General features: G+C 35.4%; 4 protein-coding genes across 7 annotated transcripts in view; 3 read left to right on the forward strand and 1 right to left on the reverse strand.

The window, feature by feature from the left end:
* Positions 1-6,132: 6,132 nt before the first annotated feature.
* MS3_00006196 (uncharacterized protein) lies at positions 6,133-38,731 on the forward strand. Of its 2 annotated transcripts, XM_051214322.1 has the most exons (21): positions 6,133-7,676; positions 7,715-7,977; positions 10,866-11,103; positions 12,991-13,103; positions 14,172-14,261; positions 15,289-15,454; positions 15,653-15,744; positions 16,824-16,904; positions 19,712-19,815; positions 20,560-20,662; positions 21,239-21,447; positions 23,431-23,575; positions 24,076-24,310; positions 26,976-27,067; positions 28,249-28,360; positions 29,576-29,743; positions 30,328-30,452; positions 30,640-30,787; positions 32,411-32,472; positions 34,810-34,914; positions 36,392-38,731. In XM_051214322.1, the coding sequence occupies exons 1-21, from the start codon at positions 7,505-7,507 to the stop codon at positions 36,503-36,505; spliced, it is 2,937 nt and encodes a 978-aa protein (XP_051067477.1). In that variant the 5' UTR covers positions 6,133-7,504; the 3' UTR covers positions 36,506-38,731. The 2 variants fall into 2 exon arrangements, with proteins under 2 accessions (XP_051067477.1, XP_051067478.1); XM_051214321.1 differs by lacking the exons at positions 6,133-7,676; positions 7,715-7,977; positions 10,866-11,103; ... (14 more) ...; positions 34,810-34,914; positions 36,392-38,731 and adding an exon at positions 22,529-23,393 and having other exon boundaries at positions 23,431-25,967.
* A 5,234-nt stretch (positions 38,732-43,965) lies between these two features.
* Positions 43,966-47,457, forward strand: FIB1 (fibrillarin). The gene is made up of 4 exons (XM_051214323.1): positions 43,966-44,069; positions 44,114-44,809; positions 44,842-45,100; positions 45,138-47,457. The coding sequence occupies exons 1-4, from the start codon at positions 44,060-44,062 to the stop codon at positions 45,166-45,168; spliced, it is 996 nt and encodes a 331-aa protein (XP_051067479.1). The 5' UTR covers positions 43,966-44,059; the 3' UTR covers positions 45,169-47,457.
* A 2,767-nt stretch (positions 47,458-50,224) lies between these two features.
* Positions 50,225-69,250, reverse strand: ADAT3_1 (adenosine deaminase, tRNA-specific 3). Of its 3 annotated transcripts, XM_051214326.1 has the most exons (8): positions 69,147-69,250; positions 66,980-67,426; positions 62,490-62,936; positions 60,197-60,266; positions 57,997-58,199; positions 55,300-55,604; positions 52,391-52,714; positions 50,225-51,936 (listed from the first exon to the last, which is right to left on the reverse strand). In XM_051214326.1, exons 3-8 carry the CDS (start codon positions 62,508-62,510, stop codon positions 51,480-51,482), a joined length of 1,380 nt encoding a protein of 459 aa, XP_051067482.1. In that variant the 5' UTR covers positions 62,511-62,936; positions 66,980-67,426; positions 69,147-69,250; the 3' UTR covers positions 50,225-51,479. The 3 variants fall into 3 exon arrangements, with proteins under 3 accessions (XP_051067482.1, XP_051067481.1, XP_051067480.1); XM_051214325.1 differs by having other exon boundaries at positions 50,225-55,604; positions 66,980-67,145; positions 67,187-69,250; XM_051214324.1 differs by having other exon boundaries at positions 50,225-52,714; positions 55,300-62,936; positions 66,980-69,250.
* A 67,255-nt stretch (positions 69,251-136,505) lies between these two features.
* MS3_00006199 (uncharacterized protein) overlaps positions 136,506-144,179 on the forward strand; it is a 14,537-nt gene continuing 6,863 nt past the window's right edge. The window contains exon 1 of the mRNA XM_012936348.3: positions 136,506-137,029. The gene's annotated coding sequence lies outside the window, so the exon portion shown is untranslated. The remainder of the gene's footprint in view (positions 137,030-144,179) is intronic.

The following is a 144,179-nucleotide window of genomic DNA, read 5'->3' on the forward strand; positions in this document are numbered from 1 at the left end:
GAGCAGAAGCAGTATCACATTTATTGCTGGTCAACAGTCATGCAGTAAGACTGTTCTTGACGATTGTTTGTTAAACCGCGGTGTCACTGAGCCGTTAACACCTAAAAACTCTAAATACAGGCAGAATATTCAAACTGGCGAGTGCATGAGCACATTTTTTCACTGTTGGGTGTTGGGTATATTTTTCTTCATATAACTAAAGAGTAATTTTGCGAAACCGTTAAACGTCTGTGAGCAAAGCCACTCTTGACGGTGAGACACACACCATCTGGTTAGCTGTGTAAGCATCAGTATCACAGATTCAATGATCAATGTACATCGGGCCACCAAAGCATCCATTAGTATCGCAGTAGACAAATCGGACTCAGCAACATGAGTAGTTTTACCACAGTGAGTAAATAACACCGAAAAATCCTGTGCAGTCTCGAGATGAATATGAGAAATTGAATCGAGGTACAGCACTTTCGGTAGAGAACTCCTACTTATCAATTGTGTTGTGCGGCATTCTCAAGGCTTTGTGGAAATTCACTCTGTTCACCGCCCGTAAACCTCCAAATAATTCTGTCGACTCATCTTCAAACAAGTTCTCGACACGACAATCTGGACAACTGAACAACGTCTCGCAATTTACTTCAGATATTCAACGTATTTCAGGAAAAACAATGTAGTGGCAGACGCATTGTCTCGTATCACTTCCTTGAACGAGTTTCGACCTCCTTGAACTCGATCAGCTTCAAAAGCAAGACGATGCTCGTCAGCACGGGGTACTCTCGACAACCCCAAAACTACCGATCGAACAGATGGCAACAGTTTATGAAATTGTGCTACGCAGCACGTCTTCCGATAAAGGTAGTTCGATCGTGGCAAAACACTATGGATGCCATTTCTTCAATTCGTTGCTCCAACTTCCTCTTCAACGTGTTCGAGTGACTATCAATTTCGAAGCAGAACGATTTTGCTGGCCTGCTATAAACAAGGACGTGAGGGAGTAAGCACATTCACGTGTGAGCTGCCAGAAATCTAAAGTGACTGGACACAACAAGTGTCAACTGGGATCTTTCGCGCCTACAAACTCTCGTTTAGACTATTTTCGCCTTGATTTGTCAAGACCCCTAACAAGTTCAAATAGACACTTTTATATCCTAACGTGTGTGGCAGCGCTTCAGGAGGTAACGAACGAGAATCGCAGGTCAAAAAGCCAAAACCGTGGTAGCACCACACTTTCTTCATTACGGTCTGGGACACTATCTGAAAGCCTGCTCAGCGTATTGCTTTAACAAGAAGCGAATTAATATATGGTTTACCATTTTTTGCCTGAAACATTTAAAGTCACTGACTTCTCGCCTTTACAGTTATAATTGATTTAAACATCATCATATGTCCCTCTTTCCTCCTTTACAGGGATAAGATAGTTTTCACGACTTCGAGACGCATATACTACTCAAGTGATAATGTGTGTAATATCTAGCATTTTTATGTGACTTAAGTGAATGAAAGCAAATAAAGTGAGCACATTTTATCTTGAGGACATAAATTAGTAGCAACATTTTAACTTACTTTGGTTTTTTCACCAGGTAAGTTAATGCTTCTTTGATACCTTTCAGGTTGTCCTTCATGGTAGTTTCTTCTATCAATAGATCCTTTGAAGCTTGAAACATTTTGTTGAGAGTCATCTTGAAATCGTTGAGTTTGTTAATATCTCGAAGGAAGACTATGTTGAACTTTTGTAATGCAATTCCCCCAGTTGTTCAATGTTTCTTAAGCTTCGGTTTTATCTTGGCTACAACAAGGCGGTGATCTGAAGCTTTGTCAGCTCCTCTCCTGGTTTTCACGTCTTCCATTGTCCTCATGAATTTTTTATTGATATAAATATCATCTATCTGGTTCTCTGTGGTGTGGTTCGGTGAGATCCATATTGCTTTGTGTACGCGTTTGTGTAAGGATACTGTGCATGGATTTGCAGAACCCTCTCACTATTTTCGTTTATCTCCCCCAGTCCGTATTATCCCCTGATATCTTCATAACCGGTGTCGTCCATTCCGACTTCGGCGTTTAGACCTCCCATCAGAATGGTGAGGTTTTCGTGCCTGTCAATCAACCTAAGCTGTTACAAGGTCCTTTCTTAGGCACTTCGCTATGACTGATTACAGCTTCTCATGGAATTAATCTTTATTGTCATCGCTGCTATCATTGGTGGGTGCACAACATTCGTTGTGGTTCCTTCCTTCTTTGTTTTGAATGATACTTTGATGATTCTGGATCTATGAGATTCCCATCGTATAAGTACATTTCGCGCTTTTTGGACAGCATTATAGCAACTACCTGAGTGTGTGAATCACTTTCCGGATTACAGCAGCATATCTCTCGTATCTAGCCTTTGCTGTCCAGCTTGGATCCAATCGGTTTCGCTGATTCCATGTACTGTCAACTTTTTCCGTTGCTATTTCGCTGGTCTTCTCGGTCTCAATCATTATCCGGACGTTCTATGCACCTATAAAACTTGTTGCTCTGATGGTTAGAAGGGGCATCAACCTCGTGACTTCCGAAGAATCTCGGCTTTCATCCTGAGGCGTAATAATACTTCCTTCAACTCCAATGGTATAGTTTAAATATTTTACTTTGTTTAATCTGGTTAGCGCTCTTTGGCAGGATTTTTTACGCGGTGGAATTGACGACCTCATGCCCAACCCCCTTCCTTTGCTCGGGCTTGGCACCGATAGTAACTCTAGAATAGGTACAGGCAGAGTAAACAAAGTTGGGACGAGTTTCTGGAGTGTTCACAGAAGATAAGTTACTAGAAAAATTCGTCAAGATTTCATCCGCCAAGCGGTCAAAATACTCATACTATGCAATACTGAAGACCCTAAGGTATCTCGTGCAATGTTTTTCCGCTGAAGAATTATCGTTATGCAAATTGTACGGGAAAAGACTAACCCTGACCACACTAACTCTGATATTAATGAATGAAGATGCGTCAAGCAGTCCTTGAAGCTCAAAAACATTGACTCAACAAGTGGTGAGCTAGCCAAGAAGGACGGAGATCCCGGACCCCGGCTGATAAAGATAACCTTCCCATCTTATTATATGGCGGCTGCAACTTTGGAAGCATGTCGTGCAAACAGACGTCGGTTGCCAACTGATATCCATATGCATCCGGATAGGTCATTTAACAACAGGATCAAATACAAAAGCAAGTTGGAGCTCACCAGTCGACGTGTGGACTGCCTAGGTCACAAAAAACGTGGAAATAATATGGGCTACCAACTCTGAAAACCCTGTGCAGGTAGGTTACCTGTCTATTCATATGGATCATACAAACAAACAGGACGGGGAAGCTCACGCGTTTTAAATCGAAAGCATAAAGTGATTATGTATAAAAGACGCGAGTTTCCGGATGAAATGGATGTACTGTGTGAACTCGGTAATGCTGATAACGCTGATCTGATAGGATTATCTGAGACATGGATATCTTCTCAACTTACGAACCAGGAGCTAGCAATACTCGGGATGCTTTTGTTTCACAATGACAGAAAAACAGTAATTGAGGATGGAGTAGCTTTATACTTATGAACTTGCCTGGAGGTACATCTAGTGCACAACTAATGGTTCATCAATCTTCAATAATTCATATGGTGCTCAGTAAGATTGTCTACCAACTCGAGTCATCTACAGGAAGCTCATTACCGACATCGAGTACGAGAATCGTATGCTGGAAAGATTATCCTGCTCTACTCGCCTCGGATTCACCCATATCCTGACTGTTAAGGACTTCAATCTTCTCAAAGTAGATGTGGTGGAACATACGTACATGGGAGATGAGAACTCAACTGAAGCTCTGTTCCTCAACCTCATTGAAGATCTTAGATTATTTGAAAACGTGAAATCGGCAATTGGTTGGAGAAACAGTCGGACATTGTCATGCTTAGAGTGAGTATTTACAAACGAAGAATTCCTAATTGATAACCTCTCAATCCTGGCTTCCCTAGGGAGAACTGATCACGTCATCATAGCCTTCAGTATTATAAGCAAGACTGAGCTAAGGCATCCTACCGATAACAGGCACTGGAATTCCAAACGGTTGGATGTATCAGCGTTACACGACAATCTGCAGCATATGGACTGGGAAGTTTGTCCTCAACTTGATGTGGATGATCATTGGGATTTCTTACTGCACAAGATCTTATGTGATACAAGACAGTCCGTTTCACTAATGGTCTCCAAAATCTACATGCAACCTACAGTCATCAAGAACCGTAGTCTTCGTTTGTTAAGCCGCAAAAGGCACTGCTGTGCGGAATACAAACGAACTGGCAACAACGACGCATACAGACAATACAAACATATAAGGAACATATGCAAAAAGGTGATATGTGAAGACAGGTTTCAGTACTAGATATGCAGTATCTCCTCGACAGGCCAAAACTGGAGTTTCCCAACCGTTAGATCTAAATGGCCCGATCAACAACGAGGGTGACGCTGCTAATCTCCTGGCCCAACAGTACTCTACGACATTTCAACCAACACACATTAGCTATATTGATGAAAGCTTCATCTGCAAGTGCACAGGATTTTCTGAAGTGAAGTTGAGCACTGACTTGGTGTACGGGAATCTGCAGCACCTAAAAAAGACACTTCTTTTGGCCCGGATATGGTTCATTTTACTATACTGAGGGAAGCTTCAGTCTTGGCAACACTTCTTAGCGTGCTATTCTTGCACTCGCTAAGCAGAGACAAATTGCCTGAAATTTGGAATCTGACTCATATCACACCAATTTTTGAGGTAGGTTGACACAGCGAGCCTTCAAGCTTCCGACCGGTAGCTCTATACCCTCAGAAACTATGGAGTCTCTGATATGCGACGGCATACACAACTATTTATTATCCTTAAGCTTTTTTCACCCCAACAGCACGGTTTCAGGATTGGTCATTCTTGTATAACCAACCTGTTGACTATGGTGGACATATGAACAACCATCCTTAATAGCAAGGGGAAGGTTGACGTCATTTACCTTCACTTCTCAAAAGCTTTTGATAGAGTCAACCATATATGTCTTATCAATAAGCTCAAACGATTAGGTTTCAAATCACCTCCGATTGACTGGCTCACTTCATATCTAAAAAATCGACGTTCTAAGGTCAGGGTTAACTTCACTTTCTTTCAGGCTATGGAGTGTTCTGGTGATGTCCCTCATGATCCAGTACTGGAATCTCTTATTTTCTTGATTTATATAGACGATCTTCCATAATAGGTATCGTCTGACTTATTACGTCTTGCTGAAAACATCTTGTTGAAAAGGAATTTTTGGAGAGTTTGACGGAAGAAATTTCCACATAATCTTCAACAGTTTTATCCGTCCCCATTTGGAGTACGGAAACATAGTATTCCCGCTCTCATTCCAAAAGGATAAAGACACCCTGGAACGTATCCAAAGGCGAGCCACAAAATCAGTTCGTGGACTCAAATTCAAGCTTTATGAACAGTGCATCTAATCACCGAAACTTTACCCATCAGTGTACAGGCGTCTTTGGGGTGATCTTTTAATGGCTTACAGAATCCTTAACACTTATTGACATCCTTCGAAATACTTACTTAAGTTTAGCTCAAACACAAACCTGCGGGTAACAAACAGAAACTGGAAACACAACCTGTACAGCTTGAGAATAGTCAAATGCTGGAATTCGCTGTCGGCTGAGCTAGCCCAAGCGACTTCCTAAAAGTCCTTTAAGAAGAAACTGCAGTTATTCTTAAGGATTAGGGATAGTACCTTACTATGATCTCTCAATTTCTTTTTCTTCTTTCATCGGTAATATATCTAGGTTCCTGCCTGTAGGTATTGGTGATTCATTGCTACTAGACACGGAAGCCCGTTAAGCAAAAGCTTCTTCTACTCCTCCCACAATCATTTGAACTATTTGAGCCATTTTAACTTGAATAAGACAGAGGGAGCAAATGACCACAACACTTTTAAATTCAAGAATTTTCCCCTTCAAACGGAGCTGCTCTACGTTTTGTTATTGAAATTTAGCCACTATTAGTTCACACATGAATCCTGAAAAGATTTCGCTCTCTGATTCTATTCAGTAAGTTTTCCGATTTTAAATATTTGTAGGCTGTGTGACCTTCACGGTAACACTCAGTCTACGTACTTTGATTTGTGACGTGTTTTAGTAGTCGGGTTTTCGTGAGAGTTGGCAAATATTGAGTCTCAGTATACCTTGTCTAAAACAAAGCTTTCATATTACTTTTATCTATTTCGGCTACTTCACACTGATTTGAACTAGTAGAAAATACACAAAGGCACTAGTGCCTTTTTTATGATTCAATATTTTTAATTCCGAGATACTCAGTCGAACTGTTTCTCCCACATCTCAACAGTCTACATTTTCTAACAATATATTAATTATTATGCTAGTAGTCCAACTAATTAGTTTACTGGTTGTATGGAACTCGTCAAAGAAGTCATGTACATCTAACAGTATCATATATTTCCTCCTATTACTTATTATTAAGGTGTATACTTATTTGGCAGTATCGGTGCAGTTTGGGGAGGTATTATGCATTACTATACCTTCTTGACCAACCATTATTAATGACTTTTCAGTGTTTCAGTAAAGCTGTTTCATTATTAATCGATATTAGTAAATGGATCATCATACATTGTTGCGTTGTACAATACAGTACCGTTGCGTCATCTTGATGAGAGGAATAAGAATTTGCAAAATTATCACCAAGGCAAGTTAAGTTGCCCAAAGTGCATTCAGACAGACGTCTGCGTTTTGTTAATTTTATCAGCTAATTTGGTTTTGAAAGTATAAGATATGCAAGTTAGTTTGGAATTATCTCGAATGTAAGTAAGAACTTGATGTCGAAGATGAAATAGAATGAAACTGGTATGTCTGAGTTCGACTAAGTCGTCCAGTGTACAACAGAAGTCCATGTAGGTTACTGCATAGCTACTGTTAGTTTAAATATGTTCGGTCGTGCGCTATAACCATGGTATGTAAAAGCTTGTTTCTCCCATTAAGTTGGGTCTGTAGATTAGCTACTGAGTATTGAAAATACACAGGTTTTATTGTGAACCGTCTGTGCAATGTTTGACTTCCTTGAAACGGATCGTATCTCGACATAGACATCTACAAATTACTGTTTAAGATGTCTTGTGTGCTATGATTTTTACTTTAGTGGTTGAAGGATAATCATTCATATTCACTACGTTCCTTCATCACTTGTTATCCACTACGATGTGTAATGATTGTTTCTTATGCGAAGTACCAAACTTTTAAGCGTGAATCAATTGAATCAAAGCGGTTTGCCACTATACTACACTTTGCATTGGTTCAATTTTTACAGCACCTCAGTCTACAATGGATGTATATGTCCGCCTATTTATCTTAATGTAATTTTTTTTATTTACGTATCTTGTTTTTTAGTTGTTCGGATCGGTTCACCTTGTTACCTACCCTATATTTGTATATATATTGTGCAATTTTTTACTCAAATTGAATGTCGATCATGGATTGTATGAATTCGGTAGATTCTTCATCTCCAGTAGTGCAAAAGTCTGCAAATGACTTGAGAGAATATAAAGTGATGCGTTTATGCAATAGGATGAAAGTGCTTCTTATAAGTGATCCGGAAACAGATAAGTCTGCAGTGTGTTTATCTGTGAACATTGGTATGTTGATGGTAATTGTTTCAGTGTTATAATTCTAGGTTCACTGTCGGATCCGAAAGAACTGCCTGGTCTCGCACACTTTTGTGAGCATATGTTGTTTCTTGGTACGAAATCATTTCCAACAGAAAATACCTATTTGAAGTACATAACCGATCATGGTGGTCACTGTAATGCTTTTACGAGTCCAGATAGAACTTCTTATGTGTTTGATGTTGCACCTGAAAGTTTGAAGGGTGCGTTGGATATTTTCTCACAGTTTTTCATCTGCCCTCTTTTCACCGATTCTGCAACAGAACGTGAGGTTAGTTTTAATCTGGTTACTGTACATGGCAAGCGTTTGTTTGTTAGTTTGTTGTGAATGGAACGTGGTTTCAATACTACGACAATGATTTTCGTCTCGATGCACAGGTTTTTCTCAAAGAAATGTTTGGTGCATATGAGAGTTTCTATCAGTTGTTTCATTAATTACGTGCAAAATTAAAAATGTTTAGGTGGTGTGATATGATATTAAGTTGGTGGTATGAGGTCAATAAATTCAAACATTCAAGGTTTTCTAAATATCATAGCCCGATCAATTATATGATATGTTTTGAGTTTTACCTCTGGGCTCAGAATTGATGAACACCACCTATAATTTTACAGTGAACAATGATTTTACATGATTTTGATTGATTTTATGAACATGTGGACCACCGAGTAAGTAATATAGTTGTTAGGAAACGGGTACTAGGTAAGAATGGCAAATCAATTGATGAAGTAGTGAAACTTCATCAGTTGAGATGGCTGGGACACGCGTTACGTATGCTCAACCAACGGCTACCCCGACTTGCGATGTTTTATGGTGTAGGAGTAGGTTGGAAGAAAACTAGGGGTGGCCAGACCAAAACATGGCACAAATCCATGAAGTGGACCGAGCCATGTTGGTAGGTGTAGACTACCTGGTTGGGATCCGCCTGACGATAGTAACTGGTGATGATGATTGCAACCGATGGTTAGAGACCTTGGATGACATGGCTCAAAATCGTTTGCAATGGTGCAGGTGCATCCACTCTTTGTATTCTCCCGAATTCTAATCTCCTGAATCCTCCTTGTCTCTTTTTTTCTCTTCCCAAGTTTATTTCACTGGATTATAATCTTTAGACAACATCTTCGAACCCTGATGTTTCCGATTACTTCTTATACTCTTACTAACTCTACCACTACGGGATTTGAATCGACAACTGCATCTCTGTGCTAATGTGGTGTGGCAACTCTAACTGATGTACGTATGTACGAAGTTGTACGTTGTTACTGACTATGAACATGTGTCAACTGCATTTCGGCTGTCAAATCAGGTTTGTGGTAGTTATAGAGCATTTTCTGAAGTGATGCATTAAATGTCCTGCTTCGGTCTGGACACCCGAGTAGTATCACAGCTCACACTCAAATCAAGTAACTTGTGTGAAGCTTATGTATTCAGTGCCCCTTTGTATCAATATTTATGTGATCAAACAACAAACATTAAATGTATTAAAACTGGTTTCACAAAACTTTGTTTATCGAATATTGCTATCTACTATGTTTGCACAGATTGGTGTTGTAGGTTGTCTTATTTCTTACTCTATTGAATACGTCCTTCTCCGTTCGAGAATGAGATTATGTGTAAAGTATTGTAATATGCAGCACGTGTAGGTGATGTGCCTCTTCCATTATATTCAAAGTTGTATTCAGAATTCAGGAGCCCAATATCTGCTTCCGCTTCACTGTAGTACAGCTGCAATCGTAGTGACCGACAAGCTAGATGGAGAAATATAGATAGTCTCATCAGAATGTTTTGTATTGTATTCATGAAAGATAAACCAGGGTACAGCTGTCTTGTACATATAGATAATAATTGATATTGAGAAAAGTACAACTAATATATTAAAAAGATAAGCAACTAACGAAACAGTAGCTATAGTCATAATGGATTTCCAGGTTATAGTTTCGAAACTCCGTTTATTCACCTGATTTTAGGTAGGTTGGTAGTATCTCTCGTTTGCAGACACTAGCTGGTTATTATAATGTAGATATTATGCAACTTTGTTCTAAATAAGACTTTATTTTATGACGAAGGTAAAGTCTTTCGACTTCATGAAGGATTATTTTTGTGATTATTTCATCTTTTATTGTAAAATGTAATAGTTGATTGCCTTCTACTGCTTAATATTTTGTGCTTGTGTGGGTAATTTTGTTTCAACGAAAACAGTTATGGCAAAGCACCAGTGCGTGCCGAACCACGTGACGGTGTTAGTGCATAAGTGATGTCAATCAGAAAATAAAGCCTACGACTGCAGATAACGGTGTCAAGAGTATATTGAAGCTAGAGTGAGAATAGGGGATAAGAGTGAAATCAAAATGTCATTTAACTTTATTGATATAAATATGTTAAAATTGGAAATTCATTTGAATTGTGGTCAATTTTGAAGCATATATATATGGTTATTATTGATAACCTTTGTCATTTCAATTCTTTACATTCACTTATGTTAATCGTATCACACTATATCTTACCTCAATGTAAAATTTAAACACATATTTAGTTGTAAGCAGCTGATAAAAAAGTATAAAATATGATGAATTCATTTTATTCTGCATCCATGTTCGTTCTCGCCTAATATAAATTTTAAAGCGCATTGCGGAACTGATCACAGATATTATTTTATTCGCACATTTCGGTTGAATAATGATCGTCAAAAATTGGTTTGTAAAGGGACTTGTTATCCATTTTAACGCAAATGCGGTATTATATTTTGAATTTCGTAGCGAACTGAAAAAAATTCTTACGCTTTTTAATTGTGGTCGTATCACTCTTCCGAATTCTCAGGTGAAAACCGTTAAAATACATGCTCCCAGACCTGATATCGTCATCACTATATTTGTAAACAGAAGGGACTTGATTGTATTGTTTTACCCTCTGTTAGCTTGGGTAATAGACGTTTTCTAAATAAAAGTGCTATGCTTCGAATTTTTGGGAGCCCTGCATTCGTTTTCTGTAGTTATCAATATGGAGTTTATTAGCTACTTTATTTAAAACACTTAGTAATACCCGTTGGCTTAGTCAATTATACTTGTTTAGTGGTACTAGTACCAAGTGACAACGTCATAGATAATTTGCCATAATAATTTTACTGTTTTGACTACCACTAACAAACCACGTTTTAATTTTAGGTGAGTGCTGTACAGTCGGAACATGAGAAGGACATTAGTAATGATACTAGACGTCTTTTTCAGCTAGAGCGAAGCTTGTCAAAAAGTGGTCATGATTATACGAAATTCCTCTCTGGTAATCGATACTCTTTATTTGAGTCCAGTTGTGCACAATCGGTGAATACACGCGAAAAGTTGTTGCAATTCTATTCAACATGGTATTCGTCAAATGTGATGGGACTAGTTATTCTCGGAAGAGGTACATAACATGTAGTATTGTTGAACTAAGATTGATTGTTGAGGTTGCTGACTTTTGAGATGTAAATTTCTTTTAAAAAAATAGATGTAACTAAACCGTTTTATACAATTTGAACACATTGTGATGTCAGTTTGTCGAGATTATTAGTCTTTATTAATATTTGGTACATTACCTATAGTTTGTTCACACTGGAGATCCTTGACGTCATATTTTCTAGTATATTTAGATTGACGGATACGTTTACCACGAAGTCAAGAATTATAATGACCCATAATAGGGCTACTTTGTTTTAAATAATTAACTATTGTGTTTAATAACATGTAAAGAGGTTTTGGACTGTGGTTTTAAGATGTAACGTGAAATATCGTTATTATTATTATTTTTTATTTTAACACATAGATATTGATACAGGGAGGCACCAAATACATATGCGCCACACAAATCTCATTCGATATGTGTGAGGGCTGTGGTACTGCCCGGGTGCCCGAACCGAAGCAGGTGGTTTTCTTAGGGGGCAACTCCCCGAGCCTTCGACCTGAAGGTCTGATCCACAATGCTGTGGAGCATCGTAAGGAGATGCAGTCCCATGGTAGCCGGTGACCAACGATTGGTTCATACGTCATTTGTTCCCGCAGGATACTGGAGCCCATGTGCACCATTGGTTTGGTTTGGGATCCGGTTAAAGCGCCGGACATTCGCTTTCCGTCCTCTCATTTTCGTAAACAACACCCCCGTGGTGAGAGAAGGCAGTGAGTGGGACTTCCCTGGAAGAGGCTGTATGCGCGTGGCCATGTGAGAGCATTTCGAGAGGGAGAGCGGACTTTCCCCACTCTCGGCCATACAAGGGCATTTGGGGGCCAATATCGTTAGGTTTTGTTACTCACATCCAAGTTAATTGAACGTGGGGAAAATACGGTCGATCGGTGTCCGTGAACTCCTTCGGACTTTGAATTTGAAGAACGTAATTATACAGAAGAGTAATCAAGTGTTATCGCGATAACTAAAAACTATTTTGTTTACAAAATGCGATCAAATGTAAGTCATTATCATGGCTTATCCACACTGTTCATCTGTCTCATCAGAAATTGAACACAATCATTTTATTTTAATTTTGATCTTTTAATCACAGGTGACAATATGTGTTAGTGATAATGACTTCAGTGTATTGGAATCGATTACCTACAATTATGAGTTGACGATAAGATTGAATATTTTCAAGTTGTTCGTACAAATGAGGATAGTTAGTATGTCAATGTATGTAGGGTTGAGAGCATTTGGAGAGTAGGTTCTTCAGTTGATAAAACCATTCATACGTTTCATCACAGTACTAAGCATGATTGGCTTCCACCAAACGACTCTGGGACTGTTATCATACTAGTTGTTTTTGACATGTTGCCTCCTGATTGATCATTAAGTCAGGATGTCAGACTAATATTTATTCTGTGTTATTCTGTTCATGTATTAGTTAGGGCATCTATTTTACGTGTTAGTGTTTGACGCAGTGGCCATGGAAATCAAGGTATTACCAAGTAAACTCATAAGCTACTCAATAATCAGATTGCTTTTAACAGCTGTTATGTCTGGATTATTTTGTTTTTGGTTACTAACGATGATTCATGGAGAGTACTAGATAGGTGAGGTAGAGAACATGTATAGAACAAAGCTGGTTAACAAATTGGCTGAGAAAGTGGTACAATGCTCCATTTTGTGACTCATATCTAACTTCTGAATCAGATATTTCCGACTTGTGTATGTTACAAGCATAGCGACTACAAAATCGTTTAGTTTATATTTCGTCGTTTAGTTGGAATTGGTTTTAAATATTAAGTGTGATCAGTATTTACGTTTTCTTCGTGTTTGTGATTGTTTTTTATAAAATGTTTTCAGAATCCATAAATGACCTAGAGAAACTTGCAGAAGATAAGTTTTCGGAAGTTATTGATCGTAATGTTGTGCAACAATCATGGAACGATACTCCATGGCCTGATATATGTCTCAAGGTAACACTTTCATTTGACTTTTATTATATTTAATATGTTTTGTGAGTAAAACTATGCATATATGATCTTGATTGTTGCTTATGTGTTTAGTCTAGAAGATAAATAGTTGATTCCAAAAAGTGTTTAAGTTCATATTCTTGATTGTCACTAATTATGCTGTTTGGATGCTGCGTTTTTCAAAGTTAGAGTAGGTTACTGTAAATTAGATGTTGAATCATTATAAAGAATCGTAAAGCAGGTTATGTGGTAATATAAAGAGTGATAAGAAACAGTTTTGTGAAGATAGTTTTTGAGTGAGCGATGTGACTGTTGATTGCCTATAGTATGATGAACACGTAGAATGTGAAGTTGGATACATTGAAATAGGTGTAGAAGAGAATAATGGCTTAGTAATAATGTTGCGTCGAGTGGAAGGATATGATAAATAGTAACCTGATCATTGTGTGTTATTAAAGGTATACTGAAAATGAATTTAATGGTTCCTTTGCAATACTGTTGTTTTACCTGAGATTCAAACGTATGAAAATAACAGTTGATATTTATTGAACATTATAGTTTCCAAGTTGGTATATGGAATAATGATGATGTGAATTTTGTTTTTATCGATATGAGCATATTGAGTGATATTAGTCTTTTGGGTGTTAATTACTTTCTAGTCTGTAGAATGTTTCGTGTGAAGTTAGCTTTTCTCTGATGTCAAATTTGTATCAGAGGCTTCATGGCTGTGAGAAGCATCAGTACAGTGCAATACTACTAGGCATTGCCGGAGATGAGTGAGAATAATATGACTGAGTAATGCCAATCACATTTCAGTTAGTGTTCTATTCAGAAATAAAGTCATACATTTTGAATTTTAAAAAATTAGAATGTGTATGTGCTAGAATGTGGATTGCTTAATTATCGACCTGTAGAATCGGAGTTGTGTTTTCACTGTGATTGTAAACTGCGAATGAAACCAATGATTTATTTTCCTTGAACTATGTAATGTTTATCAAAATGTTAATAAATTGTAATTTGGTAAATTAGAGAATTAAGGTAGAATAAATGTACATTTTGATTTTATCACAGAAAATGGTATATGTCGTCCCACTGAATGACGTCCATCAAATGAATATAATGTGGCCTATTCCTGACTATATTCCAGACTATACAGCTCAAGTAAGTTATTCTTTTGAAGTGGATTGATCCGTTATGCACAAATGCAGATTCATTGTTCATTTTATTTTTTTCGTCTATATTGTTTCAAAATGTTGACGTGTGTCAATCAGTTTTTACATTTACTTATAATCGAGAATGATTTGCACCAATAGTTTTGATATTTGTGTTTTCGACTGATAAATGTTGGTTCTGTGATAGAAAAGATGTGTGTTAAATGATGAAATAAGTGTTAACCGGAATTTTGTATTTGTGACTGAATAGATTTTACATCTAATTTCTAACAATTATATCGTATATTGGGACGTTGTGCTTATGTCTTCCATTTTGCTCAGTTATCTTGTAGATTGCTTCCTATTGGTTAAGGTATTAGACATATTAAGTGGTTTGATTAGTTTTTACCAAGATTTTGCGTTTGTGAAAGTGCTAACAATCGAAATTTCGCGAAGGGTTCTCTTTTCAACGAATTTATGATCAAGCTGTACAATTGTATGTATATACATGAAATTTTTTTATTAAAGTACTATTTTCGTGAGGAAATGTGAATAAGGACTAACCAAGATGATGTAATAGAAGGATTATAATACTAGATTGCTTAATAGGGAAAAAATTTTCATATATATAGGATTGTACAGCTTGATAATAAATTTGTGGAAAAGAAATCCTTTCGCTGAACTTCGTGTTTTTAATGTTTAAATGGTAATTATCTGTCATTCGAAATTTGCATATTGCTAAGCACCTTTATTCATGGAGGTCATTTTATTATTGTCTGACATCAAGCAAAAAATGACTTAAGACAAAATAATTATCGTGCGTCTAATTTTATTATAGTTAAGTTATGTAATATGTCATTTAGTTAAAGCTTAAGTTAGAACGAAACGCTTTATTTTAGGCTTCCCTTTTTTTCAAGTTTTCAGGCGGCATGTATTTTATTTACATGAACTTTTCAACTTGAATAGTCTTGGCAAACTACTATATTTGTCTTAATTAATCATTCACATTTTTACCTTTTTCATCCAACTGTTTACAGGCCCCTAGTTATGTGACTCATTTACTTGGTCATGAAAGCCGCGGAAGTTTACTGAGTTTATTCAAAAATGCAGGCTGGGCTAATCGATTAGCATGCGGAGTTAGTAGACCAGCAGCTGGGATCTGTTCTCTGATTTTGTCTATTGATTTAACTTTAAAAGGACTTGGTGAGTTAATTATCAGTTATATTTCTTATCTTCAGCTGTTATTATGCCTGATTATATATGTGTTTTAGCTAAATGAGTTTAAGGTATAAATAAGTATAACAAAAAAATCCCATGGGGATGTTCCATGGAGAATTTTCTTTTCGATGGTATATAGACTTAAATGTCATTTAATTTATTTTCTTCAATTTTCTTATCTAGATAAAACTGATGAAATTATGACAAATGTATATCAATACATTAACATGCTTCGCTCTGATGAACCACAAAAGTGGATATTTGATGAAGAACAGGTAGGATATTAATTTTTCTTCGACCATTTCGAACTTTAACTAAGGAAGCTTATTTTGTTGAGATGGTTATGCTGCATTACTGTTTGTTTGATGAAGATTAACTATTTTGTTATCAATCGGTTATGTACATTAACACAGTCATTTGTTTGTTTCAGTTCCCACATCACGTAATTAAAAAAATGAAAGGAGATAAATAAAAATAAACATTAGAGCTTTAGAGCTATTATTATTTGTAAAAACAACGGTTAAACATTTAGAATTGTAGTTTTTTGATTATTTGCAAATGTGATTTGATACTATGATGAGATATGTTTTTATATATTTATTTCTTTTTATTATTTTGAGTTATAATAATTGTATAATTAGGTTATGAGGTCGCTTCTGAAGTGGAGGTCATGCATTGGGTTTTCTACATTTGTTACATAATACATTAATTAAATGTAAGGTCGTTGACTGAGTGGGTTGGAGGAGACCTATGCTCCATTGGGAGTAACAGGCATAAGTAAGGTCGTTGATTTGAATTTAACAAAATCAAAGTTGGTAATTATTTTCGAAGCTTTTACTACAGTCTGATCTGTATTAGTCATAATTCCCCAGCTTTTAAATATACAAATTGTTGTAGATGTTAATTCCTCCCTGGGTTACAGTTGTTCAGTACGATTAGTCCTGTGACTAATAATCACTTTATTAAACCGGAATGTAATTAACCTTATTTGACTTAACTAATCTTCTGGAGTCTAGCCAAATAATTCTTCCTCCGAAGGTTTATGTTTTTAAGTGGTCGGGGCTAAGAGCGTCGTACCGTAGTTCAAAGAGGTATTAGAAATTTTGCTGTACTGCAAATTCTATCAAATGTACAACCTTTTATCTTGGATTGTGATCATTATATTTATAGTGCTAATGTTTAATGTTATACATTATCATACTGCTTGTTTCTAATTATGATCATTCACTTATATCCAGACTTGAAAAAAAGCAGTTGCTTAGGGCAACCTTTTTTTTACGTTAACCATGTACGTAAATAAGTTTCTAACTATAAATCAATATGATTTACTCAATGGATTTTTCTTCATTTATAGGCTTTATGTCAATTAAACTTTCGATTTAAAGACAAAGAACCACCTTATGAATATGTGACTGGATTAGCCGGTAATCTATTGGTAAGCAACTTCTAAAAAGTCAACAATTATTGCCTTGTAAGACCTTTCAATTGTTCGTGCATGAAATTGACTATTTTAAATCAAAGAAAAATTTTTGACAATAATCGAGAATCCAGTCGATGTTTATATTTATTGTTTTTTTTTAAAATTCTATTGGTTTTTTTTATATCCCAACTATATTAATAAAGAAGCAATATGTTGTTCAGTGGTTCTCCCTGTTTTATGTTTAACTGTTGTCTGTAATGGAGGGTACGACATAATAACTGGTATTCATATGTTCTTCGGAGCAGTGTTCATAGTTAAAGAAACTGCGAAATTCTCAATACATTTTTCCCTATTTAGTTACTATCTACTAGAACATAACATATTGAATGTGTTTTAAGCATATTAGAGACCAGGTTGTACTCACAGTTGTTTTCATGAGTTCATTCCTCAAAATCTTAAATAACTTACTGCCTCTTGTTTTTATTTATTCTGTTTATCCTATACATGTTATTGTCGTAGTTCTCACTTTTTAAGCTAACCTATTTCTTCTGCAATGCTATGAAGTGGGATACCTTAAACGACTGCACTTTCTTGTAAGTATTCACGTTTTACTCTGCTCATTTCGATTTCTCCCTTTTCAAGCTTAAATCATACTGGCTATGTATCAGTTCATTCATTTATGGTAATCAGAATAGTGGATTTATACGAACAATCGAAGCATTTTATTTTCCCACTATTTTCTCTTTCATTTCTCTTAGCTGCATACAGCACTAACATTTGGTACCGATCTACTTTTCATAATTTTTCGGAAGAAATAGGTTGTTCTGAAAGGAACTATTCAACATACTATAGTGATGATAAGGCATTTTAAATGCTAAAAGTGTTTTATCCATAAAATCATTCCTTAATATCTGTAATAACCTCTTCCCAAAGCCTGGTAGCTATTCTAATATCAAGCTATCTATTTTCTACCTGCCAATGTTTTAACTGAATGAATAGTGTTAGCTGACGAAAGTTCCATAACGTTTAGTCTAAAGGATTAATAAGTTATATAGATTATTGAATTATTCCCATTCATTATATCATTTTTCTTATTTTGTCCAGTTATCATGTCTTCTACGGGCTGAATATGAATACAGTGGTCTCGAGTGCTGTTAGAGGTTCTGTGGCAGTGTCTGTCATTGAAAGGCGTACCTCAGAAGTACATAAACCTTGTGAAGGCTCTTTACTCGAACACTACTAGTCGAGTCAGAGCTTATGGCGAACTGTCATCTGCTTTCGCAACCTCAAGTGGTGTCCGTCAGGGCTGTCCACTTTCTCCATTTTTGTTTAACTTCATCATAGATCTACTGATGGAAATAACTTTCTCGTCGACTGAGTTCTCGGGTATCGATCTCCATCTAGGAGGTCCACTTATCGACTTAGAATACGCAGATGACATAGTCCTGTTTGGTGAAGATGCTGACAAAATGCAGAGTGTTTTGATAGCACTAAGCAACAATGCCAGAATGTTTGGAATGCGCTTCTCTCCCTCTAAATGCAAGTTGTTGCTTCAGGACTGGTCTGCGTCAACACCTGAACTAACGATAGGGAGTGAAGTAGTCGAACGCGTCGACAACTTCACTTATCTTGGAAGTCTGATCAGCCCTAATGGGTTGGTATCGGACGAAATCTGAGCACGGATTTGAAAAGCTCGTTTGGCTTTTGCCAAATTACGTCACCTATGGCGAAGGCGAGATATCCGTCTATCAATAAAAGGACGAGTATACTGCGCGGCAGTCCGTTCTGTTTTACTTTACGGCAGCGAAACATGGCCTTTAAGAGTAGAAGACACCCGTAAGCTACTAGTATTTGACCACAGATGCCTTAGAAATATTGCTGGCGTCTGTTGGGATCACCGGGTAAATAATAGTGAGGTTAGACGCAGGGTATTAGGTAATGATGGTAAATCAGTTGATGAGGTTGTGAATCTTCATCGACTAAGATGGTTGGGCCACGTGTTACGTATGCCCGAACACCGATTGCCACGACGTGCAATGCTAACCGCTGTTGGGGATGGTTGGAAGAAAGTTAGGGGCGGCCAAACCAAAACGTGGCATCAGTGCTTGAAGTCACTAACTTCTAGTCTGAGCCATGTTGGTAGATGCAGACTACTTGGTTGGGGTCCGCGTGACTTTCGTAACCAATGGTTGGAGACTCTTGGTGACATGGCTCAGAATCGATCGCAATAGCGTCGGTGTATACACTCTTTGTCTTCCCTTAAACTAAGAGATTAAAATCGCTTCATATCTTTCTTTCTACGAACTAATTCTTTCTTCCTGTACTATATCCTTATATGTAATCTTTCTCCTATATATTACCACCTTTGACCTAACCACTCCTATGAATCCGGTGTCCATCTTGTTGTGTTAATGAGGTATGGCAACTTGGACCGATGCTTATATGTGCCTGGTCCTACGTTGTAGCTAACTTCTACGGGTTGAACTTTTCATATTACTCGACCTGTTTCAAAATCAAAACACGACTTAAACAGGAGTGTATATGTATTTTGAAGGAAAGTGCAAAGTTAGTCACCCATATATCTATTAAAGTGATAGTAATTTTACGAACGGAATACAAATCACAATCCATTAATTAGTAAAATACCGAAATTTCTATTGAATAAATCGGTACATATATAAATATATTAGAAGTTGGTAAATAAAGTTAGCTTCAAATCAGTTTGTGAATTCCAAAATTAATTTTTTTTATAAATGTAATATTTTTGAATTCGCCGTTTCCAACACCAGTCAGTGTTTACCTCTTCAAAATATTTTTTCTAGCTTTATGACATGCAAGATGTTCTAACCGGTTCTTTCTTGGCAACTGTTTATAATCCAGATTTAATTAAAAAAATCATAAGTTGTTTAACGCCTGATAATAGCCGGTATGTGATATTTGTCTTTTATAATGTTTTTGATTTGCAGTACCGTGTTAATATTTGTAGGTTTGAATATATGGTTTCTCATGTTTTGCCATCTGACAATCAAAGTGTAGCTTATTCATTGTAATGTGGTGCTTCTGTTTCTCCAGTTGATGCAACTTCAGCCAATACGAATAGTCAGAATTATTTGAATTAATAAGAAATACTAGTTGTTAGAGGTTTATAAAAGTATCTAACAGATCCAGATCATGTATAACTTCTCTCAGTGACATGTGTCTTATTCATTCAATTATTTTACAATATTTATAAATAAATTTTTTACTTCATATTCTTTGTAAATATAATATGTTCTAAATTTTGGGAATCTTGATATCATGTTAGACAAAAGACACAAATATTACTATCACATAATCACAATGCTTCCCCAAAGAGACTAATGAGAGAAAAGGGAATACAAGGCCTCCCGGAATGTAGTTTAAGGTTTGTCTCATCTTTTTTCTAATGATGCGAATTGGGATAAATACTTCTGGAGTTGTACAGTTGTGTTTCAGTACCATAGATTAAAACCCATGATTAGCAGAGTAGTGCCTGTATCTCGATGCACTATGTTAGAATAGTTTCTGGAAGGAACAAGATTTATATATATATATATATATATATATATATATATATATATACCATTATTTTGCAACCAACAAATCCGAAATATCTCTTAACTTTCTATGTAATGTTGTCTTTATTATATAGCGTCTTTCTAGTCAGTCAGAAGTTTGCAGATAAATGTGTGGAGGAAGAACCCTGGTATCACACTAAATACCTTGCTGTTAATATTCCTGAAAATACCTTGTCAGTAAGTCATTGTTCTTAGCAAATATTGTAATCGAGAATCTTATTCTAATTAAATATCGTTGTTTAAATTGTATTTGATAATGCGAAGCTGTTAGATCTTATTTAAGACTGATCAGCATGTATACGGGCATCTGAATTTTATGAAGGTTTTTCGGTTAAAACTGGAACTGTGTTTGATTGCTTGAAATCCTGTAGTCATTCGAATTGTGAGTAACAATATCCATCGATTGTTCAGCAAAAAGTAGTTATAGAACCTTGGTCACGCGGTCGCGTGCCTTAACATATAACTAGCTATATATAAGCAATTGAAAATTTTGGAAGCATCAGTATCATTCATCTAGTATTGTTATTTGTGCAGAAAATATTAGACGTCATTGTTCAAATTTGTAAGGGATTGGCTCTTTCATCAAATTACTTGATATCCATATGGAGAAAGCTATCAATTCTCCACTAATTTCACGTTGTGAAAATTAAAAGTTATTGATATGAATTGTTCATATATTTATGTGTTTTCTTCACCACTTCTCGCTTTGTTTTCTGAGTTTTTCATTTCTAATAATTTGCTTCTTTGCCATAGGCATGGCGAAACAGTTCTTCTAATCCAGAATTGAGATTCCCCGAACCAAATTCATTCATTGCTACTGAATTCGATCTGGTGCAAAACAAATGCCCCACGAATGTTGAAATGCCGGAATTATTAATCGAAACAGAGATGTCTCGTATTTGGTACTTTCAAGATACAGAATTCAATCTTCCCAAAGGTTTTATCACATTTCATATTGTCAGGTTAGTTTCTCTCTCTCTCATTTATACTCATAAATACTAATGATTATTATGCTGGATAAGTGGATACTATTTCTTCGCTAGCAATATGGCATTAACTGGCTTATTATTATCAAGCTATTTGTCAGGTGCAGATTCTTGTACCTGTCTTTGAGGGACACTGAGTTTGGAGGGTAGTAATACCACTCGATTGCTGAAATTGAAGTGAATGGAGCAGTATTTGGATCTAGGATTTTATCGAACTTCTTAATCACTGATCCACCGTCCTACTTGTTCAGTTATTAGAAGTACATTTTTATCCCAATGGGATGATAGCTTTGTACGAATTCGAATATTAAAACCACACTGTTATCCAGGCAGTAGGTTAATATCACTAGAGGCCATAGGAACAACTCATCTCAAACCCGCGTACGCTAATGTATGCATGATATATTAGTCAGTCAGTCAGCTACAACGTAGGACCAAGCACATATATGCATCGGTTCAAGTTGCCACACCTCATTATCATAACAAGATGATCACCAAATTCATAGAAGCAATTGCTTCAATGTTGGTAATATATAAAAGAAAGATTGTATTTAAGGATATAATATATGGGGAAAGAATTAGTTCGTAGACGGAAAGTATGAAGTATTTTATATCTGACGGTTTAAGGGAAGACAAAGAGTGTGTACACCAACACCATTGTGATCGATTCTCAGGCATGTCGTCCAGAGTTGGTGGAGAAGATTTGTAGCTCAGGTGGATGATTTTGGTGGTGTTTTGTTCTCTGAGCTGGATGGTTTGGTCGTGGAGCTTTCATCGTTCTTCTGAACGACATCATCAGCACAAACTTCCGATAGAAGTGAAGTGTTCGAATTTCTCCATGTGTTTCACAGCTTGTTCTGTGCACCTCGATGTTGATTGGTTCTTGTTGACCTTAAATTTATCATTGTTTACTTCTTTGTTTTGGTTGTGTCTCCCATTGGTTTGATTTTTGTTCCTATATTTATGCATGATTTTCCTGATTGGTTGATAAATTGGATTGATTTCAATATGTTTGTTGATTGCTGATTGACCTGAGTGCCAAGCTTCTAAAAATTCTCTGGTGTTTTTGGAGTTTCCTCTGTCTAATATTTCTACTTTTTCCCAATCGAATGAATGTCCGTAGTTATCCACGTGTATTGATATAAGTGAAGAGATATCATGGCGTTTGACTGCTAATTGGTGTTCATGTAGGCGTAGGTGGAGGGGGCGTCCGCTTTGTCCGATGTGGTGTTTGTCGCAGTTGGTACAATTTATTTTGTAGATGATGTTTGATTTGTTTTCCTCTGTTATTTCATCTTTTGGTTTGCATAGGATTGATTGTAATGATTTTGTTGGTTTGTGTGCCACACCTATCCCGATGGTTTTCAGCAGTCTCGTTGTGGTTTCTGATATTTTTAGAAGCTTGGCACTCAGGTCAATCAGCAATCAACAAACATATTGAAATCAATCCAATTTATCAACCAATCAGGAAAATCATGCATAAATATAGGAACAAAAATCAAACCAATGGGAGACACAACCAAAACAAAGAAGTAAACAATGATAAATTTAAGGTCAACAAGAACCAATCAACATCGAGGTGCACAGAACAAGCTGTGGAACACATATGGAGAAATTCGAACACTTCACTTCTATCGGAAGTTTGTGCTGATGATGTCGTTCAGAAGAACGATGAAAGCTCCACGACCAAACCATCCAGCTCAGAGAACAAAACACCACCAAAATGTCGTCCAGAGTCTCTAACCATTGGTTACGATAGTCGCGCCGACCTCAACCAAGTAGTCTGCATCTACCAATACGGCTCAAACCAGAAGTTAGGGAAATATCAGTTAAATTTATCTTGTCGTTGAATGCTGACTTTTATAATCCAATGATATGTTGTTTTGCACAGTTTATTTACCATGTTTATAGAATTTAATTAAGTATCTTAACGTTACTCTTTAATTATTTTATTTGTAGTCCATTTGCATTTTTCGATCCTTTTCATACATCACTTGGTTTAATTTACGCAAACTTATTTGAGGATCATATTAACGAACTGACATATTCCTCTATGCTTGCTGGAATGACTGTTTATGTGAAACACACTGTTGAAGGTATCAAGGTATGTAGCATGCAAGTTTATTTTGATGTAATTACTTTAAATAAAGTTTGCTTTTGTATGTTTATTGTCTGTCACTTCAAAAGTTAATTTGATTGGGATATAGACATTTAAGCTAATCAACAAAAAAATCATAGTGTCTACTTTTTATAGCTTGCATCAAAAAATGACCTTAAACAGATAACCATTGTGACTTTTCAGCATCATGCATTCATGATGCCACCAGTGTTCAAACTCAGGGCCTTCGAGTCTTGCGAGGAACACTGTACCTGTAGATCACTGAGTCGGTTTACATTTTAGACTTTAATCAATCCGCAATATTGTTCTTGTATCCACCGCTTGTGGTAGTTAACTGTTTTGCTCTCAATGTAGTCGAATTCCACTAGTCTCATTTTAACACCGGGGAATCACCTTTCAAAATTAATCACCAGTAAGTTCATGATTTTAGTTCTTTCTGTCGTTTGATTTGCATCCTCTTAAACGTTTATTTTAATTTTTTTTAGCTATCATTTTTAGGATATTCGCATAAATTGAAAAGTTTTGTCAAAGAAATCGTAACAAAATTTGTGAATTATTATCAACCAGTTACTGACCGTTTCGAATGTATTCGTGAGAATATGTCTCGAGAGTTTTCCAATTTCTCAATGAAACCAGCTTATCAACAGTCCGGTGCATATTTAACAAGTCTTATTTCAGATCATTCTTGGATCAGTGATGATTTTGTGCGTGCTTTTAAAGGTGAATATTCCTCATGGATGTTTTGTGTATTTCATCTCTTCCGTTAATCATAAATAACACTAGAACTTGATATCAATGTTCAATTATCTAAATTATCATACTTTACCATTAGCCTACAAGGTGTAAATGAACAGCATAAAAAAGCATACACTTTACAATATATATATGCTAGTTAGAGCTAAGGATCGCTAAGATAATTCATATTTATTATATTACGGTATATATTTGTGAAATCATAGTCTAAATTCATTTAATTCGCATGCTCTCAAGCAATTTACAATATTACTTTCATGTTATTGAAAAGTATATCTTTTAACAATATCACATACTCAAAATATTTCATCTGTATAAATGATTATAGTTGTTCATTCAAACTCCAGATCGTTTCAATCCTATTTTTAAATTATGCAATATTTATGAATTGGATAATAAGAAAACAAAAAATGTGTGAAAATTGAGATGTGCTATACACTTTTTCAACCACATCTTTGTCGTACCAAGTGTATACGAAGAAATAGTAGGAAAGCTAATAGTTTTTAGAAAGGCTAAACATTTGCAACTTCCAAGTACTACATTGGGTAAACACGAATAGTCACTGTCCACCCTGTAACCTTTTCCCTTATGTTTATTAATCATTTTCTATACTATCCTGAATATCTTGATTGAACAGTCCTTCTATGAATAGTAGCTTTGTCTGCTTAATATATTTGGTACACTGAATCACTCGACTGATGCTTCTTTTTGGTTCTAACAGAAAAACCCAACCCGTTTGACTACTTGCATTTGTTTAGATGATCTTACGAGTCAATTGTTTACAACAATATCCATATCACCGTCTACTCTGTACTCGATATATGTTTAAATCTTAGCCTCTGATCATATTGATATGTACCAGTCATTTTTTCATTATTAACGCTCACCGCAGTGAATCTCACGTGATTCTATTACGCTCACTTTTAAGTGGATGTTGATACAAAAACGAAAATCTGATAAAGACTAACATAGAAAAATCTTGTGACTGGTAATATTGTCGGCTACGTTAAATAATTTTGTTAATAATAAATATGAGCTTACAATAAAGAATAATAAACGTTTTGTTTACAAATGTGTATGTAGAAATAGTACGATTACACTTAAAACTATTAAAGTTTCAATACAAAGTTGTCGATCAATAAATTTACTGAATTCAAAGACGATTATACATACTGTTTATAAAATCTTGTATTTATATTCCTTTCAAATAGTATGTATAGAGGATATGTACTAAGGCTATTTGTAGTTACCATTATCAGTACAACAATTTTAAACTGTCACTTCTGTATATATTTAACAGAATATCTCGAGTGCTATTAAAGGTATGAGGACGGTTATCACTTCTCGGTTGCCCCCATTGTGGAAGGGTTCTTCTAGAGGTACCTGAAAAGGTAATCGGGTTAGAGTTGGTTTTAATCACCTGAGAGCCTGACCGTAGTGCCCAAGGGACAACTGCTTGAGGCCGGTCATACACAACCTTTTTGTTGGTAATTTTTGTGTTAGGTCCGTTCTTGTTGAGACCTTACCACCGGAGACGGATATCCGTGGGATAGGGCAGGGTGTACATTTTTAGGGTCGACCTTTCATAACTCCACCCTTCCTTTGTGGGAAGGCAACATTGTTGTTACGCTGGTCGTCTGAGGGAAACACACTGCCGTCACACCTCTGTGCAGTCAGCAGTGCGACTTCGCCCTCGGACGTTGGGTTTGCCTCCTTTAATCTTACCGTTCTTCAACCGATCTACTTGTCATGATGGCAGTTTGAGGAACGATTGTTCTAGACAGTATAGCTCGACTGGTTCATTACGATAAGAAAACCCGACCACCACGTCAAGGTAGCAGCAACGGTAGGAAAATATCTGGTCTACCTGTTCCTGCCATCTGGGTATTTCAACAAGTTATCTGTTTTCTTGTTTGTTTTAACACATCATTACGCCTATTAGTCGCATAATCTATTTAGATGCGTTTGTGAAAAGTTTACGAGATTTCGCTGTACAAGTTACAAAAGAGCCCAATCAGAGACATCGTGGTTGTTGGCAATATGCATCGAAAAGAATGTACATTATTCAGATGTCGATTCTTGAACTGCCAACATCCAACTGGCGACCACTCAATATTTATCGCAAGGGTAGATTAAGAAATAAGAAAAGGTAACTTGTTGAAATACTTTGGGCTGAGATTTCTATACTGTACCAAAAATATAATATTGAATAAAGACACCAATAATAATTGAATTTATTTGAATCTAATCTTATGTTATCAGTCAAGTGAAAATGTCTCTCATGATTACATTCTTAACTTAACTTTATTGTTTCGCTATAAATCTGTTTTTTTTTTACTTTTGTTCAAAATCATTTCATCATGTCATTTATGCAATTCTTTAAATTCAGTACATCAGCTCATAGATTGCTGTAAGTATTAACTATGATCGGTCATTGTGTATTCAAATATTCTTTAATTGTCACTTAATTATATAAATCCTTTTATCATTTATAAATTTTAATGAATATATTATCTTTAGAGTAAAGATAATCTTCTTGTGATTTAATTATTTCACTAATTTTCGATTGAAATCTACGAAAGTTTGCCCCTTATTTCTGTATAATAATGAAAATACTTCATTTCCCGCCTAGAGGTTACGTACGAAAGGTTAATTAATTTCATTATGGAATTTCATGAACGCATTTTTATTGAAGGCCTTATCTATGGAAATATCACTGAAGAGGTGAGTATACAATAATATGATATATATATGTTCTAGAACGAAAATTTGATCAAGCTTTCCTTATAGGTGGTTAGAATGTTACGATTATCTTTATTTATTTATGTCTGGACAAATACAACACAACATGGGCTCTCGAATATAAACATTAAAACTGTGTTTTTTTAGAAAGCTATTCCTTTCCAACTTGAAAGTTCACAACAGTATGAGAGAGACGAATAGAAGGTTATTGGTATCTCAGAGATAGTAAAACACTATATATGCCACATTCTAAAAATTTTTCAGTTATCTCTTTTCATTTTTCCCAAAACACGACAAGAAACTTTACAGCGATCACAACTAATTTCAATTAACGTCTGAAATCACTCAGTCGTATCCACAGGATATTATCAGTATTTTGTAATGCAGCTGTCGTTCATATCACAAAGGTCACTGCCTTTTGTGATTGTTTGTTACGTGTTCGTACATCGATTTTTGTGGTTTATAGTATACCTCGTACTTGCGTACACAACGCGCTATTTAAGTGCAAATTACGTTACTTACGCATCATACTGTGTCTGCTACAGATAGTAATCTTTCTTCGATTACGATCTAAAGCATTGATATTCATTAAATTTGTCGTTTCTGTAGAAAAGGCCTAAACCTTAAATGAAGTTATAACTAAATTGCTTTGTTACCTTTCTCTCTGGCGCGTCCGAGGTTGAGATGAGTTTATCGTCACTCAAAATCCTCATTAGGCCATGCTTTAATAGCCACTGCCAGGGAAGTTCTACTCACTGTCTTCTCAGTGCAGGGGCTGTTGTGCACAGAAATGAGAGGATAGAAAGCGTATGTTCGGCGTTTAAAGCGTGTTAATTAATATGGAGCATTCACCTGGGGGAGTTGAAAAACCCTTAATCTAAATCAATGGTGCACATAAACTCCAGGATCCTGAGAGACTATAGCGTATTCCATCTGGGTAACTAACGGACCTCCATATATCGTTTTGAAGTTTTTGTTGGATGAGGGGTGTAATATAATGCTATTTTCAAGGGTTTATTAGTTTAAATGAGTGGTTAATAGTATAGAAGTTAAGATATTTTCTATATTGAAAAGAAAGTAGTTTTAACAATTTGGTTTAATACTTCACTAATGTACTATCTTTTTTAACTGGTCATAACTACGTTTCAACTTTTCGTTTTTAGGATGCAATAAGTTATCACGAAATGGTTCGGGACTTGTTGGTACAAAAGATGAATTCTAAACCACTTTTACTGTCTCACATCTTAACCTCTCGAGAAGTAATAATTCCTGAAGGTAATCATCTTTGTCCACCACTCTTCCGCAAATACAGTTTATGATTATTTCTGACTATTATTCTACCTCTTTTACAGTTTCGTTTTATTGCAATTTATTTCTAAAAGTGGTATTTGGGGATTCTATATTTTATATAATTAGCTATATTTGTATTGTTTGCAAATTGTCAAATGGCTAACTATGCACATAAATTTTCAAAGTGCTCACTTCGTCATAGGTTATTAGTCTTTGACCATAAATGCCTACGTATGTTTGGACCATTGAATAAGCGGTGTCAAGGTTGAACGTAGCCCACTGACTAGGTAAAGACTCCGAATCGGTCGATGATTCGTGAGTATCCATCGTCTGAAATAGCTGTGATTTGTATTACATATGTCCAAACACATCTACCACGAGTAAGAGTAAGTTGAAAGGAAGCTGAATGTTGAACTGAACTGCATTAGTAGGTACAGACTGCCAGGTTTCGGCCCACGCGGTTATCGTAATGGTTGGTTAGTGGCATGGCTCAGAAGATCGTTCGTAATGGTGCAGTTACGTCTTCATCTGCTGGATGCCGAATTTTTAAATGATTGTAAACCTTTCTGTTCCACGAATTCATTCTTTTATTATTGAGATTATGGATCGACTGATGTTAGACCGCCATAGAAAACATGGAAGCACTGGACTCCTCAGCAGTGCGCGTCCACGATCCCGCTGAGCCCCATAATAGGGCGAGACAGTTGTTCAGTGCCTCCATGTTTCCAATGGTGGTCTACATCAGTCGATTCATGATCTCAGCCAAGAACTTAATAATCTCCATAACCCTATACTGATCATTCTTTTTTGTCGAGTCATATTCTTTATACCTAACCTTTCCCACAGATAGCATCTTTACTTCTAGTTCTCTGGTATTTGTCTTGACAATTTCATCTCGTGACGATATGGTGTGTCAGCTTGAACTGATGCACATATGTGCAAGGTTCTACTTTATCTATCACTAATTGTCTCTTTGTCAAGGAAATCAGTCGAAACCTGGTCCATCAGACAGTCAAACTGTAGATTTTAGTGACATCATGTGTTGTCATATTACAAGACTTTTACTGTAATCAAAACCTTTGACTAAATGTTAGCTTACTCATAGTACTGCAAAAGGTGAAGTTATTTGTTATCCGAATTGTGTACATGATTTATTTTGTTGATTATTTTTATTCCAATTGTTTTTCTTATTTTATTTAGATTCCAGTTTTCTTTATCAACGATATATTTCTGGTCAACCGGCTTCTGCGATTTACTATTATCTTCAATGTGGTGAACAATCTACGTTTAATGATACATTGCTTAATTTGTTTTGTCAGATTGTCAGCGAGCCTGTTTTCAATAAATTACGTACCGAACAACAATTGGGTGAGTAATTGTTGAAAATAAAGCACAGGAAAGATGTTTTATGAACTTCTAAGTAGGAGGGGTATAAGTACCTAAGGCTTCCGACTTTCAATCACTAAGTTAGGATTTCGAACCTTACTTAACGTGTTTCTGTTCAGGCAACTTCTTAGTATCACTGTCAAGTACACAAATCTGTGTCTCGCAAGTGGTTTTATTAATATTATCCTATATATTAGTTAGAAGCTAAATTAGTTGCCATTTTTAGAAATTAAACTTTTATGGAACCGATTGCGATTGTCATTAAATTGATTTCGCAGATAACACTACTAAGAATTGAGCAAAATAACATGAATTCATTCTGCTCAATTCTTTGTTCTTATTCTATCCAAGATAACAAAGGGAACTAAATGTATGAGATAATGCTACGCTTGACATAAACTTGGAATGTATTTCACTATAGTTTTATCAGATAAACCTCGTCATTTTTGTGCCTAATTTTAACTTATATTCAGTTTTATTAAAATTTTACTTACATTTTATTAACCTAAAATTAACCATTCCATAGACGTTTTATTCTCTCTTGTTTTTTCATGTTCACATTGAAGGTTATGTTGTACAGGCTGGACTTCGACGATCCAACAAACTACAAGGTTTTCGTATTTTAGTGCAATCATCTTATCATCCTAATAAAATTGATAAATGTATCGAAGAATTTCTACTTACTGTAAATGTGAGTGTTACTGATTGTTTTCCTTCCATCAAACTATATACGTAAAGGATTGTTGTCTGTTCTGTTCTGTTCCGTCCTGTCATTTATGCTCTCATACAATGTATATGCCTCCAATATGATGGCTTGTACTTACGTACAGACTCCTTGATACATGCTATTCACTTTTCCTTACATATTGGTATTTTAGAAACTGTTAGAAGATATGTCTGACGAAGAATTTAATGTTCATGTGCGATCCCTCATGACACATTTACTGGAAAAACCGAAAGGTATGCAAGATCGATTTGGGCGTTTATGGTCTGAAATTGCTTGTCGACATTATAATTTCAAACGACGTAAGTTCATTTTATGGTTATTATTCAACCTTTATCTAATATATTATTTTTACGATTACCGATCTATTTAGTTGTTCTGTTTTATACATAGAATAAGATTTTCTTAATGTTTAATTTGTGAATTAATTATAACACAAAAACCAATTAGTAGGTGTTAATACGTTGTTTTTCGTTAAATTAAAATTATTGTGAAAATTTTAATTGTGGTAATCTTGCAACTAATAGTTTATTTATTAAGCCAATTCTAAATTCTGACCAAATGCATTTCATATTGATTATTTTGTATATATATATATATATATATATATATATATATATATATATATATATATATATATATATATTACATAAGTGAAACTGTTAGCTATACTTTAACTGTTCAAATCAGTTACTATTACTTGTCAAATAAAGAACTGATGAATCACGCATGATTGCTTGGTTCATGTGTAAGTCGTTTCAAGGCATCGTTTCTTATTGTACATGAGTACAATATGTTTATGCTATATCTTTAAATTTGTTGTTCCAAGCGTTTAACGCTTAGAATGCTAATCATCCAAAGTATTTGTTAATGAAAACGCTTTTCAAAGCCTTATGCATTAATACTTAATTGTTAACAGAATAATCTACCAATGTTTATTTAATGTTATGAATTATCTTCATTGAAAATATTACTTATAATTACAGATCTTCTTTATTTATATTTATGCCTTCAGTAATCATTTTGTGTTGGATTATGTAAATTTAGTGTTAACTGATGCCTCCATACGGTCCGGACTTATAAATTTCTTATGTTCATAATATTGACTTTCAGTGGAATTCAGATTGGGAGTTTTCTTTAATCTCAGTTTTTACTAGAATTATCTACATCCTAACTTTTTCGCTGAAAACTTGAACCCTGTTTCAATATTTTTAGTCACAATAGAGTTATCTGCTAATCTCCTTATTCACACTATCTAGTAAATGCTTCGCGAAGCGACATATTTATATACTCAACATAACATATCTTAGATATTATTATTTATTTTAAGACATAGATATTGGTACAAGGAGGCACCAAATACATATGCGCCACACAAATCTCATTCGATATGTGTAAGGGCTGTGGTACTGCCCGGGTGCCCAAACCGAAGCAGGTGGTTTTCTTAGGGGGCCACACCCCGAGCCTTCGACCTGAAGGTCTGATCCACAATGCTGTGGAGCATCGTAAGGAGATGCAGTCCCATGGTAGCCGGTGACCAACGATTGGTTCATACGTCATTTGTTCCCGCAGGATACTGGAGCCCATGTGCACCATTGGTTTGGTTTGGGATCCGGTTAAAGCGCCGGACATTCGCTTTTCGTCCTCTCATTTTCGTAAACAACACCCCCGTGGTGAGAGAAGGCAGTGAGTGGGACTTCCCTGGAAGAGGCTATATACGCGTGGTCATGTGAGAGCATTTCGAGAGGGAGAGCGGACTCTCCCCACTCTCGGCCGTACCAGGGCATTTGGGGGCTATCTTAGATATGAACGTTTAATATGGATAAACGACCAGCTTCAACTTATGTTGTACTGATTAAAAACATAACAACAATTTTAACCGTCCTATTTACAGTGAATAATAATTTCTTTCCTTTATCTTAAAGATTTACATGAAGCCGGTGTCCTGAAATCGCTGAAAAAGAATGATGTTATCGATTTCTTTAGAGTACGTGTAACTCAACAAGACACTTTTCGTTCCTACTTTTAATTTAAAATTTTATAAGCTTCATTTGTTCTTTTTTTAAAAAGATATGTTATGGTAAATTTGTAGCTACGTAAAATTATATGTGTAATCTCCAGCTTTGTGAATATTGTAAATAATCTGTTCAGTAGATTGAATTGTGGAACCCTATCCACCTGCTTATCGAAGTAATTCGGTTTTAGCTCTATCATATTCGAGTTACAAACATTTTAAAAAACGCCAACATTCCAGTTCGCTGCTGTGTCGTAATAATTAGACTTCACAATAGAATAGCTCATTTTAGTTATTTAATATTTCAATATTTAGTTAGCCATAGTTTATGTGTAAAATGAATCGATTCACATAGGTGATTCGATATTGTTTTCTTCTTAAGTGGATATTCTGACACTGGTCGCTAGGTTGTAGTGTCAGCTGCTATGTCAAGCTCATATAGCTTATTCTAGCTTCCGGATAGGTTAATCTGTTCATTCTCCTTGAGTCACATTTTGACCTTGTTAATTACTCGCTTATCAACCCTGAATGTTTTTATAAGAGCGTATAAGTGTACATCTCTTATCTTACCCATCACATGTCTAACTTTTTATCTGACCATAAATATCAATTCACACTTGGTTAAATCGAGTTCTTTTATATATTACCACCTTTCAATTAATTACTTCTATGAATCCGGTGTTCATCTTGCTGTGCTTATGCGGTATGACAACTTGGACTGATGCATATATGTGCCTGGTCCTACGCTGTCGCTGACTGACTGACTGAAATCGAGTTGGCTCAAACGCCTTCTGCACCGAACGTCATTTTGCTTCGTTCTCTTCGCTTCTCCGATATTTTGTCTGGACCAATTATAAGAAATATACATATTCGAAATTCATTCTCGTATTTGACTTGTTTAATTCCTTTATTCACTAACACGATTCAAGTTGATGTTTATATACGAGTGGTGATACGTATATTTCAATAACAATCAGAAAAACAATCCAACATGAGTCAGATATAGGGTCACTAAACTGGTGAGCTTGACGTGATGAATGATCCAGAACAAAATAAAGATCATCGATCCTATTAAAAGGCTTATTAGAATTAAAGGCATCCACAAACATGATAGGAGGATGATATATAAATGAAAAATGTGTGGTATAATATAAAAATGACCTCGACCAAGTGAATGAGTGTAATAATATGCAAAAAATAGCATGATAAAAAGGAACAAACTCACTTGGAGCAGGATAAATTTGCGTTATTGGATGATTAAAATAGTCCAATGAGTTTCGGGTGTCATAACGTGCATGGAATGTTCATAAAATTATAATTTGTGCGGTAAGTGATACGGTTGCGTAAATGTCATAATTTAATGTCATCACGAACAGCAATAATCATTCCGCGTTAAATGATAATGTGATGATGAGACTAGGATAATTATTTGAATCACAATAGAACGATACGCCAGATGGATCAGTAAGATTTGTACATGTCCATGTCGTGCTGTACAGGCTTCGCTGAATCTTTTCTGATTGTTATTGAAATATACGTATCACCACTCGTATATAAACATCAACTTGAATCGTGTTAGTGAATAAAGGAATTAAACAAGTCAAATACGAGAATGAATTTCGAATATGTATATTTCTTATAATTGGTCCAGACAAAATATCGGAGAAGCGAAGAGAACGAAGCAAAATGACGTTCGGTGCAGAAGGCGTTTGAGCCGACTCGATTTAACCAAGTGTGAATTGATATTTATGGTCAGATAAAAAGAAGTTAGACATGTGATGGGTAAGATAAGAGATGTACACTTATACGCTCTTATAAAAACATTCAGGGTTGATAAGCGAGTAATTAACAAGGTCAAAATGTGACTCAAGGAGAATGAACAGATTAACCTATCCGGAAGCTAGAATAAGCTATATGGGCTTGACAAGGTCATCACCATATTTTATTGTTTATATATATTTATTAGAATAAACTTTTGTAACTAATGTTCATTAACTAAATAGTACAATTTTTTCAGTCTGATCAATAATGGTAAATGTTTTCGATTCTGAAGTCTTGCTTCGACCTTTTCAGGAACATTTTTACATAAACAAGTGTACTCACTATGATTTATCACTCCTGAAATTATCTTCGTTGAAACAGTGCAATCATGTTTCTCATTCTTAAACTGTACAAACTTTATAGATTTAATAGTTTAGGGATTAATAAATGATTTACATATGTATTTTGTGTGTTTATTTTATTTTGTACTGAAATATAGTCGACTGGAAACTTGATCTTTACTTATTGATCATTTTATATAAAATTTAGAGGTATATGGATCCATCATCATGTAGAAGGAGAAAATTAACAGTTCATGTATTATCAAACGAAGAGCATTCCTATGATTCGGAATACAATAATCATGATGAGAAGGTCAGTATATATATACATAATTTGTAATCTGTTTTCACTGTTTAATTTCCATAAAATGAGATGGCATTTTATCAGTATTCATCGCAATAAATAGCGATAGGTTTTTGTGTATATGTAATAAACACTTCTGTAATTTGAATCTTTCGACCTACGAATCAATCAATCATCCACGAAATACAACATATCTCAGATGTGTATCAGCTGAAGTTGTGACACAGAATACCAGTACAACGAATAGAGAATTTAAAAAAGTGGAAGTACATAATGTTCATTTCATTTATTCACCTGATGTTGTATTCGATACACTATTGTTTCTTGCCCATGTTTTAATCTCAACATTGTCTCGTAGTTTTCTATCTTGATTCAGTAGTCTAAACAAATGATCTACAAATAACTAAAATAGACGTACAATCTCGTTGAACTTTTCTCACGAAAAGTCTATAGTACCTCTAGCATTCATTCATCGTAAATTTTACCTCACGACTTATTACACTTGACTGCTTATAGATGGTGAGCATTAGTTGGCCGGCAACTTCCATCTTTTTCTGCATTTATACTATCACTATCGGTCTTATAAGGTTGAACATACTTATCATAATTACTGTTCGTCGATATTTGGCAAAACTCATAACAGATTTACCTAAAATCAATAAAACTGAAAAAAATTCCTTTTGTGTGGTTAGTATGATAACGGATATCTGTTGTCCATATCACAATCCTGGATCTATTATTACGCAAGGTTTGACTGGTGGCCGATTAGCATCCTGGATTGTTGCTGTTTTATTTTCAAAAGGCGAGTTATTTGATATGGATGTAACATTTATATACTGAAGCAACACTTCCGCGATTATACTCAGGCTTCCAATATTTGTGTCCTTTTCTAAGTGAGATGGCACTTTTAACCGTATACTTTTTCGATGTTTCTGAAATATAAACATCACACCTACATATGGCTATTAACCTGATATTACTGTTCAAAAAATGAAGTTGTCAACCACTAGTATTTCTTTTATCGTCTATAAGTAATATTTTGGTGGATATGAGTAGCCATAGCACCTAATAATAACATTGCTTAGTTTAATCTGTTATATCTACTGTTCCCAATTGAAATTGCACAAAGCATGGTTCCTGTATTTCAACATGTGAGATTTTCTCGGTGGTAGATGATTTCATCATCTGTGTATTAACATTGTTGCGACTAGGTCGTGGCACTTGCGCAAGTCAGTAACGATAATTAATTTGACTGGTGTACCAAACCCAATCTTACGACAAGGTATCATCTTGTTTCGTTGCTTTTGAGACATACATCACTGTATGTAAAAAAAATTTCGAAAATTTAACTGTGCGGCTTCCGAAATGAATGATATTGTTTACTTTTCTCTAGTGCTGCATACATTTTACCATATTTACTTTTTGTTCATTTATTGATTGGTACGTAAACTAAAGCCTATCTACGTTGACTTTTTCTTTGGTTTAGGTAATTGTTTTAAAGGATTACACCGAATTGAAACGTTGTTGTCCTTTGAGCGCTTTAGCAAGACCATTCATGGTGTTCACATCCAAATGTGAAGGGAACGTACTGCGATTTTAATTCGGTTTTCTGCATTACATATTTAGAGATATTTAATATATGGGTCGTTCGGTGATCGTCAAAATGTGTCATTTTCAAGGTTTCATATTTTCTACATCATCTTTACTTTTCTCTTGGAGAAATTGTGGATTTAAATCAACTTTAGACAGATTTCAATTATAAAATCCCCGGACCAAAATTAATAAGATGTAATCGTCCCATTACTTATGTGCCCAGTTATTTGCTAAAACATTAGTTCTTAACTTTTCTTAGTGTTTTGATCAATCAAGATCTCTTCATGTTTTCGCTGGCTGTACAAATTTCAAAAACTTCCTACGGTTGTTTTCAGGCTTTTATATTTCTCCTTGATTTTACGGTCTTTTCGTCTACATATTCTTTTAATACACATCTAAACTGACTGCTTTTTTCTGTATGATACATAGTTAGTACATGTTCATTGATAAGTCATGACAAACGATTGACTGTAGAAACAATCATAAGAATATATTGCTTTCCATTTACACAGTTTTAATTTGAAGGCGTACGCAAGACGATGAAGCCATTATTCACAAATGACGGTGCTCTTTATCTCTCTTATTACTAGTGAACTAAATTTACTTGTCAAAGACAGTATCGTGTCTCATCATTTTCTTTTGTTCTAAAACCTAAGTTGAGAACTTTCCATCATGCAACTATGAAAGTGAATGTATAGCTTGTTATATAAGTACATAAACAACCGTGAGTTAATAGTAATGAATCTATATGGTGAATATCAGGACAGCATGTTATAGATCTGGTTAACTATAAGTTTAGTGTCATTATCCATAAAAATAACAGATGGAAATATCAAGTCGAAGCAAACCACAATAATCTTTATATTGAAGACGAAAGGCTAGTTTCACTAGCTTCAAATTCGACATGTGTTATAGACATTCGTCCTGTTATTGTGTGATTTCGCGACTCATTTTGCTGTTTGGACCCTCATTGTCCAGCTTCTCAGTCTAAGATATTGGTGCCTACTCGAGACGCGAGTGACTCATAGTAAGATTGGGATGCATATGGTAGATTGATCCCTTAATGGTGACGATTGTCATGCTCGTACAGCTCATAGTGGTTGTTTGATGAATGTCAACTCTCATTGTCTCTGTACATGAGGGTGCATGAACGACAGTCTGTTGTTCATTTCCAATGTGACGTCCACGTAATCGAACAGGTATGTAACAGAATTATTAGCACACTCCTCATCTATGTAGATGATGAGAATGGAGGAAACTGGTGTTTCAGTTCGTAGAAATCCCTTTGATTAAAAGAAAGGGTCTGTCAATAATCATGAAAAATTGAAGTGTGTGTAATTTGAAATTCCATCCTCCAAGAAGTTTGTAAAATGAATGTATTGATATTACAGGCTTCTGGGAGACGTGGAATTTATTGATTAAGATCAGGACTATTGTTAAACCCCAATACAATATAATACAATTGAAGTTGAGCAACGAAGCTATAACCACCAACACAGGACTACCTGTATATTCAAACGCGCGTCGACCGTCTCCCGAAAATCTATAATTGACTGAAAGTGCTTTCAAACGTATGATTGACCTGGGAATAGTCTATTGGTATCGCCTTTTCACATAGTCTCCGAAAGGGATAGCAAAGACTGTCCTCCAGCTGTTGATTATCGATGACTTGACATGAAATCCACTACCTTGTTTTCCAATTATTCCAAAAATATGGCATTACCGAATACATTCATGAATGCCAGATTGGAACTGATACACTCGACTTTCTCGTCCACACTACTGACACTCAAGGTATTCGCCCTGAGAAAAAAAAATCGAAACCGCTCTGGATCACCAAGAAATGACCATGATGATGCAGTTACACAGATCTTTGTCGACAATTCGTACCGATTTGCGAGTCACATGGAACGTTTTACAGGCCAATTTTGTAGAAATGCGAAAGCCTTCAATTCGGATGACAACGCAAAAAATAATTCTCCACAGTTGAGGAAATTATTGCGAAAGCAACCACACTTTCACACTAGGACGTTAAAGCACCCATCAGTATCGCTGTAGAGGTGTCCGACTAGGCAACCTATTGGACCCAAGGTGGACAAAAAAATAGATTCGAGTGAGTTGCTGTTATATTGTGGCCATGAAAAAGAAAATGCTTTGCACACACAAGGAGTTGCCCGAAGGGCACTTATAGCATGGGAATCACATGAATCCAGGATCATTAAGGCATCCTTCAAAACAAAGAAAAAGGGAATCGCATTGAATGCTATCCAATATTATGCAGCCAACAATGATGATAAACATCAGTTTTACGAGAGTTTGCAGTCGATTATAGCGAAGCGCCCATGAAAGTACCTCACCATCTTGATAGGATACCTAAACGATAAAGTCGGGATGGACAACACCGGGTATGAAGATATCATGGGACGACATGGACTGACTTGGATGAAGGAACGAGAATGGTGATAGATTTGCAACTTTATATGACATCAACATAATATTTATAAGCAGTACAATGTTCCCCCACAAACGCATACACAAATCTATATGGGTCTCACCGGATTACGCTACAGTGAACTAGATCAGTCATATTTGCATCACTAATGAGTTCATAAGGTCAATGAAAGACGTGTTAACCAGGAGAGGAGCATACATAGATTCAGATCAACACCTGGTGCTTGCCAAAATGAAGCTGAACCTAAAGAAACACTGGACAACTGGGGATACAGCATCAAAAAGGTTCAATTCAGCCTTCCTTGGAGATACTGACAAACCCAGTCACTTCCAGATGGCTTTGAAAAACAGGTTTCGAGCCATTCAAGACCTACGCATAGAGGAATCTGTAGTGACATCTGATCCTAACCACACAATCCCCAAAGCTGAACTCGGAATAACTGGAATAACAGATATCAAATATTTGACTTGGAAAGAAGGTCAAGATTGAACAAGGCTGGAAGAAAGAATTCAATTCAGTCAGATGGCATGGCTCAGCCTTGCAGGCGTGGTCATTCTTGTGTAACTTATTACTTTTATTCATATTAAATATATCATTTTGTCTCCAACCTAAATATGTTCTCCAGCTTATATTGGTGATTATACGATACGATGAGTCAATGTAAACAATGATGTGACTTCCGCCTAAGATATTATACATTAGGCAGTTACATCATGGCAAATCTACAATTTCAGGATTATGTTTATTACTAGAGCAGTACTAACAACGAAGTAAACCGTAGTTCTACAAATCGACTGTTGCGGATAACATGAAAGGGAACAAAGAAGTGTGAAATTATGGTCCGGTTCGGTATTCGTACTACTATAATAATATACCTAATACTGAAATTGCAGATAAACCATGATACGACTACTGAATCTCTAAGGTCTTGTGTGGAAGTTACATCATTTCATACTCTGACTCATCGTATAGTGACAATGAACAATATGATACTTAGTACTTCTAAAGAACACACTTGGGTTAAGAATAGAATAGTGTACTTAATGTGAATAGTAGTAAGTCACACATAATTACTACGTCAGCAAGGCTGGACCATGTTATCTAATTGATTCCTGCCACCTTCATCATTCTGGACATTCTGCTTACGCCACATGTTGAATGCCAACCTTCTCAGGGATTTTATGTTCAGTTTCGAGGCGTGAGTTTGGAAACAATAGCACTGCAGAAACACTAACTTCAACGTGTCAGGAGGTGATGGACCCCAGGAAGCATCACCACTATCTCTTCCGAAAACCTTGCCACGATTCAAAATAGAAAGAACAATTGTATAGCAATTGACAACAGTCGAACAAGAGCGGAAAAACGACAAGAAACAAGTCCAATTCACAGCGATTGAAGGGGAGCATTAGAACCGACAAGTGAATATACGTGTAACACCTAGCGACGGCAGTGAACAAAGCTGCCATAGAGGGAAATATCGGACAGCTATGTAGTATATCGAAGAAACTGTCTGGGAAATATAGTAAACCAGATTTAGTGAACGACAACACATGTGGAGACAATCGAATGTATTTGAACGCAAAAGTAAAAAATCTTTTAGTAGAGTCTGAGAACCATACGATGAATGTCGAGAATAGAGGAACATATAGGTAAAATTCTTTGAATAACTCTTGAATAGGCCAGTCTCGCTCACCGGACATCGAGGCAGTACATACAGACCATCAATGACCGAAAAAATCATAATGGGCATCAGGCAAATCAAGAGTGAGAAAGCTGAGGGACCTGAAAACATACCATCTGGTGCACTGAGGTCAAGTGTAGAATTAATTGCAAATGTCCACCACATTCTATTCAGCGAGATTTGGGTGTAGGAATAAGTGTCTTTAGGCTGGAATGATGAACACCTCATCAGAATAACAAAGAAATGAGATATGAGCAAGCGTGAGGAATACAAAGACATCACACTCCTATCAGTACCAGGAAACGTTCACAACGGAGTGCTGCTGAACCGAATGGAAGGTTCAATAGACGCTGAACTTCGAAATCAGTAGGATGGATCCCGTAAGGATCGATGGTGCACAAACCAAATCGCCACATTACGATTATCGACGAATAATTAAGTGAATGGAACTCATCACTGTACATCATCCCCCTTGACTATAAGAAGGCGTTTGACATCGTTTGTAAGATAACCTTATAGAACGCTCTCCGACACCATGGTGTACCTAAGAAAATCGTCTGCATCACACGGAATTAATACGACAAACTACACTGCAAAGATGTGCATGTAGCTGACAGCTCACAGGCCCAATCGAATTGAAGGTCGGAGTCGTACATAGCTGCTTAATCCATCCCTCCATCTTTCTTCTGGTGGCTGACTGAATTATGAAGACCTCCACATCTGAGAGGGAACACGGACTGCAATGGATAGCTCAAAATCAGTTAGAAGACCTGGACTTCGCATATGACCTGGCTTTTCTATATCATGCACACCAGTAAGCGAAGATGGAGAGAACTACATGCATAACTCAACATACACAAAATAAGAAGCAACATCCTCATATACAACGTAGGACAGACTAAATATCACTTGATGGAGAAACTCTGGAGGGGTTGGGAAATTTCCAGTATCTGGGTAGCACCATCGACGAACAAGCGAACTCTATACAGCCGCGATGGCGAGGATTGACGAAACAAGGGCAGCATTCCTGCAGTTGACATCCCACTTCAAGACCAACAGGCTGGACTCCGTAATGATCGGTCGTGAACAGACCTACAACTGAAGAACATATGGAACTCAAAACAACTGTCAGCCAACACCAAAGTCAGAATCCTCAATGCAAACTTCAAGACAGTTCTACTGTATGGAGCTGAAACGTAGAGAACTACTACAACCATCATCAAAAAGGTACAAGAATTTATAAACAACTGTCCACTGGGCGGATACCATCAGCAGCAGCCCAATGTGGTGGAGAATAAACCAGCTTCCAATTGAAGAAGAAAGTAGGAAAGACGTTGGAGGCGGGTAGGATATACAATGCGGAAGTCATCAGACTGCATCACGAGACAATCCCTAACGTGGAATCCTGAAGGGTAGAGGAAAAGAAGACCAAGGAATGCATTGTGTCGGGAATTGGAAGCGGACATCAAAAGAGCAAACAGCAATCGGAAAGGATTGCCCAGGACATGGTCGGATGGAAGATGTTGGTGGGCTGCTTATGCTCCTCCACGAGGGGTAACAGGCTTAGGTAAGTAAACTAATACTGCACTATTAGGAATCACGTGACTCCGAACGACTGTCTCCCACCCAAAAGCTAACACTTTGGTAGCGTGATTTCACCGACGGTCGAATGCTTCATTTTCAGCTGCAACTGTATCATAGTAAACTGAGTCTCTTTCACTCCCGTCTCTGTATTTACAATTCAAAGAAAGCTGACATCTATTAGGCTGCAGCACAACTCGTTAAGGGAACGACAGTCCGAATTATAGGAGAATTCGTTGGTCCTCTATCTTCTTCAATAAGTGTGTATATTGTCTCCTACACGAGAAGATTTTCAAAGGGGAAGCGTTCATTTAAACCTATTTCCACTGGATCATAGCCAGCTGATGGTTCTCCTGGATTTTCCTCGCGATTTAAAATTCATGTGTTTGTACGTCACGACTCAATAAGCCGAACTTCCAAAGCTACAAAGGAGTGACTCTACAGGGCCTTTCATTTCAATACTATGTACTGTACCATAGAAAAACGGAACTAACAGTAACATCAGAATCTACCGTCTTAAAGCTGCTTGTTTGAGTAAAGCACCAGTTATGTTGAATTGTTTTCCAGACCAGAGTTCGAAAACCGTCCCAAAAACAAGAAGAAGGGTGAGGGGATTCAGATCACCTGAACGACAACTGCACCTTGGATATCGTAGACAGTTTTCTTTGGATCGCGTCATACAGTCATTCGGTTATTTATGTTTCTTTTCATCATTATATAAAAAGTCTTTTTCCTAAAATGCCTATACGAACGTGCATTTTTTTATAAACAAATTTAGGAAGAACGTCTGAACGCCAAACGTTTTGAGCTGTCACATGGCACATATATACATATTTACCAAGCTCTTTTTCTCTCGCTTTGCTTCCTCACGCAAGTACCAGTGTATTTTGACATGCACATGCATTTTCTCTTTTCTTCTTTTCCACTTATCCTGGAAAATAAGAAGAACCGACGTAGAATAAGCTGAAGCGAAATACTAAGTGTACATTTTTATTGTTATGCTGTAACCCGTGGCTCCATATACTAAGATAAAACGATCAGAGACCGCTGAACGTGGAAAAATATTAGAAGAGTGTCTATCAATCACAAGCTTGTCGGGTTTAAACGTCTGGCTGATCATACCTTAGGGTTATGACTAGCCCACTAAGGTAGGGTGAGCCGAAGTAGTAAATAAATCCTCAAAATAAATAGTTCTATAAATTTTTAACATTGATACTGGCCTCGTTGGTTTTACTGGACATATACTACCTGAAGGCATTGCGCCACGCATCGAACGCTTCTAATGTATCGACACATTGCAAACTTCCCAAATATGTCTTCCACTTCATTCATACCTAACACCCTATTTGACTGGGTTGGTGTTACAGACATGGACGATGTCACACTTTGAATACATGGGGAATTTTCGGCACAACTAACAGTATTATTTCATGTATGTCGTAAAACAATAAAAAGAGGTAACTCTAACAGAAAAGTATGCAATCTCGGAAACACTGATTCATCAGTTTACCACTGAATTCCCATATTATTTTGAACAAGTGGATTTCCTTATTTCACACACGTGATAGAAACTACTTTTATGAATGCGAGGTGACGTTGAAACAGGTAAACAACCTCCGTCTTTAGAAATTACGCAGAACCCTCAATCTCTGTTTAATTCCTAACTGAAAAAGGGTATTTCATCAAACAGTGTCTAACTAACCGGTGGATATTACTGGTTGAGGAGCAACATCTTTTTGAAAATAACGTAACAACGATTTCCACAAGGCAACTAAGGGAGTTTGTAAACATGTGCTCGACCTTGGACATAATTCAACTGAGACGCTACAACAGCGTGCTTTATATCGATGAAACCAGGTAAGCTGTAGTTTCATGTTAAATTCATCACTCCTATATTAAAGAATCAGGCGGAAATTTTAGAGGTGGACGCGGTAGAGGTGGTCAGAGGCATAGTTTCGGTGGTGAGAAAAGTGTTGGTGATGAAAGCCGAGGTGGAGGTAGAGGCGGACGTTTCAGTGAGAGAGGCGGGTTCAGAGGTGGACGTGGGGGTGACTTCGGTGGGCGTGGTAGAGGACGAGGTGACTTTGGTGGTCGAGGTCGTGGAGGTTTCAATAGGGGGACACCTCGAGGGAGGGGTGGACGTGGAGGAATGAGAGGAGGGAAAAAAGTGTTGATAGAGCCCCATAGACATGAAGGTATTTTTGTTGCTAAAGGCAAAGAGGACTGCTTGGTAACGAGAAATGTTGTCGTCGGCGAGTCTGTTTATGGTGAAAAGCGAATCAGTGTAGAGGATGACGCAGGTGGTAAAATTGAATACAGAGTGTGGAATCCATTTCGATCGAAATTAGCAGCAGGCATAGTTAACGGACTTGATCAGATTCATATCAAGCCAGGTAGTCGTGTTTTGTATTTGGGAGCTGCCAGCGGAACTACTGTCTCTCATGTTTCTGATGTAGTCGGCGCAGATGGAGTAGTTTATGCTGTAGAATTCTCGCATCGTTCAGGACGTGATCTTTTGAATGTCGCTAAGCATCGAACAAATGTGGTTCCAATAATAGAAGATGCTAGACATCCTCACAAATACAGGATGCTTGTTGGTATGCATATATTAAAGGTTAATATGTCTTAGGTATGGTGGATTGTATATTTGCTGATGTCGCTCAACCTGATCAGTCTAGAATAGTGGGGGTCAACGCCGAGTACTACTTAAAAAACGGAGGTCATGCTGTTATATCCATCAAAGCCTCATGTATTGACTCGGTTGCTGCTCCTGAGGTTGTGTTTGCAAAGGAAGTAGATACACTACGAAAATTACAATTCACTCCACGTGAACAGGTTACTCTTGAACCATTCGAACGTGGTCACGCTATGGTAACTGCTCAGTATCGGTAAGTTATAATTCTACATATAATTGTTTTTCTTCAGAGCACCAAAAAAGGTTAAGACTGAGCAATAATGGCGTTTACTTGGTTTGTATATGTAAATAAAATATTTCGTTGAGACATTTCAAGATTGTACAACACATGCAATAAACGTTTTAGTGATTCACACCGCTTATTTTCCAGTGACTACTGCGTTGGCCCAATGATACTTCACTAAGGATTACGCAGTTGAATTTTTGAGTTTCGTATCTTACACGAATTCGTGCAGAATTTCAAAGTGGCTTTCTATTCTCTTTACCATTATGCATTAACTTTTCACCTAGTGACAGTATGCAAAATACATACATACATACATATCAGGAACTTCGTGACTTGAGTTTTACTAAAAATAAACTAGCGCAAAGTTTTGGAATTATCAATGCGGAGAACATAATTATAGTACCTATAAGTTTTGTACTGTTTAGTCGTTTCGAAAGTCCGTTGTGTCACTGAGTATATTGGAGACCTCTGTATGAAGAGTACTCAACTTTCTCGGGTCATTGATGTTTTCACCACAATGCTCTTCTACATGGGCTACGTTTATTTTTCAGGTGTAAATCTCGTCGTACAGTCTGTTCAGTTTCTTTATGTGGTGCGATGTGTTAAGTATACTATTGAAAACGATGGTTTTTGATGTCTTAACGTCGTTTGATGCGTAATATTTTGGCCGTTTTCATATCAGTACTTTTGCTTAGACCAAAAAGGCTAGACACTGCTACATGATGAGAGGTATTTGTTCTGAAGCTAAATAGATTATATTTGAAAGCTTAATAGGAAGCGAGACTGAGGATCTGTTAAGATAACTTCAGAGGTCTTAACCGTTAAAATGTGACAGCCATTCGATTCTTAATGAGGACTCCACCAACCAAGTGTTATTCATGGCGCTACTTGTTTCTGAATAATATACCGGATGAGTTGTATAGGCTTGAAATCTCAAATGTACGTTGCTCAGAGATACCAAGCGTATGACTAGTTGGGCCCTCCATATAGTATGAATAATAAGATCCTCAATTCGGAGTGAGAACCGTGCTTAGGATTATCTTTGAGCAGTGCAGCGTAACTTTAGTTTGCAGACTCATTAGTTGCCGTAGGATAGGTTCAGAAATGTTTTCGTATCGGCATGTCACTCGTCTAGTGGTTAAGACACTGATTACTAGTTTAGGCTGATCTCCACGCACTTTGTTTCTGAGAGTTGTGTTCTCTAATCCCCTCACGATTAGTAGCACAAAATCGTTTGGATGAACTTGTTACACGTTTTGTGCATTAATGTTCGTTACCGTGTAACTGTTTGAGAAGCGGTTTACTAGTCAGTCAGTCAGCTACAACGTAGGACCAGGCACATATAAGCATCGGTCCAGGTTGCCATACCGCATCAGCACAAAAAGATGAACACCGGATTCATAGCAGTGGTTAGGTCAAAGGTAGTAATATATAAGAGAAAGATTGCATATATATACACCGACGCCATTGTAATCGATTCTGAGCCATGTCACCAAGAGTCTCCAGCCATTGGTTACGAAAGTCACGCGGACCCCAACCAAGTAGTCTGCATCTACCAACATGGCTCAGACTAGAAGTTAGTGACTTCAAACACTGATGCCACGTTTTGGTTTGGCCGCCCCTAACTTTCTTCCAACCATCCCCAACAGCGGTTAGCATTGCACGTCGTGGCAATCGGTGTTCAGGCATACGTAACACGTGGCCCAACCATCTTAGTCGATGAAGATTCACAACCTCATCAACTGATTTACCATCATTACCTAATACCCTGCGTCTAACCTCACTATTATTTACCCGGTGATCCCAACAGACGCCAGCAATATTTCTAAGGCATCTGTGGTCAAATACTAGTAGCTCACGGGTGTCTTCTACTCTTAAAGGCCATGTTTCGCTGCCGTAAAGTAAAACAGAACGGACTGCCGCGCAGTATACTCGTCCTTTTATTGATAGACGGATATCTCGCCTTCGCCATAGGTGACGTAATTTGGCAAAAGCCAAACGAGCTTTTCAAATCCGTGCTCAGATTTCGTCAGACACCAACCCATTAGGGCTGATCAGACTTCCAAGATAAGTGAAGTTGTCGACGCGTTCGACTACTTCACTCCCTATCGTTAGTTCAGGTGTTGACGCAGACCAGTCCTGAAGCAACAACTTGCATTTAGAGGGAGAGAAGCGCATTCCAAACATTCTGGCATTGTTGCTTAGTGCTATCAAAACACTCTGCATTTTGTCAGCGTCTTCACCAAACAGGACTATGTCATCTGCGTATTCTAAGTCGATAAGTGGACCTCCTAGATGGAGATCGATACCCGAGAACTCAGTCGACGAGAAAGTTATTTCCATCAGTAGATCTATGATGAAGTTAAACAAAAATGGAGAAAGTGGACAGCCTTGACGGACACCACTTGAGGTTGCGAAAGCAGATGACAGTTCGCCATAAGCTCTGACTCGACTAGTAGTGTTCGAGTAAAGAGCCTTCACAAGGTTTATCTACTTCTGTGGTACGCCTTTCAATGACAGACACTGCCACAGAATCTCGCGGTCTACCGAGTCAAATGCTGCTTTCAAGTCGAGAAAGACCACCATTGTCGGACGTCGATAAGTATGCCTGTGTTCTAGAATCTGACGAATGGTGAATATGTGGTCGATGCAGCCACGACCAGGTCTGAAGCCAGCTTGGTTCTCTCGTGTTTGCAGTTCACGAGTCTTAGTTAGGCGTCTGATAATTATCGAGGCTAGTATTTTAGATACTATATTAGTTAAACTAATTCATCTGTGGTTGTCACAAGATGATTTTGACCCTTTCTTATATATTGGGACGATAAGTGATTGCGACCAGTCAGATGGAATAACGTCTAACTCCCAGATTTTAGCTAAAATATTAGTCAACCTAATCGCTAAAATTGGACCACCATCCTTAAAGACCTCTGGAGCCAATCCATCTGGACCAGCTGCCCTTCCTCGTTTCAGATTAACTATAGCCTTTTGAACTTCAGCAAGAGTTGGGGGACCTACTTCAATGTTCCATTCACACTGTCTGGGAATGGAGGGTAGTTGTAGAGTAGCTGAAGGCCAGTTGAACTGTTCTCTGAAATGTTCCGCCCATCGTTCTAAACGCCTGGATTGGGAGCAGATGAGTGTATCGTCTTTTTCCGATATAATCTCACTTACACTTGACTTATTAATTCCAGTTTCTTTTATTAGTCTGTAAAGCTGTCTTGTGTTCCCTATAGTCGCCGCCTTTTCCATCTCTTTTGCTTTCGTTGCCCACCACTGCTCACGGTCGTTTCTTAGACTTTTTCTTAACCTAGATCTGATTTGTTGTCGCTCTTCCTCATGTTCGGAACCTGATGGGACGAGTTTGCGAGAATCCATCAGTGTGATAGACTTTGAAGAAATCCACTGGTTCTTTGAAACTCTGTGGTTTAAGTCGCTAATAGATGTCACTGCTGCTTGTATATCTTTCCAAGCAACATCTGAGTCAGTCTCGTCTTCAGAACTACCTAATCGTGACCTCAGTTGTTCCTGGAACCTACTTTTGGTTTCCACGCTACTCAGTTCGGTTCTAATGGGTCTTTTTACTGTGGCTTTTTTGCGTCCAGTGAGGCGCAAGCAGATGCGTGCCCGTATTAGGGCGTGATCGGAGTCCAAGCAGGTACTCCAGAATGAGCGACAATCTTGTACCGACCCTCTCCAACGATGACTGATGGCAATATAGTCTATTTGAGTCTATCGTTGGTTTGGTGTAGGGGGTCGCCATGTTAGACGATGTCTCTCCTTATGCTTAAAATTTGTGTTTGCTAAAAATAAGCGATTGTCTGAGCACAGTTGCAGCAGACGGTCACCATTATCTGTTCGCTGTGCCGGAATGCTAAAATATCCACCTAAATGCCTTTCTGTTTGGTTTAAGCTACCTATCTGAGCATTAAAGTCACCCCCTACGAGTACTATGTCTGAGCGTTTAGCTTTCTGAAGAAGTTCGGACAGCTTTCTGTAAAATTCATCTTTCACATCATCTGAGCTGCAGTCAGTGGGAGCGTAGGCAGAAACGAAGAAAAGGCAACGACGTGTGTCCCTATCCTTCCGAGTTCTTACGGAGCCGTTTAGCCGAACAGCACATAGACGACTGTTGACGGGGATCCACTCTGGCAGTGCTTGTTCCGCCCTCATGCTTAGTGCTATGCCTACACCTGCCAGTCCACGAGAACTGGTCATCGGGTCACCAGATACACGTAGGGTGTATCTCGTTGGCTCTCCGTTTTGCCGAGGTGAGGTCAAGTGAATGACCACACTGGAATCCTGTATGCGTGTTTCGGAGACACAGCATACATCAATGGAAAGAGACTCTAGGGTTTTAGCCAAGGAAGCCTGCTGACCGATTTGACATAGAGTGTGTACGTTGAAAGCTCCAATGTGTAGTTTGGAGCGAGGTTTCAGTAGACCTGGGACAGAGTTTTGAGCACTAGAATCGTTGGCTATGGTGACACTTGAGGAGGAAGCCGAAAGAGGAAGTTTAGGGTTGAAAGTCGATGTAGGAGGAATAATAGGAATTGAAGAGGAAGGTTGATTATGAATACAGTGGTCTTGGGTGCTGTTAGAGGTATGAGGGCGATTATCACTTCCCGGTTGCCCACACCGTGGAAGGGTTCTTCTGGAGGTACCTGAAAAGGGAATTGGATTAGAGGCGGTCTCAGTGACCTGAGAGCGTGACCGCAGTGCCCAAGGGACAACTGCTTGAGGCCGGTCGCGCACGGCCTTTTCGTGGGAGGTTTTTGACGTGTTAGCTCCGTTCTTCAAAGGGCCTTACCGCCGGAGACGGAAATCCGTGAGGTGTGCATTTTTAGGGTCGACCTTTTCTAACCCCACCCCTCCTTGTGGGAAGGCAGCATCGCTGTCATGCTGGTTGTCTGAAGGAAACACCTTACTGCTGTCACACCTCTGTACAGTCAGCAGTACGACTTCGCCTTCGGACCTTGGGTTTGTTGCTTTTAGTCTTACCGCTCTTCAACCGACCTGTCTGACATGGTAGGACCTTGAGGAACGGTTGTTCCAGCCAGTATAGCTCGGTTGCTTCATCACGATAGGCAAGCCCGACCACCACGTCAAGGTAGCAACAACGGTCGGGTTTACTAGTCCACGATCCTGTAAATGTTTCGCACAACATTACTATGGATAGACAGCATGACTCGTGCAGGATCGAGAAGTTAGTACTCTTGATAAAGAAAAACTAGTCTGAATTTATAAACTTCCTTTGTTGTAGCAGGTAGATAAAAGAATTTGGATTTAAGTCAATACTGAATTTTGTGAAGATTATCTACTATGGCAGGTCCTAACACAGACCATCGGACTGAATTTATATAACAGGCAAATATGCTTACTAGTTTGACTGAAAATCTAATTCCAAAACAAAAGGTTAGATCAAGGAAAAAGAAATGCACCCGATTGGCCATCGATCGGACTATTAGCTTGTCTCCGGCGCACTATGACGCTCACCATTGTTTGTCGAGCAGGCGATGTTCTGTATATCCTATGCATTCCAGCCGATGAAAGTTTAACCCTGTTAATCGACCTAGTATCCTTAAATAACCCATTACACCTAACCCCAGCTTAACCCGCTTGACGGTTTCTTCATGTTCAGAGGGGTTTGACGAAACTGAAAAATGAGGTTGTCACTACACTAAATTACTTATTGCCAAACTAGCCGCAAAATCAAACCAGTTTTACGTCACCACTTTAAATTCAAAGGAAGGGAAGCGTATCCTGAACACTAGTTTGCTGAGTTTTTGTTAATCATGAATGCTACTTTTAGTTGAAAATTGAACCTCCTAGTAGCAGTTAATCCCCAAAAGTCAGACATAAGAACTGTTACGACAAAAGAAATCAAGATTATTCCATAATATTTAACAAACTGTTTGCAGAAAAATGGACAAAACCTTAATATCTGTTCGTTTTAATTAAAGGCATATTTAAAATCGTCGCAAACAATTTATGTTAATCGATAGCTAGTTTCGCATTTTCAAGGTTCACTTGGTTAACATGGCTGGTTTCAAGTAGTTAAATTCTTAGAAGTAAAAAAATGCTTAAGTATCACAAATAGTGTACAGATCTTTTAATATAAAATTTAGATGTTATCGTCATTTATAATAAGCCAAAATAGTAAGGATTTGTAAGCTGAATGCGCCCGAGCATATACAGTAGAAGTCCACAATTAACGAGGCGGAATATATTTAGTCATAATTAGCGCCACAACATATGATGTGAAATCACTTCCCTGATAAAAAGACAAAAAGATGTTTATTTTTCATTTATTGTCAGTATGCTGATATAAAACAAATCCCATAGACATTTACGGCGGACTAAATACTCGGAAACGATGGTTTAATTGTTCCTGAACGTGAAGACGGCTTGTATTACTAAATGCGCCGTCGCCCACAAGCTTTTGGCAGCAGAAAACTCGCCGAATGCGATTATGAAGCAGAGCCATACCACACATCAGACATGGTTCAAGTGAAAAGTATGCATCAAAACCTGTACACAAGTAAGAATCAGAGTACTGATTTCCTGTATTCTGTTTTAATTTAGCAACAGCTGATACAGCAAGTAATGCTGCATGATCTAACCAAGATATATCTGATGTTATCGTAGGTGTAGTTGATTCTACTAATGCAATATTCGATTCTGGATCAACTATGATGACTGCACAAGCCGGACCGTCAACGCCTGCACATGATTGTGGGTGTATATCACTTAGTTCTTGCACTTGTTTTGACAAGGTAGAAACACGTTTGAGCCATAATGAATGCCTGAAAAAGATAACACAAGTATTTGTATTTTATATAACAACGTGAAAACTAACCAGTAGAAGACAGTTCCTTATGAGAAGTCTTCGGTCTACTTTACACCACTAGAGAAATCAATATCGCGAATTTTGCTAAAACGAGAGATTAACATAGCATGTTTGCCGATGCCGAAGTAAGCGCCTAGCGTTTTACTCAAATTTCAGCATAAGTTGCATACTGAGCTCGGCATTAAGTTTCCGTTGAAAAACGGACTCTTATTTTATTGTACAACACATAACTTTCCCAGGCACCAAAGGTGCTAAGTGATGATTCGTACATCTCCATCGTCTCATCATCATACAACACTAAACTTAGTAATAACAATATAGTTTGAAACCCGTTTAGCACATAAGTACACCATTAGTATCATAAATACATTGATGTCCAATATATAAATTCTAAAGACCAAACAACCTACTTTTTTAGCTCTAATTCTGAGAAACATGATAACGACAAGCTTCGTCCAACATTCACTAGTTCCTCAAGCTCGGGACAGGCTCGTAAAGTGGATGGCCAACCTAAAATAATTGGTTCATTAAGTGAATTTTTGAACGATGAAAATCTCTTCTCTTGTGATTCATTTGAAAATGAGTAGAGGAGCTGATGCTTGCGAGTTATTGGTGCATGAAGTGGTATCCAGCAGGGTGTTGGGGATGTGCTAATAAACTGGTGATTGGATGAATTCAATTGTAGTAAGTCGACCATAGATTTCAAAGTTTCATTGGCATCTAGCCATGTATAGCTGCAACAAATGGAGGCAAAAGAAAACACACATATTTGAATCTTTATTATAATCTAGAAAGTAGCAATAGCAAACTATCGGTTCACCACACCAAATATGAGACAATAATAAACATTGAACCCCAAACTGCAGAGTTAGTTCTTTAGAGAATTTATTAACAACTAAGGTAAACCAGATTTTAGCTCACAAGTCCAAATAAGTATAATCTCGAATAATATGGAAATCATCAAACAACAAACATTACGTTTAATTGATTTTCTCGGAGTTCTAATCTTCCTGTTGTTGGTACGAACTGCAAATGATCACATTCTGGCATATGTAAATCAGCTCAAGGTGAGTATATATATATATGAAGCAACGAATTGTGAAAAAGACTCTAGGAACAAAATCTTCATAGGTCGGACATTTCCCAAAGCCACAAAATAAGTGAGCAGCCATTTTCACAAAGTTATGCAGATGCAGATAATACTCATATATACTGGTGGATTGACAGCTAACCTTAAACCTAACTCGGTTTGATATTTGGTTGCAACGGATGTTGCTTACATCAATTAATTTAGGACAATGAAATGGTTGGTCAGTGAAACGTAGGATAAGATTGGTGCAAACCAAGACATGATCAGAGTCCAGGTACGCACTGCAAAAATGGCCACAGTCTGATTTTTTGAACATGTTCCAAAAAGCCTCAGAACAAGAGAAAGAAAGACTCTAAATAGGGCAATCACCAAACATCTTGATACAGGACATTAGGTCGATACCCTACAATCATTCAAGGTGATTGGTAAGTAGCTAAACTCCAGTCTTCTAAAGTTTGCTGAAGCAGTTGCTATCAGACGCCAAAAACCTGGATTATGTGTTCAAAAGGAGATGGTTATTAATCTTTCCTTGCCTTGGTGACTAATATTCCTTCGCTGTATCTTAATATTTTTTCTTTTCCTTTAAACTCTTTCTTGCACTTATCACATCATTGAGTTTTATTTCAACTATCTTCCAAATTAGTAATCTTATTTTATCAACTGAAATCTACTCATTTTATTCCTATCAATGTTTACTTGTTTCTAGCCGTTTGAACTGTGGTCACAATGTTCTTTTACATAAGGTATATATTTACAATATTCAGTCTACAAAATTTATTTACACCCTTGCTATACTATACGAATATGTCTTCAATAAAACTTCCAATCAAACTCTTTCATGTAAGTAATTTAAACCCATTATGTAATTATGATTTTTAAATATCACAGGTTGTAAGCAACTGACGAGAACCAACGAAATAAAAATGAATCCATCAACTACTGTTCTCTTTATTTTATAACAAGCGTTATAATTGTTTTGTAATGGTCGAACTGTTGTTTAAACCATATTTTCCGGTGAATATTTAAACCAACTACATCAGACCAAAACGTGTTTGCACGACCTAGTTTCATGTGAAACTCCCATCTTTTGGTTCACATTTTGTTAGTTTCTCACTGTGCTGACGTAAAGTGTGACATAAAAGAGAAATGGATGGAATCCAATTACTCCTTGATTTGCTCCTTTTTGGAAATTGAAATAATTGGAACGAAATGTATAGTCTACTCAAAGTTATTGTTGTTGTAATGAGTGACAACACAAAACAATAGTATTTATAAACAATAATAATTTACTGTAATCATTTCACCGCGAAAAATGTTTGGCCTACGAATTACTGTTACTATTCCCAATTTCATCTGTTTTACAACGTTGTTCTCATTCTAGATTAGTGTAAAATATCCAACTTATTGTTATATGAGTTCATTGAGAGTTTGTCGCTTATTTTTTCTTCAGAATACGTGTGGATTGGTCCTACCCCTAGGCTTTGGCTTTCTCTCTTCTGCAGCAGATCAAGTAAGTCGATTTCTTCATATTTACTCATTGCCATATTTCTGAGAGTGCTGCAATACTGTCTCGCAGCTCATGTTGTATCATATAGCGTTTCCCTAGGGGCCACTAACTCAAGAATCCCATCCACAGGGCAGTGGAACAACGTCAGAATATCCAATTCCATAGTAGCCGGTGATTAACAATAGGTTCATAAGCCGTCCGATCGCATCAAGGTTATAGCTGACATGTGCACCATAGGTTTGGAATGGAGGTTTGACAGCTCTCGTGAACGGACTACCTTTATCCACTAACCGAGTTTAAGAACCAGACGTCCGCTTTTTGTCCTCTCACTTCTGTAACCAACACATGCAGTGCGCAAAACGTTTCCCGCAGTGACTATAAAAACGTAGCCATAAGAGCTTTTCGAAAGGAACACAGAACTATTTTCATCCCTGATCGAACCTCAACTGCTCAATTATTGGTTAGGCATTATTAGTTTTTTTAAAATACCGAAACTAACACTTTCGAAATTATACCTTCATCATACAATAAAAACGTATGAATCAATTCACGGTTCCAAATCCACTCTATTTACTTCGATTTAGAAGGCCCGTAATACCACTAGCGCTGCGATAAAGTGTGGGCCCGAAACCGACCACATGGTGGTTAGTAAGTGAATTACAACATGAGAAACAAATACTAATTGGCACTTGATACGTGCTGATAACGTTCACAACACAAACCTTGATTTGGCTATCTGCAAAAAGACATAAGTTGATTTACTTTCATATGATCGGCAACTGTCTATTCGTTTAATATGACTGAGCTCCCCAGGGAGTGGAACAAATGATTGTAAATATTGATTTATTTTACTTAGATGATGTTCTGAATGAACTGCAACACACCAACCTGGTACTAAATGTGGTCGACAACATTCAACTTCATGCGGAAGTATTGCTACTAATTCGGAGGCGATAATGCAGTGGTTGTTTCGTTTCATAATAAGATGACCGTCTAGTCGTTTGCGTTTAGATGCCATAGAATCGATCTGCGATGAAAAATGAATTGACGTAACTTCAAATGAAACATAGGCATTATGTGAACTAGTCGTTTTTTACGAGATAAAAGAAAATGTGTGAAATAATTAAGGAAATTAAAATACCTGGTGATAAATAGGAGTAAATACCAACTAAGAATCCATTAATTAAAGATTATTGACATAAAATTGTCAGCTGTCTATCATACTTGAAAATTCGAACAAATTAAGTAAATTATTTCCACAGTTTACTGAATTTTAACGACAAATAACGGTCTCATAATGATATGGATTACATATCAATACGTTGAATGTAAAGCGGTCACTTTTTTAGTGTCAAATCAAATACAAATGAGGTTTTCGAATCTTTGCATTAACAGTGAATCAGTTATCACTTAATTTTCCTCAAAATCGTTTATTTTTGATCCCACATTACGTGATTATTCAATGTATTCTTTATTGGTTGATAGATTAGTACAATGTCGATCGGTTATGATTATTGTGCCAACCAACTATCATTGGAACCTATATACGTGATTAATGTTGACTCCACATCAAGTTGAAAAGACAGTGAAATAAACAAAGTATTCTCTTAAGTCTAAACGAAACTGTTTAAACATATGAATTAGCGCACTTGCCGCAAGACCAGCTTTACTGAACCCACGGGACATGGAAGCAGCACACAGAGACTTTCTCATAGGTGTCACTCCACCAACGAATGGAGAAATCAGCATGGCCATCAGACAAATCAAGAGTGGGAAGGCAGCAGGACCTGACAATATACTAGCTGAAGCACTGAAATCAGATATAAAAGTGATTGCAAACATGCTCCACATTCTATTTAGGAAGATTTGGGAAGAGGAACAAGTGCCCACAGACTGGAGAGAAGGTCAACTAATCAGGATACCAAAGAAGGGAGATATGAGCAAGTGTGGGAAATACAGAGACACTACAATACTATAAGTACCCGGACATGTTTTCAGTAGTGTTGTTCAACCGGATGGAAGGTTCAGTAGACACCCAACTTCAAGACCAACAGGCTGGACTCCGTAATGATCGGTCGTGAACAGACCTACAACTGAAGAACATATGGAACTCAAAACAACTGTCAGCCAACACCAAAGTCAGAATCCTCAATGCAAACTTCAAGACAGTTCTACTGTATGGAGCTGAAACGTAGAGAACTACTACAACCATCATCAAAAAGGTACAAGAATTTATAAACAACTGTCCACTGGGCGGATACCATCAGCAGCAGCCCAATGTGGTGGAGAATAAACCAGCTTCCAATTGAAGAAGAAAGTAGGAAAGACGTTGGAGGCGGGTAGGATATACAATGCGGAAGTCATCAGACTGCATCACGAGACAATCCCTAACGTGGAATCCTGAAGGGTAGAGGAAAAGAAGACCAAGGAATGCATTGTGTCGGGAATTGGAAGCGGACATCAAAAGAGCAAACAGCAATCGGAAAGGATTGCCCAGGACATGGTCGGATGGAAGATGTTGGTGGGCTGCTTATGCTCCTCCACGAGGGGTAACAGACGTAATTAAGTACTTTCGGCTGGTTAAATACACCCCGATTTGTGTAAGTTTTCGTTAGCCTGAATGTAGCGAGAACATAGAACAGAAGCAGGGTAAGTGAATTTAAAAAATATGGTTTGTGAAACTCAGGCACTGTTGCTTTTAATTGATACAGAACTACTTACCAAACACATGTTCGTGTCAGGTGGTCGTCAGCTTGAAACACTGGACCTGTGCTCCAGATTAGTTGGAACTTGTCAACAAGGCATCCCTTCAGTTGTGAAGGAACTGATGCTTCTTGTGGGTTTTAGACCCATGTTACCTAGCTTTACAGCCTGAGACGTTACTATTGAGCTATTAGGACTTTAATTGACACGCTACAAAACTGAGATATTTATAATTGATTGATTGCTGAGTAGTGACAAATGTTACCTTTGTGTAGAATTTTAGCTCTGACCGAATTATAACAATCAAGTTGCAATGTAGCCACCAGTCTGAGTGATTCGACGTTGAGTGAGTTATTGCGAAATGTCAGGTGGTCGAAGGTAGTTGGAAGGAAACCGAAGACCCAGTTTTCGTGTTATCAGGTGACGTTGAGTCACTTCGACTATTGGCCGCATTGTAACTTGACTAATTAGCATTACAGGAATAAACAAACATAATATTGGTCACTGATCAGTCAAACGTACAGATTTGTGTCAAGGCTAGTGATAGTACCTACCTAACCGAACATTAAAGTGGAGTGGGATTCACATTTGCAACCATGTAGTTAAAGGTCAAGTAATTTAATCTTGGACCCGATGGTAGCAACGAAAAACGATTACTGAAAGCAATCTAATAAGCTAACTGTGAAAATGACAAAAAAATTAGACGAATAACCAACTTGTGAGTTATCATCTAACTCCGGTAAGAAGTAGATGTCATCGTTTGACTCGGCTTTACTGTCCTTACTGTAAACTGATAAATGATTATCGACATCTTTAATATCCAATCCAACAAATTTTAAAAGGCTGGTCACTCGTTTTACATAAACTGGATGTACTGATATGAGATTCTCCTCAGAACTAATTATGTATTCCTTTATATCTGGAAATAATTAGATAGAAATGCACACTTATATTTGTGTTTCTACTGTGCAGATTAACAAGTGACACGAACAAAAGTAAATGATATTATCATTAAAATGCACCACAAACACATAACATGCTAACCGGTGTTGGAGATGGTTGGAAGAAGGTTAGGGGCGGCCAAACCAAAACGTGGCATCAGTGCTTGAAGTCACTAACTTCTAGTCTGAGCCATGTTGGTAGATGCAGACTACTTGGTTGGGGTCCGCGTGACAATTGTAACCAATGGTTGGAGACTCTTGGTGACATGGCTCAGAATCGGTCACAATGGCGTCGGTGTATACACTCTCTGTCTTCTCTTAAACTAAGAGATTAAAATCGCTTTATATCTTTCTTTCTACGAACTAATTCTTTCTTCTTGTACTATATCCTTATTGCAATCTTTCTTTTATATATTACCACCTCTGAATTAACTACTTTTATGAATCCGGTGTCCATCTTGTTGTGTTAATGAGGTATGGCAACTTGGACCGATGCATATATGTGCCTGGTCCTACGTTGTGGCTGACTGAAACACATAACATAGTTTGAAAAGTCCTGACTTGCGTAATCTTCCAGAGTCCAGCTAGAGTTCTAGAACACTCGCGCCTGAGCATCCACGAATGGTTATCATACCTTAGGGAACTGCATTCATGATTGTGATGCGCCTTCCCACGAACAACAGTCCAGTAACCCTCAACAAATTTACGATAGACGAAGGCCAGACATTAAGCATTTGTTGGGGCCCTTCAGGAAAATATATAATAACATTGACCAACTTACCATCTCTATCGAATAGGCTGTGGGGATTTGACGACTATTTTACGACCATTTCTCTAACATACAAGTTTTATATACGGCTTCTGATTCTTGTGGAAATGCGAATCATGAACCGCACAATAGTAGTATGTTGCCTTTCGTGTACTGATAGCGCTCTTTAACCCTTCAAGCGATTGGAACGCTACCATGTACAATGTAGTTGAAATAGACATTATCGGTGTCCGTGACGACATTTGAAACGATAGAGCTAGCACTTTGTAAGTTATCAACGTTCGTAGTTTGGAGAAAAGGTGAACATTGAAGGAATATTTACTCTTTACATTACTTTTCAAAAATTAATAACCAGCAGCTACAATTTTAAAACTATTCAAGTCATTTGACCAAACAAGATAGAAAATTTCTTTAATGAAACAAGGCACAAAAATTGCTATGTTGTAGATGCTATTCTTCTTTCACATTACAAATATCATATTTAACACACCCATTAACATATACACGGCTAGATCTCACCGGAATAACATAACATTACCATGATCAGACCTATGTTAATTTCGACGACTGAAAATATCCTACATTGTGCCTTTTGCACTATTCAAACTTCTATTTATTTTTATTATTCGAAGAAGTGAATTACACTAAATGACGAAACGTCGAAAGTGTAGTTTTTCTAGTTATTAGGACTTTACAAATAAATTATATCATAAAACTACATGTTGGTTTCAATGATTTTGTGTTTGAAAATAAACTGTTGACGAAATTTATTATTCTCCTCTTTTTTAATGACGTAAAAACTCATTGAATGGAACTGCTTAATTCAAAACAGTTATGAACAATATTTTACGTTGATGTATTTTACTGATAGTGATATTGGGAGAGTAAGAAAGTACTTATCAGTGAAATGTAGGGTGCCTATTCTCCCGTTCTGTCGAAAATAAAAAATAATGAAGCTTGAAGGAAGTATTTTCTATAACTGGTAATATAACAACTTTACTAAGTACAGGATTATGAATCCAGCTTAGAATTACGCATTGTGTAGCGACTAATTATACTGACCAACTGAAATATACGTAATGGTGTTCAAACCTGGGACCTGCTGGTTGACAGCCAAGTGCTTCAACCACAATGCTATTGCTTTATCTTTTATCGGATAAGAGGCTTTATATTTGCGGATTTATTAAAAAATATGTATAAACGTACCAGCATACTTTTCAAGTAAGTGATGAAGACAGGACACGCAATTTTTGCAGCCGCCAATGCTTACATTTATCTGTAGAGAAAAAAGTAATCAATGGAAACATAATCCAAAAATCACACTTAGGAAATCGGACGCTTTTTGGCTCATGGGTAAATCAGATTGACAAAGTACTTGCGAAACCAGACTTCAGAAAACGTGTCAAGAAATATTATAGTTATCGCGTAATCATTTCATAACCAACTCACTCCTACACCAGTTAATCTTGCATTTTAACGTGGGTCGCGGTTGGGCATATATAACACATGTCCCAACTACCTCAGTCGATGAAAACCCACAACGTCAACAAACGAGATGCTATACTGGTCTAATACTCTCTACTAACTATAGTATTGTTCAATCTTGTTCCACAATATGCGAGCAGTGCATTAAAGACACCTGTGATCAAAAACGAGGAGCATTTGACTTTCAGTTGCCATGTTTCCATATCATAGAGTAATACAGAACAAACCGTTGCATTGTACTCGCCACTTTGTTGAAAGCTGACACAAGATGACAAAAGCTAAACTAGCTCTCTAAATCCATTCAGAGAATTCATTAACCAGCAAGTTGCCAGGAGTGACAAAAATTCCAAGATAAGTGAAATGTTTGCCTTATATGCAGTTGTTTAATTACTTTGGATGGGGAATTTATTGCCATTCGATACCATCTAGTATTATTTAACTGGTTATCTAATTAACAGGGATAAAACTATCAGTTATTTATTTCGAATCGGCTTCTTAAACTAGTTTGAATATGACCATTTGATCGATATATATAGCTAAAATAAATTCTAGGTAAGGACCTAATACATGTCATTCAGATAATAAAACCATTTGAACAGAAAAATAACCATCATTTTTAAAAAGTTCCAATCACTTTTAAAATCCATATGAATAAATAGTTAGAATAACTTTTCAAGCGTTATGTAGCGATAAAATAGCAAATAGAAAACCCCAACACACTCAACATGATTTTCATGCTTATAAATATCATGATACGGTGACTTGTTGGTAAACTTTCTTCGTTAATTCAAAATATTTCTGCAATGAGAATGATATGATGATTGACTAACCAATATAATCAGTGTAGAAACCAGATACAGCATATACAATTAAATTGTTTACGATGGTTACAAAACATTCGACTAAGTAATCAAGTACAGGTAGTAAGCTTTGAGCCGTATTCGCGCGAAATATGATACAATAATTTACTTCTCAGATAAAAGTTGATTAGTGAGACTAAATTTCCATTCAAACAACAGTTCTGTGAAAAGATTGGACAAATATGTATGCACATGGCATTTACTTGATCGGAATGGTGCGACATATTCAAATCTTACTCAATATGAAGACAAACAAAGGATTTACATAATCTTATTTTCAACATTAAGGTTGTGGTAAATGTCGGCATACTATTAACACTACTAAGCAGTTTTTGACATTATTGATTAATGTTGTATTCAAGTACATGAACAAATATCATAGTCAATGTTAATCAATACGATAACTGTTTTTATTTACATTGGTGGGATTTGGTCTGTACTATATTCTGACTAACTGCAAATGAACATGGAGTATTATTTAAAGTAAACCTTAAAATATTACTGGGGGAAAAACTATTGAAGCAAACTATTATGCAATAAGGCGGTAATACTGTAATGAACGAAAAGGCAGGTAAAGTAAAGCAATTTGTTTTATGCAAAAGGACACAGTGCCTTTGTAAAATATGAAAATCACACATTAAATACATCAATTGCACATTTCCCTTAAGTTGTCCTTTACATAGTCCATTCCTCCAATTCTGTTGTTATTTCGACTGCTCTGTTTTCCTTCCTCTTCACCTTATTTCAGTCCTCTGCTGGTATGCATTTCACTTCAAAAACCTGTCATATACTACAAATATCTGTCCACGTAAGTAGCGCACACCACAATATCACTTTCGATGAACTTTAAATAAACAACACTGACCAACAGAATACAGACATACTTCAGTCCAATTGTGACTACAATTAATAAATCTCAAAATACACAAGCTTGTCATTTGTGCGCTAGTTACAACCGGGCGTTAACAAAGTAATATGAATGCGATCATATTGAGTTTCTTATGAGTTATCTTAAAACACCACACATATTTGTTGCAAAACTTGTCTTAATCATAACAAATATTCGAATAAAGTTAACTCATATTGGAAAATGTACTCAGTATAAAAGAGATTAAGAAAATTAGAAAATGGTCAGTGCAAAAGAAATGCAATACCTTTGTGTATTCGTCTGACATTTTGCTGCCTGTAGTTTGAATAAAATTAGGTCGATAACTTTTTCAAATATAATTAAGAGTTAAGAAGATTAGTGCAGTAAAGTAAATCTATATTTAATTGTAACCAATTTACAACAAGCACTAAAGTTCGATTTAGTTTGCAATGAATCATTCGTTATATGAATCACTACTGGGACTAAACTTTTGCTGCCTGAGAACACGTTGATTACTATCCATCATAGCGTATACCAATGCTGTTCCAAATATTGTATGACCCAAAAGCAAACAGGTGCCAACAGTTCGAAATGAGTTACTATAGAGTTTGAACATTCTCCACATACTTTTAACATCAAGCAGGTCAGGTACCGGGTAAGATCGTGTGATAAGTGCAGAGGCTGCAGAAGAGAGAAAGCCAAAGCCTAGGGGTAGGACCAATCCACACGTATTCTGAAGAAAAAATAAGCGACAAACTCTCAATGAACTCATATAACAATAAGTTGGATATTTTACACTAATCTAGAATGAGAACAACGTTGTAAAACAGATGAAATTGGGAATAGTAACAGTAATTCGTAGGCCAAACATTTTTCGCGGTGAAATGATTACAGTAAATTATTATTGTTTATAAATACTATTGTTTTGTGTTGTCACTCATTACAACAACAATAACTTTGAGTAGACTATACATTTCGTTCCAATTATTTCAATTTCCAAAAAGGAGCAAATTAAGGAGTAATTGGATTCCATCCATTTCTCTTTTATGTCACACTTTACGTCAGCACAGTGAGAAACTAACAAAATGTGAACCAAAAGATGGGAGTTTCACATGAAACTAGGTCGTGCAAACACGTTTTGGTCTGATGTAGTTGGTTTAAATATTCACCGGAAAATATGGTTTAAACAACAGTTCGACCGCCCCCGAATGCCCTGGTACGGCCGAGAGTGGGGAAAGTCCGCTCTCCCTCTCGAAATGCTCTCACATGACCACGCGTATATAGCCTCTTCCAGGGAAGTCCCACTCACTGCCTTCTCTCACCACGGGGGTGTTGTTTACGAAAATGAGAGGACGAAAAGCGAATGTCTGGCGCTTTAACCGGATTCCAAACCAAACCAATGGTGCACATGGGCTCCAGTATCCTGCGGGAACAAATGGCGTATGAACCAATTGTTGGTCACCGGCTTCCATGAGACTGCATCTCCTTACGATGCTCCACTGCCTTGTGGATCAGACCTTTAGGTCAATGGCTCGGGGTGTGGCCCCCTAAGAAAACCACCTGCTTCGGTTTGGGCACCCGGGCAGTATCACAGCCCTCACACATATCGAATGAGATTTGTGTGGCGCATATGTATTTGGTGCCTTCTTGTACCAATATCTATGTGTTAAAATAATAATAATAACAGTTCGACCATTACAAAACAATTATAACGCTTGTTATAAAATAAAGGGAACAATAGTTGATGGTTTAGAGTAGATTGATTAGTTCGTGGCCTAATGTTAGCGGGACATAGAAAGGATTAAAGCATGCTCCGTGCACGATTGCGTTGGAGCACACTGATTGGCTAATTCTTATCCAAACACCACTAGTTGATACTTGGAGAACATCCTAGAACCTTCTCATGTAAAAACTATAAATATACTAACGTTTTTTGTATTGCGTTTCTTACTTTCATCTATCCTTGTTATTTGGAATATAATCTCTTCCCTATTCAATTGCATTCTGGTTTGGGGACTTGTCGAGTGAATTGGTGTCCGAGAATACTAAGCAATAGGAATAGCTGGGTTGTAATAAGAGAAAATTATAATACCTAACAAACCGTTTTCAAATGTTTAAGTTAATAATCAACACAAGAAATTTTAATCCCAATTTGACAATTAATTTGGCAGGCGTGGGAGTATGTTAGAGTGTAAGGCATCCAAATAACGTATAGCAAACATTACACAATAGTTAACAAGCTTAACTCTAAACGCCCTAGTACAGTTAAGAAACAGTTCACTCTCAATCTCGAAATGCTGACATGACCACAACTGGAGAAGCTCTACTTACCACCTTCTCGCTGCGTAGGTGCTGTTTAGAGAAATGAGAAGAAAAACAGTGCTTAGACCGGGTTGGTGGGTACTACGGACCTCCCAAATATGACAATGAGTAATTATAAGGAAATCGACTTACTTGATCTGCTTCTCTACCTACTCAGAAGGTATCTATTACTCACCTAATTCAAGTGCTCTCGTTTTACTTTACTTCCCTCTTCTACTCCTTTTTATTTCCATTGTGTACTTTTATTTGTTTTTGACTCGCTCACGGCTCGTCTATGGTGCCAAACTTGTCTTGTGCAAATGAACTCAAGTCTGTGACTGGTCAAATGTTTAAAAGCCACCACCGGATATGATTACTGATACTGCCTTTCGGAAACTACATGTCAAAGTGATTTTCAACGTTCACACACTAATGCGGATTGAACAACAAATAGATTTGGCTATGTCCTTGCAAAGTCTTAATATTGACGTTTGTTGTCCATTCGAGACTCGTATTCAAGAGGTACCACAAAATCACCCTCCATCTGTTGAATCGGAAAGCCTGTTTTGCGTGCGCTTGACCGGAGACCCTGTGGCATCTTGATCCGGTTTAGCTGGTGGTCGTGTTGGAACCGCACTAAGCGCCAGAGTAGAGGTAGTAATAACCGACTGAATCTCCATTAACAGTCGTGCATGTGCTGTTACATTGGAAAGCTTCACCAAAGTGAGGCAGAATCGGTGTGAAAACAATTTCTTGTTATCTCTGCCTACACTCCGACAGATTGTAGCACAGATGCGACTAAGTATCAATTCTGCTACAAATTAAATGATCGCAGTAAAGCGCGTCCAACATATATTTTAGTGCTAGCTAGAGATCTAAATTGGAAGGTCAGGTGTCTGGATACAGAGGAAAGTTATCTGGGTGGCTAATGGATACTCGTTGGTTGCAGGTTGGATAACGGCGATCGTTTTCCGCAGCTTTGCGCAGACCACATGTTTCTGGGTAGAACCGACTTTTGGTAGTCATCAGCGATGTACCGCCTGGTGTCCTCCTTATATAACTTAAGTCTGGACTCAGATTAACCGCATTAAGATCGGCTGCCGCTGGCGTGGTTGTGTACAAGACTGGCCAATTTTTGCAGTGTGTACCTAGACTCTGATCATGTCTTGGTTTGCACCAATCTTATCCTACGTTTCACTGACCAACTAATTCATTGTCCCGAATTGATTGATGTAAGCGAAGTGGCTGCAGCATCCGTTGCAACCAAATATCAAACCGAGTTAGGTTTAGCTGCCAAGTCACCATAAATTATACATGACCACCTTGTACTAGAGTTCATCACTTACTAACTGGCTTTCCATCCATCACTTTCACAACCGAAAATTAATCATAACATATCAAAAACCCTGTTATGCAATAAGGGAAGATTGATTTTAAATTAGTAAACTAATTTAGTTATATCGACCAATTATTCGAAAACGTTACACCTGTACTAAATTTGTGTTTATCAATGGTTACGTATTTCTCTGTGAGTTGGCATCTCACTGCCATATTTTAAAAGAGGGATTAATTAAACGTGACAGCTTTTAAAAGTTATTACTTTTCAACCTATAAACTAATTTACTAAACCAAAGGATTAAAGATTATACTCTGAGGAACCACACCTCATTGGTACGGTTAACAGGACACGATTTATTTATTTATTTATTTTAACACATAGACATTGGTACAAGGAGGCACCAAATACATATGCGCCACACAAATCTCATTCGATATGTGTGAGGGCTGTGATACTGTCCGGGTGCCCAAACCGAAGCAGGTGGTTTTCTTAGGGGGCCACACCCCGAGCCATTGACCTAAAGGTCTGATCCACAAGGCAGTGGAGCATCGTAAGGAGATGCAGTCTCATGGAAGCCGGTGACCAACAATTGGTTCATACGCCATTTGTTCCCGCAGGATACTGGAGCCCATGTGCACCATTGGTTTGGTTTGGAATCCGGTTAAAGCGCCGGACATTCGCTTTTCGTCCTCTCGTTTTCGTAAACAACACCCCCGTGGTGAGAGAAGGCAGTGAGTGGGACTTCCCTGGAAGAGGCTATATACGCGTGGTCATGTGAGAGCATTTCGAGAGGGAGAGCGGACTTTTCCCACTCTCGGCCGTACCAGGGCATTTGGGGGCCACGAACGATTAGAACACTAGGTAAAATCTCCTAGAGATACAGGCTTTGCTTAGCCAACCCATTAAATGTGAATTTTGTTACAATGAAACTTGATGGTACGTGTTTACACTTATGATTTTGAATCAATATCTTGGAAAATGAATCATATGGACAGTAAGCTACTGGCAGCACTTGATCTAAGAAGCAGAACAAACTATACGTGTAAGAAATACATGAACACGAAATATGTAGCTAAGTAAGAACGGAGAAATATCTCTAAAATAATTATGTTAAGGTTATGAACAGGATAACTCACCATTATTAGAGCTTCACGTATTTGTAAGCAAATACTACAGTCAGGATATAACATTGAATTAGAGGGTCCAACAAGAATTTGATTAGAAACAAAACGGGTAAAACAGTGGTGTGCGATGCCAGTAGGAAGAAATACGCACGGAACCAAAGATAAAGCAAGTCCAACTCTAGTGAACATATTAAAAAACGATCTTGAGCGATAAGTTACAAGTAAACTTGAGAAAAAGGTAGCTACTGTTACTGCTTCTCCTCCAAACTTAAGAGGTAACACATCTAGAGGTTTGTTCCATGAATTGATTATTTGAAGACGCAGAGCAAGTGCCTCAGAAGGATTTAACTGTATGGCACCATGAGGTACAGTTTTAGGGTTATAAACGAGAACCCCTTCAGCACGTTCAACCGACTTATCCATACTTTACATCAAACGATAAAATTTATTTGAAGAGATCTAAAAACATGAAAATAAAGATTATTGACAGAACATTTTATTTCTGAGATTAAGCTTTTCAAACTGCAAACATTAGTCTGTAGCTTAACGGAAGTAAGACAATTTTCCATGACTAGTAAATCACGTCAACCTTTAGTCCTAAATGCGAACACAACCTTGTGGAAATTAAGTGACTGAATATGTTGGTGAAATGCATTTATTAAGATAGTTGGAAGGAGTTGATATGAGTAAATGACAAATATAAGACGGTGAGCATGTTTCTTTAAAATTATATTTGTCATCATTATTATATATCTATGAAGGAAAGTGAATTTATGTGCATAGTAAAAATCAGGTTTTATCGAACTCTTATATTACGCTTTGTACCGATACAGTGACGCAACTAGCCCTACATTTATCATAAATTTTCGTTCTAATTAACTAAACCAGTTTTCGACCAGAAAATGGGAAGGAAAAACAGAAGTACTGGGGATTCGGTGGTTTGTTGCCATATTACACTCTTTATCTTCCCATGAGATTAAAATGCTTTATACCTCTATTTCTACGAACTTATTTTTTCTCCCTATTTTATATCTCTAAATGCAATCGTTTTATATATATATTGCTACCACTGGAGTAACTAAGTCTATGAATTCGGTGCTAATGAGGTATGGCAATTTGGGCCAATGCATGTATGTGCCTGGTGCTACGTTGTAACTGACTGACTGATATTATCAGGTTTATGAGGCCGTCAGTTAGATCTTTTCTTGTTTTCAAGTGTTACACTGAAGCATTCTCAATAACTAAGAACGAGATGTGTGGAACAAAACATACTGCGATGTGACGGCCAGACTTCGGTAGGCTTGTGTCTAGCCTGAAGGTTCCTCGTATTAGATGAGAAAGGGAGGTGTGCGAATCTATAAATAGTTCAAATGGTTGTGGACGGAATAGAAGCTTTCACTTAACGGGCTTCCGTGTCTAGTAGCAGTGGATCATCAATACCTCCAAGCAGGAACCTATGTATATTCTTGATAAAAGGGGAAAAATTTGTAAATCATAGTAAGATATTATCCCTAGTCCTTAAGAATAGGTCAAGTTGCCTCTTAGAGTACTCCCGGGAAGTCGCTTGCACTAGCTCAGTCGGCAGCGAATTCCAGCATTTGACTACTCTAAAGGAGTAAAAGTTATGTCTACAGTCCGTTCTGCTGTGTTGTGTTTCTATTTCCTGGGTGTTACCCGTTAGGTTTGTGTTGGAGCTAAGCTTGTGTTTAAGAGGATGTCTAGAGGTTTTAAGGATACTGTAGGCCATTAGAAGGTCACCTCTAACACGCCTATACTCTAATGAGTAAAGGTCTAGTGATCAGAGGCGCTGTTCATAAGGCTTGAATTCGAGTCCCAGAAATGATTTCGTGGCTCGTAGTTGGATACGCTCCAGTGTCCTTATCCTTTTGGAGTGAGGGAGGACATACTATTCTAAATGCGGACAAATAAAACTGTTGAAGATTATGTGGTAAGTCCTATTGTCAAACTGGTCAAAAATGGGCTTCAATGTTACCAATGCAAGGTTTGCTCGAAAGGCATTTTTGTCAGTTAGCGTAAGACTTCGAATCGTAGGGATGAAAGAACAGGAGAAAAAGTGAGACGACCCGGTAAGTAAATAGAATGCAATTACAGCTAATCAGAAAAGTAATCGACAACAATAAGATATAACCCAAGTTTGCGATTAAAGCAATCTAACGACCATGAACGGGGTCGGTAGCGTCAAGCTTCGGATGCGCTAAGACTTGAAGTCCTTCAAGTATCAAATTGGATGAGTAGAAAAATGAGCTATTTGATTCCCTGTAATCTGTAAAAAGAAATCACATGAGTTTAGATTGTAAAGTGTGGCATTTAAACAACTTCAAATTCAAATGGTTCAAATGGTTGTGGACGGAATAGAAGAAGCTTTCGCTTAACAGGCTTCCGTGTCTAGTAGCAGGGGATCACCAAATCCTCCAGGCAGGAACCTAGGTATGTTAACAATAAAAAAGGAAAAGAAATTGGTAAATCATAATGTGATGCTGTCCTTGGTCCTTAAGAATAGGTCAAGTTGCCTCTTGAAGGACTCCTGAGAAGTCGCTTGGACTAGCTCGGCCGGCAGCGAATTCCAGCTTTTGACAACTCTTAAGGAGTAGAAGTTGTGTCTACATTCCGTCTTGCTATGTTGTGTTTCCAGTTTCTGGGTGTTACCCCTTAGATTATTATTCGAACTAAGCTTAAGTAGGTGTTTAAGAGGATGTCCAGAAGTGTTAAGAATACTATAAGCCATTAGTAAATCACCTCTAAGACGCCTATATTCTAGTGGGTAAAGGTCTAGTGAACGGAGGCGTTCTTCGTAAGGCTTAGATTTGAGTCCTCGAACTGATTTCGTAGCTCGCCGTTGGATACGCTCCAAAGTGACCTTGTCCTTATGGAGTGAGGGGGGAGTACTATGTTTCCGTACTCTAAATGGAGACGGATGAAACTATTGAAGATTGTATGGAAAGTTCGTCCGTCAAACTGTCCAAAAATGCGCTTCAACGTTACCAGTGCAAGGTTTGCTCGGAAGGCATTTTTGTCACAGTTGGCGTAAGACTTTAAGTCATGGGGCACCAGGACTCCTAAATCTTTTTCGACTTGGGATACTACTAGAGAGGAGTTTCCTAAGTTGTAACTGTAGTTTGCGACATGTCGCAGATGGACTACTTTACACTTTGAAGTGTTAAAGGTAAGTCCGTTATCGTCTGCCCAACTTTGAAGTCGCGTCAGATCCTCCTGAAGTGCCTGTGTATCGTCTTGGTTGCGTATCTCTCTCCAAAGTTTCACGTCGTCGGCAAAAAGTAGTAAGTCTGACGTTACCTGTTGAGGAAGATCATTTATGTAGATCAAGAAGAGAAGAGGTCCTAGTACTGAGCCCTGGGGGACCCCACTAGGACATTCCATAGCCTGAGATAAAGTGAAATTAACCCTAACCTTAAAGTGTCGATTTTTCAGGTATGAAGTAAGCCAATCGATTAGAGGTGGTTTGATACCTAGTCGTTTGAGCTTGTTGATAAGACACAAGTGGTTAACCTTATCAAAAGCTTTTGAGAAATCAAGGTAAATGACATCAACCTTTCCCTTGCAATCGATGATGCTTGTCCATCTGTCCACCGCAGTCAGCAGGTTGGTTATACAAGAGTAACCCTTCCTGAAACCATGCTGTTGGGGTGAGAAGAAATTTAAGGACAGTAGATAGTCATTTAAACCGTCGCATATCAGGGACTCCATGAGTTTTGAAGGTAATGACAGAAGAGCCACCGGCCGATAACTTGAAGGTTCATTGCGTCGACCACCTTTGAAAATTGGTGTGATGTGAGCCAACTTCCAGTTTTCCGGTAATTTGCCTCGGCTAAGCGAGTGTGAAAACATCACGCTAAGCGGCGTTGCCAGGATTGAGGCTGCCTCCCTCAGTATGGCAGGATGAACCATATCCGGGCCAGGAGAAGTGTCAAGTCTTAAGTGCTGCAATTTCCGGAACACCAAGTCAGCGCTTAGGTCCACTTCAGAAAGTCCTGTGGAGTTGGAGATGAGACTGTCGTCAATAAAGTTGATGTCAGCCGGTTGAAATGTTTGAGAGTAATGGGCCGCCAGAAGGTTAGCGGCGTCGCCATCGTTGTTGGTCGGGCCGTTAAGACCTAGCAGTTGAGAAACTCCTGTTTTGGCTTGACGAAGAGAGGCTGCATAACGGAATAGGCTTCTAGGGTTAGAGGCGAATTTGTCCATAAGCTTTGTTTGGTACTGAAGCCTGTCTTCTCTTATAGCCTTCGTGCATGTGTTCCTGATATGTTTGTATTGCCTATACGCTCCATCGTTATTAGTTCGTTTGTATTCCGCCCAACAGTGCCGTTTGCGGCTTAGCAGGCGAAGGGTACGGTTCTTGATTACTGTAGGTGGCTTGAAGCTTTTGGGAACCGTTTGAGGAACTGAATGGTCTGTAGCACATAAGAGCGTGTGCAGTAAGAAGTCCCAATGACCATCCACATCGATTTGAGGGTGAACATCTCAAACCACCTGTTGTAGATAGTCATGTAGAGCTGGGACATTCAGCCGTTTAAAATTCCAACGCAAATTATTGTTGGGATACCTTAGCTTAGTTTTGATGACAAAACTGAAGGCTATGACGGCATGATCGCTTTTTCCCAGAGGAGCCAGGATTGAGAGGTTGTCGACTAGGAATTCTTCGTTAGTGAATACACAGTCTAAGCGCGATGGTGTCTGACTGTTTCTCCAACGAGTTGCCGACCTCACGTTTTCATATAAGCCCAAGTCATCGATGAGGTTGTAGAACCGAGCTTCAATTGAGTTGTCGCCTCCAGTGTACGTGTGTTCCGCGAAGTTGACTCTAGGGAGATTAAAGTCCCCTAGAATCAGGATGTGTGTGAAACCGAGACGGATAGAGCGGGATAGTCCTTCCAGCATACGACTATCGTACTCGATGTCGGCAGTTGGCTTTCTGTAAATGACTCCGACTAGACACCTCGAAGTACTAGACAATCTTACAGAGCACCATATGGATTCCTCAAGATTGTTAAACTCGAGGTTGTGAACTTGGTGCACCTCCAAGCAAGAGCTTATGTATATGGCTACTCCGCCCCCAATTCCTGTTTTTCTGTCGTTGCGGAACAAAGTCATCCCAGGTAATGCTAACTCTTGGTCCGAGAACTGAGAAGATATCCAGGTTTCAGATATTCCTATCAGATGGGCCTTATTAGCGTTGCTAAGTTCACGTAGTTCATCCAGTTTGTTTGGTAGACTCGCGGCGTTCATATATAAGCAGTTTATGCTTTCAATTTGGAACGCGTGAGCTTCGTCCTGTTTTTCTGTATGAACCTTATGTGAATGGACAGGTAGCCCACCTATATGAGGTTTGCCGAGGTGGTAGGCCCTGTCCTTTACACGTTTTTTTTATCGTTTAGACAGTCCACAAGTGGAATGGTCAGCTCCAGCTTGCCTTTGTTCTTGGTCCTAACTTCGTATGGCCTATCCGGGTGCATGTGGATTCCAGGTGGCAATCGACGTCTATTAGCACGAAATGCTTCCAGAACTGCAGCCGCCATGTGGGAAGATCGGAAGGTTATCTTCATTAGACGGGGTCTAAGATCACCGTCCTTCTTGGCTAGTCTCGTCACATGCTGAGTCAGTATGTGTTTGAGCCTCAAGGACTGTTTGATGAATTTCCATTCCCTGATGTCAGAATTTGATTGAGTAGGGTCTGCATTTTCCGGTATACCTTGGACAATTATGTTTCTTCCGCGGAAAAACTTCTCACGAGATTCTTTAGGGACGTTTCGTATGATACTGCGCTCAGAGTACGGTATGTCGGGCAGTATTCTTACGTTACCATCTGATTTCAGCAAGTGGCTTGCTAGCAAGACGTCCTCTACGTCGGTAGCAGCCTTAAGTGTTACTCGGAGAAGCCTCGGGTGATTTAGATGCTTAGAATCCTTTCCTCGAGTGAGCCGGGTGACTTCAATATGTCATTTTTGTTTTATGATTTGTGTAGTCAGGACTGTTACAACATTCCTATGTTACAACATAGGAATAACAAAGGAATATATTCCTTTTCTAGTATGCTTCTGTAAGTGTCCAGTCTTCTCTTCAATGAGTCAATTGAAGGTGTGGACACCACTGCTTCGGGCAACGGGTTCCAAGTATTGATGACCCAGTGTGAAAACCTGTATGCCATGGGTTTTTTGTTCGTTCTTGGTTTTTTAACTCGTCTGCTATGTCCTCTGAGATGTCCCGATCTAGTGGGAAGAAAAAGAGAGAATATGTTAGGTCCAAACTCATTTCTTAATGTTCTTTGTATCAAAATTAGTTCCCTCTTTAGTTTGCGACAAGTCACAGTAAGGAGGTCCAGCTTTTCATGCCACTCTTTTTATGATACCCAAGCTCCCAACTTTGGGGAAATTGTGTGGAAATGCCCAAAGTAAATTAGCGTTCCCCAAAGTTAGGGTAAATTTTGGGGAAAGACGCAAAATCTCTCCAGAATTGCGAAAAATTTTGGGGTTTCATTGATAAATATAAGCCCACTTCCACAAAGTGAGTCCGTTAAAACTAATGTGGTCAGCATCCAATGTCGAAACCTTACAGAGCTATTTATTTTGGGGATTTATTTACCGCTACAGATCAATCCCTCTCTAGTGGGGTGGTGATGACCCTAGGACGTGGCCAGTCAGAAGTTTAAACTCAACGAGTTTGTCGTTGGTAAACACTCTTCTGATAGCTTGCTAGGTTTAGCAGCATCTGGTTGTCTTTATTTACTATAAGGGACCATGCAGTAAAATATAGTAATAAAGAAACAAAGTGTAATGAAAATTTCAGTTCCTTGTAAACTTAATTGTTCTTTTTATCGTATTTTCCAGCCGTCCTGGAAAATAAAAAAATATGTAAGTGCATGCCGAAATACGTTGAAGATTTTTGAAAGGTCCCTCGTATGCTGATTCGAAAGGTCGTCGATGTGAGTCTCAACGAACGAAGACGTGTGTACTATATCGTAACTCAGGTTGAACGAAAACATCAGTTGTCTGCGGTCGAATGGAAACAGGTCTAAATAAACGCATTGCGTTCGTAAGACTACTCGTGTAGGAGTTCAGATCCATATTCATAAAAGAAGACAAAGAATCCATGAAGTATCGTTCCACAAACGGGTTGAGTTGCAGTGTATCCGATGTCAGCTTTCATTGCATCGCGGATACCAAGTAAGACAAGTAGAAGGTCATCGGTCCACTGCGAAATGTTTGCAGCCGATGGGGAAAATTTTAGCAACCGGTGAAAGCGCTCTATCAAGCCGTTTGCTTGTGGGTGGTAAGCGGTCGTTCAGAAGCGAGTGACTCCTAATAGTGCGGTCAGACAACGGAAAAGTTCAAGTTGGAACTGGCGTCCACGATCTCTAGTGATGGTTGAAGGGCAACCGTAGTTTGCTACCCATCATCCAACGAACGCGCGGGCCACTGTTTCAGCAGTGATGTCTTTGATAGGTACTGCTTCTGGCCATCGAGTGAAACGTTCTACACAGGGTAAGAGATAAGAGTATCCATTTGAATCTGTTAAAGGTCTTACCAAATCCAGATGAATGTGGTCGGGACGAGCATCGGGAGTTTTGAATGAGCCTAAGGGACATTTGTTGTGTCTGATAACTTTAGATTTTTAGCAGCTTACACAGGAGCGTGCTCACTCCCTCACGTCTTTATTCATGTCAGGCCACCAAAACCGTTCTGCTATAAGCTTGATGGTTGCACGAACACCTGGATGAGAAAGTTTGTGCAATGTATTGAAGACAATGCGTCGATAACGTTTCGGCACGATTGGGTGATCCCTACCTGTAGATGTGTCACAAAGTAAGGTTTCCTTACCTGTTCCCATCTGTTTGGTGCGCAGCTTAAGGGTTGTTCAGGATAAATCGTGCTGAAGATCAATATCTTCTTTTTGAAGCTGAACGAGTTTAAGAAGGTCGATTCCTTGAAAACCTTTCAAGGATGTTATGCGAGGCAAGGAGTCTGCGTCTATATTGTTTGTTCCAGAATTGTGTTGAATATCTGAGGTGAACTGTGAAATGTAGTTCAATTGTCAAGACTCACGTGGTGAGTACTTGTCTGAAAAGGAGCTTAGAGAGCATCTAAGAGGTTTGTATTCGGTTCACAGTGTGAATGCATGGCCTCCAACAGAGTGTTGAATGTGCCGTACAGTACTGTACGTGGCTAAGAGTTCTCTACCGAAACTAATATACCTCGATTCGGAGTCTAGCAATCGTCTCGGAAAGAATGCCAATGATTACTTGGTGTTGCTTATCCACTGTTGTAAGACTACTCTGATTACCGAGTCGGATGCGTCTACTGCGACACCAATGGGTGCTTCGGTGTCCCTGTGTGCGAGCAAAGTTGCTTTGGTGGTCAGTTCCTTAACTGTGGAAAATTTTTCTTTCGTAATGTCGTCCAACTTAGTGGATTTCGGATTTTTACGAAGTCAGTAGGTTAAAGGTCTCATAAGGAACGCGCAATTTGGTATGAACCATCTATAGAAATTTACTAAGCGTTAGACGTGCGTAGTTGCTTGATTGCGGTCGGTTCTGGGTAATCCAGGATGGTGGCCACCTTTTTTTTCAGAGGTCGGATGCCTTGAGCATCAGTAATATGTTATAAAAAATCTCGAGAGTAAGTGCAGATTTGACATTTCCTAGTGTTTACAGTACTGTCGTGTTTTCGAAGTCAGTCGAAAACGAGGTACAGATGATGGAGATACGATTCTCAATCTGGACCTGCGATCGAACAGTCATCTACGTATGTGTGTAGAAAGTTGAGACCACGAAAGACGTCGTCTATGAATCTCTAGAATATTTGTGCAACATTTCTTAAACCGAAATGCATGCACCAAAATTCATAAAGGCCGAAAGGTGTGGTGATAGTGGTTTTAGAAATGTTGTCAGCAGACATGGACGTGAGGCTATGCGCTTTAATCAAGTCGCTTTTCTAGAAGGAAACTTGAAATATCAAAATCTTCTTTGAGAGCATCGTAAACCCGTTTGGAATGACAAACACGTAATGCTCGTGAGTCAATTGATTTATTGATCGAAAATCATAAAACAATACAGAAAGAAATGAACAGTTTACGAAGACGTTTCGAAGAAAAAATACTTCATTATAACCATTTGGACGCTGTCGAGAATTATTATATCCAGTACAAATGAATTTTCAGAGAAAGGGGATCTATTTCACCACTCGAAATAATGTTAACTTCCAATTCAGTATTGTCATTCGATTCAAAGTTACATTTATCAAATAATACGGGAATCAACTGAACTGTAAGTTGAAGACAAACAATCAGTTTCAGTTTCAATTTGGTAAGGACAGGAGACTTGATGACCTATGTTATTCCTTGCAATGGTGGTCTCTCAGTTGATTCAACTTTCTTTTGAAAGAGTCGACGGATGGAGCCTCAACCACGTGCTGAGGTAATGAATTCCACTCGTTGATGATTCGATGGGAAAGTCGATAGTCAGTTGACAAGTAATTTGTTCTTGGCTTGTGAACTTTTTTGGAGTGTCCTCGTAAATTCTCTGTTTTGGAAGACAAGAAAAATGAGGGCATATCAGGTGCAAATTTATCACTAAGCAATTTGTAGACTGTAATCAAGTCGCCTCTAGTCCTGCAATATGACAACGGGAAAAGGTTCAGCTTGGCCAGTCGAACTTCATACAGAAGCTTCGCTATTCCGGGAATCAGCTTAGTCGCCGTTCTCTGAACCTTTTCCAGAAGCTCGCTGTCTTTTTTAAAGCAGGGGCTGGACGCTTGTATGCAGTACTCAAGTTTAGGACATGCAAACACAGTATACAATGTCAAAAACGTCTTAGTGTCGACATGACTAAAAGCCCTACGTATTGACCGTAAGGTTCTAAAACCTTTGGCGGCTATTGCACAGCAGTGTGCAGTAGCCTTTAAGTCTTGGCTAACGATGACTCCTAAGTCATTGTATGTCTGGACGACATTTAGCTCAGTGTTATTTATCGTGTATGTATTTGTACCTTGATGACCGATATGCATTACAACACATTTGGAAGTATTTGTCGGCAACTGCCAGGTTTGAGACCATATAGATAATTTCTTCAAGTCATTTCGGAGTTCTAAGCTATCACTCTTACATCTTGTCGTTCTCCATATCTCGGCATCGTCAGCGTATAGCAAGACCGATGATGATAGGAGAAAAGGAAGGTGATTTACATACAAGAGGAATAGCACTGGCCTATAATGTTTTGAATTATTTGAATTATAGTACAAACTAAGAGTCCCAGAAATAACGCAATTGAATTAAGAAGCGAGACACGAGCACAAACGAATGTATTGTATTTGGAATTCGAAAGCGAGCATTCAACAAGTACAAAGGTATTATCAGTTCGTTCAAACACCAAATCCGCCACAGCTTAAATAGAAGTATAAGTGTTTGTAATCGGTTGTACGTCTTCTTGTTAAGTTCATCCTGAGTCTGTCCGACATTGTATAAGATAAAAACTCTGTAGTATCTAGAAAGTGCTCATTAGTATTGGAATTAACAAACGAAATCGGAACAGACTCACCTGGAATTGTATACAACCAGCATGTCGGTTTTGTACTGAAATCATTAATATCTCGAATTCAAACCGTAGATTTTTCAACACTATCCTCCCCCACGAAATAATGTTGGATCTTTATATCCCCAAGTTATGAATAATGTGGCTTCATTTAAAACATATTTCTCACATTGTTTAGAGTAAACATTAGAACTGTTTTTGTGATAAGGGTAAACAGCGGTTGATATGAAATCATCCGAAATGTAATCGAACTCGAGGTCACTTAGTACTCGTGCTTCGCATTGAGCAAGTTTTTCACAAGGATCAAATGCATTATGAGGATAGGTGATATATGATATGACATTGTAACAGCTTAGGTTGGTTGGTTAAGAGTTGACCCCAAACAACCAAGCATGTGCCAAAACAGTATTGCTCAAGTATTCATTCACTTCCTTGTTTTGTATAAGCGTTATATTCCCTATTATCTTATATTGAATGTTGAGAGCCCTTGTTTGTCTGAACAGATAATCCCACGCTCCACTGTGACTGCGCAAAGATCGAAATAAAGACCTATTCACTACGTGTCTGGTTTCTTCTGTCAATAACACGAGGGTTACCTATAGGCACGAAAGTGGTGAGCCCTTTTTGAACACAAATTTAACCTCATTTCTGTTATTAACATTTTTTTTACTTAATCGTAAAAGTAGACCTGTTTATCCGTAAACTAATTCGAGTATATGACTAGTTTATTCCGTATTATCTTAAGTTATTCGTGTTATAGTAACCATTTTTCGTGCTAACTTTATTGCTATATTTGTCACATACCTCATGTCAGACTCAATAGAAACCCATAATCTGGAGGATTTGTCACCAGTGGAGATAGACACTGTTATGACTACGAAATCCCGACTTCCAGAATTTGATCGTAGTGATCCTGAGTTGTGGTTTGCTCAACTAGAGCATTATTTCACGAGACACAATATCAAATCTGAAGGGATTCGCTATAGAGACTTGTGTTCTATCCTTCTGCCCTCCTGGATGCTAGACCGCGTGCTTAGCCGTTAAACCACATCGGACCACGGAGGAAGTGACTTCAATATTTCCTTACACCAATTAATCACTCATAATACTAATGAGTAGTAGGACTTACTTCTGAGGTGCAGACCAATTCGTTACTTAGATGAATTGACGAAATATTGCTTCAATATAGTCATGCACACCTAAATCAAACCAGAAAAGGGTATTTGACACAACTGTACTTGATCCGCATACTCTACACAGTTTTTTCGCTTCTTGACCGTATATTCTTTTCCGTTTTGTGGAGTACAATTATGCACCCTTGGTTACGTACCTGGTTATAAAAGGCGGTCGTCATAGGCCCAAGGTCATACATTTAATCGGGTTTGACAATGAGTCCAACTTCTAGCAAGTTTACACTTTTACATATATGCATTATAAAAAAGTTTTTTTTGTTTTCATACCTTTTCGTACACAAGAGGGCTACACTATGTCTATTTCCTTCCAGAATACCAATCCTTTCTGGAGGCCAATCACTTACGTGGAACCGAACAATTATCAATTATATTTATGTATTTCCATTTTGTATCTTATTATTTTTATGCAGGCAGTGGAGCAGTTCTTCAGGTTTGATTGGTTTTCACCATTACTTTTGAAGTAGATTCTTCTTTACTTTTTACTTGAGGGCGACTCAAGAGGCAGGTGAGTAAACACCTGATAGCCGGTCTGAGCATGGAAAAATCGTACCTCACCAACATGGTGTTGGGTAGCCCGCTCGCGGCACTTCCTCAGATATTCTTATTCCACATTCTCACACTCTTTCTCTTGAAAGCACGCAGCAAACCGTCAGCGATAGTTGCAGAAGAGGTCACATGCTACAAAATAAGATGACAAGCTAGTAAATGAAGAGACATCCATGGACTATCGTTGACAGCTGACAGCGTTAGTCGTCACTGATTATAAGTCAAATAGTGAGCGAGTTGATAATTTTCCCTTGGGATGAGAAATAGAACTAAGGTGTTTTCGATAGTTAGGTTAATCGAACCGACGTTCCTATGGAAGTCGATTCTAGGAGGAAGCTAATGTAACAGCTTAGGTTGGTTGGTTAAGAGTTGACCCCAAACAACCAAGCATGTGCCAAAACAGTATTGCTCAAGTATTCATTCACTTCCTTGTTTTGTATAAGCGTTATATTCCCTATTATCTTATATTGAATGTTGAGAGCCCTTATTTGTCTGAACAGATAATCCCACGCTCCACTGTGACTGCGCAAAGATCGAAATAAAGACCTATTCACTACGTGTCTGGTTTCTTCTGTCAATAGCACGAGGGTTACCTATAGGCACGAAAACATCAGGATTTGATTCTTCTGAAATATTCTTATGAAATTCATTAGGACTGTCATTGCAGAGCGTAGGATCGTTAGAAAAATCAGCATCTATCCAAACCACATCAGGTTTTCGATCATGATTAGGTTCATTTAACATATTTTCCTCAGAATTGCAAGTAATTTCATTAGAAATATGTGAATTATTAGGAAAAGCCATATTTGGTACGATAAAATGGGAAATCTGATAAATCGATTGGTTAGAAACTGTTGTCTCGCAAGAATTCTGAATTTCATTTAACTCTGAACTACTTTGTGACTCTACATTGTCTATTGCAATCGTTGATAAAGATAAATCATCATTATAAATACTCGACTCAGTAGAATCAGAATTACAAGTCTTAATATTAGTTGCAATAAGATGAACATCAGTATTACAGACTGACTGAATATGTCTAATGTCACCACGTTTAAAGCACTTAGAATTACGAAATTTACATGAATTAAACGAGTGGAACTTGCCACAGGACAAACACTGACTAAACTTGTGCCCATCTTCGTGAAATGCATTGCAACTTCTCAATGAATTGTCTGCATAATCTTGAGTATGAACTGGGTTGGGATGACGTAGTAATGTAATAGAATTTTTTATATCCTCATGAATCATTTTACGAGACCTCTTTCTTTTGCCGCATTCGAAATTTGTATAATTAACATAGTCTAGCAGCAGTTCCTTGAGAGTTGTATAAGGAAGCGAGATAGGCTTTTCCGGCATAGTCAGAATTCTTTATAAGCTGTATGCTTCTCTCCCAATGAATGTGAGGAAGTGTTTCACAATATTAACATCCTCATCATCTTCCTTGGTCATAGCCCAGATTTCGAACCTTTCAAAGTAATCTTCAAAAGCTTCCGAAGTTGAATGAATATCTAACTTTTCCATTGCAGGCTCCATCGCGACGCCAATATAATGTTTTGAATTATTTGAATTATAGTACAAACTAAGAGTCCCAGAAATAACGCAATTGAATTAAGAAGCGAGACACGAGCACAAACGAATGTATTGTATTTGGAATTCGAAAGCGAGCATTCAACAAGTACAAAGGTATTATCAGTTCGTTCAAACACCACATGGCCCCAAAACTGCACCCTGGGGCACTCCATTAAGCACAGTTACCCAGCCAGATAACAAAAATTTTTTAAAATAAGTTAACTGATTTAAGAGAGAAATCAACTCTGAAATTAATCTCTTTATATTACAGTACTTTTAAGTTTTATGTGATAAATTTCTAATCTATTAATATGACAAAATTTTATGATACGAATAAAGGGATAACGTTGAAATAAGCCTAGTTATTTTAGGCATGAAACTCCGCCTGGAGTCCCTCCGGCGGCTATTGTGGTCCCAAGCCCGGATAAAAGAGGGGGGTTGGGCATGGGGTTAGCGTCCCCATCCCGTAGAAAACTAACTCGCTAAAAAACGATAACCAGAAAAAATTATTCAAACCTTCTAAACTCTGCCCTGGGAGTCAGAAGGCTTTCATTTAGAAGAACTATGACGCCTCATGATGAAAGCCGAATTCCTTCGGAAGTTACGGGGCCGATGCCTCTTCTGACAACCAGAGCGACCATTTATTTAGGTACATGGAATGTTCGTACAATGTGGGACACCGGGAGAACCTTCCAAATTGCTGCAGAAATGAGAAGATACAACCTAGAGGTACTTGGGATCAGTGAAACACATTGGACACAAGTTGGACAACAACGACTAACTACAGGAGAGCTCCTGTTATACTCCGGCCATGAAGAAGAAAATGCCCCACATACACAAGGAATTGCATTGATGCTGTCCAAACAAGCACAAAATGCGCTTATAGGATGGGATTCTCATGGGCCAAGGATCATCAAAGCCTCACTCAAAACAAGGAAAGAGGGGATTTCAATGAACATCATCCAATGCTATGCGCCTACCAACGACTACAATGAAGACGCTAAAGATCAATTCTACAATAGGCTGCAGTCAATCGTCGAGAAGTGCCCAACAAAGGACTTGACCATTCTGATGGGAGATTTCAATGCCAAGGTTGGAACGGACAACACTGGATATGAAGACATCATGGGACGACACGGACTGGGAGAAAGGATTGAAAATGGTGAGAGATTTGTAAACCTATGTGCCTTCAATAAACTGGTCATAGGCGGCACCACATTCTCACATAAACGCATACACAAAACCACATGGACCTCACCGGATCACACCACGCAAAACCAAATCGACCATATCTGCATCAACAAAAAGTTCAGGAGGATGATGGAAAACGTGAGAACCAAGAGAGGAGCTGATGTAGCATCAGACCATCACTTACTGATCGCCAAAATGAAATTGAAACTCAAGAAGCACTGCACAGCGGGGCGGACAACATCACAAAAGTTCAATACGGCCTTCCTTCAGGATACTGACAAACTCAACAAATTCAAGGTAGGCCTCAGCAACAAGTTCCAGTCCTTTCATGATCTACACAATGGAGAAGGAACTGTAGAACTATGGTCTACTATGATATAAGTACTGCTATAATAATAGACCTAATCCAAAAATTGTAGATTTGTCATGATATAACTGCCTAATCTATGAGATCTTACGTGGAAGTCACATCATCGTCTATACCAACTCACTGTATCGTAAAAACTACCAATACATGATGGAGAACAAGCTTAGGCTAGAGATAGAGCAATATATTTAATATGAATAAAAGATATAAGGTAACATTCAGCAGGGACCACGTCTGCATGGCCGAGCCATGCCATTCGATCAACTCCAATTCCTCCAATACCTTCTTCCCGCCTTCCCCATCGTTAGGTATTTCTCCGCGTTAAATATTGAACATCTATTTTTCGAGATTTCTCGTGTTCAGCTTTGAGGATTGTGTGGTTATGGTCCAATGCCACTACAAAACAACTATGGAGAGCAACTGCAAGGGGATCAAAGAGGCGATCACTTCAACATGTCATGAGGTCCTGGGTCACAAGAAGCACCATCACAAGGAATGGATCACTGTTGATACACTGGATAAGATTCAAGAAAGGAGGAACAAGAAAGCAGCAATCAATACCAGTCGAAAAAGAGCAGAAAAAGCCAAGGCACAAGCTGAATACACAGAAGTAAACAAACAAGTGAAGAGGAGCATCAGAACCGACAAACGTAAATATGTGGAAGATTTAGCAACGACGGCGGAAAAGGCTGCAAGAGAAGGAAACATGAGACAATTGTATGACACGACAAAGAAACTCTCTGGAAATCGCCGCAAACCAGAACGACCAGTGAAAAGCAAGGAAGGCAAGGTAATCACCAACATTGAAGAGCAACGAAACAGGTTGGTAGAACACTTCAAAGAACTCTTAAATCGACCAGCTCCACTGAACCCACTCAATATAGAAGCAGCACCCACAGACCTCCCAATCAATGTTGGCCCACCAACAATCGAAGAAATCAGCATGACCATCAGACAAATCAAGAGTGGCAAAGCAGCAGGACCGGACAACATTCCAGCAGAGGCACTAAAAGCAGACGTAGCGGCAACTGCAAGGATACTCCACATTCTCTTCAATAAGATTTGGGATGAGGAACAAGTACCAACAGACCGGAAAGAAGGACTACTGATCAAAATACCAAAGAAAGGCGATCTCAGCAACTGTGATAATTGCAGGGGCATCACTCTTCTCTCAATACCAGGAAATGTCTCCACCAGGGTATTGTTAAACAGGACGAAGGACTGAGTAGACGCCCAACTTCGTGACCAACAGGCAGGATTCCGTAAGGATAGATCGTGTACAGACCAAATCGCAACTCTACGGATCATTGTGGAACAATCAATTGAATGGAATTCGTCACTCTACATCAACTTCATTGACTACGAAAAGGCATTTGCAAACGTGGACAGAACAACACTATAGAAACTTCTTCGACACTACGGCGTGCCTCAGAAGATAGCCAATATCATGCAGAATTCATATGGTGGATTACACTGCAAAATCGTGCATGGAGGACAGTTGACAAAGTCGTTCGAAGTGAAGACCGGTGTTAGGCAAGGTTGCTTACTCTCACCCTTTCTCTTTCTCCTGGTGATCGACTGGATCATGAAGATATCAACATCTGAAGGGAAACACGGGATACAGTGGACAGCTAGAATGTAGTTGAATGATCTAGACTTTGCAGATGATCTGGCCCTCTTATCGCAAACGCAACAACAAATGCAGGAAAGCACCCAACTGCGTCACAAGGCAAGCTCTCACATGGAATCCTCAAGGCCAAAGGAAAAGAGGAAGACCAAAGAACACATTACGCCGCGAAATGGAAATAGACATGAGAAAAATGAACAAGAATTGGATGGAACTAGAAAAGAAGGCCCAGGACAGAGTGGGTTGGAGAATGCTGGTTGGCGGCCTATGCACCATTAGGAGTAACAGGCGTAAGTAAGTAGGTCTTAGGCATGAAATTAGAGAAAACAGTATATAGTAATAATAGACGAAGTTTGTTAACTATGGAAAACGTTCGGACCAGGAAATCTTTTTTCATATGAAAATCGGCTGATAGATACTCCTACAGCTCAGTTTATGTTCATTTTTCTACCATAACTTGAATTAGAAACTTTTTACTTCAAATATCTTCATTTTATTGATTGAGTTATTGTACTATAGAAATCAGCGTTAAATCGCCCTTAAAGTTCTTAGTGTTCTTTTGAATAGACCTGGAGAACTGTGACAGTTTGTATTTTTTTCTGTTATTTTTATGCATATTCAGCTGCTTAAATAAACTAGTCAGTATTAAAATAAAGTATGAAGAGTGTTTGACTCTCCTGTTAAATGGGATTAAGCTATACTGTTTGCTTTGTCACGTGAAAATCTGAGTGATGTCATGTTCGCCTCACAACCCTAGCCCATAAGGATAAATTATATAACTTATTCAAACAGATAGATACTAATTTCTATGCTATTTAAATTTGAGTATATTGATATAGGGTCTAATTTATATATGTATGTATATATAAGTTTAAGTCATCTTACAATTAAGTATGCATAATGATTTCTATCATAAATTACACTGATGAGAATCAAGTTTAACCAAATATTTATTATATGATAGTAAAGCTAGAAATGATGAAACTAATTACATATCTAATTACAACTTTTTAGAGAATAGAAGAAAAAACATTAAAAAACTGGGATTATGTCAAGAGATAAGCTTCCAGTAAATCAAAATCGAATATAGAATCTTTTTGCAGTACGTTTTTACAAATGATATCAATTTGTTATATGTTTGTTCAAAGGATATTATTATTGATTATTGATGAGTCCATAACCTTAGATCTGAAGTTTATATTGGATTATTGAAGGGAACTGACGGATATAATTACTAATTACTACAATACATCTCATATTCTGTAGCTTAATCAAATGGATAGAGTACGAACATGATTTTGATAGTTCTTAAGTGTTATAAAGTATGATACTAGTTATTAAACCATGATGAGATCTAATAATGTATAAACATCCACTTCTGCCCTTTTTCTTAATTGAATCTGGGATGCCTAACAGCTATTTTGATATATTACTCTTCTTAAGCCTTAAATAAGAAGTCCCCTGGTTACAATTACCTTATGATTATAATTATCAACTTCCTAATACATAAGCTGCAGAATGACTGATTACTAGAAAATAGATCGCGCTTTTAAAGTCTTGTATATGACTCCAGTTTTAATCTGATACGTATTTATTCTATCTGTATTACGATTGTTTATTCTTGACTATAGTGTTGATGTATTCTGTAATTTACACCAGTCTCTTCCTCACATTGAGTCCTAAATGAGTTAAATTTTTGTTATATAAGAAAAGAAACTAAGTTATTCGTACTTTCTTCGTCTTTTACATTTGCATCTAGATGTTACTTAATCATTTCAATTTCTTAAGATTGGAATGACTTTCTTATTTAACTAGTTTATTTCAAAATAGGTTTCATATTCAATAGCCATGATAAGTTGGATGTATTTATCATTCATTTGGTCCGAAGTGCACATTCTTTTTTTTTCATTCTTAAGAATAAATGTAAATTAGAAATTCCATAGTTTATATCGCAAACTGATCGTAATTTAACAAAAATTAGAGAATAGAAAGTACTGGACAGCTTTTTATCCCTATTATAGAACTACTCAGAAATTAACACTTAATATAATACTGGAAATCGAAAACAAGACCACCAGGTCTCACAATTAACCGTTAAACTTTAGACTACTGAGTCTTTGTTCGGAGATTTATCGATATTTCTGGATTCCAAATTTCCTTCAATTTTTCTTTATTACTTACTAGTAACAAATTTTAAATTCTAGCGAATACTATTGTGAAAGAAGGTATTTCAGTATAATAAGTTAGCATTTGAATTCTGAGACGTTAAATACGACCAAATTACCTAATATTAAATGATATTCAATAATATATAAGACCGTAGTTGATCATAATACGTTACTATGTTTTTTAATTTTTGGAATAAATGTAGATTTTAATGAGAGAGGGGTTTTGTGGATGTCATAGTAATTTAAAAGGTAGATTCATGAGTCAATTGAAGCTAGACCACCGTAGAACACCTAGAATGATTAGACGGCCGTTTCATCCTATCATGAGACTCCTCATCAACGCGCATACACAACCCCACCCCGCAAGATTCGAACCCAGGACCTATCGGTCTCGCGCACGAACGCTTAACCTCTAGACCATTGAAACGGCATCCGACAGTGTTAATATCTTTGGAGACAGTCACTAGTGAGCATATTATGATTATAATGAGAGAGGGGTTTTGCGAATATTAAATTACTATAATATCCACAAAATCCCTCTTTGATTATAGTCATCATATGCTCACTAGTGACGGTCTCTAAGAGGTATTTCCAGGAGTTCTAGTGAGAAGCCGTGACCAGTAGAGTTCAACCGGGTCTCGCAAGACAGGATCGTGGATGCGCACTGCTGAGGAGTCTCATACTAGGATGAAGCGAGCATTCAATGATTCTAGGCTTTGCATGGTGGTCTAGTTTCAAATGACTCATGAACTCAACTATTAAATGTAGATTTCTTTATTTTTCTCTAACTCAAATGTCTTGTCTTTTTACAATAGAAAAAATTTGTCTTAATATACTCATTTCTTTAAGAAATATTCGTAATTTCCTGTTAATTATGATGTAAAAAGTTTCATACACATAGTTCTCTTTATTATCTTAAATAGAGGAAGAATAACAATTGATGCAGTCTTTATCTGACCATATTATCATTTCGCTTAATATTTCGTAATGCTGTTAGGTGGTCTTTAGATAAAAGCTTAGACTGCCGTGTGGATAAAACAAGATATTGGTTTGCGATATTGACTAGTTTAGATTTAAACCAGCCTTTCTTTTCTTCATCAATTTGGTGCAACTCTTTCATTCGATCTGTTGTGGATGCGGAGGAATAGACCAATAATTATCATGTTAAGTCCAATGGTGTCCTTGGACTTTAAATGGACGTTTCCTATTGGTCGATATCTGTTCACTTGTTGAATATTGTACAAAATGTTGTTTTCTATTTTATGGTACGATGTGGTATGCTTGATTGGTATATAAACAAAGTATGTTTGAAATATAATGATTCATATCTCAGAGGTTGTGACTTGTGTTCTGGACTCAACTGACTGGGCTAGACAGGGAAGTGGGACCAATCGAGACTCTAGGCCGTCCGTACGTGTTTACGTGTCACTGTAATCGATCGATAACACAGGGTAAAAATCGACCGCAACTTAAAGTCATAACACGATCAAATAAATTCTTAAATAACTTCTTACCAAACTTTGTTCTTGCTCTCTCTCTCTCAAATGTAAAAAAAGTGTTTGTTACTTATTATTCTCAATGTATTACATAACATTATTAATTTAAAAAATATACTGAAACATCTTCTATACAAAAGGGAATTTCATGACAAAGGCTTTTTATTGTTTAAACTTTTATTTAACTCATTCACATTTCAACGGATTATTATTATTAATTTCTTGATAAATAAAATACTTCTCTTGAGTAAATGACAGAACTGATATTTTAATAAAGAGTAAAATGAGGAAAAAAAGTTTCCTTTTTCATTATTTTCTCTATTTGCGTAAGTTTAAACCATAAATGATTGATAAAATTGAATTCTTAATGAAAATTATATGTCACGAAATCTAGAACAGAAATGATACTGATTATTTAGTTATAAAATAGAAAAGATTCATATAATAGTGATCATCATCATAATAATAATAGTAAGCAATTTTAAGGAATAATAGAATTATAACTTTCTATTTAGAATAAGATTTCAGACGATTATTTAATTAAAACAAAACAAATAAAACTTAAATATTGACAATAATTGTCAGTCAATCAGTCAGTAACAATGTAGAACTTCATACGTACGAACATCAGTTTGAGTTACCATTATTACATTAGTACAGAGGTGCAGTGGTCGATTCAAATCTCGTAGTGGTCGAGGTAGTAAGAGTATAGGCAGTAATCAGAAACATTAGGGTTCGAAGATGTTACTCAAGAAGTATAATCCAGTGAAATAAATTTGGAAAGAGAAAAAAAGGGACATGAAGAATTCAGAAGATTAGAATTTGGGAGAACACAAAGAGTGGATGCACCTGCACCATTGCAAACGATTTTGAGCCATGTCATTCAGGGTCTTTAACCATCGGTTTCTATCATCTCGTGGATCCTAACCAGGTAGTGTACAACTACCAACATGACTCAATCCACTTGTCAGTGACTTCATGGATTTGTGCCATGTTTTGGTTTGGCCGCCCCAAGTTTTCTTCCAACATACTCCTACACCATAAAATATCTCACGTCGGGGTAGCAGGTGGTTGAGCATACGTAACACGTGTCTCAGCCATCTCAACTGATGAAGTTTCACTACTTCATCAATTGGTTTGTCATCTTTACTTAATACCTGTTTCCTAACAACTACATTACTTACTTGGTGGTCCAAAGATTATTTTATGATAAGAATGTAAAATCAGACATTTCACCATAGTACAATATATTAGTAAAAAATGACACTGAAGATTGGGATAATTATGTTGTAGTGAACGAGAACACAAGTGGGAACAACCAAATGTATTTTAACACAAAATTACAGCATCTATTAGTGAAATCTGAGATTCATACAGTAAATACTTAATTTGTAAATTGTCAATCAATTGTCTCAGTTTGGATTTTTTTTTCGTTTCCATACCAATCACTCTCTTCGATCTTCTTAACCGTCTGCGGCTAGGCATTTCACTTTTGATTAATAATACATACTATTTATATCTGACGACATCAGTAGCACACAACACTATTTATGACAGGAAAAAACTAAAAGTTACTAAGTATTGATTATTTTCTCAGTGATTTAAGTATGGATGATTTATTGATATTTGATCATTTTAAATGACGTTCATTGACAACATTTATATTTCCAGAAGAACGCTAAAAATCTGTTTATTCATGAGCGCTTTATTTTTATAATGGAATAGTTCTTGACTTTTAGTAGAAGAACAGCAACTTCGCCTCCTGGTTGGCAGTGACACTAAATGTAATGAACGAGAACACAAGTGAGGACAACTAAATGAATATAAATACTGAATTACAGAATCTTTTACTAATATCTGAGAACCATATAGTAAAATGTTCATCAATTGTCTCAGACATGATTGTTCCTTTGTTTCCATATCAACCACTCTTTGTTCTTGTTCTCTTTTCTTCAATCTTCTCAACCTCAACTTATATCAGTAGTACACACTGTACCGTTGGATGCCGGCTCAGTGTTCAAATGGTTAAGCGCTCGTGAGCGAGACCGACAGGTCTTGGGTTAGAATATCGCGGGAGGCGGGATCGTGGATACAAACTGTTGAGGAATCCCATACCAGGACGAAACGGCCGTCCAGTGCTACGAGGTTTTTCATGGTGGTCTAGCTTCAATTGACTTATTATTTCAACTATTGAATTTTCTAAAAATCCCCACAAAACCCCTTTTGATATTAGTCAGTCATAGTAAGAATCTTATTTGAAAATAAGACAACGTTTATTTTCAGGGATAAGTAATTTTATTTGGTTCCGAAATTATGTTAAATATTTAATAAACATTTATTTATGTATGTTTGGCTCAGTATTTGGTCTATGCTCACTCTTCAAAGATATTGTATGCTGATAAAAATACTACTCAACATTTTTTAAAAATTAACTGAAAATAATTAACGATAGTATTGAGATGAGAGTTTGTGAATGTTTTTCTGTTCGAGTACAGTTTTCATTGTGAATAAACAACATATGAGGAAAGCTACTGAAAAACCGGAAGTTTTAGATCATTTTTAGGCAAATTTAGCATCTTGTCAGCTATGAAGTAACTGTCTATTGATTGGATTACATAATAATCGTTCTGTCGAATAGATACAACACAGAATGCAGCACTCCATCCTTGAACACAAATTCTGCAAATGTTTTTAATAATATCAGGAACATAGTAATGAAGTACACGAATTTGACTAAAGGTACGTCAGAATTCTCGATTGAGACATTTTTCAGAATTCTAGGGAACTTTTAGAAGTATGGGATTCAGAACAATCTGTAATCAGTAAATTTATCGATGTAGATTCTATTCACGAATCTACACTGAAATGTTTACCAGTCACATGATCGTAAGTTAAACAAACACGACATTCGATAGAAACACAAAGTATTGATAAACAGTGATTCACAAGTAGAATCTTTGGAGAAGGTTAATGTAACCTTTGTGAAATAATCTATGATCACTGATGATGTTTTTCTGAAAGACTTTACACTTAATTTTCCTCATCGTACAAAATCTAACCGAAACTTACTTCTGCTCTACCAATCTCCATCAAATGAAAAGCTCAGTCTCTATGGAAACATTAAGCCTAGAGATGATGATACATATATTTTTTTGTCATATCCCAATGAGTAGAAAGTTGTATTTCTGACGTTTCGTAACTTAATGTAAGCCGCTTCTTCAGAGTAAATAAATAACGGAATTAAACTAAGTAAGTTCAAATATTCCGGATTGTTTCCTTTGTACCATTTGATCTTATGTTAATTTAACTAGTTTGTCTATTTACTTGGCAGAAGTGGTTTATATTAAGTCACGAGACGTCAGAAATACAGTTTTCTACTCATTGAGATATAACATAGTTACTTCTTAGCGAATGCTCAATTTATTTGAAACTACCAAGTTCAACTTTGGCATTGATACCCATAAGCCTAGAGATTATGAAGCTACAAAAGTTTGGTTAAAGGTATAACTTCAATTGATCAAATATCCTTTTGTATGTCATTACATGTAGCCATCTGAATACACAATAAATGCTGCATTTATTGATGTAATACTGCTTACAAAATAAGGTTTAGAGACTATTTGACAGGGTTCTTGATACATATCTAAATATTCCAAGATATTCCAAAAGTTAGAATTGCCCAGTATTATCGTGGTCCTCAGAAACCAGTTATTCTCCACTTTATAGTTAAAGTCCCGAAATGATCATAGTTAGACAGTTACTCTAGAACGGAACAGATTTCAATGGTTGTCTAACTTACTTCAACATGAAAAAGTGTGTTCAATTAAACGAGAATATTCCAAAGAAGAAAGTCATTGTCTCACTCCTAGGAAAGTTTGATATTAGTTATTTTTTTATAACTCTTTGGTGTAACACTACTCTCTTTTCTTACCTATTTTGCATATAAATATTAGTTAGTAGATAGAGAAAGCCTTATCTGATGCCCGATTGTGTAATCTTTTTCTATCAATTCATTTAGGTGGTTCAATTTTGTAAATAGTGATTAACTGATCACATTAGATCATTGTCTATTACTCAACTAGTCAACATTCACTTTAGTACTTTAACAAATAAAATATACTCATCATTAATTCAAAAAGTCCTGTCTTATCGAATTCACAGGAACATTTAAGTTTTTTTTGTATACCACTGGTTAAGTATGTTAAATGGTCAAGTTCGCTAAATATCCTCAATACAAAGTAAAATGTTTGGTATTATTATGAATTTTAGGAACAGAATTCAACTTATGAACTAATTACCTTTTCCCACTCATTTGTCAAAATTTTAAAACTAATTTTCTCTTGGGATTCTTATTTTATTATTCTATTCGAGTAGTTAATCATATATGATTTGTATTATAACGAATGAACAAAAGTTCTCAAAAATATATAGATCATTGATACAATCTAAGATTAATCACATTAAGCCTTATTTCGAATCAAATGATCAATCTTTCGCAAAAATTTATGGTAGCTGAATTTTATTTAACCACCTAATGTTTAACTCCTTCCTCAAGATCTGAATTTATTGAACATAATATGCCAAAATCTAAGGAGATTATCCTTTATATTAATTTCGTAATAAATAAATGATTAATTTTATTTCAATTAACAGAAGTAATCGAAATTTTTTGCTAGGAAATTGGGTTTTAAATGTTTTGTTTGTTAGGCTTTTTAAATACTGTCTTAAAATTTAGTTTTTGATATAACCAAATCATCTTCATCTTTCTTGTTAAAGTTAATGGAAGTATAGAACAGTTGTTTTCTATTACTATGCGGTCCATAACCACTGAGCACTCATAACCTTGCTGTATGTTTAGAGTGATGATTTTGCATCTAGCTATTCAAATTTGTCAATTTTAAGATTACAGTGTGTGTTTAAACTGAGTCAGCACTTGATTAAACTATGGACAGCTCAGAATCAGTTAGACGATTTGAACTTCGCAGATGACCTATCCCTCCCATCGCATACACACGAACAAATGCAGATAAAGACAACTAGTGTGGCAGCAGTCTCTGAATCAGTAGGCCTCAACATACGCTAAGAAAAAAGCAACATCTTCAAATACAACAAGGAGAACAGCAATTCAGTCACTCTTGATGGCGAAACTCTGGAAGATGTAGAATTTTTCACGTACATGGGAAGCATCATCGATAAACAAGGAGGATCAGATACAGACGTAAAAACGAGGATTGGTAAAGCAAGGGCCGCATTCCTATAATTGAAGAATATATGGAACTCAGAACAACTGTCCGTCAAACAACATAAAAGTCATAATCTTCAATACCAACGTCAAGATTGTTCTACTGCATAGAGCTGAAATGTGGAGAACTATTACAACCATCATCAAAGAAGTACAAGTATTTATAAGTAGTTGTCTACGCAAGATATTCAACATCCATTGGACGGATATCACCAGCAACAGCCTTCTCTGAGAGAGCACAAACCAGATTCCAGCTGAAGAGGAAATTAGGAAAAGATGATGGGAGTGGATAGGATATACATTTGCAAATCGTCAGACTGCATCACGAGGCAAGCCCCAACTTGGATTCCTAGAGGGAATTGGAAAACAGGAAGGCTAAAGAAAACAATACGTCGGTAAATAGAATCAGATATGAAAAGGATGAATAAGAACTGGAAAGAGCTGGAAATGATTACCCAAAACAGGGTTGGATGGAGAATGCTGGTAAGCGGTCTTTGCTTCTTCACGAGGAGTAACAGGCATAAGTAAGTAAGTAAGTAAGTAAGTAAGTAAGTAAGTAAGTACTTAGTTAAAACCAATGTCTTCAGAAAATTCCTATACTAATCATAATCATGTGCTCTTTAGTGATGAAACTAGGGAAGATTGCCTGATGTTTTAGTACAAATTCATGTCCTATAAAGTTTATAATTATCACCCTCAAGATAGGTAATACCAGTGGTAATATAACGAATTGATTAAAATTATCATCGGATACCAGTTCAATAGTTCAAACGTGACTCTCTTTCTGCAGATCCAGAATTTACTGAACATGACACCTTAAAAGTTTAAAGATAACTATTGCTTAGAAGATAAAAGAAGTATACCATGCTGTATGATTTTCAATGTTTTTCTAGTTGAATTCAATCAATGATATGAAATTTACATAAAAACAGTTCACTCTATATAAATGGAAGAAAAAAAAAGATCCACTTATAGAATATCTCCTATAATTAAAACCAACATTAATAGATTCTTTGAAAATTATGTTAATACGAAATGACATTACGGAATTTTATATTTCAATGCTAAAGTAATAATTTAAAGCATCAAATTACAAATATACACTTCTATATTTGCATAAATGAGAAACAAAAATCGGGAAAAAAGAACTATGACCAGTCACAACATTATTACTACTATTCACATTCATATCCCACCGACAGTGTAGATGTGTACTCTTTTTTTTTCTTTTTAACAGACACAAATATACAGTCTATGTGAGTTTACTATAATAATAAAAGAAAATCATAAGTGGGGTGAAACAAAAGATACATACCTACATACATAAATACAAACAAACAAACAAAAGAAAGAAAGAACGAAAGAGAGAAAGATATCAAATTCTAATTTAGTTATGATAATTAAAAGTTTTCATGTACAAATTGATCTTACATATCTAATGATGTATTTGGTTTTTCTTTTATTATTTAAATGCATATTGTATTTAGTCTAAACTATACATTAAAACAACAATTTGATAAATAATTGAAATTAGATAGTTTTTCTTTATTTACAAAATAATTTTATTTTCCTGAAATTTATTTTGAGTAGATATATGAATATTTCATAAAATAAAGGCCAGTTGTTAAGAGAACAAGTTACTTACTTACGCCTGTTACTCCCAATGGAGCATCCGCCGCCGATTAGTATTCTCCGACCCACTTCGTCCTGGATCATCCCTTCTACTTCTATCCAATTGTTATTCATTCTTCTCATGTCTGTCTCCATTTCTCGGCATAATGTGTTCTCTGGTCTTTCTATTCTCTTTTGGCCTTGAGGATTCCATGTGAGGGCTTGCCTTGTGACACAGTTTGATGATTTCCTCAATTTGCGTTCTGATTTCTTCCTCCGCTGTGATCTGGTTTGTTCTCTCCCATAATAGGTTGTTGCTGATAGTGTCTGACCAACGGATCCGAAGTATTTTGCGTAGACAACTGTTAATAAACACTTGTTACTTTTGGATGATGGCTTTCGTAGCAAAAAAAAACTTAAAAGGGGAAATAAGGTTTATCGGCAGATGGAATACTAAGTGGGAATTACTCAAGATGACAGTTTCTTCATAATGTTCAGAAGGAAATGGTATTTTTTGTTGTTGATTATAAATGTTTTATTAATAAGGTTTGGTGACCTTCAGTGCATTGTGAATGCAGTATTTCATATAACATTAGTATTGTTATATGTAATGTTTAACTTTCTTTTGACATATTCAGTTAATTAAGGATCATGATTAAATCAATAAATTTAAAGCAATTAGTCCCATTTATAGTTTTCGATAGAACAATGAGAAGATGGAGTTGATCTGAAAAATGTGATGTATTCGCGCTATACATTTTGAACAATCTGATCACACATATATGAAAATTAACAAAGGTCAATTAAATGAAAGTTCAAGTAAAAACGATAACAAAGGGGAGAGAAACAATTTTACATTGCATAGAAAGAATAAAAAATTGTCGCGTTATTCTAGGACATAGATTGACTTAAGAATTACCAAGGTAAATTCAAGGTTACGATAAATTGTTTTTGTACACATAAGGGGGGCTTAAATTTACGAATAGCCAAGGCCTCAATAAACTTGGAAATTCGTCCTTGAAAACTTCCGTACAACGCTTTAACAGCTGTATTAATGTCAATCTTGTGCCCCGTTTCAATGAAGAAAATTAACAAATGCAACGTCTGAAGTTGAATCTCAGTTGAGACATTGACACTAAGAATAAAATTATGTATAACAAGAGATGAATGGTAACTAGCTCTGGAATCCAGGACCCTCGTTTCGTCGTATTTGGGACTCGTCGGTTGAACGTACCTGCATCCCAGAGTTCATATTCGCTCCGGAACACGAATCTAGTGCCGTTTGCTTCAAATACCATCACACTACCCACTTAGCTACTGAGTCCGGATAGCTACTAGATTGTGGATACCAGTTGTTTGAATATTGAAGCAATCCACACAGGATGCACATATGCCGATGAAAGACTGATCAGTTACAGTCCTTGACACTAATGTGAAGATTCAAACAACCGATACAAAAATGAATTAGTATGTATAATTTTTTCAATAACGGTATTTCAAGCATTTTCGGTTTCAAAACTACTGACAAAATGTTGATGAATCGAAAATTTGACAATCCATAAAAATTACTGTGCCATTCAAGTCAAATTACTCTTAGACTGAATAGCATCGTAAATTTCTGTCTTTTAACATACACAAAATTAAATCAGATCAATATATGAAAGCCTATCACGCATTTATTTTCTTAGATTTTTCTCTCTATGATAATTTTCGAAAGTTCAAGCTCAGTTTGATCCTAAACCCGTTGTAATAGTCAGTATTCAATATAATCCTTAAACATCATAAACAGTTCTTCCTGATAACCGTCACTAAATAACGCCCCAACGGTGTATTAATCAGATGGCGAATACGAAGTGTTGACTATGTTTATTATTGTACCACACACAGATCACCAAAATTAAAGAAAATTGGGTTATTTGAATGTAAACATGGTATCTGTGAGAATAGTTTTGTGTGAGAGATTCAATAAATTCATTTAAGTTTACCCTACTTATAATTAAGAAGAAGTTAATTTATATGTAAGGCATTCAAATTTTAATCACAATGCCACAGGTTTGAACCGTGAATTACTAGATTTAAAATAACTGGCTAATTGACATAATGCCTACTATGAAATATTAATTTCCTGGGTGTGAGGACATTTGATGTTCTTGGGAATGGAGTCATGAACAAAGACGAAACATGTATTTGATACTTCATAATTCCCAGTGATTCCTCAACTTATATTAATTCTTACTATCTTCCTAATCTGGCCTACTGTTCACGGGTGTGTTAAGGATAAATTTTCGCTCTGCACCATATCGGGATGTATCTACACATCTACTTCTTCTTGTGCGGCAAGTTACATTGGCTGCACAAATGCATCTCATAACATTACATGAAGTGGCTTTTAAAACAATAATGCAGAACAATCACTAGGTCAACACAGGAACACCTGGTCAACTCTGAACATATCGCTCCAAAGGAGTCTTCTTTCACGATAATTTACACACGCAAAAGAGTTGAATCAAAGGAAGGGCGAATCGAACATTTATACACTACTGAGGCGTTGTCGATCCATTAATTCAAGACTAAAATCTACGTAAAGAAACGATACGTCCAACCTCTAATCCATCTTTGACCTCAATGCCCATCGTCAGTATGTTTTGGTCTTGCTTTGTTTTTATCATTGTTTTGTAATAACCAGCAATTATTGTTATCCTTTAACAATCTTCCATAATTATAATTTAATTGTTATTATAAGCTTCACATTTCCCTTTTTTTCTACTCATCAATTGAACAGTTATCTCTTATAATTGTGACTCATTAATTATTTTCATATTCCTATCCTTCTTTAACCCCATGGTTATTACGCAACCTGATTTCTTCTCGAAATTCAATGATTAACCAATGATTAACATTTTAAAATATTTCGATAAAATAAGCCAAAATATTTAGTGGCAAGATTAGTGAGAATCAAATATAATTAAAACTTGTTATTATCTACAAAGAGAAAATACGCAATCGTAATTATTTCAGGTAAAGTTGTATTACTTCATCTTCTATGAATTATAAATAGGTGATAATTTTCACAGTTTAATTTCACTACTTATACGTTTTTGGTAGTAGTCTGTAAAATATTTAAATAGTCTTTTAAAGTGCATTTGTTTTGGGACATGCATACAGACTACTGAAAATAATGGTATTTGTTTAAATTATTGTTTATTATCAATGATTCAGATCATGAGTCAGTTGTAGCTAGACCAACATGGAAAACCTGGAAGCACTGGACAGCCTTTTCGTCCTATTGTGGGACTCTTAAGTAGTGCGCATCCACGATCCCCCTGGAATGATTATCAGATGAATGTCAAATCGTCTAACATTACGTGTTCAGAAATTTATTTTTAAGAAATTCCATATTTTGCATGATTTATAAATGATAGATATATCTTTATTATTAATATCATGAATTGAGAAATGAAATTTGTTTATGAAACTGGTAACCATGTTGATAAAAATGAAAGAAATCAGAATGTAAGGAGTAAAACACTCAATAGAAAATTTACAGTGGGGAATATGTTTAGTTTTAGTATGTTTTTTTCATTGACCAAGTACATGATTAATTTTGATTGACCATACTGAAACATAAATATTTAGGGATTGCAAAGTATGATATTTTATTCCAGACTATTGACAAATATAATAATTATTATTAATTCTGGCTGTCTTATATTGTTAACGACATTTCAAAAGTTATTGAAAACCGGGGAGTATTGGGAAACTTCCTCGTCGCTAGCTCATACATTTCAAGCTTGTTATCATTAATACGATAAAATTGATCTCCTAAGTTATTATAGTTTGATTATCAAGGAATGATTATTACTTACAGTGCTGTGTTACGACTAGCGGGCTACAAATATACCGTCCTAGTATTAAAAATACCGTATTTGTGATTTTACCGAACTAATATCAACTTGTTTGATCGTATTGTAGTGTGTGCTACTGGTGCTGACAGTTATGAGCAGTATATATCATCAATAAAACGTGAAATGCCTGGTGGCAGAAAGTTAAGAAAATCAAAGAAGGAGAACGAGAACAGGGAATGAGCGTACTGTAATAAATAATTGTCTACGAGAAAATGAGTACCCTCAATCAATTATAATGAAATATAATACCATACATCGAATTAAGACAGAAGAATAACAAACTCAAAGGAAAAGTGCTTGTCATTCAAAGGTGATCAGATAATGAACAAAATTAATCAAAGACTAAAAGCAGCATTTAAAAGCGTAATTTCTGCGGCAAAATTGATTCCATTATGCACAACCCTGCTCAACAACAAAAAAGTAAAAGTAACTAAATATCCATTTTATGTCATCCCTTGGCTATATGTGTAAATCGACATGTCCACGCAAAAAAATGTACACCGGAAAGACAGGAAGGCTCATTTTCATGAACATATTCTAAAAAGCCTATGCATTCAAGAAGTAAGTTTTTACGCAATTCAGTAGCATACCACTTATCAGACACGGGACATAATGTAGAGGCAATGAATTTGCTTAGAATTATCAATGAACAGTTCAATTCCACGTAATTATGATTCCCAGTAACCATAATAACTTAAAAGCTGAAAAATTAGCTTTGTATTTTAAAAGATCTAGTAGATAACCATCAACTATCTTGGTAACATTTTGTTCGCTTTTTAAAAAATGGGCTATTTGTAATCATAATTTTGCGGATGAAACTGGCATGTCTTGTCTTCTTTTCCAGACTTTAAAAGTACTGTTAAATTACACAACAAAATTGGTATGACATTCTAGAACTATTATCCAAAACAATAATAAGAAAACCCTCTTTTTAAAACACTGATTCTTAAAGCAATTCACATTGAAAACAAATCATTTGATATTTCATGCGTTTGGATACCTTTATTAGTTTTAATAAAGCCAAAACAATCGTTGTGGGAGAATAGTATGATTTGTTTTTTCTTATTCACCGAATTCTTTAAATTTATTTCAACTCTTCAAATTTTGAATGATTGTTGCGTATCCCATTTTATTAGTATAGGATTTTGAACAATTACCAACTGGTTCATATGTCCTGACGGTACTGATACTCTAACAAAATTTTCATATATATATATGATTGTATGGCTTGATGATAAATCTGTTGGAAAGTGGTCACTTCGTGTTTTCAGTGTTTAAATGGGAATTATATATCACATATCATCTTATTTCTCTAAATCTTCTAGATTTGTTTACAAGTGGTTCAAACTTTATGTACACTCTTGATAGTTTTTATAATTATCCCACGATTAATCTTATCAGTTTCTGAACTTTACTTAATTACTGCCTCATTCGCCCCCACCTACTTATATTTTTCGAGTTTGATCTTCAGATGACCTTACACATATCCACACACATTTATATTATCGATAATCTTTATCATTCTAATTTTCCTCCGTCATCAATGTCGATTACTCTATCATACTCTATCATATCGCAACGTAACACTTTAACACAAATATGATTGTAAACAGCTGATGGGAAACTAGGAAATAAGATAAATTCATATTATTCCATCTCAACTATTGTTTCAGTCTTATTTTTTTTATTCATTATTGATTAGTAATAGATTTTTGGCATCATGTTAATAATTAATAAAGATTAAACGTATAACATTGTATTCAATTGAAGAGGAAAATAACAAAATACAGGAAATTCATGATATATTACAAATATTGTTATTTTTGGATTGTTAAAAAAAAATCGATAAACGGAATCAATTACATTGAAACTCTTAGGATAATCAAATATATTGGGAAATTTCAATAGTTGAGATCATGAATCAATTGAAGCTAGATCACCATGGAAAATCTGGAAAATCTAACTTCAATTGATTCATGATCTCAACTATTGAAATTACTATAATATTGTCTTAGGAAGACTTCTACTTACCTTGTAGATGACTTTGAACGCCGAGTCTGTCTTGATTGAATGACCTGTGTTCACAAGGTTTTCGATTATAGAACTTCATATTGAGCTGTTGCCTCCTCTTTTTAGCCATGCCAGATAATGTTCTTGAATTCTTTTGGATAAAGTACGCATCGAACGACCTATATACCTAGCTCCACAAGAGAAGGTAAATGCACATTGAGTTGGTCAGATGAGATAATTTATCTTTCAGACTATTAGTGAACAATGATCGGCTGGAGAATAATATTCGCAATGTCGCTGCGAAGAATGCTCTTTTTAAGGAATCAGAAATTCTCCTCTTTAAGATATATATGGCTCTATAACCTTTGAAGTCGATGTTCATGTATAACGTTTTCTTTTCTACTGTAATTATTTGTGTCTTTGGCGTTTTTGGCTTCATATTCTTATCAATGAATATCGAAGGATACCCTCTTTTGATAAGTATCTCCTTTAAAAGGCCCAATTCTTCATCTACGACCTTGAGGCTACAGATTCTTCATATTCTTGTAGCGAGTGTTATTATTAGGTTTCTTTTTTGGCTGATGGGAACCCAGCTGTGGAAATTTGACAGTTGGCCGTTCCACATGGGTTTCCTGTAGATAGAGCTTTTTAAAGTACCGTCTTGCTTTCTTGTCATTTCCACGTGAATAAAGTGAATATTTTGTTTGTTTTCAGCTTCTTATGGGTGGGAATTATTAAGATGACTTAAGCCATATTTGTTGTCACGAACGATAAAGATATCATCTACGTATCTTTTATACAAGTGAAGTTTTTCTATAGTTGCTTGCAGTTGATTGTTTCATGGCCAGTTTATCCAAAAGAATTCAAGAACATTATCCGGCGTGGCTAAAAAGAGAAGGTAACGACTCAATACGAAGTACTATAATATTCACAAAAACCCTTTCAGATTTTGGGAAATTATTTATTTATTAACTTTTTTAATTCTCTTGTAAAAACATGTTATAAAATACAATAATTTACATTGATTACTTGTTTTTAAACAGAAGTATGCAACATTTCAAAAGTTTTCTCTTTGTAAAATGAACACTTTCATTGTTTGCAAAGATGGATAATGGCTTACAGTAGAATCTAAGACGTGCGTTTCGTCCTATTTGGGACTTGTCAGCTGATTATACCTGCATCTCAGAGTTGATATTCACTCTGGGATTCCAACCCAGTACCGTTCACTTCAAACTTTATTCAGTTAGCTACTGAGTCCTGATAGCCATTTGCTTGTGCAATGCTTATAAATTAAGGCAATATCTAGGCAATACGCACAATATTCACATATGCCAATAACAGACTGATCAATTACAGTCCTAAACATCAATAGGAAAATTCAAGTCAAACAATACCAGTGTGAACTTTCATTGTTTGTTTTTTCTTTAAAAAAATATTCTGGAATTCTTCTTGTTTCTTTTCATTATTCTTATCGCAATAATAATAATAATAATAATAATAATAATAATAATAATAGTTTTCTGACCAATCTATTGTATGAAAGGAAAACTTAATTATAATTATTGCCAACATAGTGATTACGTTGATTATAGCATATGTTAATAACAACTTATAAATAATTATTCTTTTCTCATTGTAATCAGTTTAGACATAAAATTTTAACATTGAAATATTTGATATAAGCAAAGAAGAGAAAAGAAAAATTGGAGGAAAACAATCGAATATTGATGAACGAAAAATTAATTTATAAATGTAAAAATGAATGGTGGCTAGTAGTGGAATCCATAACACGCGTTTTGTTCTATTTGAAACTCGTCAGCTGGATGTATCTGGATTGCAGAGTTGATGTTTAATCTCGGATTTGAATCGAGTGTTGTTCACTTCAAACACCATTGTGTTATCCTATCCTTGTTTATAATGTTTGTGATTTAAGACAATATCGAGGTAATTTACACAGAATGTACATATTGCCAATAAGAGACTGATTAGTTACAGTCCTAAACAACAATGAGACGATTCAAACAAGTAATACAAAATGAATTTAGAAATTAAATCAGTTTTTTTTAACGTTTTAGAAGAGTAATATAGTTATTAAATTCATTAAATTTGTTTACTATCTAACTTATGTTATGAAAATCACTTGATAATAAGTTAATATAATTTAGTATAGTTTTCATAGCAGATAAGGTAGATATTTCTATTTAAAAGTAAATGATTCTATCTCAGTGTATAAGTTTATTATGGTGAACTTGTAGTGTCGGTTGCTATGTTATGCACACACAGCTTATTTGAGCTTCTGAACAAATCAACATCCATTTTCTTCAAGTTACATTTTAACCCTGTTAATTGTTTGCTTATCAACCTTGACTGTTTCTATGTAAGCGTAGGTGTACACTTGTTATCTTACTCATCACATGCCTGTAACTTATTTTTGTCTAACTATAAATATGGATTAACGCTTGATTAAATTGTGTTGGCTCACACACTTTCCCCACTGAGCGTCATTTTGCTCCGCTCTCTTCTCTTCTCTTCCTTTGCTTCGTCTCTCTGATTGTCTGTCCAGATCAACGAGTGTACATAATATACGTATTCAAAAATCCATTCTTGTATTTATTTAATTCCGTTATTCACTAACGCAATTTAAATCGATAAATTTATATGAGAATTTGGTGGAATGTATATTTTAATAACAATCAGCCATGCGACCTAACTGGAGTCAGATCTCGGGCCACTAACAACTCTTCATTAAAGTGACATACTGTGGTGTGTGCTACCTATATCGAGACAAGTAGTATATAATACCAGTCATGAGTGGAATGTCTTGCAGCTGAAGGTCGTGAAGATAGAGAAGGAAAAAACGGGGACAGAAAGCAATCGGTAAGGAAATGAAGAAACAGTAAAGTCTGAGACGAATGACTGACATTTGCAAATTAAGTATTTACTGTATGATTCTCAGATTTTACCAAAAGATTCTGTAATTTTGTGTTCACATACATTCGATTATCACCACCTATGTTCTCGTTCACTACAATACTTGTGAATATATCCCAACAAATTACTTGTTTTCTAGTTTTAAAATAGAAAAAATTATCACCGTTAGACAAATATTGTGCTTTCACGCTTCAAAATAAAATATTATAGACTATGTTGAGCCACATAAGTGGAGATGGTTTTGTATGAATATTCCATATGGATAAAAATGTGTTTATACAGTCTCGCGAAAAACGTTCACTATTCTAATGTTATCTGCTTATGAAATGAGGTTGGAAGCAATAATATAAAATGTTATATCATACATATAGTTCCCTTTATTATTTTAAAGAGAGCAAGAACAAAAGTTAGTCCAGAATAATATGAATTCATCTTATTTCGTTAGGTTCTCATCAGCTGCTTACAACCTAAAATCTTTGAAATTCAAAGTTATTATAGATATTGACATACTTACACAACAGAGGGCGATGAAGGATGAATATATGTAACATAATGTAGCAAAGATTTCGTTAGAGTTAATGAGGTCATAAAATTTTGTTTCGAATATATAGAGTTTGGGAGGGAAGGTTCCAGAAAATTGAAATGGTGATTAGAAATCATGGAATTAAAACACATTAGACGATTATGTAATGAAGTGACTAAAAATAGATTAATGGTAATAAAAAGAGATATGAATTGAAATTGGTCAGTTATGAATGATGTAATTATAGAATTCAGAAAGAGTTGAAATGACGTCATAAAAATAAATAAAAATGAAAGGGGGTGGGGTGAATGTTACCAGGGCAAAGAAAGATTTATTACTGTTTCTTTTTGTATACAAAGATCTGGTTTTAAACGTTTGATTGCTATTGTTTCGGCGAATTTCAAAAGGTTTGAATTTGATTGTTTGTTGATCACCTTGAAGGACTTCAGTATATCGACTTCGTGTCCTGTGTCAAGGAGATGTCTTGCGACAGCGCTGCTAAATACTTTTAGTCCGTTTGATCTCAAACTCTTCGGAATATGTTCTTTGAATCGGACGTAGGCTCTCCTTTCTGTTCTACCAATGTAACTGCTTTGGCAGATACATGTAAATTTGTATACACAGTTGGTGGTAACATGAAAAGGATACCTGTCGACCTTTGATTGTGTCAAAGAACATGTCGTTTTGGACAGGACAATCAATTTAGCTGCAGGATATGTTTTTGTCAGTGCAGTTTCTAGTCTCATATTGATTGACCCTGTGAATCGTATGAATGAGTTGTATGGCTACTGTTTTTGTGTAACACAGTCACTTTAGGTTGCCGGTATATTAAAAAATACGAACAGCAGCGAACATAATTTGATTTATTACAGGATTTCCAAAAACTTAAGTTTAAGTACAAAAAAGCCTGTTCGGTATTACGATCAATCCAATTGTCGATTACATTACAGGCTTCTATTCAATCAAAATTCTGTCAGCATTGACTAATGTTTCTGTATATTATAATCATGGTGAATAATTGAAATGGCACTTGAATATAAAATTTGAAATAAATTCATTTTTGGGAGTATAAAGCAGAGAATTATGTGAATAAAGGTTTACCTAAGTGAAATATGGGTTGATTATTGATTTTTGGCTCCATAAAGTAATTTCTGCCTGTTGAATAGATTGAATATAGTATCTGTCTATTCTATTTTAAAACATTTCTAATCTTTATAATTTGCATACTTTAACTATCACTGACATATCTTCAGTGTTCGGTTGTATACAAATATGACTGATATTCTGTTTGTATTAAGCAATGTCAAACTTATGTAATAAGGGCTATCCATATTTGTTAGTTCAATAACACAGTTCAAAATAATCTAAAACAGAAGGGTTTATTGAAATATTTGAACGATATAAAACTAAATAGATCAAGCGTTTAATCAAGCAATTGTAGACAATTCTGATACTAGAATGATGCCTTATATTACTTTGATGTGAATTATTCTGTCCATCTAAAATTAAAAGAATTCTAGATCGTAAACCTCAAGTTTTGAAATACTATACTTCACGGAGAATTTAGATAGAGGTTGTGGAGATTGTTAAGTTTTTGATTGAGATAATGAACCGATTGATGTTAGACCATCACTGAAAACCTAGAAGCACTGGACGGCCGTTTCGTCCTATTGTGGGACTCCTCAGCAGTGCGCATCCACAATCCCGCTCGCGGGATTCAAACCTAGGGCCTACAGCCTCGCGCGCGAACGCTTAACGCCTAACCACTGGTCACGGCTTCCGTGACCAGTGGAGTTAATCTGTGTCTGGTAGAAACAGATGCCTACCTCAGTACAATGGAAGATGGTCGCGCAATTTCGTGGATTGGTTGAGGTTGGGCATTAACACCATTGGATGCCGGCTCAGTGGTCCAGTGCTTCCAGGTTTTCAATGGTGGTCTAACATTAATCGGTTCATGATCTCAATAAAAAATTTAGAATTGAATTTAGTGATGACCTTCTTATAAGAATATGAACATGAGGCCTATGGAACACTTTGAAAAAAATAATAACTCATTTAATGTAGAAACAGAACTTGGGAATCAAATTCAGTTAAGAAGTGACAGTTACATTAATTATACTATTTATATTAAATAATTTGTAAAATTTACTTCATACAAATGTATTGTCATTCATGTATTGAAAAAAAAGTCGATAAACATTTTGATTGACTGTTCTTAATGTTAAGACAGAATGTTCTATCTCTATATTATTGAATATATATATTATGGATAATTTTTTTATATTATAATTCTGTATCTCATTTTCTATGTTCATATGCGTGCATTATGTGAATTGCAATAATAATAATAATAGTTTATTATTTCAGTGTAATCATGTCTCATTATGTCAATCATTATCATACTGTTTTGTCATATTTACCCAGTTACAAACAAAAAAGATTAATACCAAAAAGTAATATAGATATATACATACATATAATTTGTTTTAATTACCTGTTTATACATTGAACATTGAATTTTATATTATCAGAATTAAATTGCATGTTCATATTTTCTTTATTTTTGAATATTGTACAAAATAGTATTAATAATAAATAAACAATTAAAAGTATTCCAATGATTATTTAAATGATTGATCTGTACATCATTATTGAATAATTGTTTATCTTCATTAATGAATTAAGTTTCTAATCTATACTATTATGAACAGCTGTTCTAAAACTTTGTATACATTTAATAATGATAAGGTGTGTTAAACGTTTTTTGTGCAATACTCAACATTACCAATGTTTTGAATGTGGTATTAAAATATCAAGCATTTTCACGTTGATATTACCAAGTTGTTTCTTTTAGTAATTGTGTTTAAAGTTTTAAATAATAAGTATTGCGAAATAGGTTTTCGGGTGAACGAACCAATCAGACATAAGTTAACAGATCTTGGATTTTAGAGCGAAATTCATTCATCCATTTGGCTAAATAGCGTTTTGTTATTTTAGGTTGATGTTGGTTTGTGATGAAAATCCTAAATTTAGTTCCTAGTCATAACCATAAACTGTAAGTCATAGTTCTGATTCATCACACTGCATTATAACCTACATTTAGTATTAGTTAGTAGGTGAACATTTTCAACATCATGATGGCGTCGCTTAAAGGTCGTTCATAAATTATAGTCTCATGGGTTTTCAAACCAATTTCACATTCAGAAAATCTTTTTACAACATTCTGTTAAACAGAACATTTCTTGTGATAATTGATCTCCACGGACTGTCCAACGTTTATTATTTTATTCATATTTAGTACATTTTATTATCTTGAATAGAGCAAGAACAATGAATTGAGCAGAATAACATGAATTCGTTTTATTTCGTTAGGTTCTCATTAGCTGCTTACGACCTTTAATATTAAAAAGCAAAATTATTATAAAGTTTATATACTCATAACAGTAAAAATGGATATGTATCGTTGTGGGGCCCTTTATTTTGTCGTCATTTCGGACAATGTTTGTTGACAGAATCTCCACTTTAGTGGCCCGAGATCTAACTCCAAGTAGATTGCATGAATAATTGTTATTGAATTGTATATGCCGCCTATCCTCGTATGTCTTTATCGGCCTAATCAGCGTTCAGTGGATAATGGAATTAAATAAGTCAAATAACGAGAATGGACTTTTGGATACATATATTTTGTATATAAAGCGAATGCAATAGAGAGAAGCGAAACGACGCGCAGTGGAGATGGCGTGTAAGCCAACTCCCATTTAGCCAAGCATTAATCAATATTTATAGTTACACGAAAATAAGTCACAGACATGTGACGAATGGGATAAGAAATGTACACACACACTCATATAAAAACAGTCAAGATTGATAAGTGAATAATTAAAAAGGTCAAAACGTGACTCAACAAGAATGGATAAATTGGCCTGTTCAGAAGCTAGAATAAGTTATATGGGTTTAACAAAATAACCGACACTACATCATCATGGTGGGGTAGTGAGAGTGAAGACATCGTGAGAATTGTGAATAAATCTTGTATGTGAGAGAAGATTCTGGATTATTAAACATGGTAACAAATAATGAACGATGAAGTAGTTGAGCATAAATTAATAACAATTAACAAGAACACAAATTGAGATCAGGAAGTTGAAAAAATAAATAATGAGATTATCACTTCGAAATAAGTAGTGAAATTAAAAAAGGAGAGAGACAGAGGAAATTTGCAAAAATAATGTAATAAAATGATATTTTGCAGTAGTACTTCTAAAAGCCTTAAATCCCATTATCATGAGACTTTTTGGGATATTTTCTTGGAATGTCAGTCGTTCGTACTGTTTTAAAAAAGTAACTGAATTGGCACGTATATGTCAATTTATATACACAATTGGGGGTAACATGTAAGAAATACCTATGGATCTTTGATAAGAGTAAAGAAAATATTATTTTATATAAGATAATTAGGATGCCTGTAGGATAAGTTCTGGCCAGTGTGCTTTCTAATCTTATGTTTATTGTTGCTGCAACATCACTTTTATATTCAAGTTGAATAATAGTAGGTTTTTTATCTACTGTGGTTTCTTTAGGCGTTTTGTCTTTGCTTTTCCCATATTTTTCAATAAATTTATTTGGATACCCATTGTTCTTTAAGCATTTGTTCACATCCATTAATTTTGCTTCTAGTGTATCAGTAGTACACATCCTTTCTGTTCTGCAAAATAGTGTTTTACAAGAGTGCCTTTTTTAACCAGTCGGACAAAAGCTGCTGAAACTCATATAATCACCATTCTACATATCTTTTTGATAGACTTAACGTTGAACTGTACCGTCCTCCCTCCGTTGTATGACAGTGTCAAGAATGTAGAACTTATCATGCTTCTCCTGTTCCATGGTAAACTGAATATATTGATGAGCGTCATTGAAAAGGTTTTGCATGTATTTTGTTGATTGTTAAACATTTCATAGAAAAAAGTAACAACAACATACCTCGCATAATACTCCATTTCATCTTTCGCTCCCTTAAGCTTGTTCTCTTCAAGGTTAGCAATTAATATATTTAATAGGATATGACCAGGTAGACTTCCCATTTCTACTTCATCAGTTCGATAGTGGATAGTGTTATCAAATTGAGACAGGACATCTTTTGTAGACATAATGAGTAGTCGTTTGAGTCCTGGTGCTGGTAGAAGTAAAAGGTTAGATTGCTCGTAAGTTATGTCTATACGAATATTCGTCAATATTAGAACGAACAGTTTGATAAAAATTGGGCGCCGAGTATAGAGAAGCCATTATACATGAAAATTATATTTGATAATTTTGATTTTGATTATTACTCTAAAGAAGTTCAGAAAAGTTTGCTGGACGAAACGCTGGAATCATTTAACTTTCAATCGCTGAGATTATTTCAAATATAAGTTATGTCTACAGTTCTACGAAGTGGTATTTCGGTACTGAAGACATTAGGAAAAACATTAATGTCAGTGAATTCGCGACATTCTCATACTAATGCAAATAATATTTTTAATATCGCTGAATAGATTTACTTGAAGATTAAAATTCCAAATATTATCATCCAAATATAAACTATATACTTATAAAAGAGATACTAGCTTAGAATATACTTCTATTCTGAACGAATCATGTACTTTTGATTCCCTCGCATCTTATTTATTACCGTACAACCGAATTAATTTTCGTTAAACGTATAGAAGGAATAAAAACTTGATGGAGTAACTGGATATTCGCATAATTCTTGGAGTATGACAATGAATTTATCCGGAACTTTTTAAAATATCAATAGATAATTATGTTGTACCATATTCACTGTATTACACTGCAGATCATCAATTTTATACACCAGGTTCGTTTGATATAACTCAGAAATTATTAGAAACTATACTTGAAAAGTAACTCCACTTGTAGTTCTTCTAGGGTTACTACCGCTTCCAAGCCCCAATGAAGGATGAGGATTGGACATGGGGTCAGTAACCCCATCCAGTAGAAGACAGCCTTGCTAAACGAAATGCCAACTAGGATAAACAAATTGAACAATACTTGGAAAGTAGATAATTTTCAAAATTTCTCCTGTTTTGTGGATTAAGTAAACATATATACAGCCTTTTGAAATAAACTTCTCCAGATTATTTCTTGAAATTCATCATATATAATTTGGACGTTGATTAACTGCATTACTGAAAGTATTTTACTGGAGTACAGGTGCTTTGTAAAAGATAAAAAGTGGAATTGACATGATATTACTTCAAGTTTAATTATTTACTTGGAATTTGCATTTGATCTGTTTGATCGCAAATCAACCAACGACGGAAGAAATCAGAATGGCCATCAGACAAATCAAGAGCGAAAAGCAGCAGGACCCGACAACATACCAGCTACAGCCCTGAAGTCAGACATCGAAGCAACCACAAGCATGCTTTATCTTCTATTCAAAAAGATTTGGGAGGAGGAACAAGTGCCGATGGACTGGAAAGACGGACACCTCATCAAGATTCCAAAGAAAGGAGATCTGAGCAAATGTGAGAACTAAAGAGGCATTACACTACTGTCAATACCATGGAAGGTCTTCAACAGAGTTTTGCTGAACCGGATGAAGGATGCAGTAGACGCCCAACTTCGAGATCAACAAGCTGGATTCCGTAAGGATCGGTCGTGCACAGAACAAATTGCAACACTACGGATCATCGTCGAACAATCAGTTGAGTGGAACTCGTCACTATACATTAACTTCATTGATTATGAAAAGGCATTCGACAGTGTAGATAGGAGGACGTTATGGAAACGTCTTCGACACTACGGAGTTCCTGAGAAGATTGTCAATATTATTCGGAACTCATACGACGAACTACAGTGCAAGGTCATGCATGGGGGACAGCTGACAGATGCATTCCAAGTAAAGACCGGAGTCAGACAAGGCTGTCTACTCTCTCCCTTCCTCTTTCTTCTGGTGGTCGACTGGATTACGAGGACCTCGACATCTGAAGGAAAACACGGAATACAATGGACAGCTCAAAATCAACTAGACGATTTGGACTTCGCAGATGACCTGGCCCTCCTATCGCATACACACGAACAGATGCAGACAAAGACAACCAGTGTAGCAGCAGTCTCTGCATCAGTAGGCCTCAAAATACACAAGGGAAAACCAAGGTCCTCAAATACAACACGGAGAACAGCAATCCAATAACTTTTGTTGGCGAAACTCTGGAAGATGTAGAATCCTTCACATACCTGGGAAGCATCATCGATGACCAAGGAGGTTCAGATGCAGACGTAAAGGCGAGGATTGGCTAAGCAAGGATCGCATTTCCCACAATTCAAGAACATATGGAACTCAAAATAACTTTCAACCAATATCAAAGTCACAATCTTCAATACGAACGTCAACACAGTTCTATTGTATGGAGCTGAAATGTGGAGAACTACCACACCCATCATCAAAGAATTACAAGTATTTATAAACAAGTATTTATCTACGAGAGATACTCAATGTTCGTTGTTGATCGGATATCATCAGCAACAGCCTTTTGTGGGAGAGAACAAACGAGCTTCCAGCTGAAGAGGAAATTAGGAAAAGACGATGGTAGTGGATAGGACACACGTTACGCAAATAATCGAACTGCATCACGAGGCAAGCCCTAACCTGGAATCCTGTATGGAAACGGAAAAGAGGAAAGGGTAATGAACACATTACGTTGGTAAATAGAAGCAGATACGAAAAGAATGAATATCAACTGGAAAGGATTGCCCAGAACAGGATTGGATGAAGAATGCTGGTGGGCGGTCTATGCTGCTTCACGAGGAGTAACAGGCGTAAGTAAGCAAGTAACAACTTAAACTGACTTTTACTTTAGATCATTTATTGCAAATAACATATCTTTCCAAAAAATCCATCATGGCTTATTCTTTTACAATTGATTGATCACTGGCTGGTGATCCATGTCATGTATGTCATGTTCTTCTTAGTGAAGATCGAATCCCATCATCCAAGCTGCAATGTGGCCACTGCTTATGTTACACTGTTACTATTCTGTCACAGTATAAACTTTTTCAAACATTTTTATATACTTACAGATATTTGTATGAGAAATTAATTTTTGAGTCGGTTCATACTCGAATTTAATTAATTGTTTTGAAGTTGACAAAGAGTTTTACATAAAAATAGCTTCGAATGTTTAAAGATTATTCAATTGCAGTGACTCGACAACTGTTACTGGCATTTAATGAGAATGAAATATGCATGAAGTTATTCATACATCCAAGTAGTATAGACCTGATGAGAAACCAAATAAAACTTTAAAAAATCGATATTTTTCTCTGATTACAGTCATAAGTGTATTGAACACGTCCTTTTATTGTATTGATGGAAAAAATTTATATCTCAGGTGGACGATTTTGGTAGAGTTCTGTTTTCTGAGCTGGATGATTTGGTTGTAGAGTTTTCATCGTTATTCTGAGGGACATCATCAGCACGAACTTCATGTAGAAGTGAAGTGTTCGGATTTCTCGACATACGGTTCACAGCTTATCCTGTAGGGTTTAATTAGGGTTTTGTGCACTATGTTAACGATAAAGTAGACCTAGATTACAGAATATCTCGTGTGTAATACATGTTTATTGATTATATATCCGAGAATGGTTTATCAGTATGAAAGAATCAGGATTTTTGGTTGCTTAGTTTCGACGCTGTAACACCATTAACAATCTGTTTCATCATACTGTAAAGGTAATCAATTTTATCAATATTCATATTTCTCTAATGCGTTTGTTCATATTAATCTAGTTAAAAAATAACATTTTTCTGTGAAAAGTAGTCTGGAGATTTCTAAATTCAATTTGGCCCTGATTTTTTTTACAGTACATTGACTATTTTGTTTACTCTCATAGAAACCGTAGACGCAATATTATTGATCCTTTTTTTGTTTTTTTGAACAAGATATAGCTTGATATGTGTAAGTAAGAGACAAAAAATAATTAAATCTAAGCAAACTATATCAGACAAATATTTATTAATGATAAATGTGTATTTATCGAACACTCATTCAATTAATCACTAGTTTTAACGAATGATGTAAGGTTATTGTCAGTATATTTAACATAGAAGAGTAAATGATATGAGACGGTTGGAGATAACAAATAGAATAAAGATGAAAAACATCAATATAACTATTCTGGACTAAACGATTATCCAGTTACATCTGGATGCTAATTCAGTTCATAATATGAATGTGAATCATTCAATCAGAAAAGTATTTATGGACGTGATATTGTAAATCAGTGCATGTGCTATTTTCTATCACAATTCACTGGTCATATATATAATCTTACACTGGGGTTTAAAATCATATTCAACGTGTTGGCCATTACAAGAAATTTTTTTCTCCCATGTTGAACGAAATAAGAGAAAAGGTTGATGTGTGGCATTATTTTAAATGAATGTCTTTGGAGACATATTCAATCATGATAAATTACCTAACAATACAATATAAATTAATGGTGACGGTATAATGTCTAAAGTATAACAAGACATGTCAGTTAGAAAGACCAGTTCCGTTACGCTCTAGTTACATGTTGCCAACTTTATGCTGATGATCATTTATTACAAAAAACTATAATGTTGATTAAAGCTGTTTTTGTTATTGTTACATTCAGTTGGATTTTTATCTTGACTAGCTAGATTATGTGAACTAACTCATTTATTATAGTACTCAGCCGTTAGTTTTTCTCTCTTTGTTGTCTTGCCTCTAATTATTTGTTACAAAATTTTCAAAACATACTACCGGATAGAACTGGAGAATTACGCAATTCCATTTATTGGCGGCCATTTATATTGAATAAACTTACTTAATATATAATAGATTGAATCACATAAATCAATATATTGAGATAATGTCACTAATATTTGGTTAATGTTTCCAGATTCAATAAAAGAATTCCTTTACTATAAATATGATCCCAATTATAAGAATCCCTTACTTTAAATCATTTTGGAATGATTTTAATCATCTATGTTTCTTATGATTAAACTGGCAGCTATCAGCAAGTGGTTTACTTAAAAATTTAATAATACATTAGACATTAATTACTATGTTACAATTTGGTTGCCGTGAATGAATTCCTGATCTTTATATTCAATTAAGAAATCAAAAATAATATGCTTCATAATGGGAGAAAATATTTTGTATTGAACAAATAATTTACTACAGAAAAAAGACGTTAATTTAAATATTTACTACGTTTATTTCCAAAGTAATTAGAGTGATAGGGAAAATAAAGAAAACGTTGTCATATGATTATAACTGGTCTAAGAATACAAGGTTGATAAAATAAAACAAACACAATATATTAATATTGTGTTAACACGATGACGTTTGAAGTTAACGGTACTGGGTTCAAATCCCAGATTGAACATCAACTCTGAGATGCAGATACATCCAGCTGACGAATCCCAAATAGGATGAAACGCGCTACTGGATTCCAATGCTAGCCATTATCCATATTTGCGAATAAAGCTTGTGAGTCTAGGCAATATCGAAACAGTCCGCACAGGATGTACATATACCAACAAGAGACTGATCAATTACAGTCCTAAATAACAATGGGAAGATACAAGTAAACAATATCAAGTGAATACAATATTTTAATATTAGTTACTGAAAACAAAAACGTTTGTTATATTGAAAATTTGTATGAAAAGAAAACCATAGATATCTTTCAAATGGATTAGTTTGAGCTCAGTCTTTTTATACTAATAATACTGAACCCTATCGAGTGTTATTTCAATCGAATGTGATTTCTATTTCTACATTATATCCTGTATTTATCAGATGAAAAGCAATAAGAATGTTGATGTGTTTTAGGTTTTTGAAGCAGAATCTTGAGAATGTTTATATAAAAATATGTGAATACCGTTTGTGTACTTAACATCTTGGTTCATATGTCGATACTGTCGACGAGAGGCTCTAACACATTGTGAACATAGGCTATTCACTCAAAAAGATACAGTGTTTAAAATCATCTGTAAAGTATGCAAAGAGCCAACAAAGACAGTGAACCTCCGTCTTCTTAATACTGGTGAAGCATTCGGTATATATCATAAAGAAGCAGAACTATGTATACAAAAGGGTTATCCAGCCTGTTTTCCTCGATAATTTTAATCCTTTACTCCGTTTTTCATACCTATCACCTTCCCTTTTATCATATATCTCAATGAGCTTTCATCCCCAACCGACTTTTATGAGCTTTCTGACCAAAGTTGATCTCAACTTCAGCAATTCATCTTATCATGTCATGTGAGCTTTCTTTGAGAACTGATCACCGTTTTCCATCTTCTTGATGAATGTTTAAGCTCATAAAAGCTACAACTCCAGTTTCTCAATTAGCATAAGAGCTTTTTGATTCCGTTTATCCTAGACTTCTATTACCAAACCTAGCGAATTTATTTTTGTTTATATTTATGGTTAACAGATAATTGATTGATAATTATTTTGGATATATATATACGCTACTGCACAGCTTTGAAAATAAACTCAGCAAAAAGAAAACTCTTCGTATAACCATTTTTTTATTTTTGTGTTTTATAGTTAGTGACAGATACCGCACGGATGCAATGAAATAAATTGTTGGACTTACTTATTACTCGCTGTTGTTTGTTTATTAATACTTACTTATGCCTGTTATTCCCCTTGAAGGAACATAGGTCGCCTATCAGCACTCTCCACCCAACCCTATTCTAGGCAATCATTTCGAGCTCCTTCCAGTTTGCATTCATTCTTTTCATATCTGCTTCTATTTACCAACGTAATGTGTTCTTCGGCATTCCTCTTCTCTGTTTTCCTTCAGGATTCCAAGTCACGTCCTGCCTCGAGATACAGTTTGGTGATTTTCGTAATATATATCCTATCCATTTCCATCGTCTTTTCCTAATTTCCTCTTCAGCTGGAAGCTGGTTTGTTCTCTCCCACAAAAGGCTGTTGCTGATGATATCCGGTCAATAACGAACATTTAGTATTTTTCGTAGATAAATACTTGTTTATAAATACTTGTAATTCTTTGATGATGGGTGTGGTAGTTCTCCACATTTCAGCTTCATACAGTAGAACTGTGTTGATGTTCGTATTGAAGATTGTGACTTTGATACTGGTTGAAAGTTATTTTGAGTTCCATATGTTGTTCAATTGTAGGAATGCGGCCCTTGCTGTGCCAATCCTCGTTTTTACGTCTGCATCTGATCCTCCTTGTTTGTCGATGATTACATACTTAGTTACGCCTGTTACTCACAATGGAGCATAGGCTGCCAATCAGCATTCTCCAACCCACTCTATCCTGGGCCTTCTTTTCTAGTTCCACCCAATTTTCGTTCATTTTTCTCATGTCTATCTCCATTTCTCGGCGTAAAGTGTTGCTTGCTCTTCGTCTTTTCCTTTGGCTTTGAGGATTCCATGTGAGGGCTTGTGTTGTGACGCAGTAGGGTGCTTTATTCAATGTGTGTCCTATCCGTTCATTGATGATGCTTCCTGTTTATTAACAAGTTCATCATTATTTGTTATTCAGAGTCATACGACAAAAATCGAATTTAAGCGGGTTCTAAATTACTTACTGTACTTTAGATATTCAGAACGATAGCCATATATGGATAAGATCACTTTATCAAATGTAATTATCCAAGAACACCAGAATACTTATTAAGAATCAATCATAAGAATATAAGAGATCGTTTATATATTCAGTGAAAAAACAAACAAACAAAGAGATTATTGATAAAAGAATGAATGTAACCATATTGTTAACCATCAAAACTCCATTTGCTATTTCATAATTAAGATCATGTTTTTCAATCAGAAAAAAATTTATTGTTATAATTTGATTTTGCAAAATTAAAAATAGGAAAGGAAAACTTTCAAGACAACGAATAAAAATTAATAAGAGAACTGTAACGTATTTTTCGCCTACCGATTTACAGCAATTAAGTTAAACTTTCTGGGGAAAATAATAAGTGACGAGAATAGAATAAAACAAAAAAAACTTATTTTATATTCAGCAAATTTGGTTTCATTAAATTATCAATCATTTATGGTTTTATCTTATTTTCTTTTATGTAATAGACATGATATATAATTTTTGAAGAAGTGAACATTTTGGCATGGGCATTATACTATGAATGAGTGATTATGAGCAGAAATGCATAACTAATGAATATATGTACTTTAGTTTTTAAATGTAGTTACTTATTCAGTATGATATTGACGATAACCCCTACATGCCTTGGTACGACCGAGAGTGGGGAAAGTCAGCTCTCCCTCTGAAAATATACTCACGTAGTCACGTGCATACAACCACTTCCAAGGAAGTCCTACTCACTGTCTTCACGCACCACGGGTGTTGCTTACAAAATTGAGAGAATGAAAAGTGAATATTCAGCACCTTAACCGGGTTGGTGGACACAGAGAGTCCACACAGGGGACTTAGAAAACCCTGATTCCAAACCAATGGTCCACATGAGCTTCAGTATCCTGAAGGAACAAATGGCGTATGAACCAATTGTTGGTCACTAGCAACCATGGGACTGCATCTCCTGACATTGCCCCACTGCCTTGTGGATCAGATCTTTAGGTCGAAGGCTCTGGGCGCGGCTCCCTAAGAAAACCACCTACTTCGGTTTGGGCATCGGGAAGTATCCAAGCCCTCATATAAATCGAATGATTTATGTGGCGCATATCGATTTGGTGCCTCCTTGTACAAATTTTTATGTGTTTAAATAAATTCTTAATAAATGATATTGACGATAAGATGTGTGTTGGTCAATCATTTCAATGAATGTAAAATATTTTTGATTGAAATATGGGTAAAATTAAATTATACTGATTAGTTGAATTGGATCAATTAGATTTAGGATAACATTTGTTTGATATTTGTACGACATTCAAAATGCAATAAAAGAGAACAGGTATCTCATTTAAAACTGTGTAAAAATTGCCTGACACTTGTTCATAAAGTGCTCAAAATTAATGAGTGTATATTTTTTTGTGCAACAACATAGCAAACTTAACATGATATGTAGGTCAGATTATGGGAAATACATGATCGTGATTCGGCTTGTAGCCGGGCGTACTTGACGTGATTCAGGTTATTGTCGAGGATGTTTTTATTGATGAAAATTATTCTTTCACACTAACCATATATTATAATCTTAGCTTTTAAATATCAACTCCTAACCCTAACACAACCGTAACAATACAAAAAATTCTAATTTCTAAAGCTTATATTTTATATATATTGTCGTTATGGATAGAAGTTTCCTGCTGTTTGATAGGAAGAAAATTTTCAGTTGTTGAAATCAATGAATAAAATGCTAATCGATAAATGAATGAGATATTATACTATTGCTTATTAATGGCTTCTCATGAAACTATATTATTGATTTTAGCTCAAGAATTATTAGAAATCAAAGAAGAGACCACTAACCAAGTGAGTAGTTTTTCATGTAATAAAGTAAAATTCTTATGTATGTACTATAGAAATAGAATAAACAAGATAAAATATTATAGGCTATTGAAGGAAACTAGTTTGTAGGTTACCCATTGTTATCACTCACTTGACTGTTGGTCCTAATATATTGGGTATCTTATCAACTTTAATTAATAATTTATTGTGTAGTGGTTTATAAATCAAGTTTAAACTATTTACCCACCGTAATTTTATGACTTTTCATTATTAATTATTTCATAAATAACACAGTTTTCTGATTGATTGACAAACCGGTCAAGGTTTTCAGTAAGGTATAGCAATAACAAAATATATAAACTTCATATTAAACTTTAGATATAATCTCCATTATACATATTCATACTTCAAGGCCAAAGGAAAAGAGAAAGACCAAAGAAAACATTACGTCGAGAAATGGAGACAGACATGAGAAAAATGAATAACAATGGGATAGAAATAGAAAGGAAGGTCCAGGACAGAGTGGGTTGGAGAATGCTTGTCGGCGGCCTATGCTCCATTGTGAGTAACAGGCGTAAGTAAGTAAGTCTTCATACTTTCTCAAACTCATTCCCATATTCCATGATTTTCCAAGACCTGATGTTATAGCGTTTACTAGTTTGGTTTACTGCAAATTAATATAATTATGATAAATTGGTGAAATCACTAACCAAATCAAAATAATTTACTTAGTTATGACACAGTTCAGATAACGAGTTATACACGAACTCTGAGGAGACCTATTTGGGATTATTTTATTATTTTTAAAGAATAAAACAATTTCATATTGAAACATATGCTATGATAACCGGTCTACCTTTGAATAAATGCTTACTGTTACCATATTTAAGATAACCTGTTGTGTTGTTTAATAAAAATAAAAAGATGTCAGAAAAGAAAATTTTCTTTTAGACGAAATCATTTACTTCAAAATACCTGAATCAAACCTTCTATTGAACTATGCTTCGTATTTTCTTCTCAAGTCAGCTTTACGTTCATTGATGTTTTAAGAATAAACTTCCGATTTCGACCACATCGATGAAAATTGATAAATTTAATTGTGGGTCAGGTTACATACAAAGAAATCATTTTCCAAACTCATCTCAGAACATTACCCAGTTCAATATAGGAGCATCTAATCAACTCTGAACAAGTCACTTCGAAGGAGTGTTCTTTCACAATAATTTACACAGGCAAAATAGTTTAATCGAAGGAAGATCAAATCATAAACTTATGTACTGTTGATAATGTCATGTTTTCTATCGTCCTCTGAATTCTCTTTATTTTTATTCAATGAAAGAATGTGTTATTTTAAATATTATGAAAAAGTATTAAAAAATAAGACTGACCATTGTTTACAATTACAAAACAATAAATTTAAGTAAAAAGTCTAAAACATACTACTAAGAGAAATTAATTCCAAGGTAGGATGAGAGGTTGAACGTATCGTTTTCGTACGCACCGTATGTTATATGAAGTAATTCTATAGTGAACAGAACGCCAGTGGGGACAGTCCACTGTATTTGATACGAAATTACAGGACTTGTTAATAAAATCTAACAATCAAATAGTAAATACGTAATTTGCAAAATGTCCATCAATTATCTCATAATGACTCAGACTTCATTGTTCTTGCATTTTCATACAAACTACATTCTGTTTCGAGTCTTTACTGTTCGATTCTCTTGTCTCTCTGCTTCCAGACCTTCTGTTCACGACTAACATCATCTACTACTTATGTGAATATAAGTAGCACACACCACAATTCCACTTATAATTAGTATTATGTGTGTGGTAATAAGGAATAACGATACATCTTTTTTAGGTTGTACATGTGTCAAAACTAACTGATCAAATATAGTCAAATGAAGTCCCAATACAATATAAATCTTCACAGAACAAAACCAGATAACATTTACTTAGTAATTCATTTTCCCTACAACTCTATTGCTTATTTTCATTGATTTCTGAAGCCTGTATTGAATTGAAGCTCATTATTTTTGGTGACTTATAAAATTTTAAGGAAAACGATGAATGTGGTACTTTATTCAGACTTGGTTAAGTTGTAGATAGTACCAAATTCTATGCAATAAGTAAATACATTTGTTATACAAACGTATTTAATGAGATAATGAAATCGATATGCCATGAGACTTGGATTAAATTTTCATTTTCGATCTACTTTAAATACTGTAAAAGTATTATGATATCTCAAAGTTCATTGTTTGTATATTGGTGTTCTAAACCACTTATTTGTTCAAAGTAATCCATATGGTATTTCCTTTGAAAAGTTTTGTAAAACATACCAAAATTGAAATGCTATTTGGGGAATTTAAAAAAAAGAAATTTTAGGCTTTTTATCCGCTTTAACATAATGAAGCTATAAATGTGTAGATCATCAATGTTGATAATCTCTGTCGAATGATTGGGGGCTTACTCAACTTGGACGGGAATGGTGCGACCAAGAGCTAACGTGGAAGTCACACCTCGCGGCCAACACCTAACGTGGATTACCCCGTCGTCGTATCAAGGTACTATGGATGCTTTGAAGACCCTACAACACAAAGAATGTTATTATAGAAATATATTAGAATAAGCAGGTACAGGCGAAAAGCAATAACCACCGCATGGACCAGTCCATGGTATACGATTAACTAATGCACATTGGTTGTCTTTGACTTTGATAGGGATCAATGATCTGTTTGATATTCAGTGACATAAGTGCTGGGTGATTAGGCTAGGGCTCAGTAACATTTCACTGACCCTACAAACGTTTATAAATAACATAAAATATTTCATATTCTTCTTTCTAGCGAAAAGGCGGTTCTGAAAGCACCCGGGTACTACGAAATAGCAATAAATTAGTCTAAATGCGATCATTATTCCATATTGATTAACTATTTTTAATGAATAGTAAATTAGTTATACTAAAGATAAATATTGAAATCAATAAATCAATCTTTCGAATTTTTATAAAGTCAAAACCATCTTATTCAAGTTTCCAGTACATTGGATAATGACAATTTTTGTAAGTCAGCAGTAGTTAATACATGTAATAAACTAATGATAATGTAAATATTGTCAAGTATTTTACCTAGATAAGTGTTGTTATCCATCTACTCCCTTAGATAGCATTAGTATGTTAAACTTCTGCAATACATACAAAATATTTCCAGATGAATAAACAGTTATGACTAAAATTGCATCAAAATGTAGTAAATGAAAGGATAGATTATGTTATCAGTAAAAATTTCAATAGTATACGTTTATCTAACATAATAATCTTACATAATTAGATTTGGATCGAATTAACCAGGGTTTATATAATATGCTTTGTTGCTATATGAACGTTTCCATATAAAAAAAAAACAGAAACTACAAAATTGTATATATCATATATATGAACGGAAAATGTTTATGTTTCAAACAGAATCATAAAGTTATCTGGCTTATAATGTAAACAGTTTAAATCGAATAGTCCCAGTGATTAATTAACTTGGTAACCATTAGTTTCCATAGCATTTGATAACAAATTAATTTTCAGTGAGTTGATAATAATAATAATAATAATAATAATAAAGTTATCATAACTTAGGACAATGTTTTATAAGTTGAGACATTTATATAGACATTTCTATTTCAAATCATTTAAAATAAATTTAGCAAAAGAGAAACAAATGTTTAGGATCTCCAGTTTAGTACTTGATATTTAATACATTGTTACTATAGTAGGAAGCAATGATCGAGACCTTTCCAAAAATCAAATTATTTATCCAAATAAATCAATTTTAATGTTATGTTTTCTAATTATATAATATCTGCTACGTGATGTTATAAATACAAAAAACATTTAGCTTAATAAGAGTGTTTATAACAGATGAGCTACTTAACCTGAAGACATTTGTCTAGGGAAAGAAAGATAATGTAGTGAACAGAACGCCAGTGGGGACAGTCCACTGTATTTGATACGAAATTACAGGACTTGTTAATAAAATCTAACAATCAAATAGTAAATACGTAATTTGCAAAATGTCCATCAATTATCTCATAATGACTCAGACTTCATTGTTCTTGCATTTTCATACAAACTACATTCTGTTTCGAGTCTTTACTGTTCGATTCTCTTGTCTCTCTGCTTCCAGACCTTCTGTTCACGACTAACATCATCTACTACTTATGTGAATATAAGTAGCAAATACCACAATACTATACAAACTGTTATTTATCTTTTGCAAACAAAATGAATAAAAGTATGCAGATCAATAGAATAGTGAAACATGCCTCATGTGGCTTTAAGTCCTAATTTAAATTATTGAATTTAATGGCGTTGTCATATTGTGAACCGGTTATGTTAATTCTTTTCGCTCAATTCTAGGTATGAGAACGTAGCATTTAACTGACCATTGGAAACAGTTAAATATGACAAAATGTACGATGCTTTATGTATTACCAAGTGAAAGGGACATTGTAGAACTATGTGATATATTTGCAACTCATTAGCACAAATAACCATTTAATAGATGTTTTCAGACATTGATGACCCAATCACTTTACAGCGATGTTTTATGGAGACATCTGGACAACTGAGACGTCTTCCAACGATGTTAATGTCTAACTTCAATCAGTCCATGGTTTTTACGCAACCATTCATCCATCGTCTGAGGTGGGTAACTGTCTACATCTGACATGGATTGGACTACTGAAGAGTCCCATACTCGAACGTAACAGTTGTCCAGTACATAGATCGACTCAGGAATTCATCTATTAAAATAACTACAATCTCCACAAATCCCTCATTCTGATGATAATTTTTTTAATCATTTGATACATTATAATTATAAGTGCTCAAAATGACAAAATCGATGTGCTTTCTTTTGAGTTCACAAGTTTAAATTATAAGTAGAAAAGGATATACTTAGCTCTTATACTTCAAAAATAAAATGTCAGAAAAATAATTGCACTATTTGTCGATATGCTATATTTTTTCTTGAATATAGTAAAGCCAATTGTTACCATGGTTGACAATGAAAGACAGTTTCAACATATCATGAAATAACTAAAATTACACAATTACACCTGAGAGCCTTGAAGTTCCATTTTAATTACACTCTAATATTTCAAAAATTGAGATCATAAGTCAATTGAAGCTAGACCACCATGGAAAACCTGGAAGCACTACACGCCCGTTTCGCCCTATTGTGGGACTCCTCAGCAGTGCGCATCCACGACCCCGCCTAGCGGGATTCGGTTTCGCGCCAGGCGATTAAGCAAGTAGACCACTGAGCCGGCATCCAACGGTGTTAATTTCTAACTTCAACTAATCCACGAAATTGAGCGACACATCCACCACTGTCATCAGTGAGCTACTACCTCACAACTGGCCCGGTTGAACTCCACTGGTCACTTCTTCTCACTAGAACTCCAGGGTATATCTCTTGAAGCCAGTCACTAGTGAGTATATGTTAATTAGTAGCAGAAGGGGTTTTGTGGAGATTGTAGTAATTTCAATAGTTGAGATCATGAGTCAATTGAAGCTAGACCGCTCTGATATACATACTTCGAAATGATTTTTACTAATGATTGTTCACCTAAAATTAGTTTTATGATATAAAGTTTTCAAACATGTAGTTTACTAATGCAAACTATATGATTGTTGAAAGTACTACTATTTTAAAACAGACATTTATTTATATGGTGTAAAGAATGATTTGTATGCAATTCATTTTGTTAATAAATAGACATAGTATAAATGAGACTTGGTTAGTTAAATAGTAACTTTTGTTTAACAACAACAACAACAGCAACAACAACAACAGCAACAACAACAAATTATTATTTATACAGACTTTAGGCATTGAAGCATAAAATGAATCTAAAACATATATGATATTTAACATTTCAAAGCAATTGAGAAATAGGCATAGTTTTTCAAACAAAAAAAAACCCGTTTGTCTTCTATTCATAATCCATTGTCTTTGAAAAATAAAGGGAAACAAAAAAGAAACGGAACACAGTCAATTATATTTAATAATTTAATTAAATAAAACCTACCAGTCATAGTTATTATTATTTTTCTTTTTTAATACTATCCATGAAATGTTTGATCATTTATTCGGCACATAAATAGAGATACAGGAAGTGAATTAGATTTAGTTTTTATTGGTTTAAAATCCTGTAAGAATAATAATTGAACTCATCAATTTAGAATAGTAATCCTTAATATCAGTTTTTCTATTTATTGAGATCTATAATAAATTCGATTTGATTACTTCTAATTTGTGAGTTATTCATTATACGACATGATTATGTAATGAAAATTTCGAAATGACTTACTACAGGTAATCTAAAATCAATATTCTAATATATGTTTTTATTGAGATTTAAATGGTGGTTGGAGGTAGTCGACAGGAAACGCTGGACCTGGGTTTCGTGCTACTTGGCACTCGTCAGCAAGGTGTACCTGTAATCTTGAGGGAACTGGTGCTCCCTGGTGGATTCGATCTCGTTACCACGTTACCACTGAGCTATCCGAGTCGCGACCGACCTCCTGTAGGACTGGGGTGTAATCACAATTGATTGATCACTGGGTGGGTGGGTTCAGGGTTTCCTGTCGACTACTTCCAACCACCATCTAAATCTCAATATATAGTGCTCGCACTGTCGAGTCACCTAGACTGGTGGCCACATTGCAACATGATCGATAGTACTCGATCTGCACTAATCAAAGGACTAGACACGCATGACATTGATCACCACCCAGTGATCAATCAATTGTGAATATATGTTTTTATGTTATTTTCTTGTGTTCACTTCATATCGGATCTATATAGGCATGGAATGAAGCTAATAATGTTCTGAAGGAAATCGAATTCTATTTAAATAGTGTTAGTTTATAGACTACTTTTGATAAAGTTGAGTGTATAATTGATATGATATTGATTGTATCAGTTAAGCAGATTGTTTCATAAATATAACACTGTTTAATTCCTTCAAAAACCTTTTTAATGCTGAGACTATAATTTATGGACGACGTCTGAGCGATGCTAAAGTGAATTTGTGAATGTCCACCTACTAACTGGGACCAAATGATGTTTGTAAACCAATGAGAAGAATTAAAATTGTGATTTACAGTTGATGGTGAGGGTAAGTAATTAGATTTAGGATTTTCATACCAAACTGACATAAGCTAAAATACTAAAACGCTATGTAGCCAAATAGATGAATGAATTTTGCGCGAAGATTCAGCATCCGTTATCTTAAATTTGATTGGTTCGTCCCGCCTTTTTAACTTGAATATATTTAGGATTAATTTTTATTATTTAGTATTTACATTTACATTTCAAACATACCGTTGAGTACTATTCTAACCAAATATTACCTTAAAAGTAGCATGGTAGTAATACTCATGATATTCTTCAAGCACATACACGAAAAAATTTAAATTCGAGCATTTTTATTTACATATGAGCACAAAAGTAAAAATTAACGATTCTGTAAACTGGTAAATAAGTAGTATAGTGATGATCAATAAATTAACGTAATCTAAATGTAACACCTATGTGCATTTCAACGTGTTCATGAGATTACTGTACAGTTATAGTGGATAGTATGAAAAAAATAATGTAAAATAACAAACACAAGTTGGGTTAATTCATACTTTACACGTAAATATTTCATCCCATTTACTACTAAGTAATAATAGAGATGATTTATGTTTGATTTCATTTATTAATTTGTAATAAAATCATTTAATTAAGACATATTTTGGTGATGATGAATTTGGCTACTGAATGTATACTTTGGTTTTCGATTTTGAATTAGTATATACCAACTAATTATATCTATGTATTCACTGTATTTTGTATGCCGTAAATATAAACTATTCTGAAATTTAATAGTTGAATTCTTGAGTCATTTGCAGCTAGATCACCACGGAAAACATGAAAGCACTGGACGTCCGTTTTGTCCTAGCATGAGACTCCTCAAGAGTGCGAAGCCACGACGCAGCTCGCAGGGTTTGAACCCAGGATCTATCAGTCTCGCCAAGAACGCTTAACCTCTAGACCACTGAACCGGTCGGCATTCAACGATGGTAATGTCTAACTTCAGTCAATCCATGAAATTGCGCCACCGTCTACCATTGTCTTCAATGAGTTACTATCTCACAGGAGAAATTAAATTTTCTGTTTAAGTGTCCTTGTTAATTTTGTTTGATATATTTGATGGGAAAAAAATATTTTCAATGACTTTAAGTGATTGTAATCATCAAAAAGGAATTAGAAATATATTAATTAATAAACAATACGTACTAACTTATTTTAATTATATGAATAAATTAACTGCTTTGTATATATTGTAGATGTGTTTATTTATTTCCATACATAAATATTGGCACAAGGAGGCACCAAATACATATGCAACACACGATAAAAATGAGGTTGTGAAGAAACAGAGAATATAAAGTGAAAGCAATAAAGAAGAAGAACAACTATGAAGAAATTAGTGTATAAAGGGGAATTAATAATTATAATGGGTGAATCATTTCACTTAGGGAAGATACAACCAGAAAGTATTCTTTCAGTAAACGAAGTTGCGTTCACTTTTACGAAGAAAGTAAGAAGAAATTACAGCAGAATGACCGCTGGCCTCTATTCTATTGCACAATTTCTAGGACCCAATCAAGAGAGTCATACCAGGCCATTTGGGTGCTTCAAATTATATATATATACTATGTATTTCAGTCATAAAAACAAATGTTTTGGTGAAAATGAAGAAATTAATAACATTGATTGTCTTGTTTTTTGTTAGTTGTGAGGGAATATATAAACATAAAGTCAAGCTTAATCTCTTGTGTTTTAAATGAACTAAGAATATTCATATAAATTTAAATTTTATTTTAAATAAGTCTATCAAAAATTTTATTCAGTAAACAGTATTTTAGTTACGCAGTTACTTCTGCAAATACATACTAATATATATTTGTGGGGTAAATTAAACATTTTTTTCCTGGTTAGTGTTTTTTTAGCGAGTTAATTTTCTACAGACATACATTGAGGAAAGCACCCAACTGTGTCATAAGGCAAACCCTCACTTGGAATCCTTAAGGCCAAAGGAGAAGAGGAAGACCAAGGAATACATTACGTCGAGAAATGGAGACATCCATGAGAAGAATGAACAATAATTGGATAGAACTAGAAAGGAAGGCTCAGAATAGATTGGGTTGAAGAATGATGGTCGGCGTAAGTAAGTAAGTAAGTAAATTAAACATTTTAATAAAACACTCATCGAATACTCAAGGTTTTAAAATAACCATTATTAGCAAATTTAAGTCAGTTTTGTTGAGTAATTTCTATAAAATGTCCTACAAGAAAGTTTGTAGTGAGCCTATTGAGAACACTACGGATGCAGAAAAAAAAACGCTAACATTTATATAACTTTCTGTGTAATTTGGTCAGGGAATTTCTGTTCTAACTATTATCTTGACAGTACATTCAGTAACTAAAATTAAATAGTACCAAAATGATTTATTTTTGAGTCTATGTAAAACGATATGGTTTGTTTGATGTCAGGCGATTAGAAGCAACTGGCAAGATACTGGTGAATTTAATTTTTCTTAATAAATGGCTATTCACTTTATAAGTGATCATTTATAATCTAAATCTGACACTAAAACATTATTTCATCATTGAATTTTCATTCTTACAATTTAAGTAAGATAATTTAATAGAAAATTGAATATATTGATTCTTACTGATCACTGACTATCTATAATCATACTGACTGTTGTCGTTGAGAAAAAAAAGTTAGAAAAAACAGATAATTGATTGTAGGCTTTACCGATAATTATACTTCATCATAATTGACTATATCTTCCTTATCATGATACTTAAAAGTGAGTACATTTTGACTTTTCCCATTACGATTAACATAATTTTGTCTATATATAATTAAATTCATCTACGATTAAAGAAGGAACGAACTGAACAAAGAAAATTTTTTCCAATTAGTTTTTCATCATGGATGTACCATTATATATAAATATGATTTACAATAATGAAATAATACTAGTCGAATGGATACGTTACGTAATAATGACATAATGACATTTCAATAATAAATTAACATTGAGTAATTAACAATTGTATATTTTCTTTAAAGCATATAGTATTCATCATACAGCTAACTGAATAAATTAAAAACAATAGCTTTTTCAACTAACCTCGATGTTGTTTCACTTGTATCTTCCCATTGTTATTTAAGACTGAAATTTACCAGTCTCATGTTGGCATATGTGCATCCTGTGCGGATACCTCAATATAGCTTTGTCACAAGCTTTTTAAGCAAAGGCGAATTTAAACTTCACCCCATTTCACAAGTAAGTAGCTATCAGGAGTCAGTAGCTAAGTGGATAACGCGATGGAGTTTGAAGCGAACGGTACAGGGTTCGAGTCCTGGAGTAAACATCAACTCTGAGATGTAGGTACATCCAGCTGACGAGTCCCAAATAGGACGAAATGCGCATCATGGATTCTACTACTAACCACTATCCATAGTAGCTTTTTCATTTTAAAGTAAAAAAAGTACATTTTAAATTGTTATACTAACTAAGCTATAAGTAACAGTATAAAATTATAGATTACCAGCTATTTATTTATCAAATATAATTAGTCATTTTTTTGAGTATAATTATTTACCTTTGGGATATAATCATGTGTAAATTAATCCCAAATGAAATGCATATTACCTCAGTGAATATAAGTAGCCGTTTATTCTTTTTTTTGTATTTTCAATAAAGACAAACAGTTTGTGTTTTTTTGAAGAAAAATCTTTAAATGATTAACATTTCTCGAAAGGGGGGAATTTCAAAATGAATATTGTAGTTTTAGTAATTAAATTCTAATGAATAAATAAAGTTAAATTATTAGAAATTTTGATTTAATCATCAGTGAATAAATGAAGAGATTGTAACTAATCTGATGTTAAGTTGAATTGTTTTATCAACGATAGAGAACTTTTTATAAGTATCTATATTGATGTTGATAAGAAATAAATATTTATTTTATTTTTGTCAAGTATATATATTACACTAAACAATAATTATGTATAAACTCTGATAAGACAATAAATTTATCTTCACAAAACAGAGATGAAAGCTGATCATAAATTGTTTTGATGGGATGTATGATTTGTATATGTATATATCAGATGGGTTTTGTGCATATTATAGTAATTTCAATGGTTAAGATCACGGTGGATGAGTCGCTCAACTTCGTGGATCAGTTGAAGTTAGACATTAACATCGTTGGATGCCGGCTCAATGGTCTAGTGGTTAAGTGCTCGCGCGTGAAACCAGTAGGTCCTGGGTTCGAAGCTCGCAGGGGGCGAGGTCGTGAATGCGCACTGCTGAGGAGTCCCACGGTAGGACGAAACGGCCGTCCAGTGCTTCCAGGTCTAGCTTCAACTGACTCATGATCTTAACCATTGAAATATATATATATATATATATATATATATATATACTTGTAAAAATAATCATTAGAATGCTCATAAATATAATTAGTCGGAATTAATGTTATAAAATCAATAAATCAATCGAAATTTATTGTTAAGTAACCAAACGATAGTCATAATACAAGATGAGAATGTAGAGATTATACAAAATAAAACAATGAGGTAGTTAATGAGTCTGATTTTTCATTATATCTGTGATTATTTATAAAACGGATGAAATGTAATATCACACATAATGATTATTTCGAAGAATATTTATTTTTTATAGAATAATGTATATAAGCGTTCAGATAAAGAAAGAAATCAACTTGAGATTCAGAGTAATTAGATCTATAAGCCATTCATTTATTTAACATTGGAATGACTTATACTACATTTAGTATTATTTTTTATGATTACTATTAATGGCTTTATTCAATATTATATTTTGGTACAATATAGAATTCTCAACAAGTTTCTTACACAAAAAAAGAACAGAAACAAAGACAAAAAACGGAAAAAAAAGGTTTAAAAAATTCTGGAAAACTGTACAACTTTTCAAATTAGAGACATGTTAGGAATGCAGGTTATTGACACTAGGTTAACTCTAACAACCTGTTCGTCACAGAGTACATTTGCTAGGTAAGGTATTATAGAACTTTTATACTTTTGCTTGGGTGCATGGATTTTAATTTAATTACGTCTCGTTCTACCAGAAGATATACAAGGAGAAAGATGAGAGTTATGGGGATGGTTAGTATATGATAAAATAACATCTGCCAGGAGTTTGCATGACTTTAGATGTCTATTCACAACCACATTAATAATTATGACCTCGAAAGATTCACCACACATCTTGCTAACTGCCTTCAGCACTCTTCGCAATACAACAAATTCTTCTCTCAAAAGCCCGGGAAAGAATAATGGAGAACAGGGAAGAATAATAGGTAATATGCAAGAATTGACAAATTGTATGAATAAATAACGAGTAATCCCAAGAGCACGCAATCTCTTTATGTAGTAGGTCAGACGGAAAACCTTCTTCGATAACAATAAAACGTGGGAAGACCAAGAGAGATCAGAAGAAAAGGTGACACCAAGATAATTGAACTTCGACATTGTGTTTATCAAAGAGTCTCCAATGGCACAAGGATTATGGGATCTCGAAATGGTGTTTAGATGCCGTTCATGTCTCATGCTAAAGTTAACACCTTGACATTTAGACGGATTAAGCGTAAGACCAATACCAACAGACCAACAATCAATACGAGACAAAACCCATTCATTTCTGTGGGATGTAAAGAGGAAGAGATAGGCATACATACATTGAGATCATCCGCATATTTCACATAAGTGTTTTCTGTGGAAGATGGCATATCATGCAGAGAAAAGAGAAAAGAGGAGGTGAATGAACAGCTCCTTGTGGTACACCTTCATGAGACAGTAGAGACTCTGAACACTTTCCTCTAAATATAGTGTACTGTTCCCTTCCCTTACATTTCTTTAAGCTAACTTGTTTTTCACCGATTGCATTGTTTAGTGATATGTTTTAAAAAAGCACCTTTAAATCTATCATAGGTCTGAATATTGGATTAGTCAGGTGAAGAAAATTCTACTGGTTGATGTCTTTTTCTCAGAAAGAGATATAGTTATATTGGAGTTCACGGGTATGGAAATTATTAAAATTGTTTATGCTTACCTAATCTAACATTATAGGATGTTACTAACATTGTTAGTAATATTGAGGCTGTGAAGTTGTAGCAACAAGTAATACAACATCTACTTTTACAGATACTGTTAGAAAGTATTATATGGAAACATTGACTCATAAGAATTAATAACAATCATTTTTAAGGATAACTGAACTACTTTACGCTATTTTTATCAGTGCCCAGTTTACTCACTGAAAAAAATTATTACAGTATGTTATCTAACCTACTGGAAATAGAGAGTCTTTTGTTTCCTGTGATAAGTTCCATTTACGAATTCGGATAAAGCCAAGACAACAACTGAGGCAGAATATTCATTATATTTCGTAATTTCTCACCATTTCCTTACAAACATAAATGTATTAAAACGTAACATTAAGATATAATATAATGTAAAAAAAATTAACATTAATGGTGATGATGATGATGATGAATTCATATTATTCTGCATCGACAGTGTTTTGTTTCCTGATAAATTATCCTGCTATCAAATAAACAGATATTTTCAAATGTGAACATTGTACAACAATGTTTATTTGTTCATTGAATATAGAAGTAGCTTTCGTTATTTTTAAATATATTTCACTAGATTCACTTGGTATTTTTTGCTTGAACATTCTCATTGTTGTTTAAGACTGCAATTGATCAGTCTCTTGTTGACATATGAGCATCGTGTACAGATTGCCTTGATATTACCTTAAGTCACAAGCTTTATAAGTAAAGATGGATAGTGGCTAGTAGTGAAATCCAGGACGTGATGGCGTTTAAAACGAACTGTACTAGATTCAAGTCCTGGAGTGAACATCAACTCTGGGATACAGGTACATCCATCTGATGAGTCTCAAATATAACGAAATGCGCTTTCTGAATTTAACTACTAGCTACTATCCATCATTTCTTATATTTAACTAGATTTTTGAAAACAAACTCATTTTACATTTAATAGTTTTGTAATACAACAATAAAATCAAAGTTGTATATATATGGAGCCGATATTTCCGTATTTTATATTCAAAGAAGTTGTACTGTAACTGACAATGAAATATAAATGACAGAATATTTAATAAAGTAATCAATTAGTTTTACATTGTAATACCTTATGTCATCAGTGAATATAAAACAAAAATAATGAAAAAGATGAACTCTATCATAGACAGATTTAGTGACAACCTTCATGAAAAAAGTTAATTTTAGGTATTAAACGTTGGAAAAAACAAGACGAAACTTTAACCCAAATAAAAAAACAAGATTAATTTTTAAAACCAATTAGAAAGCAGTTTAGCAAATTTTCAAATGATAAACTTTAATTGTGACCACAGAGTGACGGGTATTTTCTATGTTTAAACATACATCATTTGATATAAAAACAAATCTTTCAGATTAAAATATTTTAAATATTTCGGGCGAAACTATAATTTATAGACAACCCAATCAGATTTATGATATCAGGTTTTGGATTATGGCACGAAATTTTTTATTCATTTGGGCTAATAGAATCAGTTCTTGATAACGTTAGTTTGTTATGAAAACCCTAAATCTAATCCATATCCTTAACCATTGTAGTGTGGCGTCGAGTTGAGGTTGACTAAGAACACCACTACAAGAAGAGCGCGTACCAGAAAACCAGAAGGCGAATGAAGGTTGTAACAAGATTCATTCGTTGGCGATCTCATGGTGTCGAAAGTATACCGGAATCGTGCCAAAGGAAATGCAAGCGGAATCAATGGGAAAACGTGAGAGAGTACAAGGCCACAGTCAACGGAAGAAGAATTGAGGAAAAAAATGGATGTCTTTAGTTCAGTGAAACAAACAAGCACAGTAAAACAATCACTGGTACAATTGGTTATAATAATAATTGTTTCCATTAAACTAATCGCGTTCTCTTGATAAAAGTAGGTCAAGACACCATCAACTATAAATCACAATCATTATTCTTCCCACTGGTTTAAAACGTTCATTGAGACCTAGTCAGTAGGTGGACATTCTCAAGGCCACTGTAGTATCGCTCAAAAGTCGTCCATAAATTATAGTCTCACTAAATGTCGCGATAAATATACAGTCATACTGTAGATTCTGTTCTGTAGTCGTTCATTTATGACTGTTAGTCTAGTTCAACTTTCCGATTGGAGTTAATTACATTGTTATCATAATTAGGCATATTGAATGTCTGAACACTATATTCCATGATTTAAAAAAATACGTTATTAGTGGTAATTGTGAACTTTTCAGTTGTTCATTAGATAGATAAATTTATGATAAAACTTATGCAGCATGTCACCGTATACCAAACATGTAGTCCTATGGTAATAATATGTTTATTATTTAAACTGAAATAATCGATATAGATCTTATCATATTCAAACCTCTTGTTCGAAGCAGATGTAGAATTTTGTGGCTCCAGGTAGATCTTATGAATTATAGTTATCGAAATATACATATCGTTAATCCTCGTATATAATCATCGACTTCAATCACGTTAGTAAATAAAGGAATTAAATAAGTCAAATACAAGAATGAAGTTTTGAATATGTATATTTTGTAAAATCATTGTACAGAATAGATAATCAGAGAAACGGAGTGAAGATTGCGAAGATGAAAGAGAGAAGCTAACCTAAATGACGCTCAATGGAGAAGATGGAGGAGCCAACACGTTTTAATCAAGCGTTAATCCATATTTATATGTATACAAAAATAAGTTACAGACATATGATGAGTAGGATAAGATATGTACACATACATACGCTCATATAAAAACAGTCAAGATTGATAAGTAAATAATTAAAAGGGTCAAAACGTGACTTAACAAGAATGGATAAATTGGCCTGTTCAGAAGCTAGAATAAGTTATATGGGCTAAAACATAGTAACCAACACTAAAATATATATATTTCCAGTAGTGTACGATAACCTGTACCACTGTGTTTATATTATTATCTATGTGGGGAAATTATAGTGTTTGCCGTTTTTCTGTTTTTGAATATCTTTCTTTTTTCTGTGAATATTGTCACGCAATGATATTCGTGCTTATAGATTGAAGGAAATTTCAGCGCAGATGCTATTCACTTATTTAATAACTACTCAGTTATGTTATTTTTATATGATTGAGTGAATATGTAGTAAATATTTATCCAAAACAATGAATTTGTTTTATCAAACTTATTTTCTGAATTCTAAATCGAAATAGAGGATGATCAATTTCTCAAAAAATGACAGTGTTTTATTTCAATGATTGGAAATAGGTAATTTTAATGTTCAATCTTATCAATGAAGTTTAATTATTATTAAAATTGAGATGGTAAATCATTATAGGGAATTAGAATGTGTTATGTAAAAATGCAAGAAAATGTATGGTTATTCAGAAAATGTGTTAGAAAATGACAAGTAAAATGATGATAGAAGATAAAGTAACTTGTCAAGCAGAATCAATCAATTTTAATCTCGTTTTAACCAGATTCTAGGTGAATCGCTAGTGATTAGTAAGGCCTGTAGATATTTCGTTCCAATGAATTACCTCATTCATTATTGTACATTTAGTCGATGAGGATATCACAAAGAACTAAATTTATCAAATTAACCAACACTTAATTAATATTCATTTATGATCAATATTTTTACAGCTTTTACCACTTCGTAAAAGATGAACTTCAAGAAATAAAACACATTTGCTTGTCAATTGAATAGGTGCATATATCTTCTTACATATTTTTGTAAAGTTCGGTTCTGTGGGATAAGGTCACTAACCCCAATCTCAACCTTCTAAATTTGACTGGTCTTGGGACGCGCACTAGTCTTAAGAGGGCCCTGATAGTTATCTACGATTAAGTTTATTTTACCGAATTATCCCGTTGAATATTTTTTTACTTGAATTAAGTTACCTTAATAACCTCATCCTTTACAAAATGGAATAATGCATTGAACTTGAATCTCTCATGTTAATAATTCTTAAGATATTAAATGCGGTACAGTCAGACCTCTTTAAAAATAGTTATTATCAATTTATTTAACTTTTAATATAATACGAATTCTATGCAGGTATGTAGTTGCTATGTTACAGGTCTATTCTCTAAAGAAAATTATACGTGTGCACTGTTAAATTCTTTCAAACTATAACAAAACGCTAGGATAGGGGTTGTGGATATTATCAAATTTTTGATTAAGATCATGAACCAATCGATGTTAGACCACCTTTGGAAACCTGGAAGCAGTGGATGGTCGTTTCGTCCTATTGTGGGACTCCTCGGCAGTGGGCATCCACGATCCCGCTCGCGGGATTCGAACTCAAGGCCTTCGGTCTCGTGCGCGAACACTTGACCTACTTGACAACTGAGCTGGCATCCAATGGTGTTAATGTCTAACCTCAACCAATCCACGAAATTGCGCGACGATCTTCCATTGTACTGAGGTAGATACCTGTTTCTGCCTGACATGGATTAGCTCCACTGGTCACGGCTTCCCAATAAAACTCCGAGAATTCCCTCACGAAGCTAGTCACTTGTGAGCACATGTTAATTACTAGTACAGGGGTTGTGGAGAGTCCCACAATAGGACTAAACGGCCGTCCATTGCTTCCAAGTTTCCAAAGGTGGTCTAACATCAATCGGTTCATGATCTCAATCAAAAATATAACAAAAGACTTACGCAATGTTTCGTAATTCTAAATAGTTAACCTTCTAACAAAATGTATATAAAAACATGATCATTGTACCATATTTTTCTTAACAAAATTGAGTGTTGTGTAACCCAAACTGCCTAACCATTCTTTTTAGCTGATTTCCCTATACAATGAATGCATTAACCTACAAATGTCCTAAAGAAATTTTAACCATATTATGTTTGATTTCATATTCTTGAGTTGCTCAAAATGATCAAACTTTATCTCATTTTAAAAAAAAGTGGAAATAATTTCCATGGAATATATTGTACATATATGTGTATAGGATAATTAAACGAATACAATAATCAAATAACCAATCACATAATCATTTTAATGAAAATAATAATAATAATAAATGAACAATGATGATACACAACATTATTTCTCGTTCATTTTTATTTGTTCATATCATTGTGTATATTAAATTGTCGAAATGAATTAAAATGAAAAACTGAATTGTCCATTCAAAGTTTCTTCTCTTTCTCATCTTCTTTTTTTGCTTCTTCTTCTTCTTCTTCTTGTTTTAATTCAATTTTCGCCCACGTTTTCATATAGGAATTGAATAAATAAGACTATATATATATATATAGGTAGATAGATAGATTTAATTGACATCTTGTATATTACATTATAAAATTAATTTACGCTAATATTCACTTTCTATATTGGATAGTCATTAGCTATGTGTATTTGTTAATCTATTCAACTTGAAAATGAACTGATCAATTAAAGATCTTTTATTTTACTGTTTACATAAAAGTTTCAAACAATAAATTCGTAAGTCATATTAGTTGTTATTTAAGAAAACTTTCATAGCAGCGTATATATATATGTCCTGTTACATTACATTGAAATGTTGTTTACATGTATAGATATATAAATTTTGATATAGTACTATTGTAGTGAACAGAAGATGGGTGGGGACAATCGAATGTATTTAGCACAAAATTATAGAGTTACTTGGTAAAATAGAAAAACACTATCGTAAATCGTTAGTTTGCAAAATATCAATCCATCATATCAAACCGGACTGTTGCTGTTGCGGTCATCAATCCATTGTCTCACATTTCATTGCTCATGCGTTTTCTTACAAATTGCATTGCGTTCCCGCTCTTCTTTTCTTGATCTCCCTCCATCTTCTGCTGCCAGACATTACGTTCTTTAACTCGCGTCATATAATACATATATTAATATAAGTAGCACACGCCACATTATAATATCTCAAAGACTAAAATGCAGCTAGATGATATAGACTTTCAAGCGGTTTTTTTCTTTCATGAAAGAAAAAAAGCTTGAAATTATGCTAACAGTAGTGATAAAATCATGTATTAGGTTTATTATTATCTAAATGATATTTTCATCTAAATTACTTTATTATTATAAGTAGTTTTGTTAATTTTAAACAATGCAGACAGTATGATGTCGGATAAATCAATTCAGGTATCTGTTATGTAAAAAACTACTAACGAACCAATATATTTTAATATTTATTACTTAAATAAGTTGGTATGTTCTATCTTTCCATTAACTTAAATAATTAAATTCCAAAATCAATCAGTTGTAACTCGTTATCAGTATTAGAAACTCAAATCTCATGTGTAATATCAAGCATTGTTTATGTTGAATAAGAAATAAGTCTTTTTTTCAAAGACTATTTCATAATTTCATTCTTAATATTAAGGTTCTGTATATTCAGAAACATTAGTTATTCTATAAAAATAACATTTGATTATCTGATTGATTCTTACTTATTACATGTATTTCATTGAAACTAAGGGATAAAAAAACATGTAAAGGTAAAGGTATTGTAGTGAACAGAACACAGGTGGGGACAACCAAATGTATTTAGCACGAAATTACAGAGTTACTTAGTAAAATAGAAAAACCAAATAGTGAATCGTTAATTTGTAAAATATCATTCCACCATATCAAACCGGATTGCTGCTGTTGCAATCATCAATTATTGTCTTACATTTCATGGTTTGTGCGTTTTCTTACAAACTGCATTGCGTTCCCGTTCTTCCTTTGTTGATCTTTCCCCATCTTCTGCTGCCAGACATTACGTTCTTTAACTCGCGTCATATACTACTTAAATCAGTATAAGTAGCACACATCACAGTATAAATAGTTCAATTTATTGATTCTTGTTGTTACGGTGTATATTTCAGTAGACTTTTTTTTGCAAAATGACATCAGAAAATATAATTATTCATACTGACAAACAAAACCAATAAATACTCTACAATGCCCTATTTCTTCTAAATTCTACATGAAGTTATGAATTAATTAACCGATTAGATGATAATTTAAGAAGAAAAAAAAGAAGAATTATAGTATTTGAGTAGTATAAAAATACTATTCAAATTATATAATTTAATTACATATTATAAAATAAGTAATATCAAATAACGTAACTCATTTTAATGATATTTATTTTACATTTGAAAGCTTTTTCATATAGTTACTGAAATAAGGAATGTATATGGGTATATTTGGTTGTGTTGATTGATATTTTGACTTTTTAAAACAAACTCTGATAATTGTAAGCAATGATGAATAGTGCCTAGCAGTGGAATCCAGGATGCGCGTCTCCTCCTATTTGGGATTCGTCAGCTGGATGTACCTACATCTCAGAGAGTAGGTGTTCACTCCAGGACTCGAACCTAGTACCGTTCGCTTCAAAGTCCATCGCGTTATCCACTCAGCTGCTGACTCCTGATAGCCACTTGCTTGTGCAACGGAGTGAAGTTTAAATTCACTTGGTATTGTTTGGCTTGTATCTTCCCATTGAGGTTTAAGACTGCAATTGATCAGTCTGCCATATACCAATAACAGACTGATCAATTGCAGTCTTAAACCCCAATGGGAAGATACAAGCCTAACAATACCAAGTGAATTTAAATTCTGATAAGTTTTTCCATTGACAAAAATCAGGTATTATCGTGTATGTTTTTCCAGTTTAACGTTTTTATGAATGTTTTCTTTTTCAAATAATTTATATTTCCTGTTTATTAATGTACTGAATACAATGACATCAGCATATAATTCACAATGAATTATCTGAATATTAAATAAAATAGCTTTATTGTTGTCAACCAAAAAAAAAAAAAAAACAACAGAAAATTCTAAAATCTATCCATCTTTCTAAAAGGATTGTGTTGAGGTCTTGATTTCACACTGGAATTCTTTTAGAAGAAGAGTACACGTGGTTTTTATATGTCAGTAAGTTATATTGAATGTTTGAGACCAATGTTCACGATTAGCATGTTTATTTATTGTTGTGGATCATAATAGAAAACATTGAGTGCACTACATCAAGAATAAAGATAATACAATACAATACAAAGGTGTATTAAACTTGATAATTAGATAATGAAGAAACGATCTTTTTGAATGAAATCCCTTACAGAAAATATTTCTATGAACCTTGTTGTCTTCTGAACACATTATGATAATTACTAGTATAGGGGTTGTGGAGAATCCCGCTCGCGGGGTCGTGGATGCGCACTGCTGAGGAGTCCCACAATAGGACGAAACGGCCGTCCAGTGCTTCCAGGTTTTCAATTGTGATGCTCTGACATCAATCGGTTCATGATCTCAATCAAAAACATTATGATAAGACAATAGTTTGTTTGATAAATCAATTATCCATAAAATTTCTTTGTTCACAACGAATTATAAGAGGAAACTAAATGATCTAAAAGTTATTAATAAGAAGATTATTTAAAATACAACTCAACAGTGAAAAACTGAAACTTGTGTAAGACGAACAGTTTTAAATTAACAAATATCAGATCAAAAATTTTTACTTGTTTAAATCCACTTATATTATAATAAGTATAATGATATTTCATAAACATTGGTCCCTTTATTATCTTAAAGAGAGCAAGAATAAAGATTGATGCAGAATAATATGAATTCATTTTATTTCGTTAGGTTCTCATCAGCTGCTTACAACCTAAATTATTTGAAATTCAAATTATTACAGATATTGACATATTTATACATACGAGGGCAATGTGTTATAACTTGTCCTTGGATCGTTTTTTACCCCGTCGCCAATTGTTAAAATCTGCCGTTTAAATGCTTATTGTCTTGGCTCTTTTAATGCTACTTTTTACATCTGGTCGTCGCTGATTGTTATGTCGGAAACGCTTATCACTTATACTCTGAACAAGGGACCTCTGCGATTCCCACGATGAGAAAGTAAGAACACAAAGACTGGTATAAGTGATGATTTATTAACTCCAAAACAATATGACGACGACGAAGATGACAAATCTAGTAGAAAAATACACTCATTTATATATTGATTGTACACCCATTTTTATTAATAATTAGAATGAAATCACATATATGAAAAATACTTAGAGTTATATCAAATCACAGACTGAGCATAGTTTATGTCAATGGAATACAAGAATATCGCATATTATGCAGAATAAAATATCATACGAGAAAAGAAAACAAATAATACATTAAGTAATCATTACATTGAATCAAAATGGAAGTAATCTTGAACTAAACTCATAATGAGTAAATCAATCGAAAATTGACTTTTCTTTCCATTACATCACCTACCCTTCATTTTTGAAGACTGTATGTTGAGATTCATCTTTAAGTTTTATGACTTCATCCTCCCCCACGAAATAATGTTGGGTCCTCATATTCCCAAGTTACAATTAGTTTGACTCTATTTAAAGCATATTTCCCGCATTGAGTAAAGAGTCCACTAGAACTGACTAGATGGTGAGGGTCAGCGACATTAGACATGAGGTCACTAAGGTTTGATTCTTGTGAAACATTTTCATCAGATCTCTTGAAAATTTCATTAGTAGATAATTGATCACTAGAATAATCAGCATCTATCAAAATTTTATTAGGTTCTTGACCATCCTTTTTAATACATCCGACAAATTTTCCTCATTTTTGTAAGAAATTTGATCAAAAACATGTGAGTCATTAAGATAACTCATATCTGGTAAAATAACTAGAAAACCCCAATAAGTATATTCATCAGATGATGAGCTCCATTTAATGCAACTGTCTTCATTATGATGCTTGATTCATTTTCTGCTTCTTTGTGGGCGGGTACTACAATAATTTCTTACGCGTTTACACGTCTTTGGTCCGATCGATAAATTCACTGCTATCTAAATCTGTAATCCACAAGACACAACATAATGAAAAATGAATATATGTATTATGATGTAGCGAAAATTTCGATCGAGTTAATGAGGTCATAAAATTTTTTGTTTCGAATAAATAAAGTTTGTGAGGGAAAGTTCCAGAACAGTGAAATAGTGATTAGAACTCATGGAGTTAATAAACATTAGATAATTGTATAATTAAGAAACTGAGACTAGATGTAATGGTAATAAAGAAAGATATGAATTGAGATCAGTCAATTATGAATTAAAGAAAAATGACAATGATATAATTTAAACTTCAGAAAGAGTTGAAATAATGAATGACATAATAAACAAAAGATGGGGGGGGGTTGATGTTACCAGGGCAAAGAAAGATTTATCATTGTCTCTTTCTGAATACATAGATCTAGTTTTAGGCGTTTGATTGCTATTATTACTATTCAGGTTATTTATATTACTGATAGATTTACAAAATGTTTATAAAGGGATACAATTATTCCATTATACTTTCATACTAGGATAAATTTCATTTAAATATTGGGGTTTAAATGATTTATTTTAGTGATTATAAATATAGTAGAAAACAATATTTACAACTAAGTATCCATATACTAAAGATTAAAAAAATACTTGACCCTTAAATCTATTGCAAAATGTTTTGTATATGATGCACATAATGGATCATTCAAGTGATCATAATAAAAATAAAACATCAAACAATTTAAAGTTTACTTTAAAAGGTACTTGAAATTAGTAAAAGATATATGAATGTCCTAACTCTAAATTCACTTGGTATTGGTTGGTTTGTATCTTCCCATTGAGGTTTAAGACTTCGATTGATCAGTCTGTTATCGGCATATGTGCATACTGTGCGTATGCCTCGATATTAATTTAATTCACAAGCATTATAAGCAAAGATGGATAGTGGCTAGCAGTGGAATCTAGGACGTGCGCTTCGTTCTATTTGGGACTCGTCAGCTGGGTGTACCAGCATCCCAGAGTTGATGTTCACTCCAGAACTTGAATCCAGTGCCGTTCGCTTCAAAGTCCATCGCGTTATCCACTTAGCTACTGAATTCTAATAGCCACCTGCTTATGCCATGGGGTGAAGTTTAAATTCACTTAGTATTGTTTACTTGAATCTTACCATTGATGTTTTGAACTGCAATTGATCAGTCACTTGCTGGCATATGTGCATAGTAAGCGTATTGCCTTGTCTAGACTAGAAATGGAGGGCAAGAGGAGACAAGAATATTAAAGAAAATAATGTGAAAACAATTTAAGACTTCATCACTCTGGATAATAAGCTAATATTACTAGGATAATTTTAAGGTGAGAACAAATTGTTTTCAAATACACAAAGGAAGGGCTGTTGAGTTTTCCTATGGCTAAGGCTTTAATTAACCTCAGTTCGAAATGGATTACGCTAATATATCACATAGTTTTCATAATCTTCCTCTTCATATTACACTATCGAGATTTATCAAAGGAACTAATTGATTTAGATATGTAAAAATATTAGTTATATGTGCGTATATTTCTCAAGCCATTTCAACTTCATAAAATAAGATGATCAGTACTGTTCACTGTAAATATTTAATTAAAATAACCTAAAATATTTAAAATTTTATAAAATATGAAATGAAGACTAATTCGATAAAGGAACAATGTGGAGAAATACACAAGATCAAGTAATTCATCTTTTAACTTGATTATAATTAGGTCAACAATCAACTATGGAATTTGAATATTAATGTCATGTCATGATATACAGAAATATTTATTTGCTTGGTGGTTCATCTTTTCTTTGGTTAATATTTAAAATGAATTATACGATGTGTCAAAGAATATCTCCTCGACTATTCAAAACTGTAAATTATCTTTAGTAAGTTGACAGTTCTGAATTTGTAAATAGTATTGACTTATGGAAGTCTTATTAGAACATAATCATGATTAATTTAATCCAAAATGATTTGAGTGTGAATCAAAAAGAAACAATAGAAACACATAATTGTAGAGTACCAGAAACAAAAACAGGGTTGTATTCAAATAGGGTAAAACGAGTAACTGATGGTGTTAGTGGTTATTGATGAGTATCAACAAATTATTTGTAGAAAAGGTTAATAAACATTCAAAATTCAAATTTTTCATAAGAAATCAATCAGTAATACCTTCTTTATACATTTTTTCTCATGATGTACGTTGGATTTAGAAAAACAATCTTTATTTTATTGCTTAATCAAGTGAAAAGGTGTGGAACAACGAAGAGCTAATTTATTATGATCAATGAATTTTTATACTCAGAATAACATAAATATTTTGTTGTTAAAATCTTTTAGAGTCTGTTTAAATGAAAGAGAATTTTCACTAAGAATTGACATCAGCTATCAGTAAACTGATGTAAACCAAAAAAACACTGGACAGTTGTTCCTTCATAGAATGGTGATCCTCAGCATCACATACACACCAGGTTTCACAGAGAGTACCCTATTCTTTGATATTATAATCACCGTTCTATAGCGGCCAGTGATCTCAAATTGTCCGTATTCAAACACTACTATTCATTCATGTTATCTTCATAACATTTTGTAACATAACTGCTTACCTCGTCGAATAAGTAGTCTAGTTAATATGAAATTTTACAGTTATTGTTCACTATATATGTTGATTTCATTTCTTTATCAATAAACTTAACTAAATATAACGATCTTAATAAAAACAACTACAAACCATATTATCATGACAATTAAGCAGAGAAAATTATAATAAGTTGCATT

Source organism: Schistosoma haematobium, chromosome 2 (genome assembly GCF_000699445.3).
Source record: "Schistosoma haematobium chromosome 2, whole genome shotgun sequence".
Taxonomy (NCBI): Eukaryota; Metazoa; Platyhelminthes; class Trematoda; order Strigeidida; family Schistosomatidae; genus Schistosoma; species Schistosoma haematobium.

Excerpts from the sequence above, each read along its gene's own strand:
- MS3_00006196 (XM_051214322.1), top strand. The coding sequence starts at position 7,505 with ATGTCGATCATGGATTGTATGAATTCGGTAGATTCTTCATCTCCAGTA. Across the intron at positions 7,978-10,865 it reads ATTCTGCAACAGAACGTGAG|GTGAGTGCTGTACAGTCGGA; the intron begins GTTAGTTTTAAT and ends TTTTAATTTTAG. Across the intron at positions 13,104-14,171 it reads GGCCTGATATATGTCTCAAG|AAAATGGTATATGTCGTCCC; the intron begins GTAACACTTTCA and ends ATTTTATCACAG.
- FIB1 (XM_051214323.1), top strand. Across the intron at positions 44,810-44,841 it reads CAAATACAGGATGCTTGTTG|GTATGGTGGATTGTATATTT; the intron begins GTATGCATATAT and ends AATATGTCTTAG. Across the intron at positions 45,101-45,137 it reads ATGGTAACTGCTCAGTATCG|AGCACCAAAAAAGGTTAAGA; the intron begins GTAAGTTATAAT and ends GTTTTTCTTCAG.
- ADAT3_1 (XM_051214326.1), bottom strand. The coding sequence starts at position 62,510 with ATGTCAGACGAATACACAAAG. Across the intron at positions 60,267-62,489 it reads TGTCAGACGAATACACAAAG|ATAAATGTAAGCATTGGCGG; the intron begins GTATTGCATTTC and ends TTTTCTCTACAG. Across the intron at positions 52,715-55,299 it reads TTGCAGATAGCCAAATCAAG|CTATACATGGCTAGATGCCA; the intron begins GTTTGTGTTGTG and ends CATTTGTTGCAG.